This window comes from Ambystoma mexicanum, chromosome 2q (genome assembly GCF_040938575.1).
Source record: "Ambystoma mexicanum isolate Mex_15411 chromosome 2q, UKY_AmexF1_1, whole genome shotgun sequence".
In the NCBI taxonomy this organism is placed as follows: domain Eukaryota; kingdom Metazoa; phylum Chordata; class Amphibia; order Caudata; family Ambystomatidae; genus Ambystoma; species Ambystoma mexicanum.
In genome coordinates, this window is record NC_090924.1 from 308227400 (window position 1) to 308371578 (window position 144179).

Sequence of the window (144179 nt, forward strand, 5' to 3'; positions counted from 1 at the left end):
CTCCTTCCTGGGCAGTTATGGGGGACAGGCCTTTCGGTTGATGGTGTTTGGTGACGTGCATGTAGGTGCATTTCATTGTTGACAATGTGGTCTGAATTGGTAGAATGCACTTGCAGATGGTTGTGTCATGGTTGGGACACAACCTCATTCACATGGTAGGTCTGCATACATTGGGTATTGGCTTCACTGGTGTTGGGTGGAGTTTGGGTTGCTTTAGGGTATCATCTGTCTCCGTTCTCTCTGCTACTCACAGCCAGGTGGAGTATGCATAATTCCCCCCCCTTTCAGCCAGGTGGAGTATGCATCATCCCCCCCCCCCTTTCAGCCAGGTGGAGTATGCATTGGTACGTCGTTCACCTACCCACTTCACATTTCCATGGTCATGGCATTAGACTCACCGAGTAGCCAGGATCTTGGGCCTGCATGTCGCTCCATGTAGCGTGGTATTGTGGAGTTCCTCAGGACCATTGAATCATGGGTTGATCCGGGGAATCGGGCACAACAATGTGTGATGATCTTGTTGGAGTCACAGACCATTTGCACGTTGATTGAGTGGAATTGTTTCCGGTTGCGGTACGGTACCTCCATGGCACGTGGAACCACCAATTCCACATGGGTGCAGTCGATGGCACCAATGCAACCAGGTATGCCGGCTAGTGCATGGAAACCCACTTTGGTGTTCGCAATCTCCCGGGCAGTCCGTGGTAATGAGATGTGGTCATCTGTGTGCTTGAGGAGGGCATCGAGCACTTGGATGAGTGTACGTGAGAATAATGGTTGTGAAATGCCATGCAAGTGCCCCACTGTGTGCTGGTAGGTGCCTGTGGCCAGGAAGTGGAGTACAGACACTACCTTCAGTAGGGGTGGGATGGCGGTTGGACTTTCTATCATGCTGACGATGTCGTTGTGTGTCATGTCTACGATGGCGTTGATGGTGTCCCTGTCCAAACGGTACAGGGTGTGGATCTGCTCAGCAGTGAGGTTGAATGGACTGGCTCTGATGCGTGGGATTGAGGGCTGGATGCGTGGTGGCACTGGCTGTGCTGGTGGGGCTTGCTGGCCCTGCCTTGCCCTCCTTCTCCTCCTGCGTCTCCTCTGTGCTGCCTGTTGTTGTTGTTGTTGTTGTTGTTGTAGTAGCACTTGCATTGCTATCAGGTCCTCCAGCCCCAACATTGCAAGTTGTATTGGTATCATTGTGGAGTGTGACTGGGTGTGGGAAGGGGTGGGGTGTGCTCTTTTTGTACTTCCTGAGTCTGTATTGCCTCCACCTGTGCTGTTTCTGTGCACCTGTGGCAGCTGGATTCACTTTACATGGCCATTTACGGTTGGTTCGCGATGGCGTACTTAGCGCCATGGCGGTAAGGTACTTAACAGGCTGGGTGATGGCGTTAGGTGCATGTCCGCTTGGGTCGGCATTTGCGTACCTTTCCGCCATGGCGCTAAGTACGGTGTGGGAGGTCGCATGCGCGCGTCCTTGGCGCAGATAGCGGCAGCGTTGACTACGATGCCGCTAATGGCATCGTAGTTAACGGTCAAGGGTCATAATCGGACCTAGCGGAAAACGATGGCGGTAATCATTTACTGCCATCGTTTTTCGCTTACCGCCAGGGTCGTAATGAGGCACAATGTCTTCTCAGTGCCAGGGCAAGAAAGACATTCAGATTAGGACAGGCCACAGGGAACACTTGCGTGTCCAGTCCTATCCACTACCCTATGTGCAGAAGAGGAACCACTAGTGGGGGCAGAGATAGGAAATAAGCAGTTTATCTTTATGGTAGACTCAGGAGCGGAGAAATCACGTCTTATGGAAGGGCGGTTTCCACTGTCAGGCAGGAATTTAGAGACGCAGGGGTTCTCTGGGGCTATTTTAAAAGTTCCTTACACTAAAGACCTTGATATAACGGTGGGGGGAAAAACCGTGCGCGCACCCTTACTGTACCACGAAGACGCGCCAATCAATTTTCTGGGGAGAGATTTGTTAAGCAAATTAAATATGACCATCTCGTTTACAGAACGGGGAATAGTGTGTTCAACACCAGGAGTATGCCAAGTACGAGCCATGTTGATGATCAGCACAGTAATGAACGAAGTTGTGGTGCAAGGAATACCCATTGATATAAGCATGTTTATTTATGGAATCAAGGTATTGGCACGAGCGGTGCCAGAGATAACGAGAAAAGAATGGAGAACACCATCAGATTTCATATTCCGCCCAATTGCACACACAGACGTCGTGCCAGGCACCATAATGTCCATAGACATCGAGGCAGTTCAAGTATCCAGAAAACGTATTGTGGTCATAGGACTGGACGCGCATGGGTGCGAGTGGAGAACTGTGTTATGCATAGACCCAAACATAATTCTACGAGATATAACAGACAAGGAATTATTCACTGATGGTGAGAATGATGGAGAAATAATAATGGAAATAAGCATACCATGTGATATTATGATCCAGTACAGAGAGGTACATAACCCACTGATGGCTAGCATTAAGGCCCCACTGACTACATTTGAGGAAGACATGGCAAAAGTAGCAAATTTGGACCACAGGACCTCACGATGTAGGGCTACTGCATGAGGTGACACCAATAAAAATAAAACTCAAGCCAGGTGCAATACTGCCGAGGGTAAAACAATATCCTATATCAAGAGAAGCGGAGGAGGGAATTAGGGAGACCATAAATGCACTCCTGAAACAAGGCATCATAGTGCCATCAAACTCCCCATGTAATACAGCGATTTTTCCGATTAAGAAAGCAAAAGGAGGGGCGTGGAGGATGATCCAGGATCTCCGCCCACTCCATGACGTCATTCAAAAAGAGTTCCCATTAGTGCCTAACCCGGCATCAATATTGTGCAGTGTGCCAAAAGAATCAACATGTTTCACTGTAATTGACTTGAAGAATGCTTTCTTCTCCATACCACTCAACCCAGGATCCCAGTACCTGACAGCATTCACATTAGGGATCAACAGGTATGAACATCGCAGACTCCCACAAGGGTATTATGAAAGCCCCAGCATTTTTAACAGGGTGTTACGGGAAGACATTGGAAACATAGATGTAGAGAGCACCATCAATCAGTACGTAGACGATTTACTCGTCTGTAGCCATACAGAAGAAAAGTGCAGAGAAGACTCGATAGCACTACTGAATGTGCTAGCTACCAAGGGATACAAGGTAGACAAAGGGAAATTGCAATACTGTCTCGCCGAGGTTGTATAACTCGGACAGCTAATATCAAAAGACGGGAAGCGAATACTCCCAGACAGAGCAGCTGCTATACGCAACATAATAATCCCAAAAACTGTGAAAGACATGCAAAAGTTTCTTGGCATTTGTAACTATTGCCGAGCATGGATCCTTGATTACGCGGCATACACACTCCCCTTACTACAAGCGTTAAAAGAGGCACAGAAAAATAGAGCAGCAATAAAATGGACGCATGAAATGATAACACAGTATTTGAAATTAAAAGATCTCATTGCTGACTCCCCAGTCCTCGCGAACCCAGATTATGAGAGGGAATTTTTCTTGTTTTCACACTGCAATGGGACACTGATGACAGCAGTACTGACACAGGAAACATCACTAGGTCACAAACCATTGGCTTACTACAGTGGGGCACTAGATCCAGTAATGCAAAGCCATTTCGCGTGCGAACAGGCTCTCGCAGCTGCGGCCTTTGCGATTGAAAAGAGCGCCACCATTGTCATGGGATGTTCGGTAACTCTATATGCAGAGCATTCTCTGTTCGCCATCCTTGAGCGATTAAAATCAACACTAATGACACAAAGAGCAACAGCATATGAAGTAATAATTTCAAGCCCCAACGTACACGTTGTGAGGTGCAAAACAGTGAACCCAGCAACATTTATTAGAGAGCCATGCACGACAGAGGACATACAGGAACACGATTGTGCCACATATGAGGGGGAAGTTGATGACATCCTGAAAGCAAGCGAAAATGCCCTACAGGAGGGAGAAATATATTTCATAGATGGGTCAGCATCAATAAATCCCAAAACAGGGGAAAAACACATCGGAATGGCGGTAGTGCGCATGGAGGAAGACGAATATGAGACAATTGTGCAAAAGCGCCTCCCATCCCATTATTCAGCACAGGCAGCAGAATTAACTGCCCTGATTGAAGCACTGCGCACAGCCAAAGGCTGTGCAGTGACAATATACTCAGACTCAGCCTATGCAACTACCACGGTGCACTCAGGGTTGTCACGGTGGCGTAGACGAGGATTCAGGAGGGCAGATGGTTCTCCAGTACAGCATGCAACATTGTTGAATGAGCTAATAGATGCATTAGCAGCACCATCGGTAGTGGCAGTGGTGAAATGCCAAGCCCATACCAACAACACAGATGCAATCTCATTGGGAAATGCGGCAGCCGACGCGGCAGCGAAGGAGGCCTCGTATTTCAATGTGACAACAACACTCGAATGCATTGCAAAAGCAAACACCGCAGATCCACAAGAGGAAGCATACAATAATACCCCAATAGCGCAGATAATAGAGTTACAAAGAAGAGCGCCCACAGAGGAGCAAGAACTGTGGAGCAAACGGGGATGTAAACAATCAGCCACAGATCTCATTTGGAGGCAAGAGACAACAGGAAAGGTTGTAATGACCATAGAGTTACTAGAAATAGCATTCCCACAGCTGCATTTCCCCGGCCATGTAGCGAAACAACACATTGCCACAGACATCCAGGAACACTGGTTCGTCCCCAATTTGCAAGAGCACTTGTCAAAATCCATTGTAGAATGTATAACATGCCAAACATAAAACTCAGGAATGACATTAAGAACACTGTGCGGTACCCTGCCCCGACCAACAGGACCATTTAGAGAGCTCCACATAGACTATGCTGATATGGGAGAGCGGTGTAATGGAGCAAGATATTTGATTGTGGTGGTGTGCCCCTTTTCAAGGTGGGTGGAAGCGGGCCCATGTCCCCACCCAGACGCAAAATGTGCGGCCAAGTTCCTTGTGCGGGAGGTGTTTTCACGATGGGGAATATGCGATGTCATTAGATCCGACAACGGTACGCACTTTGTGAATGACCTCTTTAAGGAAGTGACATCACTCTTCGGGGTTTAACACAAACTATGCTCAATTTATCATCTAATGGCGAATGGGATGGTAGAAAAAATCTACGGATTATTAAAGAGTAAGTTATTTAAGCTGTGTAACACATTGAAGTAAAACTGGGTGTATTGCTTGCCCCTAGCACTGTTCCAACTCAGGACGCAACCATGTAAAGACCACCATCTAAGCCCCCACGAAATTGTGACTTGGAGGCGAATACACACGCCAGTATCCCCGATTAGAAGAGCCTCGGATGCGCACAGGGCTGCCACAGTGCTGGGGGAAGAATTCAAGGAATACCTAACCCAGTTAACACGCGCAGCACGCAGCATAGCGTGACAAATAGCACCGCCTTTAACTGAAAATGTGGCGACTGATACTACCACACCGGCCACAGACAGTTCAAGCGGGCCACGGATGCCAGGAGCACATGTGTAAGTCCGCAGCTTTGTGAGAAGGTGGAACTCACCCAGGTTTCATGGCCCTTATGAGGTCATTTACAGTACACCCACCGTGGTGAAGGTAAAGGGATTGAAGTATTGAGTGCACTTATCGGATGTGAGGAGGGCACACAATAGTACAATACCCCAGGAGGAGCAAGATAGCGCCACTGGAACCACAAATGAGGTTGAAAACAAATAAGAAAATTGTCAGTAAAGAGAATATGCAGAGTGTCATGATGCCCGCTCCCGGGGAGCCGGTTCAAGCCCTGCATCCCCGAAAGCGGACATCCAGTCCCCAAGGAAGGACCCAGCAACCCCATATAGGGGCCCTTTGGACAGTGTCCTGGCGCCTATGGCACCAGGCTCATAAAAGACATCAGTCCTGGCGCCATAGGCGCCAGGCTCATTATGGGAGTGATTGGGTGCACTTACCTGATGCAGACCATGCTGCAGGATCCCGGCCTCCTTGAGGCCTGAAAGGAACTACTTTACCTGTGGGACTAATTTACCATCCGGGCGTGGTCGGGGAAGGATACATACCTGATTGGAGGAAGGATACATACCTGGAACTTCTTCCAAGGCTATTTAAACCCCACCCGAACAGCCACACGTGCTTCGCGTTGTTCTGCATCTAGCACCTGGACGCTCACCGTGTCTGCTCCTGCATCCTGACTTCTGCCACGCCTGCCAGCATCCTGGATCACCTGCAAAGGAAGAGAAGAAGAGAACAGAAGAAGGAAAAGTCCTTACCTGCTAAATCCGCATCCCGGAGACATCTCGCCGAAAATCCTGAAAAGGAAGACTTTGATTTAAAAGCTCATCGCGTCGATCGCTGCAGCGCCGCATTCCATTCACCTTTACAGGGCACCTCCATGTTCAGCAGCGATCATCCGGATTCGCAGTCACGCCCCAGCGCCTAGGGGTAAAAAGACCAGAACAAAAGGTGAGAGAGAGAAGGGAATAAGGAAAGCTAAATCTCCATGTTAAGACTTACCTGTTGATTCATTCCCTCTTCATTTCGGGTCCGCGCCGCATCCTGGCATTTCGGGACCCCGGCCCCTAAGGGGAAAAGGAGACATCAGCGTTAATGAGCGAATTAAAAGACATTACCAAAAAACGCTCATTAAAGACTTACCTGATTTCTACAAGGATTTCACCTCTCATCTCGGGTCGGTGCCTGTTCCCCGGCATTCCGTACCCCGGCCCCTATGGGGAAAAAGACACTAGCATTAGTACATTAATGCATGGACACAAGGGGAACCTCTTATCAAAAAACTTACCTGGAAGCCAAGCAAGTTTGGTTCTCACCAATCCGAAAATCCAGTGAAGTAACTGGATACCAACGCGCCCCTGCATCAGAAGCAGGATGGAGAGCTCCTCCTTCCAGACCCTAAGGTGAGACGCTACGAGGAATCACAGAAGGGTTTTGAGGAGGGTGAGAGGGAAAAGTGGGAGGCCGATTGCATTACCCCGCAGACAGTTAATCCCCTATTTTCGCCTACAGAAGGATACTTCTGCGAGCCAGATAAGCCAGATTTGGGGGCCCGGTCCAGTCCGTCTTCCGAACCCTGCGCATCACCTTAGAAGAGGTCACAGCAGCGCGAACCAGGCCAGCGCCTCCGTGGGAGTCAGGTGAGCGTTACAGAACGCGAAGCCTTCCTACAAATTCCCACCCAGGCGCTATGGAAAGTTTTGAGACTGATCAGTTGGCCCAATTACTGGGGGAATTACGGGCCGAAGTACATGCCGCTCGTCAAGAGACTAATGCCCTCAGGAGGGAATTAATAATATCAAAGGAAAGAACTGATGACCTGGCCAGACAGCTTTTGCAAGGTCAAGCTGGGCAAACTCCTCTACCCGGTTCCGGAGGAAACCCCGCTCCTGTGGTTTCTAGTAACCCTGTGCAGATTAATTTACCTGGAAACATGCCGCTGGCCCCACCCGAACGCTTTGCTGGGGACCCCAAACAATTCGCCATATTCATGAATCAGTGTCGTTTGCACTTCCTATGCAGACCTGGGGCCTTCCCTAATGATCAGACCAAGGTAGCCTTTGTATTGTCATATCTCAGCGGCTGCGCTGCCGATTGGTCAGTTCCACTGGTTACTCAAGATGACCCGATCCTTCGTGATTTTCAAAGGTTTCAAGCAAGCATGGAAAGGTTATTTGCTCGACACTCTCAGGGGCAGGCTCTGGATGACAAACTTCTATCCCTGCGACAGGGCAATCAGGACCACCTATCCTATATTGCAACCTTTAATAGACTAATTGTGGAAACGGAATGGCCAGAGGATAAAAGAGTTTGTTTTATCGAAGCCTACGCGGAGAACTTAAAGATGTCTTGGCCCAAGTTGTAAATCCACCCCAAGAATGCAAAGAATATATAGATTTAGTGGTCCAATTGGATCACAGACTTCAAAACAGAAAAGCAGATCGGTCCAGGTTTGAGACCCGGGTGTTGGTCAAGACTCATGCTAATCCCAAGGGAGTTGATGTCTCTGAGCCTATGCAAATTGGAGGGGTTAAAGGACCCTTAACTCAAAAGGAACGTGAAAGGAGGCGGCAGTTAAAATTATGTCTTTACTGTGGGAATTCTGGACACTTTCTACGAGATTGCCCGGCAAAACCGCCCCGAAAGGCGGTAGGAGCCGCTGATAAAAACCATGAAGACTCTGTTTCGGGAAACGACTCCGCCTGACAAGTGTAGGGGTCTGCTTGCCGAGCTTGAAAACTAACTCTCAGACCTCGCATTTCATTGTGCCAATGGTTCTCGTAGATCCAGAACAGCCTAAACAGTTGCATGCAATAAAGGCATACATCGATAGTGGGGCTATTGGAAACTATGTGGATCGTGAATTGGTCTCTAGGATTAACCTCCCTCTCCGTCCTAAAACCAGCAAAGATGTCATCACCACAGTCGATGGAACTGAAATTGCCTCTGGACCGGTAACACATTCCACTACTGAGGTGACTCTTATTGGTCCCGACAGCCATCGGGAGGGTGTTGTGTTTGATGTAATCAAGGCTCCACAGTTTCAGGTTATTCTTGGAATCCCTTGGTTAGAGACACATAATCCTCGAATTGATTGGCGAGCTAAGAGAATAACCTTCCCGGATTGTACACAAACCTGCTACCCAGAAAACCTGAAGATTAATCTAGCATCTCTAACATTTGCCTCCATGCAACTACCTCCGGAATACCAAGACTTTCAGGACGTCTTCCAAAAGGAACAAGCCAACACGTTACCTCCTCTCAGATCGTACGATTGCCAAATCGATCTGGTGCCCGGTGCACAACCCCCTTGTAGCAGGATTTATGCCCTTACCGAACCTGAGAACCTGCATTTGAGACAATATTTGGATCAATACCTAGCTAATGGTTTTATTCGCCCGTCAAAGTCCCCGGCATCCTCGGCTTTGTTCTTCGTGCCCAAAAAAGAAGGTGACCTTAGAACTTGTATCGATTACCGCGCATTGAACCAGATAACGGTTAAAAACCGTTATCCTCTGCCTCTGATCCCTGAACTCCTTGACCAGGTGAAGGACGCTTGCATATACACCAAGTTAGATCTCCGGGGGGCTTACCATCTGGTACGAGTTAAAGAAGGCGACGAATGGAAAACTGCCTTCCGTACTAAATACGGATTATTCGAGTACCAGGTGATGCCTTTCGGATTGTGTAACGCGCCGGCTGCCTTCCAATACTTCATGAATGATGTCCTTCGGGAACTCATCGATGTTTGTGTTGTCGTATATATCGATGACATTCTGGTGTACTCCTCTTCGGAATCTGATCACAGAAAACACGTCAGGGCAGTACTTGAAAAACTGCGCCAACACAAACTATTTGCTAAATTGGAGAAATGTGTTTTCCATACCACAGAAGTCGAGTTTCTAGGTTTCATCCTGACACCCAAAGGAGTCCGAATGGACTCAAGAAAAGTGGATGCCATCCTCAAATGGCCATCACCTAGCTCTGTAAAAGGGGTTCAAAGCATGCTCGGCTTTGCCAATTTCTATCGCAGGTTTATCCCGGAATTTTCACGTGTGGTACAACCCATTACTGCACTCTTGAGGAAAAATAGACGTTTTGAATGGTCTGAAGAAGCCGAGCAGGCCTTTCAGGATTTAAAAGCTAAGTTTACCTCTGCACCTATATTGAAACACCCGCGTCCAGATCTCCCTTATGTCGTCGAGACTGACGCATCCAGCCTAGCCATGGGAGCTGTCCTGTCCCAAAGAGATCCCGAAACCAACCAACTGCATCCCGTAGCATTTTGGTCCAGAAAATTCTCGGCACCCGAGGTTAATTATGCAATCACGGACAAAGAACTGTTAGCCATTAAGTCCGCTTTTAAAGCCTGGCGGCATTATCTGCTTGGCGCTCGACATACCATCACAGTGATCACTGATCACCGGAATTTACAGTATTTGAAAACTGCCAAGGCCGAGTCATCACGGCAGCTCCGATGGGCTTTCTTTTTCGCTGAATTTGATTTCGTGATTACCTATCGACCTGGCTGCAAGAATGGCAAAGCAGACACCTTATCCCGAATTGGAATGGGAGAATCTGATACAAACTCAGAACCCGTACCAATAATTCCCGAACAGAGGATTCTAGGCATGACTTCGTTACAGACGCTTGAAGACATTCAAGCCAGAGTGAAACAACTCCTGCACCCTACAACCTTACAGGATTGGATACACAAGGGATCAGACTTTACCATAGATAATGGTTTACCTTATTTCCAAGGACGCTTATTCCTGCCACATAAGGAATTACACAAACTAGTTATTTCCGGTTATCATGATACATTAATAGAGGGACACCCCGGTATTGCCAAGACAGAGGAAAAGGTGAAACGACAATTTTGGTGGCCCTCTTGGCGAAAAGATGTTAAATCTTTTGTGATGTCCTGTGGTGTTTGCGCCCAAAATAAAAGTCAAAAGAAAAGACCAGCCGGTCTCCTTCAACCTCTAGACATACCGCCAGCACCCTGGCACACCTTATCAATGGATTTTATTACGGACCTACCTCCTTGTTCGGGGTACAATACTATTCTGGTAATTGTGGATTTGTTTTCCAAAATGGCCCACTTTATTCCTTTGAAAGGTTTACCTTCAGCTTCTGTCCTAGCCAAAGAATTCCTCAAAAATATTGTTCGGCTACATGGATTCCCATCTATACTAATCTCTGACCGGGGAAGCCAATTCATTTCCCACTTCTGGCGCAAATGTTGTCAAATGGCGCAGATCGACGTAAGATTATCGACCAGTCACCACCCTCAGACCGAAGCAACTGGAAAGACATTCTTTGGATAGCCGAATACGCATATAATAATTCGGTACACTCTGGAACTGGCCACATTCCTTTTTATACTTTGTTTGGGCATCACCCTCGAACCTCAAACCTTGACTCACCTCAGAACCTCGGAATGCCTGCAGTAGAACATCTGCATTCTACAATTACCCAAGCCTTCAAAGAGGCAACTACGCATTTACAACAAGCCAAGAGAAAATACAAGGAGAATGCTGATCTACATCGGAGTGAAGCACCTCCGTATCAGATTGGGGATCAAGTGTGGTTAGCTACCAGACATTTACCACTCAAAGGGCCTCGAACTTTTAACCCAAAATATCTGGGACCTTATTCTATTACGGCAATAATTAACCCAGTGGCTGTTAAACTTGATTTACCAGCTAGTATGCGAATTCACCCTGTTTTTCATGTGTCACTTCTGAAACCAGTGGTACCCGGAAGCCGACTACTCAAACCTCCAGAACCTATTCTAATAGATGGGGAGCCCGAATTCGAAGTGAAGAACATTTTAGACTCAAAAATGTTTAGGTCAAAACTGTTCTACCTAATTGATTGGAAGGGGTACAGACCTCAGGAGAGGTCGTGGGAACCCAGCGACCATGTGCATGCACCTCGATTAGTCAGGAAATTCCACCGACTCTTCCCAGACAAACCAAAACCCCCGGAGGGAACAACCTTGGGAGGGGCCTTGGGGGGGAGTGCTGTCATGATGCCCGCTCCCGGGGAGCCGGTTCAAGCCCTGCATCCCCGAAAGTGGACATCCAGTCCCCAAGGAAGGACCCAGCAACCCCATATAGGGGCCCTTTGGACAGTGTCCTGGCGCCTATGGCACCAGGCTCATAAAAGACATCAGTCCTGGCGCCATAGGCGCCAGGCTCATTATGGGAGTGCTTGGGTGCACTTACCTGATGCAGACCATGCTGCAGGATCCCGGCCTCCTTGAGGCCTGAAAGGAACTACTTTACCTGTGGGACTAATTTACCATCCGGGCGTGGTCGGGGAAGGATGCATACCTGATTGGAGGAAGGATACATACCTGGAACTTCTTCCAAGGCTATTTAAACCCCACCCGAACAGCCACACGTGCTTCGCGTTGTTCTGTATCTAGCAGCTGGACGCTCACCTTGTCTGCTCCTGCATCCTGACTTCTGCCACGCCTGCCAGCATCCTGGATCACCTGCAAAGGAAGAGAAGAAGAGAACAGAAGAAGGAAAAGTCCTTACCTGCTAAATCCGCATCCCGGAGACATCTCGCCGAAAATCCTGAAAAGGAAGACTTTGATTTAAAAGCTCATTGCGTCGATCGCTGCAGCGCCGCATTCCACTCACCTTTACAGGGCGCCTCCATGTTCAGCAGCGATCATCCGGATTCGCAGTCACGCCCCAGCGCCTAGGGAGAAAAAGACCAGAACAAAAGGTGAGAGAGAGAAGGGAATAAGGAAAGCTAAATCTCCATGTTAAGACTTACCTGTTGATTCATTCCCTCTTCATTTCGGGTCCGCGCCGCATCCTGGAATTTCCGGACCCCGGCCCCTAAGGGGAAAAGGAGACATCAGCGTTAATGAGCGAATTAAAAGACATTACCAAAAAACGCTCATTAAAGACTTACCTGATTTCTACAAGGATTTCACCTCTCATCTCGGGTCGGTGCCTGTTCCCCGGCATTCCGTACCCCGGCCCCTATGGGGAAAAAGACACTAGCATTAGTACATTAATGCATGGACACAAGGGGAACCTCTTATCAAAAATCTTACCTGGAAGCCAAGCAAGTTTGGTTCTCACCAATCCGAAAATCCAGTGAAGAAACGGGAGACCAACGCGCCCCTGCATCAGAAGCAGGATGGAGAGCTCGTCCTTCCAGACCCTAAGGTGAGACGCTACGTGGAATCACAGAAGGGTTTCGAGGAGGGTGAGAGGGAAAAGTGGGAGGCCGATTGCATTACCCCGCAGACAGTTAATCCCCTATTTTCGCCTACAGAAGGATACTTCTGCGAGCCAGACAAGCCAGATTTGGGGGCCCGGTCCAGTCCGTCTTCCGAACCCTGCGCATCACCTTAGAAGAGGTCACAGCAGCGCGAACCAGGCCAGTGCCTCCGTGGGAGTCATGTGAGCGTTACACAGAGATAAAAGTAATGATATGTAATTTGCTCTGCACGGCTTATCTACTACTTCCTTCTTTTCTGTGTTTTCCTCCTATCCTCTTTAATTGGTCGACATATTGTCCATACACCTCAACTATCTCTCCCTCTCTATCTCCCACCTTCGTTCCGATTACTGCCCCACACTTTTTTCCATCTCTATTTTACTACCATCTTCTATATAGCAAAAGTACATGTGCAATAGAATAAAAGAACAAACATGACTAAAAATGATGATTAAACATGAAGTTGAACAAAGAATGTAAATACATGTATATATTGTGGTGACTTAACAAATTTATATCGCTCCTCCAGGGTAAAAATGGGCCAACGACCTACAATCGCGGAGAACGAATTAATGCTCGATAGCGATAGGGTTGCCATAAGGGCTAAGAGGTTCAGTAAGGTTGAGTGTGTTTTGAAATGTGCTGCAATTTTGATGTCAGTAATGTTGTTTTTCGCAGCTTGGTATTATACCCTTTTATCTTTTGTAAATGACATGCAAAGGGGATGAAGCGGGGCTAACATGATACGAGAAGGATCGCAAATGATATGGACTGGGGTAAAGACTATATGGAAAGAGTCACATGAGATTAATGTCAACAAAACAGATGTGATGCAACCCTCAGAATACATGACTGAAGGATCAACAAGTGTGTCAGTGTTACGTTTCAATGTGAATATGAGCAATGCTTATGGATATAACGAATATGATGGAGATTAGTATTGGTCAAATGATTTAACTAACACGAGTATTAATTCACAGACAACCACACACCCTACCTCATACAACATTGCTGCTACTGATGACGATACACATGCCATATTGAATAGTGATGATACAACCTGGGCCAGAATGTTTCCAATACATTACAAAAGGGTGAAAAACAATAACCAGGAAGGGAGGAGGAGGAGAAAAAGGGGGGGGGTGGAAGATATGACATCTATCACGACCTGGGGTTAGACAAAATAGAAGCTCCCTGCCACCCTGATCAATCAAATGAATGGTATTCCGACATGAATGCCACGGCGAAGCAAGCAACAAATGAAAGCTGCTACGTCTGTTCACTCATTCCGCACGCATCAGGAACACCGAAAATGTTAGTACCACAGGAAGTGCCCTTGTCGGAGGCCCAATGTTTAATTCATCTGGTTTTATGCAGAATAAAGAGCACGTTCCAGGCGCACACCATCACATTGAAAAAGCTAGAGAATGAGAAAACATGCACAACCAGACGCCAAAGAGTAATTTGCCTCAAGGAACCATTTCTTGTCATCAAGGGTACGTGATATGCAGAAAACAAATGGCACGAAGAAACAATCAAATGCAAAGCAGAAGCACTTTGAGGCCTATCAAATGACACTTTCCAATGGATAAAAGAGGTATGTGACCCCATCTGGTCGCAACATGTCACAAAGCTAACGTGGGTCACAGTGTTAGAAAAACCTATCAAAATACAAAAAGAAGTGCCACATGAACTGTGTTTCCGTGGGGAAGGAAAAGTGAACATGGGGGAGACAAAGAGATGTAACAAAACGGTAATCATACCCGACATGAAGAAAGGCACAGCTGCACTAATGCATATGTATTGGATTTGCGGCAAACAAGCTTACCTGCACATCCCCGCATCGTGGAAAGGAACTTGTGCTCTAGTCACCCTCCACACAGCCCTAATGGTAATACCAGAAAGCCATATCCAAGGGTCAGCAGAGCAATCGGCTGGCATATCGGCTGCAGAGCAATCGACTGGCATATCGGCAGCAGGGCAATCGGCTGAACCATCGACAACGCCCCAACTAATAAGAACAGAAGCTCCAGCATATGAACTATTGTCAGAATATGAACTAAAGAAAAGATGGACACGAAGTAAAAGATCCTCCAATTACATTTCATCCGAATCATCGAAACTCCTTGCCGAGATCCCGCAGAAATACAAGCTCTTTTCATCAGCAGAGACATTCTTCACCTCACTTCTTGTCCCGGGACTGCAAGCACGAGCGAACACCAAATGGTTGCAGATAGTGCGCTGGGAGCTCATTCAACTGGCCAACGACACTGAAGAGGGGTTCAACGTGATAAAAATAGAGCTTTGCGCGCTGCGCCTAATGACAATGCAAAACAGATATGTCCTAGATCTCCTCACGGCGATGGACGGCGGTGTTTGCCGAAAAGTCGGGGGGGCGTGTTGCACATTCATGCCAACTGAAGATGCTGATAATGGGACACTCTCCCATGTGATAACAGCAGTGCACAATATAGGGGAGAGAATGAGAGCGGAAGGAGGAGCAGAAAAAAGTACATGGTTCGACAATTTGTTCAGCTGGATATCATCATGGGTAAATGTGGCAATGAAAATACTGATCCCCATCATCGTCTTTGTGCTCCTGTTCTTTTGAGTGTGCCAACTGGGACTACGGTGTTGTGAGAAAAGCATGCCAACCTCAGCTATGATGATGGTAACAGGACACAGGTCATCCATTTTTTGTACCCCCTTTCGACTCCATCTTGGTAACCAGGTCTCACTACAATAGTACAAAATGCATCTCTCCCTTGTGCCCGCCGCAGTAGCTCGGAGCGCATGGCCCCCACCCTCGTCCCCACTCGACCTGGAAAACTCTGCAGCTCCATTCTCACGCTGGAGCCGGAGCTGCTTGCAAGAAATAATAAATGTAACGCATCCCTTTTCCTCTGAGATCACTGTCCTGCATGTGAACCAACATGAGCCAAGCACATAGCTCGTCCATCTCCACAAAAGTGTCCTTGCCCTCTTACCCTCGCCAGTTGAAACATATTGCCATTCTAACCCTGTGTCCTTGCAAGGCATTCCTTTCATGTGCCAGACTGCCAACCATGCGATGAAGCCCACCCAACAGACCCCCAACTAACATTAGACCCCTGCTGCAGTATATCGTGCCCAATACTAACAAGTGCCACATACCTGAGATTCTTGTGAGACTAACCCTATAGTTCAATGACAGTATTATGGTGGTCAAGGCCCATAAAACCTGTGACCTGTATAACCCAAATGTTGTAGATAATATAAACTCTTGAATGATTTGTACAATGACATGATACACTACTGAGGGTCTTTTGATCAACTATTATTTAGTGCATGCATTACTCAGAGTGTATTTTCTTAGCTTAGATAGTCACCACCGTGTTTCACAGCGACCTGACCTTCACCCATATGGAGAACAGATGTCTGACATCAATCCTCCCGCCAACCAAGCAACCAACCCGGAGGAAGAGATGATGCACACACCTAAAACACCACCCCTGCTGACCAATCCAGGTCCAACGTAGCATCATATGTTAAGATGTCAAAGTACTATATAAATGTGTTGTAATCTTGATGTGGTCAGAGCGCTCTCAGAGATCTAGATAAACTTTTCCTTGAACTCTCGCAGCCTGCTCTTTTGTGCCTTATTCCCTGTCCAAGGAGTGTCTGATTTATTCATTTTACATATGTAAAGCAGGGAGGGCACAAACAAAGCGTATGTCCGCTTTGTTGCCAAGGGCAAACAGGGAATGACACGGGTTATCCTGGAAATGTATTCTATGTTTACTGATGTGACTGCAACCGCCTCAATGTGTTTGCTCCAAATAAACTGTTATTTTTGTGTTTCTCAAAACTTTATAACCGTTTCTGTGTTTTTTTTATAATAAAATGTAACATGTTTTTCAGGCTGTGATCACACGATGGGGGGAGTGGTCAATGGGGGATCACGCCACTAAGGATTTCACTGAGCAGGGATTTGAGCAGACCATGGCAAGAGCGGATGGCGTGCTGCTTCCAGCTTCAGGATAAGCAGCGGATGGCGTGCTGCTTCCAGCTTCAGGATAAGCAGAGAGGTTAGCGTGAAGGTGAATCAGGGAGTCGCATGGGCTCCGACTGCTACGGACACACAGGCCAGGAAAGAGTGAGAGCGCTGCTGCGAGAGATGCCTCTCCCGCCCCCATCTACTCTCTGGGATTGCTGTGATTATTTAAGAGCGCGAAAGTGGGAGTCGCATGGGCTCCGGTGGATGTGGATACACGGCAGGAAAGAAAGAGAGCACTTCTGAGAGAGATGCTCCCCTCATCTACTCTCTGGGATTGCCTTGGTGGTTGAACGGCGTGAAAATGCTAGAGAGGAGGGAGCGCTAGGTTGCTGATTGCCTTTAAGGGCGAGCAGCTGCTTTGTTCCTTCTCGCCTGTGGTGATTATGGTTTCAGGTGATGAGGGATTCTAATGTGCACCATTGTTTAACTTCTTTATTTGAAGGGGTGGCGCTTGAAGAATTCTTTGCCCTGGGATGAGAAAGCAGCGCCAGCATGTATCTGAGATTGGTGCTAGTGTGTGCTGGCTCCCCGCAGCAGGGCTTTATTTGTAGAGCATGCAGGCCACCTTGTCTTTAAAATTAAGAGCAGAGACTTGGGGCCTCAACGCGAGTTCTGTGGCAAGTTTAAAAAGATAAATGATTAGGATAGTGGTCGGATAAAAACGGATGCTACCGGAGCACTCTGTCAACCAAATCCTGCAGAGGAACACTGAACTTAAGGTGGTTAGGTAGCTCGGTTGGTCAATACTGTTTGCAAAGTGCTGCACAGTTCAGGTCCCCGGTTTGCTTAGTGAAATATGCAGTTTGTCATTTACTGTGTGCAGGGTAGAGCTTTCACAGGGAGCGTTGTGTCCTGTGCATGGAAGTACACCTCAGGAGTGTACCCGTACAATGCACCAATGTGTTTGCTGTGTACAATGCGGGCACAAGTAAGTGGGCCTGGGGATTTCTGGAGCCAAGTTGCGCACTGGTGGGCCCAGACCCCTGCTATATATGCGTGGAACACACAGCGCCTGGATTTCTTGCCCCTCCCCGCTGCAGAACTGATGTGTCTGCAAACTTGCTACCTGTACCTTCTTATTACACGTTATAAACATGCAGGGCCTTTTGGCCTTCTGGCTGCGGTGCTGTGGTCCGGGCATGAAAGGCAGGGGTGGGCACGCAGGTGTACAGGGATGAGAATAAGGGAGGGGTGGGCACGCAGGTGTACAGGGATGAGAATATCGCAGACTCTCTTGGAGTACGTGAGTTGGGGTGCTCGCTGTATACATGTGTGGAGACATTTGGAATGCCTGTGTTGCTCTCATATTTGGAGCTTTGGAGCGTTTACCACACAGGCGTGTGGAAACATTTTAAAAATGTCTGCCATTCTCAATAGGAAAGCGGTGGAGTGCTGGCTCTCGGAACGGGAGCTTTGAAGAGCATGCCACACAAGTGTGTGGTAAGGTCATACTATATCCAGTGGCGTAACACAAAATGTGGGGGCCCCCCTGCGAGACCTCCCAATGGGGGCCCCCTAAACTCCGCCCCAACATAGGTATGCCCCGCCCACCAGTTTAGACCATGCCCACCACGATATGCTCCGCCCATACACATTTGCTCCACTCGTATATTTACGAGCCATTCGTCCCACTCATACCTTGACGAGCATCTGCACTCAAGTACACTGTTCTCACTCTTATTTCGTAAACATTGCTACCAATTAATGTACAATGTATTGTATTTAATATATAGCACAGTCAGTATATACTGCAAAACATATATTATCCTACGACACATACAAACTAAGCAAATATATATAAAGAAGTGATAAAGATAACAAGTTTCAAATCAGAGTATAGTGATGGAAGTCAAATATTATCAAATATGTTTCTGCTTGTCAGTAACACAATATAGTCACTATCCCAAATCAAGTAATGGAAATTTGGAATTGCAGGTATCCAAAAATAAAACAATCTTAATGACATATGTATATTCACATATACATACAAAGAAAAGGCATGTGTGCATGTCAATAGACAGTGTATTAACATCAGTGGGAAACAAAAAAGGCAATTGAGCAAATGTTTTCCCTGGGACTTACAGTACCGAAATGAAACATTTCATCTTTATTTCTTTGCCATTTTTCATCAAGTTATATAGTGCAGTGGTGAAGTGTCTGGCCTACAAACCTGACAACTGTGGTGTGATCACTAAGGTCGGATTTAATTCATGAATTCAAAGAGGACATTCAATAGCTGGGGGGGACTGAGTACACCACCTGAATAAAGTGGGTGGACTCCGTCCCCCATAGTGGTTTTTAAAACTTTAAATGGTGTGCATGTTTTAAACTTCAAGAACCAATACAAATGTTTTCCCTGGGACTTGCAGAACCGAAATAAAACATTTCACCTTTAGTTGTTTGTCATTTTTCATCAAATTATAAAGTGCAGTGGTGAAGTGTCTGGCCTACAAACATAATTAACAAAACTGATTAAGTGCGTGCAGCATGTCCTTTGCAATGATTTGCAAAAGTTTTTTTGGGGGGTGACGTTTCCCCCTGTAAAATGTTTTTGTGTATCAGGGCAGGGCAGCAGGCCCATAATATTTTACACTCTCAACCAATAAAAAGCACCATTTCCAACAGGCTTACGTTACACATGTATAGTAGACATGGTTGTCCCTTAACTCAATGTACAGTCATAATTTACTACCACACGTAGGAGTAGCTTTTGCATGGCACCTGTAACAGGCTAATTTCAAATGACGCTCTCAATAGCACGACGCAGACTGCCTTTGTGACCACGTTTGTCTCCACCGCCTGCTCAACCGCATATGAGGTATTTTCTGGGTGGTGTGGAAAAATGCATGCGACTATGTGCTATTTGTAGCTCCCTGTCCCTTTTTAACTGCCTCGGTCAGAAAATACTCCTCGGTCACTGCGTGCAATCAGTAACGACGGCCTTCATGTGGGAATATGGCGCCAATATTGCACCCATCCTTACAGGGATTCCTGATGGATTATCAAAGGCAGTGAGAATTCCGTAGGCATTCAAGCCTCTCCACATTCACCAAAATAGATGGGATATACATGCTGTTGCTTGAGGAAACCCAAAGAGCGTATTTTCCACTCTTATCCCATCAGAGAAAGCTTAAACAAAATGGCTCTGATCATCGAAAATGCACCGAAAATGTGTACCCGCGTTTTTTTACTGATCCCTGCAATTTTAAAGCACTATTGAGAATGTTAATTTAAAATGAGGCTATACATCCTTACCTTTGCCAACCATAGCCATGAAGTCCGTGAATATTGTTGCGGGTCTCCTATTTGACAACCACACGTCATTCGCTATATAATCACGTAAACATAGGCGGATGCATGGTAATGGTGATTTAAAAAAAAGGATAATCTCGGATCGAATTTAGATAATGCGTGAGGAATAATGAACAGTGTTAATGCATCTCCTTCGAATAGGTGTTGCCAAGGTACTTTTCTCCGCAGGGCCTGCACTTTCTTTTTTATTTTTTATGGTTTTCTGATTTCATATTCTAATGGCATTTAGTTACGGGAGGTAATATTTCTCAAGCAGCTATTGATAATTGCACACATTCAGAAGCGCACAGACCGAATAATGTACAGCATTAAAGGCGTAAGATCAGTTGAGTTTTCAAACGGATGAATTAACATGAGCGGCCTCTGGCGTACTCTGCTAACCGTGGAGCGTTATTTAAAATCATGCAAGATCAAAAGGACGACCCCGTGAAATTCCACATTAGGCCTATGGATTTGGAACAACATCGAATGAAATGTAAAATAAACCCCATTTCAGACAGGGCTCCCACATAACGTTCATACAAAACAAATAGAACTAAAATGATGGACGTTACGTTAAGGACTCATTGAAGAGAAATACGTTACAGGAAAATCGTGAAATCAAAACAGCCCCTCGCCAAAGAAAGGTACAATCTTTGCTAAAACATTTTACAAACGCCGCCCTTTTCCAGAATAACAGCTGCTTCCACTCACGGGAATACCATACGCGCCTTTTAATTCGGCCGATTAAAGGGCTGCCCTGACCTGGCTGAGAGCAGCCTCTTCAGAAAGCTATAGTGCTTGGACACTAATAAAAGCAGCAGGCTGAGTAAAGTCAGAGCTCCGCAGATTTCCGTCTCTGGGAGACATCGAGCCGAGGCCGGGTGCGCGCAGGAACACGCTGAATAGTGCTGACGACATGTGCAAAAGCTCTCACTGGGAGTCCCTTCCTTCGGAGCCGAGGCTTCGGGATCGATATTCGCTGGCGCGGCCTGAGCGTGACTCGGAGGCTGGGAAAGTCATTATGATAGGCCTCAGTCAGCAAAACACAGCTGTTGTAACTTGTGCTGCTGTGGCAGAGAAACGTGGACGGTGCTTGCGAGCACCCCATCCTAGCCCGGCCAATAGAGTCACGCATGCATGCACCATCATAGTAAGGCTGCCCAGTGCCCCTGCTGCTAAATGAAAATAAAAAAATAACTTACCTTAGTTGACGACCTTTCAAACTGAAGCCTCAGTAGATCCTGCCTGCCGAATTACAATGGATTACCACCCGGGCCGGCAACAACACACACTATAAGTCTCACTACAATCATGCGTAGTGTGTCAGGGTGCGGGCGGGCCGTGTGACTCGCTCTCGGCTCGTGCGGAGGCAGGGCTAGCTTGCCAGCTGCGCATGCGCTTTGCAGCATGATGCAGCCCATGCGCAGGCTCAGCTCAGCAAATCTGCAAGGCAAGTTAGTGTGCCTGCCTGAGCTGAGCCTGCCGAGCGACAGTAACTTCACGTGTGAGTGTGCATCCCAGGCGCCGGGTCCACTGCAGTGCAGACAGTCAGTAGTGCAGCACCCCAACGGCACCATAGACCCAGAGATAGAGGGCCAGACCGTAGTCTCTCTGGGTTATGGTGCCACTGAGGGCTGCTGCTCTGACTGAGAGAACACAGTCAGTGATATTGCTGTGCTGGGACTGGGAGAGGCGGCCCCTCTCAGTGACGATGGCGTGGGGGCCCCCGCAGCCCCTGGGCCCCCCCGCACCGCGGGGGATGCGGGGGCCCCTGTTACGCCACTGACTATATCGTGCTGCGCTCGGAATGCGAGCTGGAGCATTGCCTCAGCAAAGGGGTAGAATGGTTTCCAAATGTGTGCTGCTCTTGGGGTGGGAGCATTTTGTTGGACAGACATGATTAGAGATGGCGCCCACCCCACCTGGGATCAGAGTGCCACTTTGTGTCCTGTTTCGATAAGAGCTCTTGGGTTTAACTGAATTGATTTGGGGGCCTTTGGAGAGCAGTGGGTTTGCGTTGCTGCACAGGGTGCGACTTCTCTGTAAATGCAATCTGAGCAGAGCAATCAGGTTTGCGCCCAAATGGGGAACACTGGCTGACGTGGTGTGCTACTGATCAGTTAGCTCCAACATCCTAGTGTAGGTGTCTGCGTACTTGCTGTTCACAGGGTATTTATTGAGCAAGGAACAAGCTAGGCTGGGCTACAGGAACATCAGGCAATTCATATCCAGTTTGGAGAATATTTCTCGGTATTAATGACATAAGTGGGGGTCCTTTATGTTAAGTGAGCATAAGCATCATTGCTGAGTGCAAATTGAAATATACCATGGAAATACTATTAAAAGTGCACTAACAGAGTGCTTGTTTAAATGATGGAAATGTGGCAATGATAGCTCACTAACTATATGTGTGATAGGTGAGAGGCTGACTTATCAGTGTATAGCTCAGTGGGTTGAGCGCTTGCTGCAGCGATATGTGTTTGGGATCTGCAGGTTGCCGCTTCAGATCCTGGCAAGGACAACTGAGCCTTACATTTTTCTGAAGTTGCTAAATGAGTACCGACTATGGTTGGGATGATAATTGTATGTGAATATGTGATATATACAGCACTTTGGCAGAAATAGTGATATAAGTAACAAGGGATTAGCATTGACTATAACACGAATGCTCCTGTGCACTGAACGTGACTTGCATTTATCCGTTTTTTGGTTGCAGGCCCAAAGTTACAACCTGGGAGCTCTGTTAAGTTGGGGAGCTCTGTTTTGTTTTAATTACAGGAGCTGGTAAAATAGCTCAGAGGGTCTAGCACACACACTAGTAAGTTAACTCAACGAGCTAAGCATCTGTGAGCAACACTCCGGTCATTGATTGAAATCACTGCAGGTTTACTGAGACTTTTATCTTTCAAAAGGGTCTGCCATTGACTCGGATAATGAAAATGCTTCTTAAGCACCTACAATTTACTTTCGGTTATGCTCTAGTTAGATGGCCAATGATCTAGTTATTTATTATACATTTTGTTATGATTATTATTATTATACCTCCTAATAAATGTCTCATTTGTAAAATGAGTGTATGCTGAGCACCGGCTAAAGTCTCATAATGGTTCACGTGATGTATATAAGGTCTGAAAGAAAGTGAACTTATCAGAGAAATGCAAGTGAAGGAGATGTAGACATAGAAGAAAGATTTGTAGCGGTAGAATTACGTGGGACAAAGGGAGGGATGTGAAGAGACCAGGGAAGAAGCATAATGAACAGCATTTGAGAGTTGTCTTGAGACGTGTGAAAAAGCAATTAAAATGAAAATAAATGGCAAAGAGTTCATTAAGAAATATTAACAAGTGGAAGTGAGTGATGTTTCCTATATGGCACCCTTTTATATTTGGTTGGTTGAGGGGAGATAGCATTATGTATTGGGCATGGGCAGAATGAAGGGGCCAGACTCAAGTTGCACAGGGCTAGTATCCGGTGGCTTCATGTGGGGGTCTGACGGCAAGTGTGTCAATGGCTCAGTTGGTTAAAATACATGCTTCACTGCATAGCCCTATTGCGGTCGTGAGAAAACGATTTCTCACCCTGAATTTTCTGCATACAGGGGAGTTCTTGTAGGGGATGAAGAGTTAACGAGGAAAAACATACTGAGATTGGGGCACATTTAATGATATCCCTGACACACTGGGGTACCCTTGTGTACGGTAGGTCGCAGAGGTGGCATCAAGGTTAAAAGGGGTGCAGAAATAGGTAAATAGCATTTCTAAAATGTGGGGGGATATGCGCATGTTTATAGGTTCGCATCAGTGGCATCAACAACTTTGGCAGCTATAATTACAGGACGCCCATAGGAGGGAATAAGATAGGAAGTGGTACAGGGATGATGTCTCCTGCCGAAGGAGAGAAGAACGAAAAATAATAACTGAGTAAGGTGAACAGTGATGGACGTGGTGAGTTTTTCACTGTATCATACCAGGAGCAGGTTTCATCACTGGAACAGGATTAGGGCAATCCCGATTGTATTGTTGATGTCAAGGGTATTGATGTGTGGGCAGGTACAAGTGGCACCATGGTAAGTGAAGGATTGAGTAATTGGCCTTTGGGGGGTTAGGGTAAAGGAAAGGAGTTCTTTAAAATGGGAGAGGGGGAACTGCCGAGTTTCAGGCCCAGGGAAGAGCAGAAGGCAACACGCGTGATTTGTCAGGAAAAAACACAACTCGGAGCAGCCGCCAGTTCGAATGCAGGTTTGTCCAGGTAGAAACTGCACAGATTGGTGGGATTGCCTACGGTTCCTGGAGTGTTGCATGCCAATTTTTCCTAGTAAGGCAGCGCAGCGACATCAATTATCGCAACAGGAATACATTTGGGAATTCATGGTCACAGGTTTGAAGGAGGACACGGCTAACTCAGCCTTTCAGTTTTCCAAGATAGACAATGAGTACCAATTTTGGTTGTATAATAATTGTATAGAGCAATGGTCTATATGGCTATGGCAGAAGTGGCATGTAAATAATTTAATTAAAACAATATAAGAACTTGGTTGCAGTGAGAGTGCGGCAGCTGGTGCTTCAGGTTCTCCCATGCGGAGTGCTCGGGAGGGCATGAGTGCAACAGGAATGCAGGCGTGTTTTCTTCAGAATTGGGTCACTGAGTACGGGTGATGTACTGGTCCAGCTAAAGGTTGATGGTGGTTTTCAAGGTGAAATTTGTGAATTCATGGAGCTTCCCCTTTAAAACGTTGAATAGTGGCATGACCTGGGCATTGGGATTGATGTGGTAAATGTGATGACTAAACAGCACATTTTTGTTGTCGGTTATGTCACAGGAACAAAGAACCAGCGAGAGGTTCAGCAAACAAAGGTTTTGTATAAGATAACAGCCCAGTTGAGGATTGATGAGAGCAAGTGCTGAGTGGCACTGGTAGGTGGGTTCATTCTTGCCTGGAGAAAGCGCCCAGTATAGGACAAGGGATGTATTAACCAAATAATAATAATTTAAAAAACACTCAGGACCCTAAACAGTGAAGGGGAGCAACGTTGGTTAGTGTGTGGAGGTGCCACATCAATGTATGGTGTAATATTAGATTGGATTAAGGATATCTGCATGGTCTAGGTTAACCATGGACACTGCAAGGAAGGGTGTATTTGTAGTGCCCAGGTAAGACATCTGTATTGTGAAGAGAAGTTCTTGAAGGCCTATCCATAGGATTTGGGAGACAAGGGTGCAGCTCAAAACGGAGAGGGCCACCTGGAATTCACGGGTTTGGCTAAGGGCCACCTGGAAGTGACTATGGGATAACGGGCAGGCACTTTTAATGATAGGGGCAGTGGGATTCCTCAATGACTGCTAAGTGGCCTGGGGCTATGCTCCATACAGGGTATGTGTAACGCTCACCTGATTCCCACGGAGGCACTGATCTCGGCTGGGCTGCTATCGTTTCTTCAATTGAGAAGCGTAGAGCTCGGACGACTCTCAGGACTGGGCTTCCTCTTATCGAATGTCTGACTTGCAGGGTAAGTTTTCTGTAGGTGGAAGAAAAAGGGTTAATCACCGTTTGATGGGATTCCTTCTCCCACCAATCGCCAGTTTCTCCCACAGCCTAGCTTTCTACTTGTCTCGGCGAGCTCTCACCTTAGGCGTATAAATGCTGAGCTCTCCATCCTGCGTCTGGTGCAGGGGTGCGTGGATTCCAGTTACGTCACAGGATGAGTTCAGTATTGAGGCTCAAGTCTTTTGCGGCCTTAGTTGTGGCACTGGTGCTGGGATGCCGAAGAGCGATGCCGCCGTTACTGCACGAGCGGATGCCTGTAAGTATACTGTAGTCTTTAGGCTTTAAAAGATGGGCACCTCAATAATGTCCCTTTTCCTTTGTTTCAGGCCTCGGGATGCTGTGGGCGTAGTTTTCCGTTGCCGCTGCACGTGCCGATGCACGTAAGTATAATGTTCGTTGGCCGCTTTTAATGGCACCTCTAATACTGTCCTTTTTCTAGTTTTCAGGTGCCGGGATGCTGCGGGCTTTATGTCCGTTGCCACTGCACGTGCCGATGCATGTAAGTATAATGATCGTTGACCGCTTTTAATGGCACCTCAAATAATGTCTTTTTCCTGTTTTTCAGGTGCCGGGATGCTGAGGTTGATGCGGCCGCTACTGCGCGTGCAAAAACTGGTAAGTTAAGATGAATGCGACTGCCTTCACCCGAACCCCTTTTTAATTATGTCCTTTGCCTTTCAGGTGCAGAGAAGCTGCCGAAGAGAAGGCCGCGGTTAGCTCCGTTGCAATCACGGATGGATCAGGTAAGCGGGCGCGGCTGCGAGCGAGTTGCACTTTTCTAACCTTATGCTTATTCTTTGCAGGTTTTGCCGGTGACTGGATTCCGGGATCTGGTAAGTATTGTTCTGTGTCTTTCTTCATCCACAGGTTGCTGCGCGGAAGCTGAAGATGACTCTGGACCTGGAATGCAGGAGCCGACTCGGTGAGCGTCCTGCTGCTGCTGCAGAATAACGCGAAGCACGTGTTTTCCATCGGGCATGGTTTAAATAGCAGAGAAGTGCTTCCAGTGTGTGTTCTTCCACCGGTTCCACCCAGGTAAGAAAAGAGTTCCTGCATGGAGGGAATAGTTCCTCCCAGCCCTGATGGCTGGGGACTTCAACCAGACTGGATTGTTCTGGGTAAATATGCAGCATGGTCTGCCTCAGGTAAGTCCACCCAAGCATTATTACACTGTTTATCAATATGAGCCCGGCGCCATAGGCGCCGGGACTGAAACCCTTCATGAGCCTGGCGCCAAAGGCGCCAGGACATGGTCCAAAGGGCCCCTGTAGGGGTCTGCTGGGTCCGGAGTAGTGGAAGACGGGTCTGCTTTCGAGGGCACTGGGCCTGTCCTGGCCCCTCGGGAGTAGCGCCCATGACAGTATGGGAGTTACTTCATGGGAATGGTAAAGGGCCACCCAGAGGTTGTTGAGACTGGAAGAGGCAGGTGCCCACAGCAGTGGATCAACGGCAATGGCAAAAGGCCACCCAGAAACAATGGCATACAGCCTGTTCATGGGTAACCGTGGGGCTGGGATCACCTGTTAGTTGACTACTGGATGGAGTGAATGTTTTCATGGCAGATTGGTGAAAATTTGTATGTCTTGCATGGGTTGTAACATGGGGCTGGTGAGCACTGAGGTGGTCTGGCTGGGTACACTGGGCATGCAATGGCATGCATTGCTGCATTGCATTGCTGCCCCGTAGGTGCAGGCAGTTAATGAGGATGGCAGCACCAAGGGTAATAATAGTACACAGAGGGGGAAACTGCCTCACACACCTGGGCAGAGGATGGCTATTAAAGAAATGCAGGAAGGTGGCAGCATCTGGGGGCAGATGCTTACGTAGATCGATATTATTTCTAGTAGAAGATAGTGCCACAGAGCGTGTGGCGAGTTGCAAGCTCCAATGTGGCCATGGAAAAATCTAGAAATGGATGAACAAGAATATGGAACGGATCATGCACCTGGAAGGACTGGGTTTCATCAGGCCCAGGATGTTGTGCGAAAAGGACCCAGTAAATGTTACTAGGGAGATGGTACACATTGGTTGCAAGTGGCCCGGCACTCACTCCATACAAAGGTTATGGGAGTAACTGGCCTGGCACTTGGATACCAGAGGCTGGCCAGTATCGGTAAATGGAAACCAAAGTGAGGAGGGATCACTGGTTTGTGAAACCCCGGGAATGGCCAGGGGCCACCCGGGGAAGTGTTTTGTATGCCAGGCACATTTGTGGCCCAAGTAAGGCTAGGATCGCCCATTCGGATGACTCCAATAAAGTGACCATGTTTATTACAATCAAAAATTGTCATCTTTGCAAGTTATTTGGTTGGTATAAAATGTGATCAATGCGAAGGTTTGGGGGCTTCAGTAGGGGTTAGCCCCACTAATTGGATGGCCCAGTCCACGCAGGGGGCACTAGAGAGACAGTCAGCATAGCGGCCCGCCTCTCTGCCCCCCTGCATCTGGCTCCCCTCCCCTCTCCTGAGGGAGGGGCGTTCCCCTAGGGTGGAAAATGGCCCGGGCTGCAGTAGTTCAGCCTTTTTGCAGCCTGGGTATCAGCAGCCACCCACCCTCCCAGCTGAAGGTACAGGTAATGAGGTTTGAGCAGGAGGATCTTTGGTGCATGCGTTAACAGCATTTGCTTTTCAAATAGGGATTTTTTACGGTGTTCTAATATGTTTCTTTCTGTCAGGTGGAGTTACAAGGGCGGTACTAGAGAAGGAGGTATGCTGCGGATGCTGCCGCAAACTATACCCACTGGCTGCATGAACCAGGATGGGGTTCGACAGGCAATGACACCATTAGGGACAGTTGGGACTCCTCATAAACTGATTGCAGTGGCCGGGACTCGCTCCATACAAAGGTTATGGAAGTGACTGGCCTGGCAGTTGGATACCAGAGGCGGGCCATTCTCAGTAGAATGAAAACTGAAGTGAGGAGGGCTCACCAGTTTGTGAAACCCCAGTAATGACGAGAGGCCACCCCGGGAAGTGTTTTGTATGCCAGGCACACGAGGACCACCTGTTAGGATGACTCTAATAAAGTGCCCATGTTTATTCCAATCAAAAATGGACATCTGTGCAAGTTATTTGGGTTGTATAAAATGTAATGAATGTCAAAGGTTTGGAGGCTTCAGTAGGTGTTATCCATTCTATGCTCACGGCCTCATGCCCATGTTATCATCCTGCTGACTCAGGCATGCTTTTTTGCTTGCTCTCCCTAGCACAGTTCTTGCCCATCTCAAGCAGTTGGCATCCTCTTGGCATGGCTTTTTTCTGTGCATGCCTGTTGCAATAGCAATGCAGCGCTGCTTGGAAGCTGCACACTTACGTTAAGCAATTTCTTAAAGGTGTGGGGAGGAAGGATAGCTCAGGGGAAATGTGTTTGTCTTGGTAGCAAGACGATGTGGTTCAACACAGGTTTGAATCATGATCCCGCGCTTAGAAACCACTTGCTGCTATTAAGCGTGTTATAAATGAACAATAAAAAAACTGTGGGTGGTGAAAAAATGTGTTCTTTGCTTTTGGGCTCAAGGCGCCTCCAATACAGCAGAGGTAAGGGCTTTCACACCAACCGCCCTGATTTCCCTTGGGGCTGTAAGGTGGGCTTTCTGGGCATCTATTGGCCTGTATGTATACCCCCATGGCCACAAATGCCTAATTGGGAATACTCCATGGAGTAAATACCTGTTACCTCCTAATGCGGTAGATGGTAAAAACAGTAATTATTTGCAAATTCCACCTGCCTTTTACCATTACCACGAAACCTATACTGAGGCCCCAGGTTTTGTGAAATCACAGGGCACCACTTTTATAATCAAACTATTTTTGAGAAGTTGACATATTCTACAGTACACGGCCTGCAGTAGTAGCTATGTACTTATGGTTAAGATGCTCAACCCATAGGAAGAGCACATTTTGGGTGTCTTATAACTTTGGTGCCATTCGCGAATCCTCATAAATCTTTGCAAATAAAGTATATGGCCATAACTGAATGATTATGCAAAATTTGGTGCAGTTTCCTCAAGGCGGACCGAAGTTATAGTGGGGGTCCCAAACCCACTCTCATAGACATAATGGAAAAAAATGTTTGCTCGCACCTACAGTCAAAACAGCTATATACATTTGCACCAAACCTGCGCACCAAAATTGTGCAAATTTGATTGAAATCTGTCCAGTAGTTTTTTTTTTTTTTTAAATGGACAAAAAGTAGTTACAAAAAATGAGTGATGTCTGGGTCAGGTCTGTGGACCCATTTCCTGATTCAGAGTCTGCGGACACCTCTGGACCAAACAAAGAGCTGCGTGACATTTGCGGACTTTGGCCCTCATTACGACCCTGGCAGAAAGTGACTGACCGGACCGCCACAGCGTAAATAGCGTTTCCGCCATTGCACGATGGAGCAAAGTGCGGCCCATTCCGACCCATCGGGCACGAGCACCACGGCATGGCGGAAGTGCAAAGTCTGCGATGGCGGAAATGACCCCAAAACGGCCCACACCGCCGCCGTACGGCGCCCTAGGTGCAATACCGCCACCCATTTTAGCGGACACCGCAGTGAGCGCCAACCGGAAAGTACGGTGACCGTAAATATACGGAAACAGAAGTAAAAACATGGGCCCGGAACGGGAAACAACACGCCGTACACCTATAAAACCACAAAATCCACACAACCACTAAAAACACTACCCTGAGACACATCCCAACCCGTCATCCACCCTAGTGAAACCAAGAAAAATGGGAAAAGTAGCGAAGAAAGCGTGCGACCGCAAGCGGCAGGTCCACTTCTCCCGTGAGGAACTCACCGTGCTTACAGAGACCCTCCAGGAGAATGCCGCCGCCGTCTTCTCCACGCAAATGACCAGGACGGCACTTGCGAACAAGAAGGCCATATGGGCCCTGGTGGCACAGCGGGTAAGTGTGGTGGGGACAGCACCCCGCAACCCACAGCAATGCAGAAAGCGATGGGACGACCTGCGGATACGCGTCCGTAGCATACTTTCTGCCAACCGCAACATTGCCACAGCCACCGGGGGAGGATCGGAATCACCCATCAAGTTGACCCCCTGGGAAGAAATCTGTGCCTCCACCATTGGAATGGAGAGCATAGAGGGAGTCGGAGGGATGGAGAAAGGAGTGCAGACATCCGGAGAATCCGGTAGGTGGCCCAAATAAAACCATGCCAAATCCACAATGTCCAATCATGTGAAGAACCATGTGTCCACATAGCGCAACAGCAACACATGGCCAGGAGAACGTCCACACACATTGGCCTGATAGCGCACTTTAAAACTCACAATAAATACATAAATAATTAAAAACCCCAAAAACACCCACTACACGTGCAGCAGGCACACCCTAACTGCAGGCTGCCAAACAACTGCACCCTCACTCCACACACAAATGAAAGCACCTCCAAGGCCCCGACCCAAATCACCCTCAGGTACCACCCCAATGCATGTGATACATTGCCATTCCAATTCCCACAGACCCATTAATAACGCTCGCCCTCCTTTACTCCACCACAGGGTCCGATCCAAACGACGAGCTTCAGGACACCCCTACCAGCACACCTGCAAAGAGGGCCAAGACCAACGGCCAAAGACCCTCCACCTCAGCTGCACGCATCAAGACACGGCAGCAGCACAAATCAAGTGGCAGCACAGAGGAGGGAACATCAACAGGCAGCCCAGCAGCCAGCATGCCCACAACAGCAGCACCACAGGTCCCCCCAATGGATGCCACAGAAGGCACTGCCTCTGGTGGCAGCAGCACCATAGGTGACACCCCATTAATGGCAGCATGCTCCGACACAGAAGACGGGGATGTCGAAGTCAGATCCATCCATGACCTGTCCCAATCCCCCTGTCTGTTCCATCCCGTACACCATGAGGATACCACGCAGGGGCACCCACAAGACGACGACTGGCCATCCCCCACAAGCCCTGTGGCAAGGCAACATGAGGCGAACAGCCACTCTGTGACACCACCGCAAATGGCCATGGCCCAGCAGAGGCAACAGTCCCTCGACCAGTTAATCGTGCAACAGCAGCAACTGGCCACGCTCCTCAAGGACCATGCCGATGAATGTGGGGGCACTAAGGCAGACATAGAAACATCAACTGAGACACTTAGGGCAGAAATGGAGAGAAGTACAGAGACACTAAGGGCACAAATGGAGAGTAGCACCGAGTGCCTGAGAGTACAAATGGAGAGTAGCACCGAGAGCCTGAGAGTCCAAATGGAGAGAAGCACCGAGAGCCTGAGGGGGGAACTGCATGCGACGTCCAAAGACGTATGTGCCGAACTTGCCGCAGTGCGCCGTGTGCTCACTGAGCTCTCACAAACCCTTAGGGACATGCATGGACGTGAGCAGGCAGAGACATCATCCGTTGCAAGTTCCGTCCAGGGCAGCCCCCAACGTAGATCTGGGAGGAACCTGCGCTCCACAGGCAGGGGTGCCCCTGATACCCGCAGAGGGGGCTTGCAATAGCGACTGCCCACTGACAATGAGCATCTTCGGACACTGGTGTTCGGGGGGGAGGTAGGAGGGTGGAGGGGGTGTGTTGGGCTCACTTGGGTGGCGGGTCGATAGGGTGTTCAACATGATATCACATATGCCATAAACAATGCACGATCAACCAATGAGATGTGTGGACAATGATCTTTGTGTACTAGGCCATCATAGGCGTACAGTCCATATTGTGCATGTACCAGACACACACAGTGCCACAAGTCCCGTGTCCATGTATCAGCCACCAGGCGTGAGTGCTAGAAGCATGCATCAATGAGATGCTGACGAATGTCACGGCCCTCCTGTGCCTCGCGGACTCCTTGAGGTGCAGCCACATCCCCACCCTCATCATGACCATCATCAGGTGCTTGCAGTTCTGCGTCAGGGGGCATGGGCACATTTCTACGTACGCACATGTTGTGTAGCATGACATATGCCATCACCATCTTTGCAACCTTCTCATGGCGGTACAGGAGTGCCCCGCCAGACCTGCTGAGGCACCGGAAACGAGTCTTCAGTAGGCCAAATGCCTGTTCAATGACTACACGGGTACGTGAGTGGGCATGGTTGTAGTCCTCCTCATGCTGGTCCCGTGGGTTCCGGACTGGTGTGAGGAGCCATCTCTTCAGTGGATATCCGGCATCACCTGTATGTGGACGATAAACAAATTATGTGGAATGCCATTGCTACGTACGCACCCCCCCCCTTCCTGCCAGGTCATTGCCGCATCACATACCCCACATCATCATGCATGAAATGAGACTCACCGAGTAGCCAGGATCTGTACCCTGCGTGTCGCTCCATGTAGCGTGGTATTGTTGAGTTCCTCAAGACCATAGAATCATGGGTTGATACAGGGAATCGGGCACAACAATGTGTAATGATCCTGTTGGAGTCACACACCATTTGTACATTCAGAGAATGAAATTGTTTTCGGTTGCGGTACTGGGCCTCCATGGCATGTGGGACGACCAATTCCACATGGGTGCAGTCGATGGCACCAAGGCAACCCGGTATGCCGCCAAGTGCATGGAATCCCACTTTTGTGTTGGTAATTTCCTGCTCCGAGCGTGGTAGAGAGATGTAGTCGTCTGCGTGCTGCAGGAGGGCATCGAGCACTTGCAATAGTGTCCGTGAGAACAGTGGCTGAGAAATGCCATGCAACTGTCCGACTGTGTGCTGGTAGGTGCCTGTGGCCAGGAAGTGGAGTACAGACACCACCTTCAGTAGGGGTGGGATGGCGGTTGGGCTATCTATCATGCTGACAAGGTCAGCCTGTGTCATGTCCACAATGGCGGCTATGGTGTCCCGGTCCAAACGGTAGAGGGTGTGGATCTGCTCATCAGTGAGGTTGAACGGATGTGCTCGGAGGCGTGGGATTGCGGGCTGCCTGCGTGGTGGTAGTGGCTGTGCTGGCGGCCCTTGCTGGCCCTGCCTTGCCCTCCTCCTCCTCCTGCGTCTCCTCTGTGCGGCCGGTTGTAGTTGGTGTTCGTCTTCTTCTTGGAGTTGGAGTACTTGCAGTGCTATCAGGTCCCCCAGGGCCAACATCGCGAGTCCTGCCGGTAGCATTTCGGAGTGGGTGTGGTTGTGGGAGGAGACTGGGTGTGCAATTTATGTGTTTTCAGGCTGTATGGCCTCCACCTGTGGTGATTCATTCCACCTGTGCAAGCTGCTCTCCCCTTTGGCCGAGCACGTCCCGCACACAACGCTGCAATTCGAGGAATGGCATCTTGCTATTACAATCATGTATTTGTACCCGATGGCCGTGTAACATTGGTTGATATGTTCATTCGGCTATGGTCCCATTGTTTCACATACAATCTTTGCAGTCGCGAACAGACTTGTGAAGGGTCAGTGGAACGTAGTAGTCGAGTAACGGTGGACCCTCATGCATCACTGTACCGAGTTGCAACGACGGGCGGGGCGTCCCATTTGTGAGTGAAGGCAGTTGCCATTTTCACACACAGCCGCACTAGATGGATTAATTTGTGATTTCAAGCGGCCACAGATGCCTTTTCGACGTGATGTTGCAAATGAGGAATTCGAAGGGCGGCGCTTTCGGTTATCAGCTAGCGGCGAGGAGATGCCCACAGGTCTGACTGCAAATATAACGTTCTATTGTTCAATGTCCCTGGGACAGGGGCCATGGCGAGGATGCAATGATTGATATGAATAGTTTGGGATGCGCAATAGCGAAGTGGACGATGAGGCCGGACGTTCCCAAATACATGTTACTTCACAACACTGGAATTACGGGCTGGGGCACAGTGGATTTTGCAGGCTGCATAACGCACAGACTCAATGGAAATTTCTAATGTTATGTGAGTAAATATTCAGGCGTTTTTATACCGGGATGAGGGAATGATGAATGGATGCATGGACAGATGATTTGATACAGTGTTTGCCATGTACAGGGCTTCTTGGAATCTGTCCGCCTCCCCTGCGCTATGTGATGCAGGGCTGCCATAGTGGGACCATCGTCTATCTGGCCTTGTTGAGCCCTCCCTGTCTCGACGCGCCCTCAGACACTTGTGTCCATGCACGTTACCAATCCCATCTGATGGATTCTGTTTTCACAGACGCATGCACAGGTACACTCGTTTGTGATGGTGTTTACACCTCGATATAGATAGTTATGAGTCGCAAGTGGTTTTGGGGTGGTGATGATCCTTTGGAGTGGGCTAGCATGCATATGGCTGTGGATTTAGTGTGATCATTGAAGTGAGTTGTTCGAATGTAGTTCTGATGGCCATTCTGTTCTTTTTCTTTTCTTTTGGTTGACAGGTATCTCCTCCCCTTTTGCCACTGCCATCTGTATGCCACTCCTGCAGATGGCTTTTACTCCCGACACCTGCTGCTTCGTGTTAATCAGTGGAGCAGCATTACGATCTTATGGGACGATCGCCAATGGGCCACATGCCCTTACGCAGTACTAGTGGCTCGGAGCAACATTTCGGCCTTTCAGCTGGACTAGTGCCTCCCCATTGGGACGGCCCTGCGGTTCTGTGCGCTTCCATGTTGCCTTTTCGTACGAGAATGTGGCCCTGTGTACCATGAAGGAACAGGGCGTCACACAAGAAGTAGCTGGTCATTTCTTGCGGATGCAGCCCACAATGGTGAAATGTGTTTTGGAGTTCATGGCCTAATGGCTGTATGGGCTTGGTGAATTTGTTGTGCATTAAATTTCTATTCTGATATGGGCCGTGTAGCGTTCTTCTTTGCAAGTGATGTGGCATATTCCTATTTGGGGAGCGATGTATTGTGAGGAGATCTGCATTGGGTTCCAGCTTCGGAGTATAGTTGCGTGGTACTGTGCTGGGCGCGTTTGCCTACGAAGCCCAGTGAGGTCAGGGATGAGGCCTGCCAATATGACTGTTTGAATGATGTCATGCTCAGGGGCGGGGGATTAGGTTTTGTGTAACAGATGCCGGTCAGCCAGGTGGACTGGTGGAATGATGTGATTTTCGGAATATTGCTGGTCACAGGTGCCTGTGTTTGCGTGCGTTTCTTGGTGGGGGACTGAGGTCATGTCCATTGGAATGGCTTCTGTATTCGTGCCATCTGTGCCCTGCAGCTCCCATTGGCCCCTCTTGAGATTCTTTTGTTCGTTGGCATGCATGGGTGACTTGTACATTTCACTGGTTGCATTGTGACTTCATTGCACCTACGGGGAGTTGTACTATGTGGCCAGGGAGCGGTGTACAGGCACTCAGTGGGGCCGTTTACGGTTGATTCGCGATGCCGTACTTCTCACCATGGCGGAATGGTACTTTCCGCCGTGCTTGATGGCGTTAGGTACATGTCCGCTAGGGTCGGAATTCGCGTACCCTTGCGCCATGGTGGTATTTACGGTTTGGCATGGCGCGCGCGCGCATACTTGGTGCAGTTAGCGTTGGCGTTCACTACGGTGTCGCTAATGGCATCGTACTTTGCGGTGACGGGTCATAGTCGCACCGAGCGCTATTCGATGGCGGTATTGCATTTCCGCCATCGTTTTTCGATTTCCGCAAGGGTCGTAATGAGGCCCTTTGTGCGCGCCTGCCTATTGGACAATAAAAACATTGTGTGCATCAAAACCTTCGAAACAATGCCATGTTGGAGCTGCAAACTGCGCCCGTAGTCCGCGAACATGAAATTAGAAACATAATAAAAAACACAACGGGCCTCATTCCAAGTGTGGCGGTCCAGAAACACGGATGCCAGTAAGCTTACTGGCACGCTTGTTTCCAGACTGTCACACTACGGGTCTGCCTGCAGGGTCCATTGCGCCTGGCAGGGTCAGACCTGCTGGGTGTAACGGCCCCTGCAGGCAGACTTTTCACAGAAGCACTGGAACCATAAGCAATGGTGCCAGTGCTTTCATCTCCCCACACCCATGGAGTCCTTTGGCACTCCACGGGAATGGGGAGTTACCGAATCTGCCGCCTGCCTTCCCAAGCCACTGGGACTTTTAATGTCCCGGTGGCAACAGGAAGTCAGGCTGCAGATTAAATGTTTCCGGGTAGGCAGCAACCCGCTGGTGGCACCAGCGGGTTACCGCCGACCTTGCAATGAGGCCCAATATTAAATTTGTCAAAATAATGAAACAATCTCTGGGGAGGTGAGGGGTGATGAGGATGGGATATGGCCATAAAAGGTCCGAATATCAGGGGGCAGGAGGGGGTTTTATCGCCGTAGTCCGCAAACATCTCAAATATTCGGGCGTCCATGCATATTTCTGCATTAAAGGGTCAGTGAAAAGCAGTTTTTGGATGGCATATAACTTTGGGACCACTCAATGAAACTGCATGAAAGTTTGTAATATCATTTTAGACCCGATTCTGAATGTATTTGAACAGTTTGGTGCTTTTTAGCCAGGATGGGGGCAAAATTAGAGAGGGGGCCCTAAAAGATTTGAAAGGCTTATACATTTGGCACCGTTTGACAAATCTGCACAAAGGTTTGCAAAATGTTTTCTGACCCAGATCTGAATGGATTTGCAAAGTTTGGTGGGATTTTGTCAAGAGGGGGCAACATTAGAAGGGGGTCCCACAATATTTCAAAGGCTTTTAACTTTGTTGTTGTTTGACAAATCTGCACAAATGTTTGCAGACAGATTATAGACCCAACATTGAATGTTTGTTCACAATCTGAATGGATTTTGTCAAGTCGGGGCATTTGTGACATCATCTTTGATGTTTTGGGTGTTAGTGTTAGCAGTGCATGGTGGTGGTACGAGGTATGGTTGCATAGCCTACCATAACTGGTGAATTTCCTGGGGTCTTTCTGCTTTAATTGTAACCATAATGTCAGTTTAACAAAAATGTTTCCATGAATTTGTTATTAGTGCAACATAACCATGACGCCCCTTTTTAACAACGTTTTTTCAGTGAATATATACAGATGTGATTAATTGACCTCTTATCTCCACAGCATGCATAAAGCTTTCGTGCTGGATAACTGTGAAGTTCAGCACGGCTAAGTCACTGTTGCCTTGTTTTTAACATTCCACGTCCGAATAACCTTATGTTACTTAGGGTGACCAACCCCAAGTTCCTTGTACAGTCAATAAGAGGTCAGGGGGCCACTCTGCAAGAAAGAAAATAGCATGATAACCTGTTCTGTGGGAATGTACCAACTCAGAGTCCACAACCATGAGTTTTAGCTCACTCTACCTTTCACAAAGGAGGAATATCCATTTGTATATCAGTCTTTATTCCGCCCACTTGAGCAGTCCAGCACCAAAATTCTAGGCAATCCTCCTTTGAACAAGAGTACCAATAGCAACCCCAGATGCATGTTTCGGCCAAGTCGGGCTTCATCAGTGATGTGGAGCTGTGCCTCTCTGAGCTCAGTGAGCAAGGGGTCCATGTCTGGATAACCCTAGGTAACTTAGGGTGACCAACCCCAAGTTCCTTTTACATTCAAAAAGGGGTCAGGGTGCCCCTCTGCAAGAAAGAACACAGCATGATAACCTGTTCTGTAGTAATGTACCCACTCAGAGTCCAAAGCCACATGCTTCTAGCTCACTGTACCTTTCACAAAGGAGTAAATTAATTTGCATATCAGTTTTTATCCCGCTCACTTGAGCAGTCCAGCACTGAAATGCTAGGCAATCCTCCTTTAAACAAGAGTACCAACAGCAACCCCAGGCACGTCTTTCGGCCTATTTGGGCCTCATCAGTGAGGTGGAGCTGTGCCTCTCTGAGCACAGTGAGCAAGGTGTCCACATCTGGATAATGCTAGTTAACTTAGGGTGACCAACTCCAAGTTCCTTTTACATTCAAAAAGAGGTCAGGGTGCCCCACTGCGGGAAACAACACATCATGATAATCTGTTCAGAGGGAACGTACCCACTCAGAGCAAGGAAAACCTCTGTAAAGTATCAGATGAAGATCTTCAATCCACAGATATTTAATATTATAACTGGCAAGCGCTCATTTTTTAATCTATATTCAAATTAAGCCAGTCAAGGAAACAGATTGCAATATTGATAGTCTTGATGCAACCAAGTTATTCAGACCAGTAGATTTCCGGGAGGACAACTTTTAACCTCTGCGTATAACAAATTATACAATTATCTAATAATACAACGATGCCTGCACTACCTTTATAAAAATCAACAAATAATTGTCAAATTGAAGTTTAGTTGTGGCTTCAACCTACATCTGTAATGTAATCTGTAAACAACAAAAAATGCCGCCATTGGAAACGGGAGAAGGGACTACATGTGGTCCCTTCTCTTCTTTCCTTGGTGGGCATTTTTTTGTTTACTTTTTCAATGGGCGCCATGGAAAGAGAGAATGGACTATGTGTAGTCCTTTCTCCAGTTTCCATGGTGGCCCTTTTTTGCTTTACTTTTTTCAATGGCCACCATGGAATGGGAAAACAGACTTTGTTTTCTCTTCCCCGGTAGCCATTTCTTTTACATTTTTTTCTTTGGTTCGGAACAGAAAAAAAATGATTTTAGTACACCGGCTTCGATCAGGCCTGTAACTATGGGCTTCGGGGCATTACCTGAAGTGGTAATGCGCCCCCTGTTTGGGGCTTATTGCTTAAGTAAAACCACGTTTGTTTATGGTTATAAGTGATGATGAAGCAATTTAATTACAAATGATGCTTAAAGAAACAGAACTGCATTCAGCTGCACAAAGGAAAAGATATTTATGTGCAGAAGAAAAAGAAGTTTTCACAATGTCTTATTGAAACTTTAAAGAAATAGAACTGCTGTTAATAGTATGTCAGTGAGAATGTGTCCATGCAAGAATTGCAAACACACTGTTTTCATTTACAGTGTCAGTGGGAGCCCCTGATGAAATTCCACAGAATTTTGTTAATGAACATATGCACAATGAAACATGCAGGACAATGTATAGTGAATGAATGAATGGTAGATATATAGTATGAATGTATGCGAATGCAAGAGTGTTTGGCCATACGGGCTCATGCAATAATGAATGACCTTTTAGCCATCTCAGCAGGCAATGTCTTAATTGTTCGAAAATGGTAGATGTTTTGGAGTAATTATGTTTGACTTGCACCGCTTTTTGCACATTTGATACTGTAGCGTTAACACCCTTTTCCACGGGCTGGTACGGGGGGTAACTGCCCAGCAACCCAAGTTTAAGGCCGAAAGAAGCGAGGGCAGTAAAAGAGGGCTCTGATGCGTTACTCCCTCGGTTACTAAAGCGGTAACCAGGGGTGCTAAAAAAAAAGGTATTTTCGGTCAATGAATGAAAATACTGATTCAAAATATCCACCGTGGTTGTTGAAAGTGGGGCTCCATATGGAGCCCCACTTCAATTACCATTGTGGCTGGGAAAGGGACGAGGGAAGTTGAGACAGGAGGAGGGGGATCGGAAAAGAAGAAAAAAAATGTGGGGGTAGTTGAGAAGATGGCGCTGCATGGTGGGAAGGCAGCCTGCGGGTTCTGTGGAACGTGGGCTGAGATCAGAGATTTCAGCCCACAATCCACAAAACCTGATTGGCTGCGCCACCCCTGCCCCGGGTGCTAATGATGTAATAAATAGTCAAATCCTTTTTAACCAAGGTGATATAATGCTAATATTTGAAAAAAGCATCACATAAGGACTAAAAGGGGTTTGCATGTGCTGTGTTGACCAATCAGTCTACCATTTTCTTCTCTCCCTTGGCCCCCTCCCCCTCTCCTGTCTCAACAGACCCACTTCTCCCACCTCTCCCTCCCCTGTACCTCTCTGGAATAAGGTCATTATAAATCCTGACCTGGCGGATTCCCATATATGCTCCCTCACAGCCCTCACACTCCATGAAGGACCTCCCTTTATTGACCTTTTTGGTTACTGGCTCTCCACTGCCTTCATCCCTCTCACACTGACAAAATCCTCTTTTCAGTGATCAGGCCCTAATCCCAGGTGGCACACCTCCCGTAAATCCTTTAAGATCCTCAAGCATCACCTGGAGTGCACTTGAAGGACCAACCCCTCGCCTCAAAACGGAGACACTTATGCCAGGCATACCAGGGCCTACAGGATTGGAATTAGGAAAGCCAAAAAGATCCTTCTATGGAAACCGAATAAACAACTCCTGTAACCCTAGCAGGGAACTCCACAGGATCATTGCAGAATTCAAGACTCCAAGCTGCTCCACCCCCCCTTCTTTCCCATACTCCCAAACACTCTGTGATGCTCTTTCAGATCACTTTCAAAACATCGCTATTGAAAGACATTACTCCATCAGTACCAAAGTAGCATCACTCATCCCCCCTCTTCTGCTCCTCATCCTGTCTCTGCCCCTCCTCTGCCCACACTGCCAGTCCTCTCCTCCATCACTCCCATTTCTCATCCCAAATTCCTGAAACTACACCTCCTATGAACAGTCCCTACAAGGGGTTGTGTTTATAATGTTGGTAAAAAGATGTCATGGCTGATCAGGAGATCCATCATAAACTACTTAATGTATTAAAGAATGTTCTCATCTAAAGAAAACATTATATTCAAGTGTTGTTCTTAATACAGGAACCTTATTATAGATACACATAGACAATGGCTGCAGCATGTACCAAAAAAGTACACTATTTTTAATCTGGTAATTTCCAATAGTAAAATATAAATGCTGCCTTATCAAAGTTTTGCGTACTGTTAAACATGGAATAAATAGCTAACAATTTCAAATTTACGACATACTTGTGTTAGTACAAAAAATACAGATAAATCCACAGAATGCATACAAATTAGAGCAACATACAGGGAAACTAAAGTAAAGAAGAAAGAAGCAACAACAGCAAAAATGAAATAACATTAGAGTTGGTTATCATGTGCAAAAATTAATTGTGTGTTGGAGGCCTGCTTATTGCCCCATGTATGTGCTCTATGAGGTCAAATCAAATTCTATGGAAAGTACTTTAAGAAGTTATAAGAAGGTTAATGTACTAGCCTGGACATGTCAGTGAAGAAAAACAAGTGGCCCAGATATGTGATGTTATCATTGTTGTCTTTATTTGTGATGTCATCTTTCATGTACTGGGTTTTTGGTTTTACTTGTAACCATAACATCTCTTTAACAAAGTTATCATAGAATTTCAAAGCTTTTTATTAGTGTAACTTAGCCATAACGTCCCTTTAATAACATTTTTACATTGAAAATATGTATATATATATATATGTATACATATATATATTAGGGCCTGCAGTAGCGGCCCTGTAGTTATGGTTAAGTTGCTCAACCCATAGGAAAAGCACTTTTTGGGTGGCTTATAACTTAGCCCCCTCTGAACGAATCCTCAGGAAACTTTGCAGAACACGTATATGGCCCTGTCAGATTGATCCTGCAAAGTTTGGTGAGATTTCGTATAGGGGGGGCAACGGTAAATGGAGGTCCCAGAATGTGTGGTTTTTCCCATAGACGCAATGGAAAAAAGATTTTGCAAACATCTACAGCCCAAAGTGCTGGACGGATTTTCACCAAAGCCTGCTTTTGTAAATTTGGTGTAAATGGGTCCAGTAGTTTTTTTTAAAACAACCAAAAAGTAGGTTAAATAAATATACTGATATCTGGGTTCAGTTCACAGACTCACTTCCCACTGATTTGATGGGGGAAAGCGTGAAGTGTGTCAGATTTTTGGAAACGCCCACTATTTTGGATTCACAGACAAGTGGCAGTGTCCGGGAACATCGCAGTAAAACATATTAAAAAACACAACATTGCACTTGTCAAAATTATCAAACAATCTCTGGGGATGTGAAGGGTGATGAGGATGGGATATGGCCTTAAAAAGTCAAAAAATCAGCATTTTTCTTCTCTGATGTCCGCGAACAATCCGGTGCAGTCCTGTGATGTCCGTGAACATCTTAGATGTTCGGGAGGCATCTATGCTTATTTGTGCATTACAGGGTTGGTGAAAAGCAGTTTTCGGAAGGATTATAACTTTGGCGCCACTCAATGAAACTGCATGAAAATTTGGAATTTCACTCTAGACCTGATCAGGTTTAGGAAAGTTTGGTGCTGTTTTGTCAAAAGGGAACAAAAGAGGGAGGGTTCCAAAATATTGTGAAGGCTTATAAATCTGGTGCCATTTGAGGAATGTGAACAAAAGTTTGCAAAACTATTTTAGATCTAGATATACATGTTTTAGCAAAGTTTAGTGGAGTTTTGTTAAGAGGGGGCTAAATTAGAGAGGGCTCTCAACGTATTTGGATGGCTTATAACATTGTTGTCATTTCATGAATGTAGACAACTGTTTTTAGAAGGATTAGAGACCCAACCTTGAATGTTCTTGTAAATTCTGAATGGATTTTGTCAAGTAGGGGCTAAATTATATGACTATTGTATGTATGTACATTTTGACACTTTTGAAAAAATAAAACATGGGCGGATTTCCAGCAAATTCGTGTAAAGAGCATTGGCATGGACCTGAAAGCATGGTTTTGCAAATGTGTTTGTGTTTTATTTTTTGACAAGTCTCATAATGTAGGAGCAAAAAATAGTGATATAACATTGGTGACTGAGGAAAAGCCTGTGGCCATTGGCAGTGGCCAGATTGGCCGGGTCAAGGCATACTGTCATGACCCGGACAATCTGGCTACTGGCCATGACCACGAGGGATGACCAATGGAGATGAAGTGGCCATGTCCACCAGGGAACGGCTATGTGGTAAAGTTTTTTGAGATTGGGATAGCTTTGAAAGGGAAAATAAATGTGCTTCTGGTAATGTGGTCGAGGGCTCTCTCTTTGACTTCTGCAGGCCGCCATAGAACTGGAAGCGGTGATCTGTCCAGAGCCCGCCTTCCTGTTCTATGGTGGCCATCTTGGAAAAGGATTTTCATACCCACAACGGGACATTTTGTCAAGAGGGGGCTACATTAGAGGAGGGGTCTCAACATGTTTCGATGGCTTATGACTTTGTTGCTGTTTGAAGAATGTAGACAAAAGTATTCAGAAAGATTAGAGACCCAACCTTGAATGTGTGTGCAAAGTCTGAATGAATTTTGTCAAGTAGGGGCTCAGTTATATAAATATTGTATGTACGTACATTTTGACACTTTAGAAAAAATAAAACATGGTTGGATTTCCAGCAAATTCGTGTTAGAACATTGGCAAGTACCTGAAAGCATGGTTTTGCAAATGTGTCCATGTTTTATTTTTTGCCATAGTGCAGGTACAAATAATTGTGATATGCCTTTGGTGGCTGAGGCCATGGGCAGTGGCCAGATTGTGCCTGTGGCCATGGGCAGTGGCCAGATTGTCTGGGTCATGGCATAAGGTCATGACCTGGACAATCTGGCTACTGGCCATGACCACGAGGGACAACCAATGGTGATAAAGTGGCCATGTCCACCAGGGACCAGCTATGTGGTAAAGTTTTTTTAAATTGGGATAGATTTGAAAGGGAAAAAAATGTGCTTATGGTAATATGGTCATAGGGATCTCTCTTTGACTTCTGCAAGCCACCATGCAAAGGGAAGAGGAGCTCTGTAAGGAGCCCTGCCTTCCCTTTCCATGGTGGCCAGCTTGAAAAAAGGATTTTCCTTCCTACAGCGGGATGCCGCGCGCACCCCGGTGTAGGAAAAAAACAGCTTTTTCTTTGCAGCCCGAGTTACCGCTTTGACAACCCGGGATGGTAATGGCTTCAGCACCCATTGCTGGGGCTAGAACTGGGGTAACGGTCCGCAGCCCTCGTTATTGCCCTCGCTTCCCTTGGGCCGATAACTTGGGTTGGCTGGCCGTAATCCCCCATTTCATTCCCTTGAACGGGGGATGAACGCCACATTATTTCCATTAGCATAACAGAAAAATGCAAATGGAAATGTTGGAAAATCTTATTGAGTCTATATACTTTACTGAGAAATGTAAAGTTGATGGAGTCTATAAGATTTTATTTTTTAGTTCTATTTTTTAAATGTGAAAGATGGTTCCTAAAGGAACCTTTTTTTGTTGTTTTTGATTTTAGTTTTTTTTTTGTTGCAGGAGAGTTTAGAACATAAAGTGGGAGGGAAATGAGAAAAGACACACCAAGCACTAATATGGAGGGGCTGGTGGACAGGGGAAGATGTTGCGTGTGTGTTACATCTAAGGTAGGGGGCAGTGTTTCTCATGCTCCTTGATTACAGCTTCAGAAACACTTTGAAATTACTCCCCCCTGTAGAGTGGTGTGTTGCAGTATATACAGAGGACGGTTGTCTTCGGAAGATATGGATCAAAAGCCTCTTTTATTGCTTGCAAGATATTTTGTCGGATTTTGTGACCCACAGAAGAAGGCTGTGTGGTTACAGTATTGGTTGAGCGAGATGAGGTGGAGGAAGACAGCCCACTACTTTCTAAGAAAGGAACAGCCTTTCTGAGAGCATTGCAGTGGTTGGATTGGATGTGGTGGCACATGGCGGTGGTCCCGTAGAAGTACTGGCCAGGTAGTCTGCGACTGAGTACATCATTGCACTCAGTGCATTTCACTTTGGTAGCTTTAGCCTTTGCTATATTCCCAACAGAGGTAAAGAACTGCCACACCCATTATTCTCTCTTGGTGTTAGAGGTAGGCACTTCCTCTACCTCATGTTCTTGGTCCACCTCATTGTCTTTGGAAGTACTGGGCTTTGTTTGTTGTGTAGGTCCTCCAGCTGGTGGTGGTTCTTGGAGTGGAGGGATGGCAATAGCTGATGCCATTTTTAAGATAAATAGCAGTTTTGCTAATATTCTTCAAAGTATGTGTGTTTTACTAGATTTTTAATGCATTTAATGCATAATGAGCAAGAATAGGTGTAGGAGCAGTGCATGGGGAACATTTTGAGTTTGAAAGTTCGTAGATCAGTAGAAAGTGCTGTTCCGGACTGTTCATGAACCACGGACCCGATCGCTAATTGCGGACGCGTTCGCGAATACGTTATCATGCGGCACGTGTGCAGTCACGTAACACTGTCCAGAAAGTCAGCGATGACGTCAGACGTTCGCGAAAGTCGACTGACACAAAAACAGTGGAAAAAGTTCCAAAAAGTGTATAGAAGTGTTAAAAATGATGCTAGAAGCTGGGTCATGGCAAAGTTTTAAGGTGAAACTTTGTAAAGTTGACAAAAATGTTGCTATATTGGGGTAAGTATGATATTAGTAAGTTGTAGGAAATTAGCATGTACTGGTTAAAACCCATGAAATCCACTGAAAAAAACGTTGTTAAAGGGACTTTATGGTTAAGTTGCACTAATAAAAACCTATGAAATTCATCGAAAAAACTTTGCTAAAGCAACGTTATGGTGAAATGTAAAACCGAAAAACCTCTGAAATTTGCCAGTTATGGTAAATTAAGCAACCATAACTCGCACCACCACCGTACACTGCTAAGACTAACACCCAGGACATCAAAGATGACATCACAAATGTCATCGATGACATCACTGATGACATCACATATCTGGACCACTTCTTTTTGTTTACTGACATGATTAGGATAGTTTTTTATTTTTACTGTCAATGAGAATTTTCAAAGTTAAAAAGGTGCTATATATCTACACATTAACCTTTTTATATGTTCTTAAAGTACTTTCTGTGAAAGAGTATTTATTTACCTGAGGTGTTAAACCCACGTTTGCTAATTTACCCCAGGAAGTGAATGAGGGTTTACTTATCTAATGCGTCAACCCACGCTCGTCAATGTACCTCATGAAGTGTAAGATGGTTTGATTATCTAATGCGTCAACGCGCTTTCGCCAATGTACCTCATGAAGTGAATGAGGGTTTACTCAATCCATGTTCGCCAAACTATCCCTTGAAGTGAAAGATAGTTTAAATATCTAATGCGTCAATGCAGGTTCGCCAATGTACCCCATTGGGTGAATGAGAGTTTACTTATCTAATGTGTCAACTCCCGCTCGTCAATGTACCCCATGAAGTGAATGAGGGTTTAATTATCAACCCAGGTTCACCTAAGTGATTCATGAAGTCAAAGAAGGTTAACTTGTCTAATGTGTGAAACCACACTAACCAATGTCTCCCATGAATTAAAGAATGGTTATTTATCTATGTGGCAAGTCTTTCCAGCAAGTACCCCACAAGTAGTAAAAGGGTCTGCCAAGTACCATATGAGAGAAAGCCCTCTTACCATTGCAATACTGGTGGGAAAGAGTTGTGGGGTTATCATAAGGGAGATGTATCTCGCTCGCAAACAGGCTGCCAGTGAAAGTAAAGTGTTTGTTTTCTAACTTGTGTATAATTATTACTAGCATATGTTCTTATTGGCTGCAGATCAGTAGGTCACTTACCATATGTGCTACAGAATGTGGGATGTTCTGACCCACGGGTTCTGCCCTGCAGCCTCACTGTGTGTTGCTTTCATCAAAAACAACAGAATGGCCGCCGGAAAGCCTCATGCATGCTAAAAATCGCTGAGAAGTGCGCAGGGAAACCTGAAAAATAGGCCGCCAATCCACGTTGCCTATGTCAGTGGTAAAACAGGAGATCACACTGCCAAAACCTATCATTGGGATGCCCAAAGAGTTAAATGAAACTACTCGAAAAGGCAGTGCTACATTCCAAGGAAAACCCAGAAGTGCTTCAAAATCCATTTTTCCATGGCTGTTGAAGAGTGCAAAATCATGGTTCCCAAACTTCCGAAAAGATGCAACATTCTTGTTGGGTGTTAAACATCAGTTTATTTAACGAATCCCCACAAGCACAATGTCAGGAAAAGTATCTTTCATCACAAAAATATCCCCATTCAAAAGGGTGCTTGCTTGGGAAAATATGTCAGAATATGGGAGCAGTACCGCTGCTCGCCTGTGTCAAAGCTGTAATTACTTATACTGTCAGTTTAAACCTTGTGTCTTAAAATCAAATTGTAGAAAAGAAGAGACTTGCCGTCAATAACAATATGGGTTGCAACAATTCAATTTCTATGTTTTAAAAAGACTGGAATGAAGAGATTTGTGTGGATGTTTGTAGAAAATGTTAATTGTATTTTAGAAAAGCCCATTTTTAAACAGTGCTTTAAAGTGAATTAATGGCAGCTATACTGGACTTCAAAGACATTCCACAGCTTCTCCCCAAACAAAGGAATTGTCCTCCTGCTCTCTGCTCAGGAACTGGCATTGAGTTGTTACGGGAAGTGGGAGGAGATTTTGGCCTGTTGATCTGAGTAGGGACAAAAGGCTCCCTTGACTGAAACGAAATGCAAATTCAGGCGTCAATAAAAACCAACTGCTAAGGAAGAGAGGCTTAGGTTGCTCTGGCCCAGCCAAAACTTGGAGGCGGAGCTAGACTGATATGTGTATCTGAAACTTCAAGGAAATATGTTTTTGGAAAAAGACTCATAGAAGACTGTGTAAAATTTGGAAAAATCTGTGTTTTATATAAAAATGCCGCTCACAATTGGAAACTACTCTGAACCATGTGCGATATTCAGAGACTGGACTACTAAAATGTTGATATTGTAACAATTGTGATCATGCTAGGAATATAAAAGTTTACATGATTATGCCCAGATGTCTTGCGCATGTATGTGGAAAAATGTGTACAGATCTGACACTGGGTAACCAACCAAAAGCGCGAAAAACTGTCAGTTTTGAACGAAAACTCTCAAGAAGATGGGACTTGGACAGAGATGTGCTTTATTAAATATGTGATATGAATATGTATTATTAGCAAGTTGGTGATATTGTAAATATGCTTTATATGAAAAATAGCTTTTCTGTGTAGAAACAAAGGGGAGGTTTTTCCCTGGATTGTAAATTGCAGCATCACTATGACACTTGATTTCTTTCTCAAATCAGGAGAGAGGAAATGCTTTGACCAATCGGATCCCTAGAGGGTGAGCTTAGTATAATCAGCCTATCCACAACTTGGGAAAATTCATAAATAGGGACTGTTGAGGACCTAGACAGAGACACACATTCACCCATCAACTGATTTACTGGTGAAGCGCTCTGCAGGAGAATCCAGATCCACACTCCAGAACTCTGAAAACAGAAGGCCCATTCCAAAGTTGAACCCTTCTCAGCTGGCCTTTAAAATGTTGCAACCTGATTTTACCCCAGTCTTCCAAGGGGCACATAAAAATTTGAACAGCCTGGCTGTGCTGTTTCCTGCTTCTTGCAAAGACCTCTTGCCAGAACCCAGAGATCCAAACCAGTAGAGCAGAGCTGAATTCAGATAGCTGTAAACTCCAGAACCAACCCATCAGATCCAGCTCAGAGTGCCGTGCTGTGTGCGCAACTGGGTGCCTGAAACCTGTCCGGTGCGCTAGCAGATTCCAGTCCAAAACATTTGACCAGATCTTTGACGGGTTCCAAAACCATAGTTGTGAGTATCTAGCAGAGAATTGTCCATAGCCAATCTCTTAGCCTTAAGTAATCCAATCTAAAAACCATTCTAACATATCCAGAACTGCATTGTAGAGTCTCTTTTGTTTTTCGGAATCTTTCCCTCATCCATATAGTCCTTTGTTAATTGTAGTGATAATATCATCTTTGCGCTAATATTTTTGCTGAAGAAGGACAAGTGTCTTGGCGGGCAAAAGTCTGAGCGGTGGCGCCGCTGTTCTGGTGGCTGTTCGTTGGGTATCTTGCATCTTCATAGCCTCCCTTAGTGTTAAGAACATTCTTGTTTGTAATATTCAAAAGGGCATCTTTCATTTGAAAATCTTGACTCTTTTGATAAAAATTGACCTCTACTAAAACCTTCATAACTTCTGAACCGTAGATTCCAGTGAAGCTAACACCATCAGCTTTCAAATGAACCTAGAACCGCATTCCACCTCCTTGTAGTTCTTCTGTAATCGTGTTGCTCGTCCGCTGAAAAGTTTGCCGCAAATCTGCATTTGGCTCAATTTCAACACATGTAAAATAGCTATTTCTTGCATTCAACCTCTGAATTCAGTTTCCTATCTGCTAGTTATTCAACCATCATTGCTAGTGTTTACCTGAAGCTATCCAAAGCAGCTCCCTCTAGTTTTGACTCCAAATTAGAGTATTAAATCAATTTCTAGCATTTTTCCCATTCTTTCCAAACCACATTCAAAAGCATTTGACCTGTTTGAAATCATTCCTGTCTCTCTCTAAGCTTCCTGGGGGGAATTGGGATTGAACTTGCATTTGTTGAGTGTGTATATTGCTGAAACCTGTTTCTCTCCTTCCATCTCTATATTGCATATTAGGGGGGATTGAGTAGTATCAGGGGGAAAGAGTGATTACATTGCATTTGATTGAACACACAAAAGTATTATTTCTGTGCTGCATTAATTTCCTATCCTGGCATTTCATTGAACCCACACAAAGTTTATGCTATGCTACATTATTCTTCTCATCCATACTCCTATTGATTAAAGAGATTGTTGATTGTAATATCACCCAACGCTGATCATTGTATAAATACTAATAGTGTGATAGCTAGATATTGTTCAAAATTCATAAAAGTGTGAAATATATCTTGTTCAAATCTGTCAAATAGATCTTTTAACTTTGCAAAACAACCTACTTCTTGGTTCAGTGAGACCGGGGGGATTCAAAGAGAGGGGCGTGACATAAGGGTACATCTTTCAGAAATAAAAGAACTTTAGACATAAAAATATATAATTAAGGGTTCCAGCTGGGCATCACACGCTAGGCATTAACTTAGGTGGAGTGCTGTGTTGAAACCACTTACAGATTGGGGGCTCGTCCGGGATTTCTGAATTAGATATACCACTTGTGACAGTCTAATACAGTGTGCTAACTGACAGGGTACATAAATCCTGTTGGGCAACCACGCTGTGTTACACTGTGAAAAGCACCCCTCAAAATGGAACACTCTAATGAAACTGTCTGTTTTGCAAAAATAAAATAAAACTTCTGTAAGTCAGGAAGGAAATCAATATTTCAAGAATGGCGACATTGGTAGAGATCAATATGGCTAGAGAACACCTTTTGCATAAGTTATTTGTGAGAGGTTAATGGACAGAGCAGGATCAGAATGTGTGGTTGCAGGCAATCACAGAACAGATCACTGCAACAGGGTTAGATACCTGGCAAGATCAGGGTCCACTACATATGGCCTTGAGTGAACTATATATGGCCCCTAAGGCAAAGGAGGAGCAAAACAAGATTGCCAAAATAGCGGCATATATATATACTGATATATTGGAGACATACAGGATAAATATGCTGAAGGCCAAGATCTGGCAAGTAAGCAACTGCAGGCATTAGGAAAGGCCCAAACTGATCTGGACTCTTCTGAGCAGAGGCTACAGAGGAGCCAGGAGTCAGAAAATGAAAGTAGGCAGTATATAGTCAAAATAAAAGAGGACAGGGGTATCCTGCAGCAGGAAAAGGCAGAACAGGATACCAGAATTCTGGCCTTGCAGAAGGAGTACCAAGAAAGTTTGGACTCCCTACTGCAGAGCCAGAAAAAGCTGGAGCAACAAATACATTTCAACAGGGCATGCACAGAGCAGGTAGCCACCCTGCAAAGCCAACTAGACCAAGAGAAAGAGGAGCGCAATAAATTAATCCTGAAAGACCTGGACACCCAGGCAGAATTTGATGAAGAGTGCCAGAAAGCTGGTGCGCTTCAAAGACAGAGGGACGACCTGGGGCACAGAGGCAGGTTCTTGCTCAGGAAAGGGACACCTTAGGCCGGGAAGTCTGTCATTTAAAAGAGAAAGTAGAAGAAAATCACATGGCCCTTCAGGGACTGGGCGACCTCTAAAAAGAGCATGAAAGATTGTTAGAGCACACCAGGTGGGTGGAGGAGGCTCTAGCAAGGTAGGACCAGGCCAGTATGGATAGGACTCAGGAGGTAACCCTCCTGCAGCAAAGACTGGCCCAGTACTCAAAAACAACCCATGAAGCACAGAGAGAATATGAGGCTCTCTGTGAGAACAATGACAAGCTCCACAGGCAGGTAGCTATGCAAGAGCGATTGATAGAGACTAGTAAGGCCTTGATTGAGGAACAGAAAGCTCAGGTTCTTGCATGGAAACAGGGAGCAGGGGCTGATAGAGATGAGGTTCGCTGGGAAAGGGAAACACCTGAGCATAACCTCAGGAACCCTAGTACCAGAGGCCTTCACCTCTTCCAATCCCTGGACTCGGCCAGCCCCATGTCCACTGGTGCACATGATCCAAGGGCCACAGGGATGGCAGATTTCAATCCAATCAGATATATGGGGCTCATGGACCAGCACCTCCCAGGAATGGATGGGCGGGCATCTGGGTATGGGTATCCAAGTACTGTGAAATTTAGTGGGGATCTCCACGAGAGTAGGCCCATTAAGGGCATCCTGAAAACCTCTGCCCAGCTAGGACAGTGGGGGGGTACCCATCAAATCCTGGGAGCAAGGAGGAATCAGAAGACTCCTCTGAGCGTCCCAGGACACAAGAGTCTAGGTCCCCACATTCTGCCAGCCATTCCCAGGCTCACAGAATCCGGGAAAACCTAGAAGACCAGACGGGCACCTCTGGGAGCAGTGCCTCTGAGTCAGAGGAGGAGTGACCAGGGTTACCAGAACCAAGAAGGCCAATAAGGCAAAAAGGGCCTTATTGGCCTTATAGCCTTAAGCAGATCAAAGCAATAAGGAGCGTCATCACGCCGTCTTATAAGAACGCTAAGTATTCTGTTTCGGAGCACTGAGAGCTCTTTGAGCAGATGATGAAAACTTTCCATTTGAAGGACAGCCAAAGCTGTATCCAATATGTGAAATGGACCTTCTCACATAATACTCCAGCTTCCTTGCGGGGCTGGAGGACCAAAATCATTCTAGATGGTCCACCTATAGGGCGGCCATCTTGAAGCATTTTTCTGTGCATAGAAATCCTCAGGAGGCTCGCAAGGCAGCCTACAACTTACAATGTGGGGAGGATCAGGCCCCACAAGAATTTGTGCAGGAATTAAAGCGTGCCTTTGTGCAGACCACCAGAAGGGTGTGCACAGACAGCAAATAATTTGTCAATACTTTTTTCCACGCTCTACCATCATGACCCAGCTAATGAGAGATTTTCATGAGAAAAGATCACTAGACTGGGTGATTGAACAGGCCACCCGAATTTATGAGGTGCAAAAGCCCATAGAAAACAAGAATAATGCTAAAAGCCCCAAACCAACCAACACCCCTGCTGCTGCTAATGTGGCAGAGGTGAAGGTTGCCCCCATTTTAGATTTGGAGATGGGGGGGCCTAAAAACCCACCTGCACAAAATCAGAGCAATCCCATGCCCAGAAGGCCCTCGGGCCAGTCACAAACAGGGAGCCAAGGAGGTAGTCCCACAAATGGGATCCCTCACTCCCCTGACTACATAAGCCCCCGTTACAAGGAGAACAGACCTATCCTGGGTTATGTGTGGACTCCTCCAGCCCAAGGGGGGGATCCAAACAGGCACCAGCTAACCCAGGGAACTTCCCTCCTCACTTCCCCCAGGAGGCAGGAATTCCCCAAATCCTGGACAGAACTTTTTCCCCAGGTACCCACAATACTTTCAACCCCAGAACAATCCATCCTTCTTTCCCCAATTTCCTGAGCCCAGACAACCCAATCCGGGGGAGGAGAAGCCAAGGGTCGAGGGGTACCCAAATTCTCCAAACCTGGGGTATTTTCAGAGAAGGGATAGCTACCCTTCCCGGGATCAGCCCAGGGGAGAAATGAGAACCCTGTATCAGCCTGAGCAGGTGTCACAGGTAGAGGGCCAGGTCCAAAGCATGGCACAGGATCTGGGTCGCATGCTGAGGGCTCAGCAGAACCCTCAGATGAGCATGCCGGTGCAGAATGCCTCGAACTCTGGACCTGGTGCTCCAGAGCAATGACGGGGGTAGAACCCTGACAACCCACCAGTTCCCAGGGAGGAGGCACAAGAGGAAAAGCGGTGTAAAGCCTTGGAGGAAGCTTCCTTCCCCACTTGTAAAAAGCCCCTGGAAACCCAGGAACTGGAACAAAAATCTCCTGCCCCTAAAAGTCTGCCACCCAAGGGGCAGAGGGGGGGTAGGAGAAACAAAGAACCCAAACAGACCCATTTTGTGGAGGAGGTACAAATCTTCCAATTTGAAGGAGAGGGATCCTCAGAGGATCCTGGAAAAAGGATCTTCTCTTTCAGAGATGGGGGAACTCCTCCCAAAGAGAAATGGGTCCCAAAGGTTTCAAATCCAGACTGGGGAGATGTGGGGACTGAGCTAGCGCCGCCCATCATCCAACCCAAGAACCAACAACAGGAAAATCCCCTGGTTCAAACCCATCCTGGTGACTGTCTCCAAAAAGGGGGGGGCGGCCCAGAACCGGAACCATGGGAACCCAAAACTTCTCCCGTATCTAGTTGTCACCTTTTCTTTTCAGATTCCCTAGACTCCAAACCGAATTCTGCCCAAATCTCTTCGCTATCAGTGTCCAAAACTAGAAAACTAACCCACCAGTTGTCCAAAAATGTCCATTATCTGTGCCCCCTTGCGGAGAAGGAGGGATGATTCTATGCCCCGGTCCAAATATAGGGGCAGGGTATAATTTTGGCACTGGTGGACACTGGATCCCAAGCCACCCTTCTGTCCAAAAAGGCCTTTGATAAACTGAATTCAGGAAGGGGGGAGAATTACCAAATTCCTCCCACCCTTCTTCCTGGACAAATTCAGAACTTTGACGGGAAGGAAATTCCCGTCGAGGGGACTGCGGTTTTGGACATTAAAATTGGGCAACACAAGGTGAAGCACCCGGTCATAGTTGTGACTCCAGAGGGCACCCCTTGTTTACTAGGGAATGACCTCCTGCGAAGGTTGTCATCCCTAATAGATTGCATAAACAAGGTCCTATGGACCCAGACTAGCCGACCGATAAAATTAAAACAGAGTGTCAACCATGTTAGTTTAAACGGCACCTGCCACATGGTTGAACAAAAATCTGACCAAGTAGAATTTCACTTCCAGAACAACCAAATCCCAGACGTGACAGTAATAGCAGTAGGACAACAAACTGGTGATGGGGGGGTCCTCTCTATTTCTGAAAATCAACCTTCCTTCCAGTTTAAGGTGGCATTCCACACTGGAAGGAAACACTTTGAAATTCTTTACCAATCCACAATCAGACATTCCCACTCCTATAGTCCAGAAAGATGAGAAATCAGCTCAGAGCCTGGCTGATATTCAGCAAATTTGAGCAGTTGTTCATCCTTGTTCAGTTAAATGAATGGAAGGACTCTGTTCTCGCCCGAGTGTGTGTGAACAATGGTAAGAGCTTTGTCAGCGAAGCTATGTTCTGCCAACTCCCAAAAGATCCAACCATTCCCACATTTAAACTGATAGACAAATGAGAAATGGATCTGGAAACACCCAATTCCAAACATCTCCCGCCAAGCAGGTGTATGCTCAAAATCTCCATAGGAAACAAGAGCATAGTCTATAATTGTTGGGTCGTGCGAGACGTCACTGCCGCCTTTTACTTAGGCAGTGACATTCCCAATCGCTTTGCCATTAGTTTGGACCGAATAAACTTCAAAGCTTGGTCCCAATTAGCGGATAATCCCTTGGACTTTGATGACCCAGAAAAAGCATTTAAGTCAGCTCAATTGCTGCCTTATGCAGTTGAAATTCAGTTTGGAGAGGAAGTCATCTTCCCAGAAAGGACCCGACAATTTTCCCTGGAAGTGAAAGTTAAAAGAGGACAGAAATGGAAAAACCCTGATGCCTATATTCATCTAAATGCCTTTCTCCAACAGCAAGGATTGGGGGTAAACCCAACACCACTAGTCAATATAGAACATGACACCATTCCAATAGAGGTGGATAACAGCGACTTAAAGAGTATCAATCTAGCCGCAGGCACCATTATTGGAATGGCGGTTGATGACCGACATTTTTCCATAGATTTAGGCAATGAACTGTTAGGACCAATCCCCAAGGACTGTTTTGTCAATGACAGTCATGACAACACAACACCAGACAGGATATTTACCCGGTATGGGGGGAACTTCCTGGTATACACTTCCTGCCCTTATGGTAAGGAAGATGTGACTTCAGGAGGGATGAGGTGATTTTCCAGGCCAATGAAGGCTGCCTTTCCCACCTGAATGAAGCCACCGGTCCAAATCAGCACTTTGACCAGGGACTTCTCAACCTATCTGGAGAAGGCAGCTGAGATAGCAAAACCAGAGTCTTTCCAAGCTTCAGGCAGATGGTTGAAGAGAGAGTCAACCTAGCTGATGCCTGTGAGACTCTGGAGCAAGGGCAAACATTGAAACAAGTTTTCTTGGATTTTCAAGATCTCTTTGCAGTGGACTCATATGGCTGTGGTCGCACCGGCATCCACACAACAACAATTCCCACGGACCCTGGCATGACTCCAGTGTTTGTGAAGCAATATCGCTTGCCTCTCGCATCAATGGAGTCCCTTACTGAAATAATTAAGAACCTTGAGTCCCGTGGGATAATCCGTCCAGTCCACAGCACCTTCAGTAATCCAGTGCTGGGGATATTGAAGCCAAACAGCCAGTGGAAACTCTGCGCCGACCTTAGGGAGCTCAAGAAATGGGTCCATACTTCCTGATGGCCTCTTCCCTACATTGACCAAGGGCTGGCCCAGATCCAGGGGTCACAGGTATTCACTGCAATAGACCTGGCCAATGGGTACTGGACTGTACCTGTCAGTAGGGAGGACCAATACAAGCTAGCCTTTACCTTCGGGGGGGCAACAGTACACATGGACCCAGACTCCCTTCGGATACATCAACTCCGGCAATGAATTCAACATTTTTCTACATAAGGCCATGCCCGACCTGGGTGACAGGGGTAACCTGGCTTATGTAGATGATGTTGTCATCAAAAGCTCAACTGTGGAGGAACACATAGCGGAGATCCGTTATGTTCTGAGACAGTTGAGGGCCGCCGGAGCAAATCTTTCCTTTCCAAAGGCACAGTGGTGTGGAACACGCGTACATTTCTTGGGGCATGAGATTACTCCTCAGGGTCTCTGTCCCCAGGAAAAGAAAGTGGAAGCACTCCAGAAAATGAAAGACCCCGCAACGCTGCAGGAACTAAGGAGCCTCCTTGGACTGACTAATTACAGTAGAAAGTTAATTGAGGACTACGCAGAGATCACAAGACCCCTGATTCATCTTCTGAAGGGGGGGTCAAGTGGAAGTGGGGTCCAGAACAAGCCAAGGCAGTAAGACAACTCAAAAGAAGCCTCTCACAAGCGCCTTGCCTAGCTTACCCTGTCAGAAACAAGGAGTTCTTCTTGGAGATAGGGTTCTCTAATACATGCTTGACTGCAGTATTATATCAAAAGCATGACAAGGTCAATAAAGTAATCTCCTATGCGAGCAAAACTTTATCCTCTGTGGAGGAAAAATTCAACGATTGTGAGAAGGCACTCCTGGCAACGGTGTGGGCATTGAAGAATTACTGTACGTTTATCCAGGGGGAACACATCATAGTGGAGACTCCACACCAGCCTCTGCAATATCTCCAGAATCCGGGCTGGAAATGTGAGTAATTCCTGAATTACTTCCTGGATTCTGTCAATGCAAGGCTCTCCTTTGGAGGTCAGATATGGCCAAAACAAGAAGAGTCCCGTCGCGCAAGTTCTGGCTGACTTGCATGATTGTGCCAGAGAAAACTGTCTGGAGGACGAGAGTCTAAAAATCAAGGACAACATGGAGGCATACCTCAATTCCCCACACAAAGTATTTGAAGAAGACAAGTGTGAGGGAATTCCCACTGTCTATGTGGATGGATGCTCCTACCATGTTGACAACAACGGGGAAAAAGAACTTGTGGCCGGCGTAGGGAATTCATGGGTGAGTAAGACCCAGAACCTTCCGCTGGGTACAAGATTGGTCCCCGAAGTAGTCAAGTGGCAGAGTTGATGGCTGTGCATCAAGCCATCCTCACTGCTGTCCAACATCAACTCCAAGAACTGGTCATAATCACAGATTCTGATTATTTACGGAACGGGTTTGTGGAGCACCTGGTTAACTGGAGAACCAGAGGCATGCTATGTGCTAATAATAAACCATTGAAACATGGGAAATTAATTCAAAATATTGATGATCTGGTCACCTCGAATGGGATGACCATCTACTGGAAAAAGATTAAGGGTCATTCCAAAGTAGAGGGACCAGACACAACTGGAAATGACTTAGCTGATCAGCTGGCCAAAACCGGAGCCATCCAAGGCCATCTAATTGAGAATGAGTCCCTGTTGGGGGAGATCCAGGTCACTGCTATCACTAGGTTCCAGACAAATGCTCACAATGAACTCTCAACTGCACAATGGAGTAAGGAGACCCCAGATGCTGATTTCATTATGGCTGAAAAAGGGGATCCAATAATTGGTAAGTTTTATCAACACATTGAGGACCCTGAGAACTTTCCCCTGCTGGATACCAATTACATAGGGAAAGAGCACCTCAGAGTGTTGATGAAATGTCCAAAAATGTTCTGAATCCAAGACGGTTTGTTGGTGAGGAGATCCCTAGCTGGCCATGATCAGTGGGTGGTCCCTACCTCATTCCGAAGCCTGATGTTAAGTCACGCCCATGATGCAGCCACAGCCGGTCATAGGGGGTTTCATACAACACTTGAAATCTTAAGGGAGGTTGCATACTGGCCACACATGGGGCAGGACCTCGACCAATATTTGAAGGGGTGTCTTGTGTGTGCACAATTTCAGCCAACATCCCTCACACACCGTGCGCCTCTCCAAAAGAGGGGGATGACACTGCCTTGGTCAGATTTACAAGTCGATTATATCGGGCCCGTGATTCGCTCCTCTAGGGGAAATAAGTACATGTTGACCGTGACATGCTTGTTTACTAAATGGGTGGAATGTCTCCCGGCCTCAAACTGCAAGGCAGAAACAGCAGCTGCCCTGATGATCAACCACATCTTTTCGCGTTTTGGACTACCGCAAAGGATCGAGTCAGACCGAGGTAGCCACTTCACTAGCGAAGTAATGAAAAAGATGTGGGAGATACTTGTGGTAAAAAGTAAGCTACACATCGCTTACTGGCAAGCCTCTGGTGGTGCAGTGGAGAGATACAATAAAACAATTGTGAACATATTAAAAAGGTTTGTGGCAGATTCTGGGCCAAGTTGGGATGTTTGATTACCTCTTGTCCTAATGGCCATCAGATCTACCCCTTCATCTGCAACTAAAATGTCACCGTTTGAGCAGATGAATGGACGCAAGATGGTGCTTCCCAGCATCTGCTCTACAGAACCCAAGAGCAGACATTGATCAATGCCTCATTAACTCATGAGTATGTTGAGAATCTAAGAAAACACCTTCAACATGCTTTTGCCTATGCTCAGCGAAATCTAGAAAGATCTGCTGACAGCATGAAGACCCCCTATGACTTAAAGACTACTAGAAAAGAATGCAATGTAGGAGACTGGGTCTACTTATACAATTTCCAAAGGAACCAAGCCAAACAGCACACATTTTTGCCTAGCTGGAGGGGACCTTTTGAAATTGTAGACAAAATTTCACCAGTCGCCTACAAAATCCGAATCCCCAAAGGCAGTTTGGCGGAGGGGGAAGATAAGTGGGCCCATATTAACTAACTAAAGATTTGCCATCCTCTGTACACTCTGCAGCAACTAGAGGAGGCTTCTGGAACCCCAGAGGGGGTCACTCAAGCTCCATAGAATTCCAACTATAAAATATTCCATATATAGTCCATAAATGACAATAGAAAAATGTGTCCTGATTTGTCAAAATGTATGTATCCGCCCCACTACATTAATAGTGGTGGGGAAATGCCTACAAATATGCTTTTGCTTTGTCATCCTAGGATTGGAAACCATGGAGACTAAGAGCAAGGAGGACCACCCAGGGACCGGGAGGAAAGATCCAAGGGGTCCGTAGTATCGCTCCATACTCACATCAGGACAGGGCGAGGAGAACTGGTCAATCCACCCCTGATGGAGGAAAAGATGATAAACTTTGCCATTTTTGGAACCAAAAGAAAAGAGACTGTCCATCCCAGTCTTGCGACTTCCCATTGATGGACGTGCAACGCCAAATCGCAAGGGGGGGCTTGTGTGATGTTCTGAACCACGGGCTCCACCGTGCAAACTCACTGTGTGTTGCTTTCATCAAAAACAACAGAATGGCCGCCGGAAAGCCTTATACACGCTAAGAATTGCTGAGAATTGCGCAGGGAAACCTGAAAAATAGCCTGCCAATCCATTTTGCATATGTCAGTGGTAAAACAGGAGACCACACTGCCAAAACCTATCATTGGGCTGCCCACAGAGTGAAATGAAACGACTTGAAAAGGCAGTGCTATATTCCAAGGAAAACCCAGAAGTGCTTTAAAATCCGTTTTTCCAAGGCTGTTGAAAAGTGCAAAATCATGGTTCCCAAACATCCGAAAAGATCCAACATTCTTGTTGGGTGTTAAACATCACTTTATTTAAAGAATCACCACAAGCACAATGACAGGAGAAGTATCTTTCATCACAAAAATATACCCTTTCAAAAGGGTGCTTGCTTGGGAAAATATGTCAGAATATGAGCGCAGTACCGCCGCTCACCGGTGTCAAAGCTGTCATTACTTACACTGTCAGTGTAAAACTTGTGTCTTAAAATCAAATTGTAGAAAAGAAGAGACTTGCCATCAATAACAATATGGGTTGCTACAATTCAATTTCTATGTTTTAAAAAGACTGGAATGAAGAGATTTGTGGGGATATTTGTAGAAAATGTAAATTGTATTTTAGAAAAGCCCATTTTTAAACAGTGTTTTAAAGTGAATTAATGGCAGCTATACTAGACTTCAAAGACATTCCACAGCTTCTCCCCAAACAAAGGAATTGTCCTCCTGCCCTCTGCTCAGGAACGGGCATTGAGTTGTTAAGGGAAGAGGGAGGAGATTTTGGCCTGTTGCTCTGAGTAAGGACAAAAGGCTCCCTTGACTGAAACGAAATGCAAATTCAGGCATCAATAAAAACCAACTGCTAAGGAAGAGAGGCTTAGGTTGCTCTGGCCCAGCTAAACCTTGGAGGTGGAGCTAGACTGATATGTTTATCTGAAACTTCACGGAAATATGTTTTTGGAAAAAGACTCATAGAAGACTGTGTACAATTTGGAAAAATCTGTTTTATAGGTTGTTAATATAAAAATGCCACTCACAATTGGAAACTACTCTGAATCCTGTGTGATATTCAGAGACCGGACTACTAAAATGTTGATATTGTACCAATTGTGATCATGCTAGGAATATGAAAGTTAAGAATGATATGAGGATGCACTCCTTGATTTAGTAAACAAATTAACTAAGTTATATAACTTTTAAATAGTTTAAAGGTGTGGGGGAGGATAAGTGGATCTGGCACAGGTCCACTGTTACAATAATGTAAAAGGAAAAAAGGAGATCCAAAATTCTGGAACCCTCTCATACCCTGCACTCTATCAATAGACCGTTTATGTACCGATTCAATAGTTATTTGTAGCAAGATAATGCTATTCAATGAATATCTTATGAATAAATAATTTTCAAAAACTTTCTTTCCATAAAAGAAAGAGAACAAATATTTAATTACATTCTTTCACCATAATTTCTTGGATCTAGAAAATTCGCGTAAAGAAACAGAGGATTTTGTAGATGAAAGAACAATTAAAATGGCTGACGCATTTCGAGAATCCATTCTCTTCTTCCTGAGCCAATTTTAGAGCTGAAAAGCAAAAGTAGTTTCTTTTAACAATCATTACACCAAATTCAAAAGAACATTACATGTAGATTATAATCCATTATGTCAGAAAAGTTTGAGAATACAAGTGTACAACCATGCCCGTATACTCTTCAAGCGGTATCATCATCAAGTAGACAGGTTCTTCATAACATCTCAACAGTGAGCAGTCGAAATAACTTCAATTCAGCATATGCATATGGTCACATTCACTTAAACTCAGGTGCATAATTGGCTGATAAAGTGCTGTATAAGTTATGGCAAATATTGTCTGAGTTATTTAAGGAAAATGTATACAATATGTGGACAGCCTCGGTGGAGCCGTATCTCCAGAAATCATGATAATGGTAAGTGCAAGAGTAAAAATAGAAATACCTTGTTGGTATTCTGAATATGCAAGTTTACAGGATTATGCCCAGATGTCCTGCGCATGTATGTGGAAAAATGTGTACAGATCTGACACTGGGTAACCAACCAAAAGCGCGAAAAACTGTCAGTTTTGAACCGAAACTCTTAAGAAGATGGGACTTGGACGGAGACATGCTTTATTAAATATGTGATGTGAATATGTATTATTAGCAAGTTGGTGATATTGTAAATATGCTTTATATGAAAAATAGTTTTCTGGGTAGACACAAAGGGAGGTTTTTCCATGGATTGTAAATTGCAGCATCACTATCACACTTGATTTCTTTCTCAAATCAGGAGAGAGGAAATACTTTGACCAATCGGATCCCTAGAGGGTGGTCTTAGTATCCTCTTGGGAAAATACATAAATAGGGACTGTTGAGGACCTAGACAGAGATCCATCAGATCCATTGTTCACATCAATTGATTTACTGGTGAAGCGCTCTGCAGGAGAATCCAGATCCAGACTCCAGAACTCTGAAAGCAGAAGGCCCATTCCAAAGCTGAACCCTTCTCAGCTGGCCTATAAAATCTTGCAACCTGATTTTACCCCTAGACTTCCAAGGGGCACATCAAACTTTGAACAGCCTGGCTGTGCTGTTTCCTGCTTCTTGCCAAGAACTCTTGCCAGAACCCAGAGATCAAAACCAGTAGAGCAGAGCTGAAATCAGATAGCTGTAAACTCCAGCACCAACCCGTCAGATCCAGTCCAGAGTGCCGTGCTGAGTGCGCAACCGGGTGCCTGAAACCTGTCCGGTGGGCTAGCAGATTCCAGTCCAAAACCTTTGACCAGATCTTTGACGGGCCTTTTCCAAAACCATAGTTGTGAGTATCTAGCATAGAATTGTCCATAGCCAATCTCTTAGCCTTAAGTAATCCAATCTAAAAACCATTCTAACATATCCAGAACTGCATTGTAGACTCTCTTTTGTTTTTCTGAATCTTTCCCTCATTCATATAGTCCTTTGTTAATTGTAGTGATAATATCATCTTTGCACTAATATTTTTGCTGAAGAAGGACCAGTGTCTTGGCGGGCAAAAGTCAGAGCGGAGGCGCCGCTGTTCTGGTGGCTGTTCGTTGGGTATCTTGCATCTTCATAGCCTCCCTTAGTGTTAAGAAAATTCTTGTTTGTAATATTCAAAAGCGCATCTTTCATTTGAAAATCTTGGCTCTTTTGAGAAAAATCGACCTCTACTAAAACCTTCATAACTTCTGAACCGTACATGCTAGAACCAAAACATAAGTGTCAAATTGAAGCTAACACCCTCAGCTTTCAAACAAAGCTATTCCGACTCCTTGTAGTTTTTCTGTAATCATGTTTCACGTGCGCTGAAAAGTTTGCCGCAAATCTGCATTTGGCTCAATTTCAACACATGTAAAATAGCTATTTCTTGCATCCAACCTCCCTGAAGCTATCCAAAGCGGCTCCCACTAGTTTTGACTCCAATTTAGAGAATTAATTTTTAGCATTTCTCCCATTCATTCCAAACCACATTCAAAAGCATTTGACCTGTTTGAAATCATTCCTGTCTCTCTCTAAGCTTGCTGGGGGGGGAATTGGGATTGAACTTGCATTTGTTGAGTCTGTATATTCCTGAAACCTGTTTTCTCTCCTTCCATCTCTATATTGCATATTAGGGGGGATTGAGTAGTATCAGGGGGAAAGAGTGATTACATTGCATTTAATTGAACACACAAAAGTATTATTTCTGTGCTGCATTAATTTCCTATCCTTGCATTTCATGGAACCCACACAAAGTTTATTCTATGCTACATTATTCTTCTGATCCATACTCCTATTGATTAAAGAGATTGTTGATTGTAATATCACCCAACGCTGATCATTGTATAAATATTAATAGTATGATATCTAGATATTGTTAAAAATGCATAAAAGTGTGATATATATCTTGTTCAAATCCATCAAATAAATCTTTTAACTTTGCAAAACAACCTACTTCTTTGTTCAGTGAGACTGGGGGGATTCAAAGAGAGGGGCGTAATATAAGGGTACCTCATTCAGAAATAAAAGAATTTTAGATATAAAAATATATAATTAAGGGTTCCAGCTGGGCATCACATGCTAGGCATTGACTTAGGTGGAGTGCTGGGTTCAAACCACTTACACGAATGCGCTGGGGTGCTCCCAACCAAAGGGAATCAGTTATGTGTTTATTCAAATGAGACTGTAAGTAAGTCATTAGTGATCCCACTGTAAACAGTTTTGTTGTGGGATCTCATTTTGAAGGTTATGTCTATCCTCCAGTGTCATACTAGTGTAAATGAGAAGTGTAACTATTGGAGGCAAATGTAAGAATGTAAGAATATTAGACTGCTCCACAATTATACCACAGGAGGTTGTAACTGCCATATAACTTGGGAACCGTGAGTTGCATAAATTATTTTTTTAACTTATTATATAAAGAAGGAATTGTACTCGATCTATCCAAATCTTATCACGCTGTGACTGTTTATTTGACCTGGTACAAACATGGGGCAGCTGGCCAGTGGGGCTGGCCTGCCCGTAGGGCAATTATAGTCCAACCCCCCCATGGTTTCACATTCGTACATGTGTGCGGTAAGGTGTAGTATCTCGCGCCCAGGACTCCTACAGGTAGCTACTCTTGCCATTCCCCCCTTTTTCCTTGGGAAAACCACCTTACATTAGCAATAATTCAGTTTGTCGAGTTGCATTGTTACAGTTTAAACTAGTTCTGGGGTAGTTCCATGGACCATCATTTCATTATATTCGTCTACACTGCGTCCGATGTGTAGTCCTACCAGTGCACCTGAGCAATTGTATTAGCCATCATTTAAAGTGAGTGCCCAAATAGTCCCCATTTGCCAAATTTAGCTTTGCCAAACATTATCAGTAGTTCCAGCAAAATGTTTTGTTTGGTTCCATCTGAGGATTGCTCAGCGGCAACATGTTCGCCTTGGAACCAAGACGACACGATCCCCGGGCCCATGCTTAGAAACCTCCAGGTATTTAAGCGCATTATAAAGATGCAAAATAAAAAACGATTCCTGTAACAGCGCCTCGATGCCTGCGGGCTGTGTGAGCGATTTAAAAATGCAAATAAATAAATAAAATAAATAAATGGTGTGTGGTTTGAAATCAGGCTCCGTCTGTCAGGCAGGGCAGGCGATTGCTACAGCAAGAGAGGACATGTACTTTTGTTGAGGGAGCACTAAAACAATGCATCGGATGGAGTTGAGGAAGAGGTGGAAAACTGAAGTAGGAACGACATATTTTGTGGCTACTACTACTACCACAGAATAGTGAACACCTTGCAAGACAGGAATGCACGTGACATTTCTTGTTAGTGAGGCGAAGGTCATCGTAGCATTATATGGAAACAGGCAGGAGATAAACTTCAGATTCTGTAACTGAATGTGATATTGTTTTGTGGCCAGAAAACCCCATTCTGGTTGCGTAGAGAACCTCTCACAAATGTTTGCCTTCCGGAGATTACTTGCATTGTTTGCAACGCCCTGCGCTTTCTAACTGCGTTTAGAGAGATACTTGCGGCGAAATTATGAAAATAGGAACGCTAACCTATTTTTAGGCAAGACAGTGCATTCAGTGCCACCGTCATTCCCCACCCAGCCCAGTGTATCGAACCCCACCCTTCCCAGTTTATTGTCTACCCACACAACTCCCTGCCTGTCACTCCCGCCCACCGCATCTGTAATCCTTGCCCAACCCATCCTCTGTGTTTCTTCTGTACTAATCTTGACCTCTGCCTCTCCTTTCCCTATTGTTGCATTTCTTCATCTCATTATTTGCAATGCTCTTCTTGATTCCATTCACTCCTATCTTCCTTTTCTATCTATGCTTCCTTCCCATGGCCTTACGCAAGTGCCATCTTCCTCAACCCATACCTCATGGTCCATGTTTCCGTTCATGGTCACTTCGTCTTCATCCATCCTTTGAGCCAGATCCGTCTTGCGTATCTCGTTAGATGAGCCGTGCTACAGCCCACCCCCACATCCTCATGCGCCCTCATCTCTCCTAATGTGCTAGTCTTTGCTCCTTCCAGTTTTGAAAGCACTAACTGTATCCCCCACCCTTGTTCTGAAAACATTCCTTACATCCGCTAAATATCTTTTTGTCGAATGATCGGTCCCATACTCTTACCCCATTAGCCCATGCTGATCAACCATCCAAAACAGCTCTTCCTTTCCTTCACTCGTTCTGCCTCTTGTTGTGAGTTGTGAGAAGGTGTTGGGGAACATACCTTCATGCTGCACTCGTTCCTTGATCTCTCTACTTTCTCAGCACTACACTGTTCTGTGATCGGCCCAGAACTTTACTTGAAAACCCTTGTTTTCCCATATCCCTGGAATGGCATTTCTCTACTATGAGCTGAACTCTTACCCCTCCGTAAGACCCATCTTCCAGTTCTACCTTTGTAGTATCCGATATTAACCACTACTCAGCAATGACATTTCTCTTTTACCCTATTCCTGTTCCATCTGAGTTATCCTTCTGCACCTGCTCCTTAATACGCTCCCTCTTTGCGCCCCTTTTCATGCCTGAGATTTCCTGCGTCCTTGCTTGTGTGCGAGACACCTATCAGCACCCTTCCGCACCCCGAGATCGTCTGTATATGTATTTTCACTTTCTTGGGGTGCACGAGAGCACTGCTTTCTACTTATCAGCCACCTTGTATTGCTTTGGGGAAATGGAGGGCTATCATACGAGAGAAGCAAAGCAAGCTGACCGATTTTTCATGGAACTCAACGCCGTGTTCCGTTGGGGCATCCAAAATACATAACAGCCCATCCATTGCGTGGTACTCAATGTTTGTTGGGGAATTACGTTGGATCAAACTCCAAGATGGGAATCTCCACCAGAAACTTTCATTTTCCCTTGTGTGGTAAGTGGGATGTTTCCTGCCTTAAATCCTTTAAAGATGCCATTACGTGTTGCACTTTAGAACCTTCTCTTGGGCCTTTGTTATTCACTGACACACCAGCCCCAACAATGTTCTGTCCTTTTCCTCAACCCCCGTGTTTTACTTTCTCCCCACCAATATATTCCATTCTTAGGGATAATCGTTACTTCCCATTAATCAGCAAGGTAACCCAGAGTGTCTTTTGTCAGTCCTTGCCGAGGACTCCTGCCAAAAGCAGGCAGAGAGCAAGCACACACACAGTAAAGGAAAACAGCTTCTTGAAATGTCAGCATGGATCAGCAGTCAGGTAACAAGAGAGGCAGGACGTCATACAACGCCAGTAAAATAAGAGGATGGTCAAATGGTCAAATGCAAAATGGATGCATTTTTTTTTAAAACAAACATGAATGTGTAAGCTTCTAATTGGGGGGACGCTACTTTCCAGGAATGTAGCCGGACTGATCCGCACCAATATTATAAAAAGAATTGCCAGTAGCCAATTTCCTCTGTAAGCCGGGCTAGGTTTACACCTAGTGCTGAAGAAAAGTCATTAAAAAATGGGCAGTCTTCTATAGAATACCTAGGCATCGGACTAACATCTGGCTCGGTAAACCTAACATTCCTCCTTTATTTCAGGAGTTTACGGATATAAGGGGATGGGCTTCTGGTGATATTCCATGCCTGGGAAGAATCACAGCTTTAAAAACGAATCTAGCTCCTAGGCCTTGGTACTGTTTCGCAGCCTTCCCGTTCAAATTCCGAATCAGGTATTTGCGGTAGTCTTGGGAGGATAGCTCACGGGCAACGCACTCGTCTTGAAAACAAGACGATGCTGAGCAACACAGGTTCGATCCGCGGGTCCACGCTTGGAAACGTTTGGGTATTAAGTGCGTTATCAATAAGCAAATTACAATTAACAAATACAATTTGATCCCGTCCATCTCAAAGTAATCTCCTTTGTCTGGGTAGGATGGAAGCCCTGAATCCTGTTCCAGCCTACTGTGACTGTGGCTCGGGAGTGACAGATGTCTCTTTGTGGCACAAGTGTCACACATATGTAATTGGCTATAGGTTCGGGATGAGGAAAAATGCACAGAGATTGAACAGGGCATCAGAAAGATCTCGCTTGTGGGGCTCCATTTCCGGAGGAAGCGAAACAGACTCCTGGAGGGGACCTTGTTATTTTGCGCCTGCAGCTTACTTTATCACTGGGGCCTGAAACCAAGTTTGGGCCCTGGTTCGCCTGTGATCTGAAATCCAAATTTTGCCCCAGGCGGATATGGAAATTGCTTTTAGATTCCGCAAATTCTCTGATCTCCGTCAAGGAAGCAAATATTAAATTTGCTGTGGGAGAATCAGAGAGCTTTCAATATGCCCAATTTCGTCAGCGGACTAGCAACCTACTCACGTGGAGAGAAGGGTCCAGGCAACCCTCCCCACTAGAGATCTGCATTACGGAAGGGATGAGTCAAAAATGGATCTCCCGGCTGGAAAAGGTTTTGGATAAAGGCGAGGTGAGCAATGAGATTTGGAAGAGAGATCCCGGCCTGGGATGTCCTCCCATAGCTGGCTTAGTATTTGGGCGAGAGGGGGTAGAGGGTATCACAGCGCACCCTGGTAAATGAAGGTATATCTAAAATATTTCTCAGATGGCACCTTTTTCCATTGTGAATCTAGAGAATGCACCCTCTTAGTTCACCGCTGTGGTGGCAGGGCTGTCATGAAAGAGGAACGCTAGGGCATATTGGGGAGTCTTGCGCTAAGGCTCAAATATATTGGAAAGAAGTCATGGCTAGAATAAAAGAAATCTGTGGCCTGCAACCCTTTCTATGCCCCCTAGTTTTGATTATTGGTGAGGGTAAGGAGTAAAGGTAATACCCAGTTCAGGTGATCTTGAAACTCTTTCGACGTAGCTGCTTAATGCAGTCAGGCTGTCCATGGCTCAACAGTGGAAAGACCTAGGCGGGTTCCGACTAGCTTTTTAGTGATGGTCAAGCAGGGAAAACTGGGTCATGGAGAAAATGTCAGCCCTCTGAGAACCTTACAAATTCATTAAAACATAGGAACCATTTATGACATACTGTACTGCAAATAAATAGTGCATACCCAGACCCACTTCAATGAAATATGTCGAGATATATTAAGTGCTTATTTTGGAAATAGAGTTATATTAACGTTTTGCTGGAATAATGTTGGCTGAACATTGTGAGGGTGTTGATGGTTTCTCATTGTACTGTGACAGTAGCTGTCTGGAGGTGAGTAACAAATATAAATGATGTATCCAACATACTAGTGCTGTTGTTGAGCATTTTGTTTTCCCTGAACAAATAAATAAAGTTGTGGGGAAAGCACTGAGCAGTCCATTCTCTTAATGTAGGCATACATGCTATGCGACACAGCATGCATTCCCCAACTGAACCGACCTCGTGTTCAGTTCTAAAAAGTAGATTAAAGGCAATGCCACATGAAGCGGCCTTGGGATGAGGTCCTGCCTGCGGTGCACTGAGGATAGCCTCCTGGAATGAAATTTCAAGTGAACCATTCTTTTTCAGATTTACCATCAAGGTTGGCAAACTTTGTATGGTGCAGACTGGAGTGGCATTGCAGCCTCCCTCACTGCTCCCATTTGTCTACAAGAAAGGGACTTCCATATTTTTGGGAAATGTTGGACTTGGAGTCTAGCAATTGCTTTCTAGTCTTGACCTCAACTCGTGTACCAAGTGAGGGGTATGTTCCTTCAATCGGAAGGTCAAAGCTTGGAGTAATTTGAGGGGCTTCACTACTAGATAGCAGCCACGCAACATGAGTTGCGCAAGGGCAAATGGCCACTAGGGATTTTAATACCCATCACCATCAACCCACACCACATAGCTGCTGCCACCAAAACATTCAGCCTACAACTACACCTCCTATGCAAGGCACATCCTCCTGAGGACTCCCGCGCCTAATTCTAAGCACCAGTATTTTGTAAGTTCCTTTCAAGAACCATCTCCTTAATGGATTCCCCAAAAGCACCCTCGCCCGCTGCAAGCCATACAGAACGAAGCAGCAAGACTCATTCTGCATCTACTCTACTCACACATCACTCCAGCTCTCTCCTACTTCCTACATGCACCGCAGAGAATTGCTTTGAAAGAACTAATAGATAGTCAAAGTCATCCACCTCAAACCCACATCCTACTTTCACAATAAACTTGAACCCGCCATCCACCTCAAACCCCCATCCTACTTTCACAATAAACTTGAACCCACCACCCACACAAACACCAAACAAACTAACCAACATCTCCTTTTCATTCCAATCTGCTCTGCAAACTAGCATAGACACAAAAACAAGCATTCACTCAGTGAGCACCGAGAGCCTGGAAAACCCTACTACTCCCCATCCTCATTGCATACTCCAACACCACTTTCCAAAAAAGCCTCTAAACATGCCTATTTCCCACACTGGACCCAGTCACACCACCTCCCCTGCTGTTGCCTGTCTATGCTATCTTCCTGGCCTGTTCTGAAAAATGTTATGACTTTCACTTTACCTCCCACCGTTTGAATGTTTAAAACTTGGAAGGGGCTTTGAGACCCTCTGAATATGGCCAGCAATGGGTACAAATTCAAATAAAATAAATATGATATGCTAGCGAGTGGGGGTGCTGCTTCTAAGTGCCTGAGAAAAACAAAACAGGACATTAGGTACAATACAAAGGTGTGACAATATATAAGGAGTCGGAAGCGTGGGATAAGGTTAAATGCCCAAGTAGTCTGCTTAGTTACTGTCTGCATCAGCGATCTCAGCAAAGAGTTGGGTTACATAACATGGTTTATGCTTTTTCTAAGGCACCATTGTTTACAGAAATTCTGTTTCTTGAACGTTATTCATATTACTACAAACATAGAACAAGTCGACAAAGGTGACAAATCGGGTAACATTTTGCAGGAACAATGCAGGCAAATTTGAGATGATCAGTTATGGCAATATGCAACGATATGTGGCAGAAGTGCCATTGTTATTTCAAACTTTTTGTTTACTGTTATATGATATGACATAAGTCATTTATAAGGCGCCTGTACAAAGTGTTTCAGGCGTGACAAGACAAAGGAGGGAAGACAGAGGGAGGACAAGACAAACGATCTTACTAGACCTTGTGTCATTGAGATCATGCAAGTGCAAGAACGAGAAGTGCAAGGCAAAAGGTAGCGGGGAAGTGCAGGGGAGAGGGGAGGGGAAAACAGGGCAACAATGTGCTTAGTAAGTGCAGTCAGGGCAGTGCGACTCTGGGTAGTGCAAGGAGAACAAGGCACTGTAGAGTGACTGTTACAACCCCTATGTGCGTGGTAGGCTGGAGGCAGTGCAAGGGTGACTGAGCAAGAAAGAGCCTGGTACCCTGTGAGACTCTGAGGGTAGCCAAGCAACCAGTCTGTACAGCAGACAGGTAGGTAAGGTAGGTCAGCAAGGGAGGGAGAGAGAGAAAGCAGAGGAGAAGGGGAATGATTTTAGCTGCTTCCGGAACTTCAGGTGGTCTGGCTCAAGTTTGAGAGGAGCAGGGAGGCCATTCCAGAGGGAGGCACCTGCAGAGGAGAGAGATCTACGCCCCACTCTCTGCCTGGAGAAGTGTCTAACGCTTAGAGTTGGAGGTAGCTGAGCGAAGGGCTTGAGAAGGAAGGTATTCTGGAAGAGGGCGTTGGATGTAATGCGGGACCCGGCCCCAGAAAGCCTTGTGGACAATGCAAAGGGTTGTGAACTTTATCCATGTAGCCACCGGGAGCCAGTGGAGAGATTTCATGGCTGGAGAGATTCGGTCCCTGTTCTTGAGGCTAAGGATAAGTCTTGCAGTCCTGTTCTGGATGAGTTGCAGAGGGTGGTAGTAAAGGAAGGCAGATTGAGAAAGAGGCTGTTGCAGTGGTCCAGCCTAGAGACAACCAGGCTCTGGAGACAGTGAGCTTCTGGGGGAAAGTGAGAAAGGGAAGAGTCCCTTTGAGAAGGTGCAGCTGGTAGTGGGACTTCTTGGTGACATCCGAGATGTGAGTAGAGATAAAACTGCTTCATTATGCTATTGTCTTGCGGTTGGTCAAGAGAGTCAACGTAAAGGGCAATAGTAAGTACAATTTAGTTATAGTCAATAGGGCTGGTTGTGAGACTATATTTTTTATATCAGTCCCAGACACTTTAACAGAGGAAACATGGTGAAGAGTTACTAGTAGAATGGATCAAGTGCATTAAAAACAGTTAATGTTGGCAATTCTATTTTTGTTTTTATTGCGGTTGAGTAATTTCTGTAATGGAAGCTGATGTATCATTAAAAAGGACAAGAACAAAAAACATTAATTAAAAATAAATGCACTATACACTACAGGAAGAGCTGTGTGTAGCTCAGCTAGCCCTTTTATACCCATTGGTCAGAAAAATGGCAGAAGTGAAAATAATACATTTTTTGTTAGAGTGATACACTTGGGAAACAACCCTGGAACAGTTGCTAGCATGAGCCACTCATGAGACCAATAACACAATACACAATGGGCCTCATTACGAGTTTGGAGGTAGCCATGGTGCTAATAGCGCCATGGCTGCCTCCAAAATCGTGTCTGGGTCCGGGTTCTGTGAATGAGGTATTACCGGGTCATTCCAACCTTGGAGCACCCGGTAATTCCTCATTCACAAAACCAATCCCCATTCCCATTGAGCCCTCACAGGGCTCAATGGGAATGGGGATGGAGCTAATAACGGGCCCGTTAATTACGGGCCCGTTATTAGCTACCTGGTCCCCTTGCGGGGATCGCAAAGGACGTCTGGTCTGACCAGATGTTCTGAGTGGGATCCTGCAAGGGAACCTTGTAATAGGGCGGAATTGGGTTTACCGGCACTGGCACCATTACCAGTGCCGGTAAACCCATTCCGCCAACCTCGTAATGAGGCCCAATACCCTGAAACCGTCCTGTCATCGCTGTTGCACAAGGCAGGTGTGCATTTCCAGCATGACGAGGTAGTGGTCGTTCCTGGGGAGTGCTGGAGGACTCCACCATTCAAGATCCTTTGATGGTTCACCCCAACTTCTGCCACGAAATTGATCAAGCAGGTGTGCGACTGACAAGCATTCCATAGCTTTACCTGGACTAATCTCCCTCTCAACCAGCTCACCAGGCTCAAAACGCATCCAAAGTTGGTGAAGGTCTGTCAGTTTCACGCGAAACAGACTAAATTCAGGGGGTTCGGTTGGCAGCCGAATATGTTCAATCAGACTTACGGATGAATGGTAAATAAAGGAGTTTGCATAATGTTTGCCTTTTCTCCGTTCAAACAATTTAGAATTATATTAACAACTTGAAAAATCTTGAAATAAAAAAAGAATTAAAAAAAAAAAATTGTGAATAGTCTAACTACCCATGCACAAAGATTGAATGCAATTGAAATTGTTTCAATTATCTTGCAATTTATAAAAGCATAACAAGAAAAACTATTCTCCAGGACACCCTGAATACCACAAAGCTACTCATGAAGAGATGTCACCCCTAAATTAGGGTACAAAGAGGAGCTGAAGAGCTGCGTGTTCTTAACCAAAACCTCATTATCATTATGTAGCAACGTCTGTTTACATTAAAACCCAACTTAATTTAATTTAAACGTGGTACTTGTGAGCGAGCTACCCTGCAGAAATAACTAGATAGCATGGGCACTGAGTATGTGGGAGCAGAGGGGGCAGTTGTCCCTGTTCTCCATGAACAACAGGGGAAGGGGCGTAATTGTGCCCTTGCGCAGATTCTGCCAGTATATATATATATAGAGCATCCAATTGTTTTAAATATATATTTCTTTTAAACAGATTGAGTGCCAGTGCTCTCCTGAATCAGTGGGCGCTGCCGGACTTCTGGCTCTCCTGTTGGACTTAGGATTGGTGAAATGGTAGAATGCATCTTGCAAAATGAGCAAGTGTTTCTCACTTCAAAGGGGGAAGGCGGCCTATAAATGGACCACCCCAGCCTGGATTTTTGTGGGGGAGTGGGACAGGCTGAAGCTGTGTGGCGGAGAGGAAATCTTAGAGAAAAATGCTACAAAGACAGCTCAGCAGGTTAAGCAACTGTTGCTGAGATGTTAAAGCCTATGGGCCAGTTTCTAAAAAAAAAGCACACATGAAAGGAGTGCAGGGAATGGGCTCCTTTCATTTGCGCTCATTGCTGAAATACTCAGGCCACCTTATTCTCAAAGGTGACCTGAGCAGGGGCAGGACAATAGCGATGAGGAACTGTACAGCCCCCCTGTGCTCCTGATACTAATGTAACAGGTTCTCAGCCACCACGCAGATGCTAGAAATGAATTTCACTGAGATGGGCCGTTAAAGGGCCCGTGTCTGTGACATGCCAGAGAAAATAAAAAACAATGTCAATCTCTGTTTGGGGGATGGAAATGGAAGTTTGACTGCAGAGGTTTACACAACGACTTTCACACCTGAAAAACAGATCATGACAGGGTCAGAAGAACCCTGACATGATTTGTGTCTCCCCCTGCGCAAGTTACCAACAGGCGCAGCGGAAAGACCCTCCTTTTTGCGCATTTAAAAGAGAATCCCATATGTGAATTCAGGATGCGCTTTTAATACATGCCCCACTGCAGTGGGGTCTTTGTAAAGTCATTTGTTTTTTAGGGTCACGCATTTAGGTGTTGGGATTTGGTGCTCACTTTGAGTTTCGTTTTAAGTGCAATATGATGAATTTGTTTATTGTGTTTTTAATGAAAAATAATGAAAGTTGTTGCATCATTTTTTTGTGCTTGTAATTTTGTTAAGATTTGGTTCCGATCTGCATGAGTCCAAAATCTATCCAGCCCTAATCTTTTGTATGGTTTGATGGAGTCCGGGGAGGGGCTGGAGAAACCACAGCCAGAGGTGTGTGTGTCACCCCGGTTCCCTTTTGTTTAATGCGCCTTTATAAAATGCACTCATGTGGATGCTCCTTGAGTAGTGAGCTGCTCATTTCTTGGCGCAAGTGAGGAAATGTACGAGCGCTTCTCCTCGCATGCCCAAAAAAAACTTTGTAAAATCTTGCCGAATGGCTACAAAATGTGCTGTAAAATGTGTCATTTCGAACTGCGGATGGGTGCAACACCCTCGCATCACCAGGTGTGGACATTTCTGCTTCCGTAGCAAAAGTTGGGGTCCATGCTGCAAATATCCACAAGACGGGCGCAAGGACGGTCTGTATAGCGAATTACACTCCATTAATATACAAAAAGCAGACTACACAAATGCAGGCGAAAACCGCAAGGACACGGGGAAACCTTCCCACAGCCTTTCAGATCAAATTCTTCAGACACGTGGGCACAAGGAGCTCTACCAGATGGCATGAAAGCAACCAAAAATAACGTCATGACGTCAAGGCAGTGTTGTTCTAAAAAAAAAACTTCGTCAGACCAAGATAGGCACCTCTCGTGGATGCGCAAGCTCCAGACGCACATTCGTCACCAAAAATACCCAACCCGCCGTTCACGCCATTGTGATGAGAATATTCGAAAGGATGTTCGTTTTGAAAGGGAGTGGTGGCGAGCACGCCCCTGTTTGGGACATTCAAGAATAAGTACCAGAATAATTAAAAGTCCTGCCCTGCTAAAGCATAACCTCTCATTGTTTGGTTCGGGTATATAGATATGCACAGCATTGCATTCCGAGCATGCCCAGTCACGCTCCTTGGTTTCTGAAAGCTCGAGCACTAGGCACCACGCAAGAACGTCTTGCGTCACAAAGCCAGTAGTTCTGGATGGCGTCCAAACCAAACAGCGCTCTGTGTTACAAGTTTACTGCAGCCAACCACGTGCCTCAACCTTGTGTCAGACCACGACAAAAGGTTTCCACACAAAATAACTGTGCCACACTGTTTGGTAGAAGATTCTTTTCCAAAGAGTCTGTATTGTTTTTTTTTCTTCAGAAACAAGAAATATTGTGTTGCCCTTTTAGTTAACATGTGTTTCAGGCTACACTTGAGCCTTTCTCAAAACAAAATAGTACTGGTGACAAATACAATAATTTGACATATATTCAAGTAGTATGCATAAATTCAATTATTATACATACAGGTGAAAAAACAACAAGTAGGGGGTATTTAAATATGATAATACAAAATAAACCAACAAGTAACATTGGTGCTAGATTGGGGCAGTTCAAGGTGGGCAGAGAGGCTGCACCGGGCACCAGCTTGGCCCTAAAACATCATAACTGGTGCCATTGTAAGAGAGGGAGTTATCAAAATGGCACTTCGCTTGGGGCAGTGGCAGAAATCCTTGCTTCGACCCTGAATCACAAATGAGTATCCCAAGAGAGCCCGATCAGGCATTCGTTCTACTAAACCTTATAAATTAGATCACAGTTAATTGGGTGTAAGTGCCTTCTTAGGTGACTTTTTTATTTTTCAAAAGAGCTGAAAACCTTAAAATAATCTAACAGAAGACCCTAAACCAAGTGATCTAAATCTTGTCACCCTGTTGACAGATCTGACCCTCACATCATGAAAAAAATACAAAAAACCTGTCCTGGCAGATCAGATACAGTTCTGGCCAATGTCATGGACACTGCCAGAAATCACCCTGAAACCCCCTTCAATCTGGTTCCAATCATGGTAAACGCGGAGTCGCCCTTTATTGACGCTCAGGCCTCAGTTCAACTATATGAGAAGCAAAATCTTTTTTTTCTCCCCCCCAAAAAAGCAATAACGTGAAGAGGGGTCTCGTGACTGCGAGACACAGAGGTCTTCCAAATGCATCGTACAAATGCAACCCTAAACTGGAGTCCAATTATTCCTTTGGTTTTGGGTCTGGCAAAGGAATAGGTCCTACCCCTTTTCTATTCTATGTAAGCTGAAGCCCATCAACTCCCGCACATGGCTGGATTTTGCGACAGTAATCAACACATTTTGCCTCAGTCAGCAAGAACTTGGAGGATCCTGTCATAGGTGGCTCATCCATAATGGACGCGGGGCCGCCGAGCCGCCATGGCCCTCGCCCATTATGGAGGCGCTGCAGGGTTAAACTGCCGGCCAGTTTGGACATGTTTTCTTATTGTGGCATGGCATTTTTAATGGCAAAGGAAACAGGAGTAGGTTCTTACATAGAGGTACTGGCATAAGTGGGCAAAGCCAGCTTGGACAGGTTTTCTCACAGTATCATTACTGCCGTTCCGCACAAACCAAACATAAGTATGTTCTTATATGAGAATGCTGGCATATGGTGCAGCCAGCATGGAAATCTATCAGCAAAGACAGCGTGAAAATGTTTTATTGTTATAATGGTTAGAGTATTTATTGAGCATGGACCTAGTTTCAGGAAGCAACAGAGCACTTTACAATCAAAGGAGGAAGAACATGGTGATGGAAGCAGAGAAACAAGGGATTGGGCAGGTTATAGGAGAGGGGGATAGAGAACTCATTTTTTCAGCAAGGGATCTATAAGCAAACAGGGAGGAAACGGTGGGGATCAGGTCACCCAGTCTCAAGTAGGGTGGGGAGTGCAGGGTGTGGGGACCTAGGTGTTAGGAAGGAGAAATTCCTTGAAGAACAGGGTTTTGAGCTCTTTCCCGAACTGTAGAAGCGAGCGGGCGAGTCTGATGTTGATGGGGAGGAGGTTCCAGGGTCTTACTGGCATACATTGTGGAGAAAGACATCATGAAACTGTGTTGAGAGATGCTCATGTGCACTGGTGTCACATGCATCTATTGGAGTTATTCATGAGTTGCCCTAAAAACTGATTGCAAACTGTTGTGATGTATGTGCTTGGGAGAGATGGGACCCTTGTGTGGAATGTGGAGTGTCTTGTTGCTTATGTAGAATGTTATTGTTTGGTTAGGGGCAGTTGGATTGATGCTGTGCTGGGCACAGGATGGGGGGCTTTGATTTCATATGTATCTAGTAAATAACCTGTTGTTGTTCTAACCAAGAAACTGGTGGAGGCCGTCTTTACATTGGCAACACAGATTAAAGGCAGTACCCTGGCAGACCCCCAGCATATCCAAGAAAAGCGAGAGGTAAATGGGACGCTCATGTACGTGGGAGAGAGAAGAGCTGATAAAGCATCATAGCAAGCGTGATTGAACTGCAGCAGAGAACGGAGAAGCCACTCAACTGGCTACAAAGCCGACAACTGGCTTCTGGACAATTTAGAGGATCGCTACCGGTTCGGCGACAGAGAGAGAAAAGCAAGGTGTTTGGTACATGTAGCTTAGGAGCAGTGAGTGGCGGCTCACAGCAGTGATTTATTGCAAGCCTCCCAGGCGGTACGATTAATTACTGCCAAACGGTTAACTGTGCATCCACAGCAAAGAGAAGTGTGTACGGAGTGTAAACAAGGGAAACTGACAGTGGTGTCGATACTCTCTGCGGAGTAATGAGGCTCTGAGTGAAAGCAAGTGTTGAGAGGGAAACTGACATTGGCGTTGATACATTTTACCGAGCAACGTGGCTCGTAAGGAAAATTATGAAAAGGACGTGTACATTGCTAGTGCGGATGTAAAGCAAGAGAATTGACGTTCATTTTTGAAAAATACGTTCAAGTAAATCATTGGCCTTCTGAGGCACATGGCCATAGCGGGGAGATCCCCATTGGACACCCCCACTTCCTTTGGTCCGTACAATAACACAATGAAATGAATACACAGACAACTTTTAAAGTTTGGAAAACACAAGGTCACAGGTTTATTAGGAGCAAGACAACTTGGAACGGTCCCAGCCACATTACAAAACAGTCAGATACGGGTGAACCCTGTCACCTCTTTAGCCACTGGCCAAACTGACAAACCGCTGGTTACTTCCAGCTACACTGGTACACCAGTGGGACACTCGAGCACTGACCAGGAGATTGTTGGCCTATCGCCCTAAAGAAGGGAGTCAGTGCCCGTCGAGGGATCGGCTGGAGCCCGGCCAATCCCGAGCCGCTGCAGCTGCAGCGTGAAGTCCTTCATTGGCTAGGACCGCCCCGATACTCCGCCTGTAACAAAAAACAATAGGAATTAGACACAAATCAAACAACACACTAAACTTATCTTCAATAATCTTACTATGTGCACCTTAAAAAATTACATTGATGATGCGACAGCTTCATCTTAGTCCTACTCTTACTAACGGTCTGTACGTATTAACTGCATACCCAAGTTCTTGCCAGCCTTCCACATGTGTGCCCATGATTTTATTTCGGCGTGGGTGGGTGGGTTATTCACACAAGGTGGGAGCTGCTGGGCAAGAGACTGATGGCCAGCAGCTAACGCCCTTATAAGTGTACCCGGGAGACCAGACCGGAAGCCAGGTCCCCGGGGACGCCTCTTCTGCCTCGCTGAGGTGGGGGAGGAAGAGGAGAGGCATGACCAGCAACCGGAAGGGGGTGGCCAGAGGGGACAGCCCGCTATGTAGGCTGTCCCTCTAGCGCCCCCTGCGGGGGCCGGTCAGCCTCTTAGCGGGGAGATCTCCATTGGACACCCCCACCTCCTTTAGTCCGTACAATAACACAATGAAATGAATACACAGACAACTTTTAAAGTTTGGAAAACACAAGGTCACAGGTTTATTAGGAGCAAGACAACTTGGGACGGTCCCAGCCACATTACAAAACAGTCAGATACGGGTGAACCCTGTCACCTCTTTAGCCACTGGCCAAACTGACAAACCACTGGTTACTTCCAGTTACACTGGTACACCAGTGGGACACTCGGGCACTGACCAGGAGATTGTTGGCCTATCGCCCTAAGGAAGGGAGTCAGTGCCCGTCCAATCCCGAGCCGCTAAGCTGCAGCGTGAAGTCCTTCATTGGCTAGGACCGCCCCGATACTCCGCCACGCTTTGATGGTGGCTCACGCTGCCATCAATGCCCCCAAACCTTAGGCCCTTACTTCTCTCTTAGCATCCGTATTGTTCCATACTCACCATTAGTTCATCTGCAACCAGCCCTCCTTAGCTCACCCAATATAGCTGTCAGGAAAACATTGTTGCCCTTGTCAGATAAGTGTACACCATCTGCATCAAAATGGGAAGGCAAGGAGCTCAAGCAGCAATGCCCTATAAACCCCAGGCCCTCTGCTTTTGTGAATTTCGCAACACTTCTGTTGAGGCGCTTCCTGGATTTTTCCATGCCGGGCAGAGAGATGGCGTCTCTCCACACCCGCCTTGCACCATCTCTGACCAGAGTATTTCTGTGCCTGGTAACTCATGTGCTGTAATGCGCAAAGTCACCTGTATTTGGGCGAGCAGGCGTCCACGGCCCAATTTAGCCAGATCGTTGCCCCCCAAATGAATCACTAACCACCTTGGTGCACGCCTCCACTGTAATCGCCAGTGAATGGCCGGCAGCAAGGAATGCCACCTCATTCCAGGAGTGCCCAGCCACACACACTCGGTACTCTTGAATCCCAAGTTTTGTCTGATCGTCCATTGCCTAGCCCTTTTTTCTGCCCGTGTCACAAATGAGTGGCCGATCAGCCACACTGCATCATCTGTGGGGAAAAAACATACCATACCATAAGTTTCCTGATTAACCTGTATCCAAATCGACCCCATTCCCTGCCGTGGCCCCTAAGTGCTCTTGGTATCTAGAACTCTTCTGGACATGCACTATGCTGGGGGTGGACATAAAGTCGATAACGGCCCAACTCCCACCTCCCCACCTTCATGATCGCCCGAGGGGACATGCCTTGTTGAAAGGCTGTGGTGGCTGCGCCTTTCCTAAAACTATGTGTGGACCAACCTTCATCCTGGATGCCCAAGACCATCAATGCCATTGCCAGCACTTTGTGGAATTGGAATACAGAAAGGGGGGAAGTGTCAGTGTGAGTTAGCAGGGGGCCGGCACTCGTGGCTCGTAACTTTACAAAGAGCTTAAAAAGGAGTACTGGGCAACATTCTGCAAGGGGTGCCCCGTGTAAGACTATGTTATAACCTTTTCCTTGCTGGTCCTTTTGCTTTTCCTCAATAATATACTGACCCCCTCGCCTGTTTCCTTTTGGAACAGAGATACATCCCCCAAAGCAATGGCCCTCCCAGATGTGTCCTTCTTGAATGCAGAAACTAGTTTACTAATCCTAAATGCCCCAAAAAAGGCCCATGCGAATGCCAACCTGAATAGCGCCCCTTCGTATTCGGTGATGCATATGCTAGGTAACGTGGCCAACAACTTTACCAATAACCCAAAGTCAATTGGTTTTCGCACATCCTTAGACCTTTGCTCAGAACGGGCCCAGCCTTTCAATGCAGAATGCACCAAAAACCCTTTTGTGGGATCGCCTTTCCCTTCCAATTTGAAGTGGAATGCAACTGCTGCTAAATGCGATGCTGCCCAACTCTTTGACCTGCCCTCTGTGTGTGCCCAGACCACAAAGGCGCATATCTGTTCCTCAGCAGTCAGTTTCTCACCCTGCAGATGAGAGATCACGTTCTTGAACTTACCATAACCTTGCTGGTATCTACATCTTACTCCGGGCGTGAGTGAGCGCTCACTCAACTCGGCGAGCGCCCTGTCCACACCACCAGCTGCCACCACTCCTTTTTGAACTGCACTCCCTCCAGTTTGCCTTCCGGGTGGGCCTTCCGGAACTTGGACCACTGAAAGCGAGAAAGAGCATCAGCAGCAATATTAGCAGTGCCCGGCACATGTCGAGCCCTAAATTCAATGTTGTTATAGAGACATACTTCCACTAGTTTCCTGAGCAAGCTCAACATTGCAGGGCATGATGCGGACTGTAAGTTAATGGCTTGTACTACCGCATTGTTGTCAGACCAAAAACGAACCCTCTTGTTGGCCAAAACCGTAGGCCATAACAACAGTGCGTCAACAATGGGGAACATTTCTAAGACCATTATGTTCTTTGTTCGCCCCTTCTTGTGCCACTGCTGTGGCCACTTCTGAGCACACCACCCTGGCCCTAGGATTACACCGAAACCTTCACTTCCTACAGCGTCTGAAAACAACTGTAATTCAGTGTTGGTTTCCCACGGGGTTCGCCAGATTTGCACCCCATTGAAGCTGTCTAAGAATCTGTACCACATCCTTAAGTCTTCCTTGAGGGCAGTGCTTAATCTAATATGGTGTTGTTTCAGAACCACACCAGCTGTTGCCCTGGCCAGCCTACGTGCAAAAACCCTGCCTGTCGGGATTATTTTGGCCGCAAAATTCAGTTTTCCCAGAAGTTGCTGCATTTTTTCAAGGGTGGTCCTGTCTTTTGACAAATTATTCACTATCTCCTCCTTCAATCCCTTTACTTTATCATCAGGCAACCTACAAGTGCCCTTAACAGTGTCTATCTCAATGCCAAGAAATGTCAGAACCCTGCAAGGGCCCTCTGTTTTCCCAGGAGCTAAGGGAACACGCAACTCTCCCATCAATTGTTGAAAAACAGACATTGCTATTGCACAGTCCTCGGACCCTTCCCTGCCAGAGAATAGAAAGTCATCTAGATAATGAACCATTGCCCCCCGCTGCTCCATTCTGCGTGCCGCCCATTCCAGGAACGTGCTGAATGTTTCGAAAAAGGAACAGGACACTGAGCACCCCATGGTCATACATTTGTCTACAAAGAAACCCTCCTTCCACTGGAAACCCAACAAATGGAAGCTGGCTGGATTCACAGGTAATAAGCGAAATGCAGACTCAATATCCACCTTGGCCATCAAAGCCCCTCTTCCCATACTGGCCACCACCAACATAGCCTGGTCAAAAGAAGCGTAGTGAACAGAGCATATTTCCGGGCTCAACCAGTCGTTCACTGACTCGCCCTTCGGGTAAGAAAGGTGGTGGATGAGCCTGTACTTACCCCTCTCCTTTTTGGGAACTATGCCAAGAGGTGACACAATGAAGTTGGGGAGAGGGTGGGCATCAAATGGTCCAGAAATCCTGCCTAGTTTTAGTTCTTCATTTAATTTCCTATCGACTTCCCCAGGCAGATCCCTCGCTGAAGGTAAGTTCCTAGCAAAGCGGCAGGTGAGGGGCCCCTTGTAAGGAATAACAAATCCTTCTGTGAAACCCTGAAATAGCAAATCCCTCTCACGCTGTCTGGGGTAATGGCTTAGGTGATCCACTAAAACCTGCAAATTCACTGGGGAGGGACCCTTCCTAGACAAATCCAAATTCCGTGTAGCCGTGCTTGTTGCCGGTGGAGGTGGGGTGACGATGTGAGCCTTACTGTCCTTTCCTCTGGCCCCTACCCCCGAAGCCACCCTCCCGCTTGAAACATCTGACCAAGGGATGGTTCCCCCCGCATTTCCCACACTCATGGCTGAACTTACACTTAGGACCGCAGTTACAGCTGCCTTTATTACAAAACCGGCATGCCCTATTCGCTCCCTTCCTATCCTCTTGTGGTCCATTCGAGGTACCAGATCCTGTAGCTCCCGACTCTTGGCCCCCCCGTCCCTGGGGGGTATTGTGAAAGGGTTGTCCCTTTCCACCATTGTTTTGCTTACCGTACCCGTTCTTCTTCCCGCTTTTGTAAATATCAGTCCAGACAATACTCTTCCTCTGCTTACCCCCCATGAAAGTGACCCAACCGTCCATCATTTTCTGGTCCCATGTCATTGTGGGGCAGTGTTCCATCATATGTCTAAACTTCCTGTCATAATCAATCCATCCAGTAGAACCGTACAGCCTAGCTTCTTCTACAATTGATTCCCGTATTTGATCAAACCTGGTCCGTGCTCAGGGTTCTTTCCATCACCAAACCTGACATTATATCAAACGCCTTCTCCCAGTTGGCGATGTTCTCTTCCGGATGATACTTACGGTGCCTCTTATTGTTCTCCTCAGTACTTAGCGTGACATTGGGGCCGGCATCTTCTATTGCTAAAAGGCTGAATATGTCAATATTCTTCCTGGCCCATATTTGCTCTCTGATGTCCTGGGGTATATGCCAGGCTAAGGATGACCTGCCCGATAACAAGGGGGAAACGGAACAGGCTGTTCCACTCCTAAAGGCGCTGAAGGTGATTCAAGTGAAGGGATGGGGGTGCTGACGGTGGGGCCTGTGCCCGTCGCAGGGGCAGGTGGGGGCGGGTATACTGGGCAAATTGATATCAGTGGTGCTCGCGCTGGTCCCCTCCCACACGCTCCTAGCCACTGTTAGGGTAGCCACTGCTGCCGCAGGGGCCCCATTGCCCCTGACCAACAACAATAATTCTTCCAAAATCAACCCAAAACTTTCATTACCTACCGCACCACCGACTGGTGGCGACACACCTGATTTTTCAACTGAAACCTCTAACATGGGAGGTGCAATGGGACACAATTGCGCTTCGTTCACACTCGCAACACCTGCAGTTGTTACCGGTGGCAAGGCTGTAGCCCCTGGCCCAACTTGCGCCAGCTCACTGGCAGTTTGTACCGTAGGCGCCACCTGCAACATTTCAGTTGTTTTCTTACCCTTTTGCTGGCGTTTTCTCTTGGCAGGTAAAGGTTTTAGTGTGATTGCGCTCGGGGGGGGGGAGTATCTACCACAGGGGGTGGACAGATCTGGGCATCCACCACAACTTGTTTGGGTTGCTCTGGTTGCTTTTTGGCTAACACTTTCTTAGCCCAACCCTTCCTCTCACTGCGCATCCTCTCTTGGAATAACGCCCAGATGGCCCCTTCGTCCTCTTCCTCACTTGACCCCGGGGTGTTGGGCACTTCCGCAATGGAGTGGAACAGGTCTTGTGAGTCCTCCACCGATGACATCCTAACTGAAGATGGAAAACTCACGTTACTACCAGGCCTTACTGCATTCCACGTTGCGAGTACCGACTAAAGTGCACCCGCCAAAAGTACTGTTTTCACACATTTGCTGCCAGACATTCCTCCTTGACCTATACCTTACCACACTTATTTTCTTTTTGGTAAATAGCCTTAAAATTCCTCTTAACCGCTGCTCCTTTGCCTGACCTGTATTCAAAAAATTGAACCATGCAGTTAAGCATTTCATTCATGCAACATCAAAAAAGGCGCCTGAGTATCGATATGCTGATCATAAAGAAAATGTAATGGCCGCGAAGAAAAGCAAGCGAATTGCAAAAATTCCCCACACCACATCTGGGAGACAAAAGAAGTAATAGGCGTAACTGGCTGTGCCCTGGCTAAGCAAATCTTCAGCCCGTGATGCGGGGGCCTCCCCCTTAATGTCACGCATGTGCTCAACCAATTTCAATGCAGCCCTTTACAACTCTCCTACAACCCGGCGTATTTAACATGCACGTGCTCATTGGTTTCTTCTCTGCGCCAATTTTAGATTAAATAATAATACTATGGCCAATAATAATAATGTAGCATTTTTATATAGTGCTACGAACCCTCGGGTATCTGAGCGCTGCTTATTATGACCCACGGTGTGTGGTGCTCTTTTATCACCTTGGAAGGATGAAAGGCTGAGTTTGGCCCTGCCGGGATCCGAACCCGCGTCAGCATGCTCTGCACAGATGTCAAGCGAGCGCTCTACTCGTTGTGCCACTTGCCCGGCTAATCTTTACATGATAAGCGCATTGCCGCTGACACGCGTTATAAAAGCAAACGAACATGGGAAGATTGCGCGCGGCATCTTACTAGGTGAGGGGGGGGACACTTTGATCCTTATACAGTGCAGCGAACCCTCAGTTGTCTGTGCGCTGCACCGCACAAACCACGGTGTTTGGCGCGCATTCGTGACCCCGTAAGACTAAAGGCTGAGCTTGGCCCCTGCCGAGATCCGAACCCGTGTTAGCGGGTGCGCGGGAAGGAACGAACACTGAATAACAAAGCCCGTGCTCTACCTGCTATTCCACTTGCGGCTATCGTGTCCTCAAACATTTAAATTAATCCTGCATTTATCAAGCGCTACTAAAACTCGGGTAATTGAGCGCTGCTTAATATTACCACGGTGTGCGCCCTCAAACCTCATGCAATGCACCCATAAAACAACAAATGCATGGCACGGCGGCCATGACTCCCGGCCCCCGAAACAACACGGTGCGGCATCAGCAATTTTCATTTATCGCAAAAAACACCCGGTGCGGCGGCCATGAATCCTTTTAAACCCAGTTACAATTACAACCTCCAAATGTAAACCCAACGCATGGCACGGCGGCCATAAAATGATTTCAAACCACCGCACATGTTATACAAACAAGGACACGGCGGCCATGACTCCACACCGCAGCATAAATACTGAGAACACAATTTCGGCATGTAAATCCAATGCATGGCACAGCGCCCATGAATGATTTCAACAAAACGCACACGTTATAAAAACAAGGGCACGGCGGCCATGACTCAACCCCTCTCGCTCCCAGCCCTGCTGCCCGGATGGCCCTTAATGCCCAATGCTTCCGTTAGGTGAATGGTGTTAGCATTACCCTTCGCTCAGGTCTGCACACCTCTACCCCCCACCCGCCTTAACCGGCCTGACTGTGGGAGGCCCGCTCAAGCTGACGCGGCGGGCAGCGAGCGTGCCCCTGTTCGCCCCCCCCTTACTTACCAATCTGTTGCGACTGGTGAATCTGGATTCACACAAGGCGAGAGCTACACAAAGCGGGAGCTGCTGAGCAAGAGACTGATGGCCAGCAGCTCCCGCCCTTATAAGTGTACCTGGGAGACCAGACCGGAAGCCAGGTCCCCGGGGACGCCTCTTCCACCTCGCTGAGGGGGGGGAAGAGGAGAGGCATGACCAGCAACCGGAAGGGGGTGGCCAGAGGGGACAGCCCGCTATGTAGGCTGTCCTTCTAGCGCCGGTCAGCCTCTTATCATCAGTGACCAGCTGTGGGGAACGCAAGAACGTCACCTACCACGACACTCACACCCATCGCAATGGGCCGGGTGCGTCAGCTGACCGGTGATGTAGAATCAATTGTACAGCAAATGTGGGAGATTTGCTATGAGAATGCAGGCACAACAGCTGATTTGAACGATGAAACGATTGTGAACGGAAGCAAGGAAAATAGCCTGTAAGCTCAGGGCCCCAGGGGAAAGGCACACATGCTAGTTCTGAATTCACTGTGAGAGGGGTTATCCTATGAAGCAAAAGAAAGGTGAGAGCTTAGGGAAATACAAAAAAACTACTCTAATAAAAAGTGTGAAAATAAACAATGTGGCAGTTGTTTATGCATGACTGAGGCAAGTGCTAACTGCAATAGCATTCAATAAGCTACACAGCTATGTGAACAGGGTGTAGCAGTGCTCCATCACAAGAGAGGGGTGAACTAAGGGAGCAACCCTCCTCCATGGCTGTGGCAGGAGTTCCAGGACCCCCTGTATGTATGGCCAGTCCTGGGCCAGTAAAAATAAAATGGCCACCGTGGGTGGAAAAAGGGCTTTATATTATTATGTCAAAGCAGCTTGTGGAAATAATATACCTGCTGAGCGCAAAGTTTCACTTTTGATGCATTTTCTTGGATATGAAGGCCAGAGGATTTATGAAACATTGACTAAATCCCGGATTTGGATCAGGAGAGTGGTGTTAGTGAGTTTGACAATGCATTGGTGAAACTTGATCAGCATTTTGATGGTAAGACCTGTGCTGGAGGGATACAACTTTGGAATAAGGGAGCACCGAGAAGAAGAGAATGTGGAGTACATTACAGCATTACGTCATTTGGCATTAAATCGTAAATTTGGGGAGAAGCTGGATGAACATATATATGATCAATTCATGATCCATCATTCAAATGATAAAATAAGGGAAGAAATATGGTTAAAAGATGAACCAGACTTGGAGGAGGTGGTAGCCATAGAAAAGAGGGTCGAGCACACTATGCATTGTGTGGTCAAATTAGCAAGGAAGGAGAATAGAGCTTTGTCTAGTGAAGTATTAAGAGTGGATGATCGTGCCAAGGAATATAGGAATGTGAAGAAGAAGTTGAAGGAAAGAGTGTCAAAGGCTCTTGAAGCTATGGTTTAGAAGAGTGGAAAAGTAAGGGGTGGGAAGAGGGAGGAGAGATCATGTTTTCGATGTGCCATTTCCAGTCCTTTTGTAAACTCTCCAGTATGTCCAGGTAGAAGGGTGACGTGCAATACATGTAAGAGATGGGGTCATCACACAAACTGCTGCAAAAATTATACATTGGGGGAGGAAAGAAAGTGCTCATTGTGGATGAGGATGTGCAGCAGTCATCTGGTGAGGAGGAGGAAAGCAAGTAGAAGTAGTTACAGTGACCATGGTAATGTGCAGTGATGAAGATGGCTGTGACAGTCCATTTTCCAACATATGTGTGAATGGGAAGGTAGTACGTATGATGACTGATTCAGGAGCAAAGTTGTCGCTCATGTCACGTGAGGTGTATGAGAGTGTCGTGGGTGGCAAGGTGGAGGATCTTACACCATCTGATAAGAAACCAGGTGGTTATAATTGTGGTAAGATTGATGTCATTGGATACTTTATGGCAAGGTTGTGGTTCAAGGGGAAGGAAACGCAAGCAAAGGTATATGTCACGAACAAAAAGTGGTGAGACGTTACTGGGATAGAGGGAACAGAAGGGTCTAAAGATAAGACTCGACCCCAACACAGACGAGCAGGTGCTGAATTTGATGGAAAATATGGGTGTGGTTGACAGTTTTCCAAATGTGTTTTCGAAGAAAATTGGATGTGTGAAGGGGTTGATCCACAACATTTTTCTAAAGGAGGGGAGTAAGGCAGTGGTGGTAAAACTTCACCCTGTTCCCATGACTCGCGAGGTTGAGGGAGGCCGGCATAATTGAGCCAGCAAAGAGTGGTGAATGGGTGTCACCTTTGGTTATTGTGAAGATGGCCAGTGCAGAATTAAGGTTATGTGTGGATCTGAGAGAGCTCAATAAGCGCATTGTGACAGAAACGCATCCTTTGCCTAACATGTCGGAAATGTTAGCTTTGATTGGTGGTGCCAAGTTCTTTACGAAATTAGACATGGCGTCTGCCTATCACCAGATACAACTTGATCAATCATCCAAAGAACTTACAGCATTTATTACACATGAAGGGATCTTTCAATTTTGTAGGATGCCTTTCAGCTTAGTATCTGCGTCCTCTGTCTTTCAAAAGGTGATGGACAAGTTGTTGAGGGGCACAGATGGGGTGTGGTGTTTTCAAGATGACATCTTTGTGTGTGGCGACACTTGAGAGAAACATGAAGAGAATGTGAGAAAGGAGGTGAGGATTTTTGGGAGAGAGAGGCATAACATTAAGGCCAGAGAAGTGTACCTTTGGGAAGAATGTTGTGGAGTATTTGGGACACGAGATATCGGTGGAGGGGCTAGGGCCAAGGAAGGAGTTGACAGAAGGTATTAAGAAGGGGAGGTCAAGAGGAACTGGGGAACTGCGGGAAAGGGGAACTGTGACCTGTGGGATGTTTTAACCCACTCTGCTCTGCCCTGCGACATCACTGTGTGCTGGTGGCACCAGAATCAGCAAAATGGCCACGAAAATCCCATGCGCGCCACAACCTAGGGAAATTGCGCTCCACCAAGCAAAACAAAAATGGCTGCCAAATCTATCATGCATGTTGTCAGTGGTGGAATGGAGACTGCACTCTAAAACATGTCATTGGGCTGTCCAACATGTAAAAATGGAGCACAGATGAAAAGCAGTGCTTGCTGAAAGAAATCTGAAATCTGCTTGTAAATCTTTTCTTGGTTGCTAAAAAAATACAGAATGCTGGTCCCAAACACCCCCAAACATCCAATCTTCTTTGCGGGGTGTCCCATGCTATGGAATACCAGGAATCATTGTGCATTTGCAATATCCAGGAAAGTTGGATTGGTCACAAAAACATCCACAGCCAGTTTGTCTGCCTGGGAAAGCTGTCAAAATCTGGGCGCAGTACCAGCGGCTGCCTATGACTGTTTCAAAAGCCTGATTTAAAACTGTAAAAGTTGTACCATTAATATCTAATGTCTCAATTCGAAGTGACTTGTTATCAAGAGCAAAATAGGTTGTCACTATTAAACTTCATGGTTTAAACCCTAGAATCAGTGTTCTAGATGTTTGTTTTAAATTGAAAATGTATTTTCAACCAAGAAAAATGTAACAAATGTACTTTAAAAGTAAGCCTGATTCAGCCAAAACTACCAAGAAACTTCCCCCACTGGGAAAGACACCCCCTTCTGCTTCCCACCAAAAGGCCAGGAACTCACATTCAGGTTTTGATTTAGAGGGGAGGAGCTGCTCTGGGAAGAAACAATGGGCCTTCCTGGGTTGAAAGGATATGCAGATTAAAGTGTCAACAGTGCTCTCTGCCAGAGGAAGAAGGCGGGGATTGCTCTTGAGCTACAAGAAACCTTTGGAAGCAGAGATAGACACTTTTGTGGATTCACAAATGGACAGAAAGTATATTTCTAAAAAGATTGATAATTTCTGTTGACAATTGTTAAAAATATGTAAACCCCAGACTTCTGAATCTAAATTTCTGGTGTACATTTTAAGAGGAGCCAGAACTCTGTGCTATGTTCTGGGACATAACTGTAGAAATTGTGGTTTTATACCAAATGTAATTATGTCGGAAGTATGAAACTTCACACACGTATGCCCCTATGCAATGCACACATGTGTACCAAGTTTGGACAAAACAGATATTGTGTCCCGAACAAAAAGTGCGAAAATCTGTCAGATCCAGACCCAAGATCCTACAGAGACAGGGGTTGGAAGCATATTTGCTCCACAAAGTATGGGATATGGATATGATATTGTTATCAAGTTTGTAAAATGGTAAATATGTATTGTATGAAAAGTAGATTTCATGTGCAAAAACAAAGGGGAGGTTTTCCCTGCCTCATACACCACCTCATCATGATGACACTCTGTTTTATTCTCCAATCAAGGGAGAGGAAAGACCCTACCCAATAGAATGCCTAGGGGGTGCGCCAGGATAATTCAGCATATCCACCCCTTTAGTAAATGCATAAATAGAGACAGCTGAGGGCTCACAAGGACACACTGATCCACCCACCATCCCGATTTCAGCTAAGCACTCTGCAGGAAAACCATCCATACTCCTTGTTTCAAACTCCAAAAACTTTGCAAGCAGAAAGGCTCAGAGCATAGCTGAACCACTTTCAGCTGTGCCTAACTTCCGGAACCCATCCCTCCACTTAAAGGGAAAACCAAAAAGGAGCAGCCAGGCTGTGCTGTAACTGCTGGCCTGCCAAAGAATCATTTTCATAACCAGAAGGGCAGATTAAACCCTGTGCCGTGCTGTGCAGACCAGAGAGCCATTGCAGATCCAGTCCAGTCTTGCGTGCGGTGTCCAGAGGGCCTTGCTGACCTGTCCAGTCTGGTGTGCCCAGCAGTCTGTCCCAGAAAGTATCCCTGACCAGATCCCTGACGGGTCCATTCAAAACATTGGTAGTGAGTATCCATAGTACAGGATTGTCACTAGCCTATGGACTATCGATAGTCATCTCTATCCAAATCAAATCTATCTCATATCCAGAACTGTATTGTTAGAAATCCTTTTTGTCTTACCTGAACTCTCTCTCTTATCCTATAGTCCTTCTGTAATCATATTGTTAAAATCATCTTTGCGCTGATATATTGCATCTAAAGAAAGGCAAGCGTCTCGGAGGGCAAAAACCTGATCAGTGATGTCCTGATCTGGTGGCTGTGCTGTCGTGTAGTTTGTATCTTCATAGTTTATCCCTAATGTAAAGAAACCTTGTTTGTACTTTTAAAAGCGCATCCTTGTTTGACAATTTTGCCTCTTTCTGAAAAAAACAACCTCCACGAAAACGCTCATAACTTCTTCATACTTTATGCTAGATACGAAATCTAACAGGGTAATTCATAGAATCCAGCGCACAAGTAGCGCACGCGGCTGGCGATAGTCTGCGCCAGGCACGTGCGCTAAAACTGATTTCCGCGCACAGCGTATTCATGGATTTCATGCTCCCAAACCAGCCGTGGCGCAGAGAATCGCAGCGAGCCTGCAGCAGCGCCAGTAACGCCCCCAAGAACGCCCTCGCGCAAGGAAAAGCCATCAAAATCGCTAAATCATCGCTAAGGGCTGCGCAAACCCTGGACCACTTCACAGGGCTGGCAAACAAGGAAAGCAAAGCGGGCAATCTTCAAATCAGGAGTATGCGGGAAGTCCTACACGCGACTAGGCAGGGAACGTGAATTACAGGGGTACGCGGGAATTATCACACGCGAACAGCCAGGGAACGCGTATTACAGGGGTACGCGTGAAGTAGAACACGCGATAGGCCAGGGAACGTGTATTACAGGGGTACGCGTGAAGTAGAACACGCGATAGGCCAGGGAACGAGTATTACAGGGGTACGCGTGAAGTAGAACACGCGATAGGCCCGGGAACGTGTATTACAGGGGTACGCGGGAATTATCACACGCGAACAGCCAGGGAACGCGTATTACAGGGGTACGCGTGAAGTAGAACACGCGATAGGCCATGGAACGTGTATTACAGGGGTACGCGTGAAGTAGAACACGCGATAGGCCCGGGAACGTGTATTACAGGGGTACGCGGGAATTATCACACGCGAACAGCCAGGGTGCGTGTATTACAGGGGTAGCGGGAAGTACAACACGCGATTGGCCAGGGTACGTGCATTACAGGGGTACGCGTGAAGTAGAACACGCGATAGGCCAGGGAACGTGTATTACAGGGGTAGCGGGAAGTTCAACACGCGATTGGCCAGGGTACATGTATTACAGGGGTGCGTGGGAATTATCACACGCGAATAGGCTGGGTGGGCCCTCACAGGTGTACCCTGTACACCCTCCACGGCCCCTGCAGGCAGCCCACAAAACAGGGGACTACCCTGCACACCTGATCATGTCCCCCTGCACCCCCATCCACCAGGGGCACCCTCCACCAGGCCCCCACCCATGTCTCCCACCACCCCCACCCCCCAGCAGTGCAGAGGCACCTGCCAGCAGGCCCCCACCCATGTCTCCCACCACCCCCACCCCCCATCCACCAGGGGCACCCTCCACCAGGCCCCCACCCATGTCTCCCACCACCCCCACCCACCAGCACTGTGGGGCACGTGGCCAGCAGGCAGTCAGGCAGCAGCAGATGGCAGGTGGGAGCGTGCTCAGGGCTCTGGGGGACTGTAATTTGGCCTCCTGGCCAGGAGCGTGGTCATTCATGTTTGAACGCGTGGACAGCCTGATAGGGAGTGATTTTGCACGTTAAAATCCCACACTCAGCGAATCGGGCGAAAACCCGTCACCAGCATATGTGCGTCTCTGCACGTGCAGTGTCAAAGCGTGTGATTGGTGAAAATGGATCTACACGCAGGAGTGACAAAGCGTGTGATTGGTGAAAAGTGAGCTACACGCAGGAGTGACAAAGCGTGTGATTGGCGAAAAGTGAGCTACACGCAGGAGTGGCAAAGCGTGTGATTGGTGAAAAAGGATCCACACGCAGAAGTGACAAAGCGTGTGATTGGTGAACATGGGCCAAGCACGTACACGCCGTAAGTGACGCTGTACGTGTGGGCCTGTATATAAGGTAGTGTAGAACACCATTTCCTTGTACGTGCTTTTCGTGGAGAGCGAGTGGGTGAATTCTGTACTTCTTGTCGTTTCACACGCGATTTACTTCACAGCGTTTCCAGTTCGTACTCCCTGTTACCTCTGACAGCTTTTTCTCTTTTCCCTCTTGTACTGGTTTACCTGGGCCTGTTCCCTCAAACAGTGTCCCCTTCTACTGTTGTCCTGTCTCCTCAGACAGCGTACACATCTTCTTTTGGCGGGGGTGTTGCCAACCAAACGCGCTCATTTTTCACGCTCTTTTACCTGGCAGACGGTGAGTCACGCACGTATCTAACTTCTGTGCTTGCCCCGTGTGTAGCCTACCCCTTCAGAGGTCATTCTAGGCTGCGTGTGACACGCATACGTTCATTGTGTTACTGGATGCCACAGCGTAGTGCAGGGTTTTCCATCAGCACACGTGGTCTAGGAGGGGTATTGTGCAAGTTCCTTAACTTTTTTGGGGTGCCTGTGCGTTGCGTGACCCGTCATCTTTCCCCAGGGGTGTCATATAGCCTTGCCACTGCACTAGGGTACGAATACCATCTGGTACCCAACCCCTTTGACACCCAATTGCCCAGGACAATTGTGCACACCGACTCCCATACGCACAATAACATCAGTGCCATGGTTGGGAGGCGTGCAAGCCGTAAGGGTGGCAAAGGTGGCCGAGCCACACGTGGTGGCCGTGGAGGATCCACTAGGGGACGTGGTTGTGACTTGCAGGGTGCCCCTGTCCCCCCCAGTCTGGAGGACCAGTCAGGGACACCCATGCCCCCCCCCCCCCAGTTGAGAGTCATGTGGCTGATACCAACCCTGATCAGCCCTTGTCGGACCAGCCCATTGTGGCACCAGACCTGTCCGAGGGTGATCCCATCGCTGACATCCAGGTCAGCAGGTCCACTGCACGTGCACCGGTGCACATTGGTGTCATCAGGGCACGCGCATCTATGCCAGATAGGTCATCTGCTGGCCCCCGTAGCCAGGGTGTGGCTCCATCCACCCCACCTCTCATACACCCTGCCAAGACTGTGTCGGTCCTAGTTCATGCACCTCAGATCAGGCCTGACCCCATCCCACTACCCCCAATGCCTGCACCTACTCCCATGCTGAGTGTGCAATCCCACACACCCAGTACTGAGTCCACCACGGCTCCTGCCCCTAGTGTCCACAGCGGCGTAGGACACTCTGGATCCCCACCCCCTTCCAAGCGCAAGAGGAAGAGTGCACGTCCGGCACAGGCTGATGCCCCAGGCACGGCTGCACAGTCCGGCCCATCAAGGAAGCCAAGCTTCACAGACGCCGAACTGAATGCACTTGTTCAGTATGTGTCAGATCATGATAGGGAAATGGTCATCGTTGCAGGGTCCAAGACCACACATGCCAGACGCCAGGCACACTGGCAGACCATTGCTGACAGAATAAGTGCCCTTGGAGTAGTGAGGCGCACAGCTAGTGATTGCCAGAAGCGCTGGAATGACCTTAAGCGCAGGGCAAAGGATAAGCTGGCCTCAAGTCATGCCGCAACCTTGGTGACTGGAGGTGGGTCCCCAGCACAGGAAATAGAACTCACACCACACGAGTCCGTAGCTGGATCCTACGTCACCGAGGGACAACTCCAAGGTGTGGGAGATCTCCCTGATTACGAGGCATCATCCGGTGAGTGCACATGCATGTGTGTATTATCCATGTGCATGGTGTGTGTGTGAAGCATTCATGTTGGGTGCCTGTCAAGGGGGTGTGTGGCAGAGTTGATAGTGGCACCCATGTGCCTCATCCAGTATGTTCAGTGCAACACCATCTGCCCACAGCACTATCCCTACTGGCAACAGTGCACATATGGCCCTACACCATGGAAGTTGCCCTTGAATTGTCATTTTGTCACTACATTGTTGCTCATACTCCCCTGTCTATTCATCTGATGTCTTACATACCATTCCTATACTTTCCCCCAGCCATTCAAGTTTCATCTTCACATGCCTGACATGCAATGATACCACATGCTAATGCGTCCTCTGTATATAAATGCCAACCAACATGCTGTCATACTGTGGATGTTGCCTTGACATCCACCTCCTACCTGTGGGCTTTGGTACCGTCTGGTTTCGAGCCCCATTCCCTCACACTCCATGCTGCTCTTCATGGTCTATCTTCCATGACTTCTACAGTTCAGACCATCGTGCCCTACTCACGACACCTGCTTGCCAAAAGTCAAATGAGGGCACCCTGCCCTCCAATGCGACCCACCCTATTGCTGACCAGTGCATCTGAGCCTACTCAAAGCTAACTCTCACTGACATCTGCTCATACATGCCTTTGCCTGTCCCATAGACCCTTCACATGGTCCCTGTCCTCTCTCCTTGCTCCTCTTCCACCATCAATGGTGGGACCCATTGGGGTGTACTCCTGGCCTCCTTCCAATCCTCAGAGGCCACAATTGATGTGCATGGTAATGGGAGCGTCTCAGTCCAAGGCCCTTAGGCCAACCTCAATCTCCTTGAGAAATGCTACCCACATCTCATCAACTTCCTTTCCTCTCCTGCTGTCCCCCCTCCTCTCTCCTCATCAATCCTGCACTGCCTCCCTGCACCCTCCCATGATCCTTCTCCGCCTCCCACTCCAACTCCTACACATGCTGCACCTCTGATCTCTAGCACTCCCCGTAAGTCCTACAAGGCTGTCAACCTCCTCCACAATTACACTCCTTTCACTGCGGCTGCATCAGGCATTCCTCCGATATCTGTCACTTACATGAGGTTATGCACCTTGACATCCTTGGTCTCATGGAAACATGTCTGACGGCCAGCTCTGTCTGCATCCTTCACACACTCCTACCTGATGTTCAGGAGACCCTCTCCTTGGCCCGCCACTACTGTGCAGGGGGGGTGTGCCCTTGGCTTCCCTGAGGGTATTCCTGCCACTGTCACTCCTACTTAGACCTACTCCACTCTGGAATGGCTTGTGTGACGTCTCTCTCCACCACACCTTGACATTCACAAACTGTGCGTACTGTGTCTGGGAAAACTGGTCAAATGTACTACTTCCTTTCTGAGTGTCCTCACCTCTCCTCCTCACTCTTGTCCCCAGACACAGAAATCCTCTTCCTTGGTGCTGTACGCATCCACCTGCATGCTTGTTGACCCCCCCACGTGACCTTTCTGTGACCTCAGCAACTCCCTCTCACCCTCTAGACTCCCGTCTGTCCCTACTCATTCTGCAGGGCACACTCTTGATGCTCTGATCTCATCTGACTTTCCCCTCTCCGTCCATCTCTGCACTCCTCTCTCCTGGAGTGATCACATTCTCCTCTCCTCCCAGCTCACCCTCACCACCCCACAGGCAAAGCCACCCTCACCACTGTCACACACCTTCTTGGTATTCCAACCCATGAAGTGTGTGTCAGTCGAGGCTCATGCTGCCAAAATCTCCCCCCCATCCAGCTCCCCCTTAGGCTCACTCCCATCCTGACAGGGCCCACTCCATGCTCCACTCTATGTCAGGTACACTGGATGTCTTTGCCACGGTCATGACCACCTGTCTGAAGCCCCATGCCAATGCAGAGTCCTGGCATGACTCGGATCTTGTGAACCCAAACCACAGGTGCCGGGTGGCAGAGAGGGAATGTCCTGCATCATGCCCATCCTCTGGCAAACTGGCCTGCCACATGCTCCAAAGGCAATAGCGCCTCACCCTTTTCACCAAGATGAGATCCCCAATCCAAGGGCACATATCTGCGCCATGTGACAACTCTGCAGGACACATAGAAATCTGCAAGGACCTTGCCGAGCCAGATGCAGTGTGTACCTCCCCTGTCCCCTCCGAGCCCACAGCACTGCATGATTGTCTCTGTACCCCTATAGGCCACCCCCCCAGCACTTGTCTGCGCCTAACACCATCTGCCCTTGACGTCAAGTCCTACTTACCTTGTACAGCACTTCCAGCCGCCACTTCCCCTTGCACTTCATTGTGCCACCCACCCCTGCACTTGCGTGACATGAATGACACCAGCACCAGTAGGATTGTTGACTGGCATCCCCTTCTGCCCCACCACCCCTCAGTGCTCCGCTGTACCTTCATACATTTCTGGACCGGTGCTTCACGAATGCAATATGATTCCTTTACAGGTGATGGGGAGGTGGAATCACATTGTTTACTGCATTTTGTTGATGTAGACAAGGCACTGTGCATCGTGGCCAATTTGGACTAGCAGATCCATGTACAACATGTTTACTTATTGATGTGACGATGCAATGTCAGGACCAGAGTGGTTGAAATCCAAAAAAGTAGCCCTCCTCTCCCTCTTCACTTGGTGGCTATGTCACATGCCATGTGTGTGATGGCATGTGCCTTTGACATGGCAATCACCGGCCAATGTGTGATGGCAGTGCTAGGCAGCATGGTGAGCAGGCGTTGCTCTCCAATCTGTACATTGTATGCCCTGAGCCTCCCCTACAGACCCAGTGATGGTGAATGCATAGGAGGTCTCCCAGTCATGTGGGACATGTGTCGTAGAACTACTGCCTCTGTTGTTCATCAGCCCTTGTTGCATGCCATGGTGCTAATGCCTGTTTCCATTTTTCTCTTTCATGTCTTTGCAGGGGACGAAGCACTTGTTGATGCTGGGGATGTGGTGGTTGAGCCGTCCCAGGAGGGCAACCCGGGCCGACCTTCCACAAGTGAGGGACGTGGTGTGTTTGTGGGTGAAAACCCACAAGTGCTGCAGGTCGTGCTGTCGAGGGGTGTCTCTGGGGGTTCCTCCCCCGAGCAGTATTCAGGTGTAGACTCGGAGGATGACACCTATGTGCAGTCGCAGGTGAGTGTTCTTGGGAGAGAATCTCCTCTGTCCGACCCACCTGCAGCCGGGCCATTGCCCTCAATGGGGATGTCAGTGTCGGCAGATCAGCCTCCGGTGGTTACGGATGCAGGGCCACACCACACAATCTCTGATCCTGTTCCTGGGGCTGCAGATCAGAGAGGGAATGCAGTCCTGCAGCCTGAGGCCTTGCCGGCACAGCAAGGCGCAGTCCGCCTTGCCCCAGGCAGGTGTGGTGCCCGTCAACGTGGTGGCCGTATGCCACCTGGCAATACCGTTTGGGAGCAATCCATCTACGGTATGGCCACCCAACAGGCAGCATCATCCGAGATGATTGCACAGGCCATGGATAGGGTGGCCACTTCCATTGTCCCCCCAGAAAGGCTGATGGAGCGACTGGAGCAGGCTACAGAGTCCATCTGCCAGGCACACAGGGAGGATATGTTGGCGTCCAACATGGACAGGCGGGCGGCACTGGCGACTCTGCGGGAATCACTTTCCATGGAGTCCCAGCGCCACAGGGAAGGCCTGAGGGAAGAATTCCGTCACCTCAGGTCGACCCTGTTAGAGCTTGAGGCTTCATCCCATAGAAGGACAGAGGAGCAGCTGGAGCGTCTGACACGGACGCTCTCGGCCGAGATGCAGGCAACTCGTGCGGAGGTCAGGTCATCCCGGGAGTTACTGCATGGGGACCTCCGCATGATTATAACCCAGAACCAGAACTACCAGACCCGCCTGCTTGCAGCCATGGAGGAGCAAACTCGTGCTTTGCGTGGGCTGCCTCCCATTGTCACACCATCTTCTGAGGCAGCTCCCCCACCTCCAGAGTCAGCTGCAGGGTCTGGCCAGAGCGATAGCGACTCATCTCCCACAACAGAGTAGCCGTGTGGGCCACGAGCCTATGGGGTGTTTTAGTTTCCCATGATCCACACAGGTGGATTGTGGCGTGCATCCTGTCCTCGGACCTCATAGGTGGCCCCCCCCCCCCCCTCCGGCCCTTTCATGGCCATTTTTTCTCAATTTTATTTTTATTTTGCAAGAGTGTTGCCTTGTGTGGGTACCTGGGCATACACTGTATTGTGGCTGGGCACATGCAGGCTTGTCCTGAGTTTGGTTTCGATGCTTGGGTACCAGACATCCACACCCCTCCTGCTTCCGTTTCCATGGGCTTTCAAAGGGTGTGCCCAAGTGACAGCAAATTACACGGTGACATTGGACTCCCATGAGCTGTTGGCCAGTCCATAGTCAATACTGTGTAGACATTCATAGTGTACATTGTTGTTGCACCTAACTATGCATGATGGTTTGATATGTGCCTCTACTTACATATGTTGCTCATGTTTTGCAGGTATTTCACACAGATCTTCACACGGGCATACTCTCTGGAGTCAGACTACATGTCGGTAGATGTGCACTGACACTTTTGCGTGGCGCCATCACTGTACATCTGGACGGTGAGGACATACCAGCAGAATCAGGTAATGAGACTACCATTGATTACATGCATTGTGTCTTGTTTGGGTGGGCTTCAGGGTGGGTTGGTGTGTAATTTGATTGAAATTACTCTTACACAGGTGTGTAGTAGTGGCTCCAGCGCGGTTAGCTGTTCAAGTGCGGCTATGTTCCATTTGGGGCACTGATATTTGTGACACTGGTGTCATGTTGTGATGGCCAGTTTGTTTGCTCTCACATACCATGACATGGTGTCCTCAGTGGCGGGACTGTGAAGGGAATGGGTGACATGGCAATGTTGTCATGTAGTGAATCGCCTGTGGCAATGCATATTTGATTGATGGAGTTGTGTCTTTTCGTTGTGATGCATTGCTGGTGTATGTGTAGGTAGGGGTGCACACATATTGACACTTCCATGTTAACAATCTCAGGCTGATGTGTATCTGACAGTTTATTGTCAATTAATTTTCAGACATTGTCAGGTAGTGTCATCATTGATTGTCAGATGGTATGTGCCAGAGCAGTGTGCACTAGCCAGCACTGTGATTCCTAGGTGAAGAAGTTGGCCACCAGTTGCGTACGGGCTGCCTCCCCCCGTGCCCTTTCCCCTCCCATGCGCAGCGGGCGTGCATGTGGTTGTGGATGTGGGGGCACCACCATGTCCACGGGCAGGCCCCGGCGTGTTGCAACGTTGTGCAGGACACATGCTGCCACTATGATCCTGCACACTATTCGGGGAGCATATAACAGCTGCCCGCCAGAACGGTCAAGGGAGCGAAAGCGTGACTTGAGCACTCCGAATGTGCGCTCCACTATGCCCCGTGTTGCAATGTGGGCTGTGTTGTACCTTACCTGGGGTGGCGTGGTGGGGTTCCGGATTGGGGTCATCATGTGGGGGCTGATAGGGTAGGCACTGTCCCCTGCGGAGGTGGTGATGGGTATCATTAGTGGTGTTGTGTCATGACCCAGTATCTGACATGCATGCATGTGCAGTGGCAGTCATGCTCACCAAGCAGCCATGTATCTCCATGCTGGCCAGCCTCTAGGTCCCGGCATAGGGTAGACATTCTGTAGATGAAGCTGTCGTGGGTGGACCCTGGATAGTTGGCATATACTGATGTGATTATTCCCTTGGCATTGCATACAACTTGCACGTTGATGGAATGCCAGTGCTTGCGGTTTCTATAGATGTGCTCTGTTGCCCTGGGTGGACGTAGAGCCACATGTGTGCAGTCAATTGCACCAAGCACTTTGGGGAATTGAGCCACACCATAGAATTCCTGGATGCACGTCCGCCTTTCTGCATGAGTCCTGGGGAGATATATGTGCCTGCGGACTGATGGCCGTGCAGTGATGATGTTCAAGACCTGGTGTAGGCAGCGTGACTGCGTGGCCTGTGACACACCACCCACTATGGCACTTGTCCGCTGAAAGGATCCAGTGGCCAAGAAGTGCAGTACATTCAGGACCTTCTGCAGGGGGCTGAGTGCTTGGGAGCACAGGGTGGGTGATGTGAGGTCATCCTCCCACTCACTGACCAGGTCCAGTATGATGTGTGCTGGAAACCTGTACCTCCCATACACCTGGTCATCAGGCATCCCGAATAGGCTGGTTCTGGGTGTGAATATTCTGGCCCTGACTCTCCTCCTCCTCCTCCTTTGGTAGCCCACTGCCACTGCTGCTAGGAACGGTATGTTCATCCTGGCATCTGGCTTGTTTATTGAAAAGTGCGCAAATTAATGCCTTGCGCGTGTTCTAGGCGAGCGTGTGACCCTCGCACCCCTGGAATCGAGTTCCCACTCCAATAGCGTGTGGAAATTCCCACGCAGCAGGCATACAGGTGCGCTGACGTACTTGCGTGTGTAAGTGGCCGCGCACCCCTGAAATACACATACTTAGGCCAATGGCGTGTACGCGCACTTTTGGCCAATTACACGTGATGAAATACACGTACATAGGCCAATGGCGTGGACGCGCACTTTTGGCCAATTACACGCGATGACACTCTGACGTGCAGTATTTCCACGTGTGCTCCGTCATCACGTGCTGAGTGGGGAACGCCCGTGCGGATCACGTCAGACGCGCTTACGCGATGAGGGACTCTGGTCCAATAGAATCGCGTATGCGTGCTGACGCACTTACGCGCTAAGGGCCTTTCCTCGGATTTCACGCTGACGTGCAGGAATTTCACGTGCCAAATCACTCCGTATCAAGCTGGCCACCCGAAAACACACGGAACACCACGCTCCTGCCCAGAAGGCCGAGTTACTGCCCCCCCAGTGCCCTGAGCAGCCTCCCACGTGCTATCTGCTGCTGCCTGCCTGCCTGCCTGCCTGCTGCCACCGTGCCCTGCCATTTGGTGCCTGCACATCAGCCATCTGCAGGGGTCCAGTTGCTGTGTCCACCCCTGCTGGAACTGAAGACTCCCAACTGGGATTACATCGCTCCACAGCCCAGCCCCAGGACCCAGTTGCCCACCCACACCTGCCTCTGGGGTTGCCATGTCGGGCACTTCCACATCTGGCACCAGTGGCAACCCCAGGCCAGAGGGGCAGAGGGGCACCAGCTTCACTGCCACCGAAGTTGGTGTCCTGGTGGAGCATGTCCTGGGGCAGTATGATGCCCTCTTTGGATCGTCCCGCGCCAGCAAGGAAGGACGGGAGAGGATCTGGGCCGACTGTGTGGTTGCCATCAACGCGGAGGGGGTGGCAACCCGCAACGTCCAGAAGATCAAGAAGCGCTGGGAGGACTTGAGGTCCAGGACCCTTGTGAAGGCCCGGCGCCTCGTGGAGGGGGGCCGGGGCCGCATGAGTTCCATCCAGAAGAGGGTCCTGGAACGCGTACGCCCAGCGCTCCACGCCCAGGTCCTTGAGAGGGAGGCCCGTCTGGAGTTGAGCGGTAAGTGTGCAAGCATTACTGTGTGAGACAGGGCATGTTGCGGTGTGCTGGTTCTATGATACTTGCCTGTATGTGTGCCATGGGCCATGTATGCATGTATGTGTGCAGGGACATCATGGTAATGCATGTGCGACCAGTGATGTGTGACCCACATGGTTGTTGCATGTGTTGAAATGCGGCATGGGGAGCCCTATGCAGATTCAGGACATGAGAGCATGCCAGTCTCTGTACCTGGACATGGATGGGGGTGAAGGATGGGTGCTGATGCCAGGTACATATATGGTAGCCATGTCTGTGTGCCTGACCTGCGTGTCTGTGACTTGTGCATGCCATGGATGCATGACACATGTGTGTGACAATGCACAGATTCAGTGACGCACCCAACTTACCCTTGTTTCGCCTGTGTTCGGTGTGTTTGGGGCCAGATGGATGTGACTGAGGTGAAGTGTGTGCATGTGATATGCATGAGCCATGATGCATGTGCTTTACATATCATTGAATGTTTCAAGAGTCAATTGGACATGCATGGAAATGTGCATGGCATGCACCATGCCTGTTACTGTGTGTGTTTTGCCTGGACTGACCCATGTGTTGTGGAGGGACATGATGGAAGTGTACTTTGACAGGGGTGCTCATCTGCTATTGCTTCCTGTCTAGGGGACCATTGTACAGTAGCCTGATGCTTGTGTCCTTTGTCTCCCTCTACGCAGCGGCTAGTGAAGAAGAGGGCGGAGACGGCGCTGTGGAGCAAGGCGGCGGGGATGCCCCCACGGCTGCAGCGGAAGGGGTGGGTGAGCCCCCACAGGGGCCTGCTACGGCGGGAGACGGTGAGGAGCCATCCAGGTTGGTGGTTTGCACAGAGGAGGAGGAGGCCGACACTGGTGCACACATGGGGCCTGGTGGGAGCATCCCTGCTGGTGCAAGTGGTGCAGTCCAGGGCCAGGGGCAGGAGGCAGCACAGGTCACCGTGGAGGTGCCTGTGCATGTCGCTGTCCCTGACCCTGTGAGTGCACCACCATGCACCAGCAGGGATGCCCCGTCCCAGGCCCGTCCGCAGGTAGAGGGGATGTCCATGTCAACTGACTCCCCTCCACCTGCGGCCGTGGGAACCCCTGGCCGCGTGGAGCAGGTCCTGATTGGGGTCGCGATGCGCACGGCTGTGATTCGTGATGACGTGCGTGCTTCCCGGGAGGAGCACGCACGTCATCACGAAGTGCACCGTGCCGACGTGGCCCAATTGGGATCGGCCATGTTCGGGGGGTTCCTGCATGTGTTGGCCAATCTGACGGCCCTCTCCTCCTCTGTGCAGGCTATCCACCGGTCGTTCTCCTTGCCGTCTTCCGGCCCAGATGCCACCATGGCCCCCTGTGGACCTGCCCCGACCAATGCAGCCAGCTCGGTGGGGATCCCATCCCTGCCACAGTTGGGAGTCGGAGGTCCAGCAGGGGTGGACAACACAGCAAGTGGACCCCAGCAGATGGAAGATGTGCCGGCATCATCGGGCAGGGCACGTGCACGACGGCGTCGGTGGTTACCATCAGCCTGGATGCCGTCGTGCTGGCAGAGGCAGTGGCGTCGGAGGCAGCAGCGGGCTCGACGTGGGAGGCATCATGGCTCAGAGCCATCAAGATCAGAGGGGCAGGCATCGGCCGGAGGGCAGGGCAACCCTGGCATGGCGGTGTGTTCCGTGTGGGAGGAGTTTGGCCAGCGGATAGGTGCGGAGCGGCAGCGGGCGGAAGAGGAGCGGCTCGCCATGGCCAGGGCGGAGATCTCCATGCGTCGGGCATTGAGGCGGGCTGAGTGCCTCGAGGAGGCTCGCAGGGATTTTGGTGAGCACATGGGGTTGTCCCTGCGAGACCTCGGGGCCAGGACTGAGTCCCGCCTCCAGGACATTGACATGGAGTTCGAGGATGCCCTGGCCAGCATCACCAAGTGAGCCGCAGGACTAGCCCGCTGCCTTTGTATATAGTTTTTTAGTTAGTTAGTGCTAGGTTTCCTTTATTTATTTTTATTATTTTGGACCGCTTGGACAATGGCCACTTTTTTGTACATATTTTATTAATTAGTTAGTATTAGGTTTCATTAGTGGTGTTGGGCTCATGGACCCTGGAACATTCCTGTATATATTGTTATTTTTTGGGAGATACATTTTTTTAATTTCTTATTGTTTACACCATGACGTAATGGTTTTTCTTTGATTTCATACTACATGTTTTTGCTTTGGACAAATTCTATTGATTTTTCAATCCTTTGTTTTTTGGTTTATCATTTTTGTTCTCGGACATGGACCTTTTATTTACTTTGCCAGATAGTTGTATGTTTTATTAGTTTACTTATTTTTTGTTTTGAATACATTTTTATATTATCTTACACTTGTGTCATTTTCTCTTTGGTTTCTTACATGTCATGATATGGGTTTTGACATTCACTTGCACCCATTGTGTATGTGTGTGTGACGGACATGTGTTCTTTTGCATACTTGCCTTTGGGGTTGTGTCATGTGATTGCATTCACTATGTGGGTGCATGCAATCCTTGCCTGGGTGTTTGTGCTGGGTATGCTGGCCATTACTGCCATGATTGTGTATCGTCAGGACCTGGGGCCAGGGGGACATGGGTGGGGGCCAGGTGGAGGGTGTCCCTGGTGGATGGGGGGTGGGGGTGGTGGGAGACATGGGTTGGACATGGGTGGGGGCCTGGTGGAGGGTGTCCCTGGTGGATGGGGGGTTGGGGGTGGTGGGAGACATGGGTTGGACATGGGTGGGGGCCTGCTGGCAGGTTCCCCACAGTGCTGGGGGTGGGGGTGGTGGGAGACATGGGTGGGGGCCTGGTGGAGGGTGTCCCTGGTGGATGGGGGGTGGGGGTGGTGGTTGACATGGGTTGGACATGGGTGGGGGCCTGGTGGAGGGTGTCCCTGGTGGATGGGGGGTTGGGGGTGGTGGGAGACATGGGTTGGACATGGGTGGGGGCCTGCTGGCAGGTTCCCCACAGTGCTGGGGGTGGGGGTGGTGGGAGACATGGGTGGGGGCCTGGTGGAGGGTGTCCCTGGTGGATGGGGGGTTGGGGGTGGTGGGAGACATGGGTTGGACATGGGTGGGGGCCTGCTGGCAGGTTCCCCACAGTGCTGGGGGTGGGGGTGGTGGGAGACATGGGTGGGGGCCTGGTGGAGGGTGTCCCTGGTGGATGGGGGGTTGGGGGTGGTGGGAGACATGGGTTGGACATGGGTGGGGGCCTGCTGGCAGGTTCCCCACAGTGCTGGGGGTGGGGGTGGTGGGAGACATGGGTGGGGGCCTGGTGGAGGGTGCCCCTGGTGGATGGGGGGTGGGGGTGGTGGGAGACATGGGTTGGACATGGGTGGGGGCCTGGTGGAGGGTATCCCTGGTGGATGGGGGGTTGGGGGTGGTGGGAGACATGGGTTGGACATGGGTGGGGGCCTGCTGGCAGGTTCCCCACAGTGCTGGGGGTGGGGGTGGTGGGAGACATGGGTGGGGGCCTGGTGGAGGGTGTCCCTGGTGGATGGGGGGTTGGGGGTGGTGGGAGACATGGGTTGGACATGGGTGGGGGCCTGCTGGCAGGTTCCCCACAGTGCTGGGGGTGGGGGTGGTGGGAGACATGGGTGGGGGCCTGGTGGAGGGTGCCCCTGGTGGATGGGGGGTGGGGGTGGTGGGAGACATGGGTTGGACATGGGTGGGGGCCTGGTGGAGGGTGTCCCTGGTGGATGGGGGGTGGGGGTGGTGGGAGACATGAGCAGGTGTGCAGGGTAGTTCCCTGTGGTGTGTGCTGCCTGCAGGGGCCGTGGAGGGTGTACAGGTAATGCCTGGGAGCACACAGCCAATTCGCGTGTGGAACTTCCCGCGCACTCCTGCAATCCACGTACCCTGCCATATCGCGTGTGGAACTTCCCGCGCACCCCTGGAATCCACGTACCCGGCCATATCGCGTGTGGAACTTCCCGCGCACCCCTGCAATCCACGTACCCGGCCATATCGCGTGTGGAACTTCCCGCGCACCCCTGGAATCCACGTACCCTGCCATATCGCGTGTGCAACTTCCCGCGCACCCCTGGAATCCACGTAGCCGGCCATATCGCGTGTGGAACTTCCCGCGCACCCCTGAAATCCACGTAGCCAGCCATTTCGTGTGTGGAACTTCCCGCGCACCCCTGCAATCCACGTACCCTGCCATATCGCGTGTGGAACTTCCCGCGCACCCCTGAAATCCACGTAGCCGGCCATATCGCGTGTGGAACTTCCCGCGCACCCCTGAAATCCACGTACCCTGCCATATCGCGTGTGGAACTTCCCGCGCACCCCTGAAATCCACGTACCCTGCCATATCGCGTGTGGAACTTCCCGCGCACCCCTGCAATCCACGTACCCTGCCATATCGCGTGTGGAACTTCCCGCGCACCCCTGAAATCCACGTAGCCGGCCATATCGCGTGTGGAACTTCCCGCGCACCCCTGCAATCCACGTACCCTGCCATATCGCGTGTGGAACTTCCCGCGCACCCCTGAAATCCACGTAGCCGGCCATATCGCGTGTGCAACTTCCCGCGCACCCCTGGAATCCACGTAGCCGGCCATATCGCGTGTGGAACTTCCCGCGCACCCCTGCAATCCACGTACCCGGCCATATCGCGTGTGGAACTTCCCGCGCACCCCTGCAATCCACGTACCCTACCATATCGCGTGTGGAACTTCCCGCGCACCCCTGAAATCCACGTAGCCGGCCATATCGCGTGTGGAACTTCCCGCGCACCCCTGAAATCCACGTACCCTGCCATATCGCGTGTGGAACTTCCCGCGCACCCCTGAAATCCACGTAGCCGGCCATATCGCGTGTGGAACTTCCCGCGCACCCCTGAAATCCACGTACCCGGCCATATCGCGTGTGCAACTTACCGCGCACCCCGGTATACACGCACACGTTTATTTTTTCTCTCTGCGCGTGTCTGTGTTTGTGGGTACCCCTTTGTACGTCATTTGTCCTGGAGGGCCACCGTATTGGACATTGATCATGTCTGTATATAGGTGCTATTTGTTGGCGCACCTTTTAGCGCACATTTCTTGCAGGCGCAGAGACGCTACCGCCTGCTTTCTTGTGGCGGTCGTGTTTGTGCCTGTTTGTGCCTGTGCGCTGCTTTGAGCGTGCGCTTTTTTGCCCTATTCTATTCCATGAATAGGTGTTGTATGCGAGCGTGTGGGCGTTCCGCGCACTTGCCTCCTAAACTTTCCCCGTGCCGCCCACATTCTTCCCCATTCCGAGTGTTGTGCCCCATTTTATTCCCCATTCCGAGTGTCCCGCCCTGTGTCCCGCCTACTTTAGAGCTGTGCGCTGCGCTCGGAGTGATGGCGCAGTGGCCGTGGCGCACGACGTTGGTTGACCTGTGCGCCGGCCTGCGCCGCGCGCTTTTTCCGCGCACGTCCTCTGCTTTTCTTGCGCACGGACTTCCATGAATCGACGTGCGCTGGTTTCCCTGCGCTTTGCGCTAATTTTCGGCGCAGCGCACGTATTGGCCCCTCTGCGCCGGGATTTTCGGCGCACATTTATTCCATGAATCGGCCTATAAGTGTCTACTTGAAGCTAACATCCTAAGCTCCTTATAGTTTTTCCGCAATCGCGCTTACCGCACACGGAAATGTTTGCCGCAAATTTTTCCTTTGGCTCAAATCTATAACGTGTGAAATAGCTTTTCATTGCACCCGACCTCAAAATTAAGTTTTCTACTTGCTTATCACTCTCATATCATTGCTAGTGCTTGTATGAAACCATACAAAGTGGCTCACATTAGAATTTCAACAATTTCAGTGATTTAAACCATTTTCAGTGTTTTACCAATTCATTCAAACCAACTTTAAAACCATTTTTGACAAGTTTGCAATCATTCCTGTGTTTCTCTCTCTGTGTTTGCTGGGGGAATTTGGGATTGATATATTTTCTTGAATTCTGCATTCCTGAAACCTGTTCTCTCTCTTTATATTGCATATTGGGGGGATTGAGAGTGTGCAGGGGGAAATAGTAATCACATTGCCATTTGATTCAACAAACACAAAAGTATTATTTCTGTGCTGCATTATTTTTCCCATCATTGCTCCTTGTGATTAAAGAGATTGTTGAGTGTGACATCACCCCATTGGGGATCATTGTTTAACCATTAAAAATAGTGTGATATATATTGTGCAATCCATAAATAAATATTTTAACTTTGCAAACCAGCCTGATTCCTGCTTCAATGTGACCAGGGGTGGAGGGGATTCAAAGAGAGGCGCATGATATAAGTGGTACATCGTTCAGAAATAAAAGAACTTATAGACACAAATAATTAATTAAGTGTTTCAGCTGTGCATCACACGCTAGACATTGGGCCTCATTACAGGTCAGAGAGTCCGGAAATAACAGTGGCGGTAAACCCGCCGCCACTGTTAATTCCGGACTGCCCAATCCCGACTCCTGCAGGCGGGAGGTGATGTTCCCGCCAGGTCTGACCTGGCAGGTTTAACACCGCCCGCCTGCAGGCGGACGTGGAAACACCAGCACCTTCACGAGATGGTGCCGGTGTTTCCACTTCCCCATTCCCATTGAGTCCTGTGGGACTCAATGGGAATGGGGATTAACCGAACTCCGCCTCCGGAATTCCCGGGACCCCAGGGTCGTAATGCCCTGGTATTTCTGGGAGTCACGGAGGCGGAATGGTAATACGAGTCTGGCGGTAACCAGGTGGTTTTACCACCTCAGTTACTGCTGGACCCGTAATGAGGCCCATTGACTTAGGTGAAGTGCTGGGTTGAAATCACTTACAGACCGTTCCTTGGGATGAAAGAGTTTTATCATACATTTCTGAACAATGTTGCTGATAAAGTTACCAAAATGAGAAATTTGCTCAAGAAAAGTGTGGAGTTCGAATGGGATGCTCGGTGTGAGGAGGAATTTCAAGGTATGAAGAGGGAAATCTACATGGCAGAGGCTATGGCGATGTTTGACACCAAAAAGAAGTGTTCTATTTCTGTTGATTCCAATGAAGCTGCAACTGGTGCAGTATTGACCCAAGTTGGGAAGGATGGCCATGACATGGTTATTACACATGCATCAAGAATGCTCAGAGGAGCAGAAAGAAATTATTCAGTATTAGAGAAAGAAGTGTTGGCCTGTCATTAGGGGGTTAAAACATTCCGAAATTTTGTGTGGGGAATGGAGTTCTCCATAAAGACTGATCACGGACCACTGAAGTCCATTTTTGAGAAAATGGGTCTTGAGCAAGTATCGAGAAGGGTAGCATGTTGGGTGGCCAGGTTACAGGGGCACACATTTGATGTGGAGGTCATTTCAGGAAAAGAGAATGTAAGGGCAGACCATGTGTCAAGATTGTGTAAGGATGAAAGTGGAGCTTTGGATGGAGCGTTGGAAGACAAAATTGCCAACATGGTTTTTGTACTACATGATGGGGTCATCACACGATATGAATGGGTGAATGCATTGAGGGAAGATGAGAGTTGGGTGAGACTTATGCGTTTTGTTCAAGAAGGTTGGCCAGAGAAGAGATTGTTGAATGGAGAGGAGAGGTTATTGTGGGAAGTGAGATTTGAATTAAGTGTGTGAAAGATGGAGTTTTGTATCAGTGGGATTGTGTGGTGGTCCCGAGTGCCTTAAGGAGGAGGTTGGTGGAATCTGGGCATGAAGGACATATTGGGGTTTATAAGACCAAGGGAGTTCTTATAGGGGAGTATTGGTGGCTGGGTTTCAACCGTGATGTGGAAAGGATGGTGGGTAAGTGTGTGGAATGTGAAGTATCCGGTAAGAATGCGGTGGCAAGGCAGCAACCTGTGAGAAATGTTGAAATCCCTGGTAAAATGTGGAGTGATTTGGCGATGGACATTGTGGGACCGATGGAGATTGTCAGTGGCCGCGGTAGATTTATTGTTGTTGTGATTGATTGATTTTTGAGGTGGATGGAGTTTCAGATAGTGCGAGACATAACAGCTCAAAGTAAGTTGAGTTTTTACAGTTCATTTTTGAGAGGGAAGGTTTCCCGCATCAATTTTGACTGGCAATGGGAGACAATTTATTGGAGGACATTTCCAGGAGTACTTGAGGTTGTGTGGTGTGAGACAGAAGAGGACTGCACTCTACCAGCCCCATACCAATGGAATGGCAGAGAGAGTCAATTGCTGCGTGATGGAAGCAGTACGAAGGGCGGGAGCATGTGGAAAAGATTGAAAGACGGCTGTGAGAGATAGGCTATATGCCTTACGGTTAGCTCCACATGTACATACGGGAATGAGTCCCTTCGTGTTGATGAGGGGAAGAAAGCCCAACGTTAGAGTTTCTCCAATCAGATTGTGTGGTAGAAGAGGTCAAGGGAAGGATGGTGAGGAAGAAAAACGAGTGGGTGAGAAGGGTTAATGAGAGATCGGGAAGGAAAAAACTTGATATTGAAGAAGGGGATTGGGTTCGCATCAAAAACGATGTTATAAAAAGGAAAGGGAACATGCTATATACTGAACTGGTGCAAGTGACACAAGTGTTGGAGGGTGCCATACGAGTTCAAGGTGGGCAGGTATGGAATATGTCCAGAGTGGTAAGGGTGTTTCATAGGCCACAGTGGAGGTGTGATGGGGGAACCGAGGCAACTGACGATTCCCAATGGTGCTCCAGTGTGCGTGTGCGTGTGTGTGTGTGCGTGGGTGTGTGTGTGTGTGTGTTTTTGTGTGTGTGTGTGTAAGGGGGAGGTGTGTTGTTGCTTATGTAGAAAGTTATTCTTTGGTTAGGGGCAGTTGGCTTGATGCTGTGCTGGGCACAGGCGGGGGGTCTTTTATTGGACATGCATCTTGTAAATAAACTGCTGTTGTTCTAACCAAGAAACATGTCGAGGCTGTCTTTACACAAACTGTCTTGATTTTTACCCAATTTGTCACTGAAAGTGCACCCTATAATGCACCATTTTAACCCATTGGTCAAAAAATTATCTCATGAGGAGAACCCCTTGAACTGCCTTTGGTTGGTTCGGTGTCTGGCGCTACAGTCTGTCATTTGTGCATATTTGTGGGAAGTATTTACAGCTCTGCAAATAAAAGCAATCACCACCACAACTGGTTCCTGTTTTACTACAGACTGACATTAAGTCCTCTCCCCTGCCAGGTGCACTATGCACCTTGAGCGCTTCAGATATCAGACCAACTACAAATCTTTCAGTCTTCGCCTAATAGATGGAAAGGGTGGCTGTGTTGCAGCTGCAGGCTTTTTTGGAGTTTCACAGCTGCCTTTCTCCCACTGTATCAGGCTTTCTGCAAAGGCTCAGCCCCAATGGTTCCCTGGTAGTTTTATTGTATGACTCCTTATATATCGGGGGCAATGTGTCCCCCTCGTCATCCTAGATCTTTCAGCTTTTTTTATTACTGTCGAACACAGGATCCTCTAACATCCCCTATCAAAGGTACCAGATGCCTCCCTTTGATCGTTCAGGTAGCATAAGTCTTTTTTCCATGACCACTCCTGAAATAAACATTGACAGGTCCCAAACGGAACACAGTTTGATGTTACTGCTTGAAACAACTAACTAAAAAAGAGATTTCAGGAGGATGTCTTTTGAGCAGAAAGGGGCAGGTAGCGGGTGTTAATAACCATAGGTGTTAGCATGGCCCTCAGCATTTACTCGGTGGGTAAATAACCAGAAAATGCCCACAAGCTGTGTATCCCTACTTATATCCCGTCTCCTTCATATCTGGACCCAAGCAATAGCTTTGGCTCATAGTTTGTGCTTAAGAGCCATCTAATAGACACAACTGAAAATATGAATCCATACAAGTCTCTATGAACTCTGGGGTTCTGCAGGGGTCACTCATTTACCCAGTCCTATTTATTGTCTGCAATACATTTTGTTGCACAAAAGAAACATTCTGTAGATATAGAATCATGTGGGGATGACACTCATATTTATACCATATTTATAGCAAACTCACAGAAGCAAGAGATCATTTTTGGGGACCTTCCTGAGTGTCTTTCTGAAGCTCCAGAATGGATGAAGGCCATCTACATTAAGCACCATGAACCCAAGACTAAGCTCATTCATCTTGGGAAACAGAAAAGATGAGCTTGGAGGGAAGTCTGCTTTGACCAATATTCTCTCAGATGAACGCACTGGTGAGTAGTTATTTCCTTCATTTAACTATGTTTCAGCAGATTATTTCTCTTCTCTCCTTAACCCAAAGTCTGAACAAAATTCAAAAGTCAAGTCACATCCTGTACCAGGGAATCAGTGTACAGATGAGTTTGTGTGGGATTCCCCAGCAGCCTTAACTCACACTTCAACTTGTGTGCATGTTTGGTAGAGGGGTGGGGGTCTCACTTCAGCAATCAATTAGAACAGGCACATTTCTCAGGTGGATTTTAGTGGGCCAATTGGAGCCGTAGGATCTCTTGGAAAGTGAAATGACCCTATAAAAGCACTAATTCACTTTCACTTTCCTTTTGTGGTATACGTTTGACAGTTAGAGTGTACATGGCAGACCCATAACCTGTGGTTTTGAGGCGTGTTAGAAAAGATTTCCCTTAGGTGCAATTTTCCCTCCATTTATGAACCCCCCAAACATTTTGCTTTTGTTTGGCTTACCTAACCTGACTTTTTCCAGTGGAGCACAGCCTTCAGCTGCACTCCCCTGGGCTTTTGCTCATTTGTTCTGGGGAAACTGACACGTCCTTCAGGCTTTCAGTACTGGGAAATTATGTTTTCCTTAGCCTTCGACTATGTGGCCTTTTCTTGGTAACTTTTTTATCTATGTGCCAAGTACCTTATAGTACTGCACATAGGGTCCTTTTGTTTTATGGCCCTAGCCTCCCACTAAAGATTTTTTGGTGTTTGTACAAGTGTGCCTAGGACAAACTGGTGGGAGCAGTTTACTTTTAAAGTATGTTTACTTCGTTTTTATGGACCATACCGTGCTTACCGTGTTTGGCCCAAGACTGTGGCCAGTGCCGAAAATGGCTGTGCAGCAAAGTCTTTTGTTCTGTCCTTGGCCATTTTGTCCCTTTGCCTTCCCCCAGGTTGAGAGACCCAGATATTCCTTTTTGGGCATGCAGCCTCCCACAAAAACCACATCTTTTGCGGGCTCCTGCATGTCACGCGTGCTAGTGCCCAGCAGAGGGTTAGGACTGTCTGGTCCCAATCCACACTACTGGTGCCAGTATGTCTGGTAGGCCTGAATGACTGGAACCACTGTGGGCCATGATTGGCGTGCATGCAAGAGAGCAGATCTTCCATTGGGCATCTAAGATTTGGGCGCAAAACGAATCTTCGATAAGAGAAGGGGCTTTGCACTCCTTCCAGGTCAATCGCCTGAAGTTCACACTGAACTACAGAAGGAACCAAGTATCCTTAACAAAAGAGCAGACTCGAGGAACCGCCAGAGACGTGCTAGGAAGGTTTGGCACCCTGACCCCGCTGTTGTCCCATCGGACCCCTGCTTTTGTATTTTACCAAGAAGGCCTGCAAGGGCACTTCGACCATTTGGAGTAGTCAGAACAACTACTCTCTGCACCTCCTGCTTACCCTCGCAAAGAGTCTCTTCGGAAGTGTTCCTGTGCCATTCAGTGAACTGACCAGCTTGAACCTGGGGTACTACATAGGAATGCTTCCATCCTGAGGTGAGACTAGAGACTTTGGGAATCACTTGTTTGTGGTCCTGGGCCCTCTCCTGCCAAAACCTGTTGTCTTAGCTCCTCTGAGTCGCGATTTATGGGAGTGCACCACACCACGAGCAGTTGTGATCCCTGTGTCACCCCACTGTGGCGACTGTCGCTGTAAGTGCTTGCAGACCTGTCTCACCATGTCCTAAAACGTGCTGTACCAGGACTATCCTTCTCCTTTCTTTGTGAGCTGAGAAAAGGCCACTGTCCCACCACTGACAATCGTTCCGTCCCCGAGCCGCTGAGAGCCAGAGCGTCCTGTTACTGCAGGGGTGAAACCTAGTAGGGAAATGGACTAAACTGGCAAAGTTTGGTTTGGACTGTGTCGAGGGTCGGTGAGTACTTTCATCACTTACCAATGGTCGCCTGGTGCATCCATCTGTTTTTACACATTAGAATTCCTTAAATGGTATTCACCTTGGCTGGGCTAGCCTGCTTCCTCATCACATCGACACCCTTCCTGAACAGCTACAGCTCCCTGAAGAGGATCCACGTTTCGCTTTAAGCACAACCGCGCACTGTTAACTCACTGCTGTACTTTGAGCATAAGGCTCCTCACTTCTGAGGGCTGGACTGCATAAGCTAGGGATTGACTACGAAGAACTGCCTAATGCAGTATTTGTGTTGAACTTACCCCTCTCTGTTGCAGGTTGTGGTTAGGTTCTCTCTCCCCTTTCATCAGCCTTAGGCTAAACGCTTATTCTATACATGTTACATAGTGAATAAGCATATGTGGTACCTGTTTTCCTGATACTGTGGTTTAATTGTGTTTTGTTATAAAGGCCTATAATAAATGTATTTTTGATAAACATCTGTCTAAGAGTAATCTGTGGAGGTTTACTGTGTGTGCTCATTGTGGGCTTCCGATCACTCTCACCCCTCCTGAGACTTAGTCTTGACCGCCTTTCAAGATACCGTAGATTGGTCTGGTTTGTCCAGCAGGTTCCCCTGTTCCACTAAACTAGGGTGGCCTCCTAGACCTCTGCCCACCAGGTCAGAGTTTAGAAATCCATCTTAAGGCGTTTTGGCAGACCTTAATGCTTGTTGATCCTCATTTGCCCCATGTTTTTTGTGTGTGTGTGTGTGTGTGTGTGTGTGTGTGTGTGTGTGTGTGTGTGTGTGTGTGTGTGTGTGTGTGTGTGTGTGTGTGTGTGTGTGTGTGTGTGTGTGTGTGTGTGTGTGTGTGTGTGTGTGTGTGTGTGTGTGTGTGTGTGTGTGTGTGTGTGTGTGTGTGTGTGTGTGTGTGTGTGTGTGTGTGTGTGTGTGTGTGTGTGTGTGTGTGTGTGTGTGTGTGTGTGTGTGTGTGTGTGTGTGTCTGTGTGTTTTTATAGAACTACTCTGTGCCTTAATTTTTTTTTAACCCTTTTTTACCCTGTACCTTTTTAAAAAAAAAACACTGAAAACAGACTTTGTACTGTCCTTTCCCCTGTTTCTTTCACCTATGCATCATCCGAAAAACTAAAATGTCCCCAAACGTTTTCCCAACATCTTCCTTTTTAAACCTTAAAAGTATAACTCAGCAAAACAAGGCTATTTTCCGATTTGAACTTCTACTCTCATTTGGCTGTGTTTGTCTTGCATGGCACCATCTATTTGTTACCCTTACCTTTCCTTTTAACTTGAGTCAACCCGAAAAAAAGAAAAGAACACAAAAAGATATCCTAGTCCCTCGCCTTTTATACAAATAAATACAAAATAAAACCACTGTATTATCAAACTTAATAACATAAATAATAGATCACTTTGGTATTCCACTTGTTTGTTAAATCCAATCGCCTTTCCCATTTGTCTGTGAACCAGAGAATCCTTCCTGTTTGTAACCTGCTTTTGTCTTTGTGTGTCCCAGCACCGTTTCCAATTGTCTGTGTGCGTCTTGTGTGAATCTATATGTTTACCCTTGGCACTTGTCTTTGTTTTGTTGTGCTGGAGTCCTTATCGAAAAGAACTGATGTCATGAAGTGGGGATGAGCATTGTACTAGGAGGGAGTGCTGAAAGAGGAATAGGACGCCCATTTCTCGGAGGATAGGGAGTTTTGCAGCAAACTCTTGGAGTCGGATGGTGTGCTTGACGGTGTGTGTCATTCAGTCAATAACCCAATGCCAAAGCAGGTGTTGCCTAAGGTGCGACAGCCACTTGGGGATATCTCAGAAGAGAAGACGAGCTGACAAAGGAGGGTTTGCCACAGGAGGAAGAAGAAGAGGCAGGGGTGTCTCCACCCACCTCTTCATAGCTATTGGAGGATGTTATCTTTCGGGATGGGTGGAGTACTAGAGGGAAGGAATGCATTGTGTAATGAATTCTATGCAGGAAGCCTGTCAGTGAGGGTATACTATTGAAGTGTTGCGAATGGGGAAGCAGAGAATTGCACAACCAGATGCATTGGTGGCATGTCCCTGCATGCAGAGTGCACATGTCATCTTGCACTGACCCCTCTTTCACCACACTCTCTAGTAGTGATGATGCAATCGGGGAGTGCCTGCATAATCCTCTCAGGAGGGTACACCTGCCGGTTGAAGGACATGCAGGCACAAATAATTCTCATTTTCCCTGCTCTCCTAGCATGCCCAAGCAACTCTGTCCTCCATGCATAGAACACATACTGCGCTGGTGGCTCTTTTTGCCGCCATATCAGCTTGTTGGCCGCGGAGCTAGCGTTATAGGTGTGGTGCTACTGAGGGAGTCAAGGAGGAACTGAATGAAGCAGTATGCAGGCACTTGCTGCCTATAGAGCCAGATAACCATAAGCCAGAGTGAGTTGGACCCTATAGAAGTGGCGCATACCATTTAAAGGCACATCCTCTGGCACCATCCAACCCTCTTGTAGGTTATTGGGCGAAAGGATAGGAAATGATCAGACATGGTGGCGTGACTTCCTTTTGATGGATAAAACCCCAAATAATTCAGTAGTGTCTCTGTTCTGTCAGAGAGTCACTTCAGTAGTACAAGAGGGTCATAATCATGATCAGTTGCAGAGATGCAGAAGCTGATATAAATGAGTGCATCTTTGTTTTGTCTTCAATATCAGGGGAAGTGGCGTTCCAGTAGAGGGGTCAAGTAGGGAAGAAGTGGAAGCGAGAGGGTGAGGGACAGACAGATTGAGAAAGTGCAGAAAAGCTGTTGTTCTTTATCCTGCAAGAAGACATTCCAAACTTGCTTTTCCGTGCCTTGCTACTTCCTCCAGACCAATGATGGTGAGAGATTTCCCGGTGTAGATGTCACTTGCTGACATTGTTTACATTGAGATCGGCCGGGGGATTGAAAGACCATGTAAATTGGTGGACGTGTAGCTTTGCCTTTCTCTCGTTGCAGTAACTGTGGTACTGTCCTCCTCCTCATCCCCACTATCGATAGTTTCTAGAATGATGTGTTGCAGCCAGGTGTCAGAGGGATTATAACCTTAATCTTGCTGCTCGTCAGTATGTCCAAAATCATCCATGGATGTGGATTGTGGTGGTGGCCAGGAACTTCTCAGATTCTGCTCCTTCACACTGTGCCTTGTCTCTCCTGGCTGGTCATCATTAGGTAGGAACTGCAGCCCCTCTCCCCCATCTAGACCAGAGAGGTTGAACTTCCTCCTCCACTTCCCCCTTTGGCTGCAATATCTGAGTATGTGCTGCAGAGTTAGGTGTGGCCGAACGTGCTGCTGCTGCTGAATGCAAAATGGATGCAGTCAAGCTACCATAAACACCTCTGGCCCCATGAGGCAGACAGCAACTGCGGTAGCTGATGGAAACCACACTCTAACAACATGCCATCATCCCTTCCAGGGCACATTTGGGGGCTCTGGACATGTTAGCAGTCAAAATGGCAGTTTCTCCTTTCTAGCCAAAAGAAGTTGGCATATGAATTGCTCAGTTATAGCCACTGAATACAATCTTCTGCCTCCAGAAAATCCTCTGGGGGCTTCAACATCTAATGCAAAAAGGAACCCCAGGAGGGGATATTTCAGCTGTAATGTTGTTTTGTTTTTCTAAGCGTTCATATTATCCCTGCTTGAGGAAGAGCTAATACCACGAACGCTCATAAATAAAATTCTTGGTTAGCCTAACTAAAGTATCAAATAGCTGTTTTCTTTTGGATTAACACTCTGTTTTACCCTTGGCTAACAGGGTACACGCACACTGAAATATACTGCATGCGTCTGTGCAATGGGGAATGGGCCTGCCACCAACCCTATATGCACAGACATGTTTACACTGAGACCCGGCTCTGCTTCTCAACCCCTCCTCTACTGAAATCCAGCAAGACTCAATATTTTGGGAAGAGAAGACATTTTCTCTTGCAACAAGATGGCCCCAATGGAGCGACAGATGTTGCAGCGATTTTATCCTCACATTAAAATCCTGAAGACTGTCTTCTTCTTCCTAGGGGTTTCTCTGGGCCATTCTGTCAGTATATTTGGCGACTTGCACCCTCCTTCATATTATATATCTGTCTGCTGCAGCGTCCACCATCTCCCTGTATCAGATACATAACGTATTTCTATTCTCTTTTCCAGTTCCGTCTTCTCTAAAGAGGCCCCTTAACAAACAAACCTCTATTCCCAGTTTTCATTATACTATTGTCATACATGTGTATTCTAGAAGATTGTGCTGCATTGCTTCTGTATGTCCGCAATGATCACATTCTCTCAATTCTTGCTTGCCCATCTTGTATAACTGGTAATTCAGGTTGGTATGACACACTCAATGAGTACATATGGTTCATGCTTACAAACACTTTTAGGATGAGTTTTGTGAAATATTCAATGAGCACCAATCCCAGCGTGCATGATGTACTCAATAAATCAACCCTACAGATGTTATGTTATATGTTATGTTATAATTTTTCAAACCCGGAGAGGATGTAGCGCAACCAACACCCGAAGGCAACTTCGCGCTAAAGCTGAACCAGCAAATCAAGTGGAAGAAGTGGAAGTGGAAGAACACATGGGGCCAAGAACAACAGAGTTTTTAAGGCCTTCCTAAATTGCAAATGAGTTGAAACCATACGCAAAGTGACAGGAAGAGCATTCCACAGGGAAGCAGCTCTGATCGAGAAAGAGCGGCCACCAGTTCTCGCATGATGGACCCTTGGGCGAGCCAGAAGAAAGCGGCCACCAAATCGTAAGGCACAGGTGGGAACATACGGCTGAAACATTTGCTGCAGGTACTCCAGGCTGTTACCATAAAAGGGCCGATGGACTAGGCACAGTGATTTAAAATGAACACGCCTGGTCACCAGCAGCCATGGAGAGATCTCAAAACAGGAGAAATATGCTCCCGAAAGAGGGTGCCGGTGGCGAGGCGAGCGGCCGAGTTCTGCAGAACATGCATGCGCTGTATCAGGTAATCTGGGTGAGCCAAACAAAAAGAGTTGCAATAGTCCATCTTACTGAGAACTAAAGCAGAAACCACTAGTGCGCGCAGAGGAACGACAATAAATGGAAGGACCTTCCAGAGAATGTTCAGTTGTTAGTGGCCTGCTTGACAAACCGCACGAACTTGAGGGGCCATAGACAGAGAGGCAGCGAATTTAACACCCACATTCCTTACCACAGGAACAGCAGCAGGGAAAGGACCGAAGGAAGAAGGCCAAAAGGAAGAAGGCCATAAAGAAGGGGCAGAAGAGGAACCCACCACCAGAACCTCAGTCTTATCTCCGTTTAAATTAAGCCAATTCTCAGCCATCCAGCAGCCCACAGCCATCAGACAGTCTCGCAGCTGAGTGGCATGTGTTGGATGACAAAGATGCAGCCTTACCAAGATCTTCGTGACGTCAGCATATGCGTAAAATCTGAAACCGTGGACGCAGATGAGAGCGATGGGAGGCCGAATATAGATGTTAAAGAGGGTGTGGGACCTTTTTTCACAGATGTATTAATCAAATATAAAGATCTATGGTTTTTCCTATCTCCCCAAAATATTCTTTGATTTTAAGCAAAGCAGCCAGGACCCCGAATTGTGTTATTTATCCTGTTCCTCATTTTCAAGCGGTGATATCGAGCAAGTGTAATAGGAAATTGTTTATATGGTTATTCTAGGTTTTCCTTATCTGCTTTGCTCAGGAAGAGAAGAGTGGTGTTGTTATTACGACTATAATACATACCGGAAGTGAGCATTAAAACTGAATATATTAACATTTTCTAAGAGCTTGATAACAATGTTTTATAATGAAATAATCTCTTTTTTCATAGCTTCTTTTGCCGAGAATGCACACAATTGTTTCTCTCAAAATGCCCTTGCTTCAAGCGTCACACCTCGTTTGAAGAAAACAATATGACAATCTACCTTCAGTGTGATGGCGACATTCCTTTAGGACACACGCATGGACAATTAATGCCCAATTAATGCCCAGGTACCAGGCTGTCGTTGTTGCTTTTATACGTTCAACTATATAAAAAAACAGCAAGCACCCCCCTAAAAGATATCTGTGTTTTTTCTCTGATCGCACTTGTGAGAGAACGGCTATTTGGCGAGCGTGGGTATAGCCCAATGTTGGTGCTGGTGCAGTCAGGCTCTGATGTGACATAGTGCAGGTTCACAGGTCACAAGTGCATCCCTAACAGCTGCTGGGACACAATGTTCCTGCCGACCTAGGCAGCTTTTAAATCTTCTTCACCTCTGATATAAATTTTAATAATTGAATGTCGTAGTATGCCTGGTTGCATGCACATCTTTATATATAAGCCATGTCGAGTTGTGATATGGTGATTGATAAGAGCACACAGTTAAACAGCCATAGGAATTTGACATTGCTCAGTGCCAGCTCTGTTAGCAGGGCCAGCTATGACAGGGCTGAAGTGAACTGGTGTCTGTTCTGACTGTTTCCACTACGGCCATGTGGAACAATGGTCAAGATACTGTCCCTTTGAATATCCTGCAATGGAGGATAACACCTTCCCCAGGGGACAGAAAATTCCCCTAGGAGGTCTCCTGGGATCCGATATATCAGAGGTAGCACTCACATAACAAATCCCCTCTTACACCAAGGTGCTGACTTCTGCAGTCCCTTTGAAGTCAGAAGGCAATCGAAGGGCATGGAGTTAGACTTTGACTTTGAAAACTTTTATTCGGAGTGAGCCTTTGGGTAAAGCATAATACATTTTCCAGATAGTTAACACACATAATGATGCAATGTAAGAAACAACATTTACAAATAAAATATCACACCATAGAATCATTAAAAATAATTAAAACATACTCAACTTCTTAATAATAGTTCACCATTTCCTGCATAAAATCAGTCCCAGATCGGTTAAGGTACACAGTTCATAACTTTATTATGAAATTGTGCGGTACTAGTGGGTATGTCGCCCTTTATTGGGTTCTCTCCCACGCTCAGTATTGATCTATTCCTTTTCAACCAAGTCTGATGTACATATTTTGAAACAAAGAAAACCACGTTCAGATTGTCTGTAGATCTACAAAGCAACATTGCGTTGCTAGCAGTGGTGATATTAAACAATCGGAACAGTGGTTTTAAATATCTAATCCTTGGTTGTTCAGTGCCCTCCCAAAATAACATAAAATGAAGAGGGCTTTAAACAACCACACCACAACACAGACAATCTGAGCCTTGTTTCTTGTCCCAATGACTAGTATATGACCTCAGCGGGAGGCAGCCCATTCTGAATCTCATGTACAAGGCACAAGCAAATGTTGGGGTTATTACATCCAGATACACTTCAAAGTCTGGGTCGTGATTTTGATTTAGGTAGTCCAACCCACTCGCCAAAGTAGCTCTTGTGCCTTGAATGGCCAGTCTTTGCACACATTTTTGCATCTCCATGTATTGTTTTCAGGTTATCCCAATAAGTGGTTAGGCCCAATGTCATAAGACACTTTTTGACATGGCTCAGCTGCCCCCCAATGTCAACACATGTTCAAGGGCCTCTCAGTATTTCCCTAGCTCCAGTCTCCCCCATATCCGCAGCCAGTAGAATACTCGTCCAATCTCAGCAACTTCACAGATCGGGGCCAAATCGCACTTCATACGTACTATCGCATTTGGTGTACTTTGCAGGAGTAAGAGGGCGCTCTTTAAAAACTTGTTTTAATGGTGGTAAGGGGGGAGGTATCTATATAGCCCTAGATTTCAGCACCGTGCACTGCGGACACCTTCACCTCATCTTGGTAGATTTCAAGGACTGGTTTTATGGCTCCCCTGCAATGTTTAAAGTAAAAACTTTTCAGGGCCCCATTGGTCTTCTCTAGATTGGTCTTAGCCTTTGACAGATGCTTAGCCCAGCTAGCACTGCTTGCAAACCGCACGCCCAAGTAATCATACCAAGACACCTGCTCCTGTTTGATGCCCTCCACCGTTAGATTCAGGGTCATATATTTTGAGTTTCTTGGGCTAAAAACTGAATGTAAGCATCCCCAGAAACGCACCCCCCTTAGTGAGAGGCAATAAAGGACACACCCCAGAAGGGGAATGAGTCCAGGACCAAGTGCGGGTGAGATCAAAGAGCTTTATATAGATCAATATAGGGCATGCAAAGGACTCTGCAAACTCCGAGAGCACTCTGTCTGACAATCACAAAGACAGTCCTACTTATTACAGAACTACGTCACGCATGACACAAGCTATAGGGGGCACATAGTCTTAAGGATTGGGTGGTGATGGCTAGGTGGTATACATTGTATACAGTTGCTTCTCCAGGATTGGCAGACGTTGGTGCTGCGCCACGTGGGGTGGAAGGTCAGCAGGGCTCATCGGGGTGGAGTGCCGGGTCGGACATGCCTTGTAACGACGATTGATAACTAAACTAACATTTGCCCTTTTGGCCACACATTCCCAACAATTCGTCACACTTTATGCTTTCCGTTGGTTTGCAACTCTTGTAAGCGCTGACCTTAGATCAGTATGTGGACAGGAACATTAATATGCGATCTGGAGTGTCTCAATACATCAGTTTGGAGGATACCTTAGGTTCAAACAATCCGGTCTCATGTGCATAGTCAGGGGCATGTGAGGGGTCTCTTGACCACCCTGTCTTGGCAGTTTAGGTGAGGAATGGTATTACGATCTGTTGTTACACGTGTGGGTGCCCCCCCTTTTTAGGGTAATTAACTTGGGGTCGATGGAGATACCACTGGCCCGTGGGGGGCATGTGACTGGTGCCTGAGAGATGTTGGGATTTAGGACCAGGTAGCTCGTAAGTCATGGAGTCAGGCTGTGGCGGCCTCTGACATGGGGGAGGCGGATGATTGAAATGGGTCCAGCAGGGTCGGGAGGGGAGGCAAAGCTGTGCTGTTTGAACACCAGCTATCTCTAGAGGGCCTGGACAGGAGGAGGGGGAGATGGCCTTGTAGCTCTGTGAGCGGCCTCTTGCACAAGGCGGTATACTGTTCCGTGGGTGAGGGGTGAATAACAACACATGGAGTTGTATGCATTTGCATTAGAAGGAATACTAACTAGGGACCATACCCTTTAGCACAACAATTCACATCTATAGTTGACATACAAACATGAGGTAGTGTTAGGCAGGTGTGTGTATAAAGAGGGCAACACATGTTATCACATATTGTTATCAGCTAGCCAGTTTTTGTACATCTCTACATTATAAACAATATCGGTTGCATATTTACTCTTTACTCATTCTCCTTCACATTATCAGCGAATGTTAGTCAACAGGGCATACATTCCATAAATGGTTTCTACACATTGCAAGAGTTTTCGGGGTAGGTATGGGTGTGAGGCGCCACACTATCTAACGTTGGGGGCTTGGTGCAGGGTCAGTGCCTGCAGGGTTTGGGCTGGTCTCAGTTACTTCCTAATGTTCCCGTTCATGGCTGGGGCAATGATGTACTGAGGAAGGTGAACAGCTACAGTGTTTTATTTTGTTGTTTGCTCGTGTCTGGTGGCTCGTGAGAACGAGTCCTCAGCGGATCTGCCATGCAGTGGGAGATGGGGGAAGTGTGGGCCTCTGTGAGTGCGGTCGAGTGGGGGTCACTCTGCAGCTTTCAGTGTGCATGTTTGCTCTGCCTGGGTTAGATGTGCACATTTCTTTCAAGATGGGGATGGCTTAATACAAGATGGCGTCTGTGCTCTGCCACATAACGTGGTGGTGCAGCCTCATGTGTCGGTCTGCAGCCGCTCTGCCGATGAATCATGAGTCTTCACCAGGGTGGGACATGCAGTGGGAGGGGGGGTCCTATTGACCTACCCTCCCCTACATTTCTGCCCTTTCGTTACTTAAGTAACGAATACCTTAGCTCCCCCAGTCGTTCGAGCTCCTTCTCAGCTAACACTGCCTCTTCCCAGGCTGGCGTTCCCTTTATTGGCATCCAAACTCTGCAAACCCCCCGGAGGCTCTCCCCCCTTCTAGCATACTCATCTGATGTGCAGGTCATATATATACATCCCCCATCTCCCTCCAGGTCCACTCATACCTCCGTGTACCACTCTAGTTCACGGGGCTCTTTTATTGTGGTATGATATAACCTGTTCACTATATCCCCATCATAATATATAGGTACCATTCTATACTTGGACTCTGAATTCTCACCAGTTTGTACGTGTGCTTCCTGTTGCGCCTGTGCCCCTCCTCTGGCGTTGCCCATTGTCACCATCATCATTGTTCCATTTGGGACTACATTTACACAGCATCGAAGACCCAACTGGCATACACAAAAAATCACAAGTAAAAATACGATGAGGGGCATAAGTAGTTTCACTGCGAGCCCCATCCAGGAAGGTACCCATGAAAAAAGGTTGTTGAACCACGTGCTTGGGTCTGTGCCACCTTCTTTCTTCATTTGTTCCCCTAGGTTGTGCACTGCAGTGATGACGTCTGATAGTGTCCCATTATCAGCATCTTCAGAAGGTACAAAAGTGCAATAGGCACTTCCGATTTTTCAGCAAACACCTCCATCCATCCATCACCGTCAACAGGTCTAGGACATACCTGTTTTGCATTGTCATTAGTCTCAGCGCCCTTAGCTCCACCTTGATCACGCTGAACCCTTCTTCAGTGTCGTTGGCCAATTGAATCAGCTCCCACTGCGTAATCTGTAACCACTTTGCATTTGCAAAGATGCTTGGAATGAGGGAGGCGAAGAAGTTTTCCGCTGAGCTGAATAACCTGTACCTGTCTGGGATCTGGGCCAAAAGTTCTGAGGAGGCCTTTGAGATATAGTTTGATGACCTCTGTTTTCTGGATACGATTCCGTCTCCGTTTCCTTCTGATAGGGCGTACAGTGGTGGCTCTTCAGTGGGTGAGGCGTTGGCTGCAGCTTGGGTCGCCGTCCGGCCCCCTTCTCCAAGGTGGCTCTCCGGTTTTATCATTAGAGCTGAGTGCAGTGTCGCCAGGGAACACATGCCCCTCCATGATGGTGGGAGGTGCATGTACACCCGTTTGCCACAGACCCAGTACGTGTCCATTAGGGCTGCTGTTCCTTTCTTCATATCTGGGATCATTAGGCTTTTGCTGCAGTTCATGTTTCTTCTCATGTCGATTTTCCCTTCTCCCAGGAAGCAAAGTTCGTTTGAGATTTCTTTCGGTAGTTTCAATGCTTTTTCTATAGCACTCACCCAGGTCAATTTTGCCACATGTTATGACCAGACTGTGGCACACATCTTTGCAATCCATTGTAGTTTTCCGGTCGACAGCCCTCCCAGTGCTTCAGCCTTGCACGTTACCACATCATCTTTCCATTTGTTTTCCGAAAACAGTGTTGCTTTTATTACTAAGATTGGTTCTTTTAAACATACCACTCCTTTGGCTCTTGAGTAGCACGTTTTCTCGTTCTGCAGCATTTCAAAAGATACCGTGTGTGCCTGGAAGGTGTTCTTAATTCTGCACAGAGTGAGATGGAGGAGACACTGGGCATCTGCAAGAGGCAATTCTTGTGGCATTAAAACTTTAGGTGTGCCTGAGGCATGGGGGATCAGGGAGCACACGTAGCAGCTTTCATTAGTTGTTCGTTTGGCTGTGGAGCTCATGTCCACCCTCTGTACTTTCTACTGGTCCCACGCTGTCATAGGCTTTTCAGACGTCTGTCAAATGTATCCAATATCTCAAGCCCTTCACTTTCACCGCTGTGGGTGTGCAAAACACCACCTCGTATGGGCCATGCAATCTTGGAGCATTCCACCTACGTACGAAGCTCCTAACATATACCATTTCACCTGGTACCAGCTGACCCGTTGGGCTTTCTTTCTCTGGAGTGTGTGTTTCATTTTTCCCGTCACTTATGAATGGTGGTGCAAGTTGTCTGGCTATCATTCATGCTGCCTTAGTGAGTTTTGTTAGGTAGTCGTTGAATTCCTCTCCTAGTACAGTAGCACTTCTGTGTGCATCTGAATGTCTATGGAGAGGTGAGTGTGCTGTGTGCATTCGTCTCCCTTGTCACAATCTCATGGGGCGACAAATGGTGGTCCTTGCTTGGCTGATTCCTCACCTCAAACATGGCCAAGGGGAGACAGTGCACCCAATTTTTCTTATGGGTGAAACACAATTTTGAGAGTCTCCCTTTTAGTAATCCGTTTATCTTTTCTAACATACCGTTACTTTGTGGGTGATAAATCGAGCATAATTTGTGCTTTATTCCTAGCAATGATGTTACTTCTTTAAAGAGATCGTTCACAAAATGTGTGCCGTTGTCAGAGCAAATTACGTCGCAAATTCCCCAGTGGGGGAATACTTCCCGCGCTAGAAATTTTGCAGCACACTTAACATCTGGGCGGGCATAGGGACCTGTCTCTACCCACCGTGAAAAGGGGCAAACTACCACTATCATGTACCTCGCCCCGTTGCATCTTTCACCCATATCTGCATAATCTATATGCAGCTCTCTGAAAGGTCCTATCGGCTTGGGTATCGTTCCCCTCAGTGTTCTTAAAGTCATGCCGGAGTTGTATATCTGGCACGTTGTACATTCCATTGCTAGCTTAGAGAGTTGTTCCTGTAACCCTGGAATGAACCAGTGTTCTTGTATCTCGGCTGCGATGTGTTGTCTTGCATTGTGTGCTGGAAAGTGTAGCTGCTGGAATGTTATTTCTAATAACTTGGTTGGCATCACTACTTTACCTGTGTTGTCTTGCCGCCATAATAAATCAGTGGCGGACTGACTGCACCCTCTTTTTGTCCACAACTCTTTTTCGTCCTCAGCTGCCCCTACCTGTAGCTCCAATATTTGAGACACTGGCATGGCATTGTACCCGTCCGGAACATTGTCCTCCGATTCTCTCCGCACTAAGTACTCACCTGTGTTTTCCTTTGTTAAATATGATGCCTCTTTGGCAGCCGCGTCTGCTGCCGCGTTTCCCAAAGAGACAAAATCAGTATTATTGGTGTGGGCCTGGCATTTCACTATTGCTACCATGGTGGGTTCTTTCAACGCTTCTATGAGTTCCTTTAGTAGTTCTGCATGTTGTACGGGTGAACCATCTGCCCTGTTGAACCCCCTTCTTCCCCACCTGGCAAGCCCTCCGTGTACTGTTGTGGCCATGTAGGCTGAATCTGTGTAAATTGTTACTGCGCACCCCCTTGCTGCACGTAGTGCTTCAATTAATGCTACCAGTTCTGCTGCCTGTGCTGAGAAATGAGTCAGCAGTCGCTGCTGTATTAGGACCTTGTACTCACCTTCTTCCATTCGCACGACTGCCACCCCCACATGTTTATCTCCAGTTTTGGAATTTATTGAAGCTGACCCATCTATGAAAAATACCTCTCCCTCCGCCAGTGAGTTCTCGCTCACTACAGTTGTAGCATTGTCCTCACCCTGATATGTTGCACAATCATGTGCCGGTATATCCTCCACAGTGCATGGTTCTGAGATGAATCTTGCGGGGTTAACCACCTTGCATCTTACCACATGTATATTGGCACTTGACAGTATTACCTCATATGCAGTGGCTCTCTGTGTGGTTAATGTGCTTTTTGATCGCTCAAGTATGGCGAACAATGAGTGTTCTACATACAGTGTCAGTGAGCACCCCATTAATATGGTGGCGCTCTTCTCAATGGCCAACGCAGCGGCTATGAGAGCCTGTTCGCACGTGAAATGTCCCTGCATTACTGCGTCCAATGTCCCTCTGTAGTATGCCAGAGGCTTGTCACCTAGTGATGTTTTCTGCATTAACACTGCTGTCATGAGTGCCCCCTTGCAGTGTGAGAACAAGTAGAACTCGCATTCATAATCTGGGTTCGCGAGCACTGGTGCGCTTGAAATGAGTTCTTTGAGTGATGTGAATGCATCGCACGACTCTGAGTCCCACTGTATTTCTGTATTTTCCTTTTCTGCTTTTTTGAGTGCCTGGAGCAATGGTCGTGTGTATGAAGCATAGTCTAATATCCAGGCACGACAATAGTTGCACATCCCTAGGAATTTTTGCATGTCTTTCACTGTCTTTAGTCTCCCAACAGCCGAGATAGCTGCTACTCTGTCTGGGATTATTTTCTTGCCGTCTTTTGAGATCAATTGCCCTAGGTACAGCACCTCGCGTTGACAATATTGCAACTTTTCTTTGTCCACCTTGTACCCCTTTTGGGCTAGTAATGTCAAAAGTGCAATGGAGTATTTTCTACACTCTCCCTCGTTTTTGCTGCAAATGAACAAATCGTCCACGTACTATATTATTGTGCTGTCGACAGTCATGTATCCAAGATCTTCATGCAATATTCTGTTGAATATGCTGGGACTTTAGCAATAACCCTGGGGCAATCTGCAGTGTTCGTACCTCCTCCCCACTAGGGTGAATGCTGTCAGGTATCTGTACTCTTCTGCGAGTGGTATTGAGAAGAATGCGTTTTTCAAATCCACCACAGTGAAGTGAGATGCGTCTTTTGGGATGCTGCATAGAATGGATGCTGGGTTCGGGACCAAAGGGAACTCTTTCTGGATGATGTCATCTAGTGGGCGTAGGTCTTGGATCTTCCTCCAGGCCCTTCCTTTCACTTTTTTGATTGGGTAAATACAGGTGTTACACGGGGAGTTCGAGGGTACTATTATCCCCTGTGTGAGTAGGGCATTTATTGTTTCTTTTATTCCCTCTTCTGCTTCCCGGGACAAGGGGTATTGTTTGACGCGAGGCAGAATTGCTCCAGGCTTGAGATTGATCTTTACTGGTGTGACCCTGCATAGTAGCCCTACGTCGTGGGGACCAGTTGTCCACAACTGCCAGGGCACCGACTGCATGTCATCATTAAAGAACGAAGGTGGGGCGCCCACTACTGCCATTAACTGCACTGGCACCTGCCTCTGCTGTATCATTATTTCACAAGGGATGGCTATTTCCATGATTATTTCTCCATCACTCTCTGAATCTGTGAAAAGCTCCTCGTCTGACAAATCTTGGAGTGCAATGTCGGCCTTTATGCATAATACTGTATGCCATAAAACACCAGACACACACCAGCTGTTGCCAGCTGATAGCCCTATGCTGCACTCCTGATGGGAAAACAAGTCCCCAAGGTTATTTTAAGTATCTCGTGAGCCCCATCCAACTCCAGCCAGGAGACGTCTTAAGTCACGAGAGACCCCACTATCAATTAAATTACAATGCAACAAGCCTTCACTGTGTTCATAAGCTATTCATCTGATGAACGAGGTATATGAAGCATCTGTCTATCTGCTTGTCTACAGAGAAGCACCACAAAGCTGAGACAAAACAGTTTATAGACAGATAAAGTATTTTTATATGCAAGTTAGTCAATTTCACCAAAAAGCGCATTAAAATATTGCACCCACACTATTAACTCATAGCGTGGAAATCATTAGAATCAAAAGTAGTTATACATTCACATAATCTCAAACAATGACAATATTCTGAGCTGAATCATAGTCCTCAAAAGCACCCAAATGTTCTCAGAATATTATTCGTGAAGTAGCACATTTAAACATGGAATTATTATGTGACCAAGTACAACAAAGTAGCCACTTTAACTCAATTGTCCTTCTAGGCAGTACAATTATTTCTGCTCAGAATCTCCTAAACACAACCATGTGTACCGACGCGTTTCGGATTACTCAACAATCCTTCTTCAGGGCGGGATGTGTTAAAGTTTCAAAGTTTCATAACCTTGGGGACTTGTTTTCCCATCAGGAGTGCAGCATAGGGCTATCAGCTGGCAACAGCTGGTGTGTGTCTGGTGTTTCATGTTTTACGAATCTCGAGTGGCCTCGAGAATCTCCCTGCTGCACCTGAAATTGTGTATGAACTACCTGAATTTGAATAACCATATTCTAGCGAAATGACCTTAATATACACATCTTGACACCGTTGTGTCTTCCACCATATACTTAATACTGTATGCCACTCACAGCCATGTATGTCCATTGCAATTACAGCTATTCCTTTGGCTGTGATTTGTACTGCATGTATGTCCAATGACATCACTGTTCCTGGCATTATCTCGGGGCGAGCTATTGGGCAGAAGACAAATTCTGCTGGTACTCTCCATTCTAGTTTTTTCAACTCTGGGACCATCGTGCTAATGTTTTTAACCCCTGAATGAACATATCCGGGTTCACGGGTATGCTGCGCACCTCTGGGCATGTCGCTCTTGAATATATCACTAGCATCACACGCATAGAACACATCCCTGGGGTTGAGCACACATTCCCTCCTCTTTTTGTAAACAAAATAGTCATGTTCAGTTTCCTGAGGAGATCCCTTCCCAGCAGGTTGATGGGGGATTGCTCATAATACAATAGGGTTGCCCTTACTGTTTGTCCCCCACTGTCACGTCCAAATCTTCTGTATAAGGAACTTTGATCACTTTGACCACCGCCCCAGAGAACCCCTGTGTCTTCAATTTACGATTAGATAGTGGAAACCGACCTTCACATATGCAGCTACCATAAAGATGAATTGTTTATTTCCTATCTCTGCTCCTATCAATGGTTCCTCGCTTGCATTGAAGGTTGTCGATAGGATTGGACATGCGAGTGCTCTCTGTGGGCCGTCCTATGCTGGATGCCTAGTTGTTCCCCCTTGGCTGAAAACGTTACCTGAAACTACCGCTACTCCTCCATATAGTGCAGGCGTGCCATTGGATGTTGTAGTGAAGGGGTTGTTTTGAGTGTAGGGTAGGTGCTCACTGCTTTGTGGATGTCTGGCGTGTCTGGAAATGTTTCCCTCAATGCGTCCCAAACGCGTGTGCGCACTGTATTGAAGGCAGCGCCATCATGTCTGTCACTATCCAGTGTTATTCCCGGGAAACCTGCTTTTGCCCACACCCTGTCTGATTGGTCCCCTACTGCTGACACAAGTAAACTTTTAACATCTCCGATGGCCAGGGGCACCCCTGCAGTGTGTTTCTCAAAGGCGTATATCCACTTGCTAGCTCCACCTGATAGCGGGGGCAGTGATTTTAGTAAGTTTGCCTTATCCATCTGCGCCCAGGGTATATCATTTGGTCTTCCCGCCTCCCGATTCATTAGTGGGAGTTGTAATCGTCCCTTACTTCCTTTCCCAATACTCACCTGTGTTCCTTTTTTCCCCACCATGGCTATCCTTCCTGTCCTGTTTCTTAACATCCTTGTCCACTCCTGTTCCATTGTCCTCCCCAGTGGTGTTTCCCCTAATTCCACTAAACTACCCCCTGCCGCCATTCCCAATCTCCCAGCTTCCTGCTCGTCTTCTTCCAGGTCACACCACAGCTCTTCTCTCCCATCATCTTCCACTTCTCCTCCCTCCACACTTCCTCCTATATTGTTCGCTTCCAGTTCTACTATCTGGGTGGGCTCCTCTTGTATTCTGAATAGTATCTCCCCTTTCTTCCACCCTTCCTCATTTGACTTATCTAAGGGGTGGGACCGGTACAATCGTTCTGACCTGGTTGTACTGGGCTCACCTTGTTCACATAGGCATTGTATCCTTGACAACTCTTCTCTGGCTATCGAGAGCCTGGCGTCTAAGTCTTCTGTCAACTTACATATGTTTACTGAGGGGGTACTCACTTGCCCATTTGATCGGGGGCACTCGTATGGCGGTGGTGCGGTTGGCCTTGCTGTGGGGGTGGGGGTGCTAGTGGGCACGTATGTGGGATCACTGTATCCTTCAGCGGGTGGGGGTTTGTTCAGAAGTGGGTACAATTGAGTCACCTCTATCACTCCCTCTTTTCCCTCATCCTCCTTGCTACCCTCTGCTCGCGCTGATGGGGTAGCCGTGAGGGCAGGTTGATCAAGTATGGTGTCTATTTTCTTTGGTGGAGGTATTTCCTCGAATAATCGCCATAGATCTAGTATCTCTCTCCTGTTATGAAATTGTTTTCCTTTGTATTTTAGGAATATGCAGGTGGCTACCATGTCCAGAACACTTTTATCAAAGGACCCTCCTTGTGGCCAAACCTGGGGGAGACCCTCCCCCTTCAGTTCCGTTACCCACTGGTCATGGTACTTAGTTATTCTTTCTGCATGTCCTGGCAAACTTTTACAGATGTGTGCTAAGGGTGTCTCCGCTCCCATGCCTATACCGGTGTTAATCTGTTCTCTTGTATCAGTCTTTTCTGTCACTATGCGTGGGTCACTGTGTACATGGGACTTCAACCACTTTGAATTTGGTTCTAATAAACAATTCACACTTTTACTCAACAAAAGGTGCTGGTTTGTCAAATCTTACCAGGTCACACTTATATTGAACGTACCCCCTAGAAAAGTACTTAAAACAGTGCTATTATATAGAGTCACTTGATTACAGAAAATCACAACACACAACAGACATTCATCATACCTCAGCATACGCATATAGCATTTACCCTCCCTGCCTTGCCCTTCGCCTTCTACGGCGACCCCCTCTAACCCTCACACAGCTTCTTTTGTTTATTTATATATATATATATATATTTTTTTTTTTTTAAGACCTTATTTTTACCCCGGATGAGAGAAATTAGAGAAGAATAAGAGGAAGAAAAGCTAGTCCTAATGTATTTTCTGTGTCTCTTCACTCAGACACCCTTAATCTGTCTTTTCACTGTTTTACTTATTCGCAGCACTAGTCAAGATAGCACTACGCGGCGCCGCCTTCTACCCCCATGCAGAGTTAGGTTCCTGTCCTCTTTTCCCTTTTTCACTTTTGTATCCTAATGGCCATATGCAAAGAAAGAGAAAGTATTAGAAGCAAAAAAAAAGTCCCCTTTATATCCCCAATTCGTTTCCCCTTGTCCTCCAAAATGTTTTCCCCTTTTAGTATCACTCGCACGTAATACTCATGTGCCCGTCTTGATCCGAGACTCTCCAGATTTGGTCCGTCCAAGCGGCGTGGCCTTGCACTCAATGGCTCCACCCGGCTCCGGCGAGCGGTACTAAGGGTTTTTTCAAACGGGACCCGTACCCTCTTGCCCTAACTGCGTACGCACGTCTCTGCGTACTAGTTGCCGCAGGTGGGCGGCTCTGTTGAGCGGGCACGCCGTGCGTCTCCACTGCGACCGGGCCGTTTCGTGCCAAGGGGACAGTTTAAAGTTAAAAAATATATCATGTCTATGGGGTCACCACTGAATGTAAGCGTCCCCAGAAACGCACCCCGCTTAGTGAGAGGCAATAAAGGACACACCCCAGAAGGGGAATGAGGCCAGGACAAGTGCGGGTGAGATCAAAAGAGCTTTATATAGATCAATATAGGGCATGCAAAGGACTCTGCAAACTCCGAGAGCGCTCTGTCTGACAATCGCAAAGACAGTCCTACTTATTACAGAACTACGTCACGCATGACACAAGGGGGCACATAGTCTTAGGGGTTGGGTGGTGATGGCTAGGTGTACATTGTATACAGTTGCTTCTCCAGGATTGGCGGATGTTGGTGCTGCGTGGGGTGGAAGGTCAGCTGGGCTCATCAGGGTGGAGTGCCGGGCAGGACATGCCTTGTAATGACGATTGATAACTAAACTAACATTTGCCCTTTTGGCCACACATTCCCACCCATCCGTCACACTTTATGCTTTCCATTGGTTTGTAACTCTTGTAAGCGCTGACCTTAGATCAGCATGTGGACAGGAACAATAATATGCAATCTGGAGTGTCTCAATACATCAGTTTGGAGGATACCTTCGGTTCAAACAATCCGGTCTCATGTGCATAGTCAGGGGCCTGGGAGGGGTCGCTTGACCACCCTGTCTTGGCAGTTTAGGTGAGGGATGGTATTACGATCTGTTGGTAGACATGTGGGCTCCCCCCTTTTTAGGGTCATTAACCTGGGGTCGATGGAGATACCACTGGCCTGTAGGGGGGCATGTGACTGGTGCCTGAGAGGCGGTGGGATTTAGGACCAGGTAGCTCGTAAGTCATGGAGTAAGGCTGGTGCGGCCTCTGACATGGGGGAGGCAGGTGCTTGAAATGGGTCCAGCAGGGTCGGGAGGGGAGGCAAAGCTGTGCTGTATGAACACCAGCTATCTCTAGAGGGCCTGGGCAGGAGGAGGGGGAGATGGCCTTGTAGCTCTGTGCGTGGCCTCTTGCACAAGACGGTATACTGTTCCGTGGGTGAGGAGCGAATGACAACGCATGGGGTTTCTGAAAGGACTCGTATGCATTTGCATTAGAAGGAATACTAACTAGGGACCATACCCTTTAGCACAACAATTCACATCTATAGTTGACATACGAACATGAGGTATTGTTAGGCAGGTGTGTATAAAGAGGGCAACACATGTTATCACATATTGTTATCAGCTAGCCAGTCTTTGTACATCTCTACATTATAAACAATATTGGTTGCATATTTACTCTTTACTCATTCTCCTTCACATTAGCAGCGAACGTTATTCAACAGGACATACATTACATAAATGGTTTCTACACATTGCAAGAGTGTTCGGGGTAGGTATGGGTGTGAGGCGCCACACCGTCTAACGTTGGGGGCGTGGTGCAGGGTCAGGGCCTGCAGGGTTTGGGCTGGTCTCAGTTACTTCCTAATGTTCCCGTGTTTTATTTTGTTGTTTGCTCGTGTCTGGTGGCTCGTGAGAACGAGTCCTCAGCAGATCTGCTATGCAGTGGGAGGTGGGGGAAGTGTGGGCCTCTGTGAGCGCGGCCGAGTGGGGGTCACTCTGCAGCTTTCAGTGTGCATGTTTGCTCTGCCTGGGTTAGATCTGCACATTTCTTTCAAGATGGGGATGGCTTAATACAAGATGGCGTCTGTGCTCTGCCACATAACGTGGTGGTGCAGCCTCACGTGTCGGTCTGCAGCCGCCCAGCCGCCTGGGCCCGGGGGCCGGTGGGCTGCCGATGAGTCATGAGTCTTCACCAGGATGGGGCATGCAGTGGGAGGTGGGGTCCTATTGGCCTACCCTCCCCTACAAAACCATGGACTTGTTGGCGTTGATCTCCAGGCCAAGCTTTGCACATTTGCCTGGAAAATTTTACAAAGCCGAGTGCAGACCCATGTGTGTCGTTGAGAAAAGGTACAGCATCGGCTGCAAAAAATAGGGCGGACAATCAATCACTCCCCATCATTGGGGGGGGTCTGTTCCAGTGGCAAGGAGCTGTTCAATAATCGAGTTTATAGAGATACAAAAATCGCAATGGTGCCAGGACGCAGCCATGGTGAGCCCCCTAGCCACAGGAAATATCGGGCCACTGCTGTGTTACTAGTGTACAGGAGCTGAATCAGGTTCAGTATTTCTTCTGGGATGTTTTTTGCCCATAATGCCTCCCATAATAGATCTCTCAGCACGCTGTCAAATGCCGTTTTTAAATCTATAAACACCACATAGAGCTTGGCCTTTGTGATGATTAGCTCCTTCTGTATTATAAGATATCACCTAAAACTTTGCTCTATTGTACTCATCCCAGCCTGGAATCCAGCTTGCAGGTGGTTTAGCTGTTTTGTTTCCTCAGCCCAAGTCTGGAGATGTTTCAGAATTGCCTTGGTGAAAATCTTTCCTGCTGCGTCCAAAACGAGAGAAGGAGCGGTAGTTCAAGGGTTCCGCCCTATCTCCCTTTTTAAAGATCGGTACAATCTTGGCTGGGATCCAGTTCTCGGGGATGCAACCAGTTGCCAGGATAGCATTAAAGGGCAAGGTTAATACAGGATCCCAGATTACAGGCTCGCTGCTGTAAAGATCAGCCAGTATTTAGTCAGGGCCTGCTGCTTTTTCACCCAACTGTGCCCTGATGTTCCTCCACCTCCCCTATGGTTAGCACACGGTGAATGGTACCCCAATTATTTGCCAGGCCTTCCCCGGGGGGAAGTGCCAGCTCCATATTCCTTGTGCTATCAGGAGGTTGAAACAAGGCCTTGGAATGTCTATGCCACCTGTCAGGAGTAATGGATGCTTGCAGGGTCATGTCTCCCTTCACATCTTTATCAGTAACACAATTCCAAAATCTAAAGTGGTCACCCTCTTTTACAGATTCGAGCATGGTAGCCCATTTCTCCCCAAAATACACGCCTTTATGGGTGGTTGTGGGTTCCTAGTGATAGTTTTGAATGCCATAGTTTCGAATGGCAAAGTTTCGTACAAAAATGTGTCGAAAAAATGATTTTTTTAAGACACATTTTTAATGGAGGGGTCCCCATTAATTTTTTACCCATTAATACCCATTTTAGTAAAAATAAAAACCTTTACCTACAAAAAAATGAATTTTTTCAATGCATTTTTTTCGAAACTTTTGTCATTCGAAACTATGTTTTCGAAACTATGCCTGGATACCGTGGTTGTGATATTCATATAGGCAGTTCTCAGGGAGCGTAAGTGATCCCTATCTACCTTTTCAGAATGCTTTAAATAGTTAAGCAATCTATTCTTGGTGTCTCTATAATCCCCTCGAACCATGTTTCAGTTTTTCTCATGCCCTTGGTCATTTTAGACTTTAGGACAGTTAAAATGTCCTCTATCAGTTTGACTATTTTCTTAAAACCCAGAAGTACATCTTGATCTGATTGGTCCCTATCACACAGGATGTCCCCATCCCCCTTCCCCTGCACTTGCGTGATCTCAATGTCACCTGGCCTAGTAAGATCGCTGTCTCTGTCTTCCCTCTGTTCCCCCTCTTGCCTCGTTGCGCTTCGAAACACTTGTGTATAGGCACGTTATAAATGCCATATCATATCATATCATCCCAATATAATTTAAGAATTTGCTACATATGACTGGGATCAGATCCCCCTGGGCCATTGCTGGCCACTTCACTGTCTGTCGGGTGTGCCCCTGTACCTTTATTACAAAAGATCTGATATTGCTAAAATTCTTGTTTCCGCTGTGTTGTTAATAAGGAGCATTATTACCTCGTGGTCGCTTTCCAGGGGCGCAATCACCACAAAAACAGCCACTAGATGCCAGTTACATGTGGATACCAGGGCATAGTCTATTTGTGTACTCCCATTTGGGCCATATTAAGTGTTAATAGCCGGCTGGTCGTTAGGGAGATGTCCATTGCGCGCCCTCAGTTAGAGGTTTGCAATGTCTGACTTGTATCAACTCCGGTGCTATGGACACTCGATGGGGGGCTAGCGTTCAGTTGGGGAATTCCCCAGTCCTCATCCTGGTCGTCCCATAGATCTTCAAGTTCCTTTAGTGGCTCTAGTTGAGTGTTAAAATTCCCCACGACAATGATCCCATTATTTGTCTTTCCAGCCATTTCCCATTTACCTATTTGTTAGGCAGAATCCTGTGCAGTTCCCTTAGCGAGCACTACAGAAGATTAATACTACAGGTATGACCAATAAATCCCTGTTGGTATCAGTCTGTACCACAAAGGTTTAGTTGGTAGCTGTGGCTGAGCAGTCAGACTTATCTCAGGAGGGAGATGAGCAGTATTTAGGGTTTAAACAATAGGGCTTCAGTACTATGGTACAAGGAAACACTGACCAAAGCTTTGTATTAAAAGGAAGATATATATTTAGTTTACACACTTCTAGTTCAACACATAAATCACAGTTATTAAAGCAAGTTAAATTCAGTCAACAAAAGTATACACAACTCCCTGGTTAAATTGTAGACAAGTTTGAGCAAGAGTGAAAACTGAGCAAAACGGCACAGTGAAAACCAAACACAAATGGCACTCTAGCAATTTCTCACAAGGGAGGGAAAGAACAAGTTATACAGGAATATATTCTTAGGCCCCCTAGCAACACTTCCCCATAAGTTTGTGAACAAGTTTAGGCAAGGCAGTACTTTAGCATGTAGAATACTTAAATGAAAACCGAGCAAAATGGCACTTTCCAAGTTTTAAAACTGGGAAGGAAAAGGTGGTTATAAGAATTAGGTGCACCAACACAGTTCTAGTTGAGAAGCAATCTAGAGAAGGCAGTTATAAAGAGTTAGCCAGAGTCAATAGGCCTGTGCCAGAGTCAGTGGTACAGGGCAAAGAGCCCAGGAGCAAAATGTTCTTGTAGCTGCAGTCAAGTCTTTGTTAAACGATTCGAAAAGGTGGATGCAGAAGGTGAAAGACAATGTTAGAGGATAGGGGCGGCCAACCCAGCAGGTAGGTAAAGGATTTAAAACACCTTTAGCGCTACCAAACGAAAAGGGAAGCCTGGCGGAATAAAGTACCTTAAAGTGTAGAAGAGGCTCCTGCGGTGGTGGTTGTTCCTGGCAGTTCCTGCAGTTTAGGAGATCCAGCAGAGGAAGAGAGACTGTCATTGTGGAGGAAGGTTCGAGTTACTGCACTGCCCAGGGATGAAACCAGCCACGGTGCTGCCAAACGAATAAAAGGTACGCTCCTTTAAATCGCGGTCAGGGTGGACGGGTGCTTAGCTATCCGGTCTCCGAGTGCAGGGCACTGGCAATTCGACCAAGGCAGGTCCTGAAAGGTGATTGGCAAACTGGTTGGCCCCACCAGCTCAAGGGAAGAAGGCTCTTGCAGATGAAGATCTTCTCTCGTCGTGTGGAGAAAAGTGGTGAGATGCTGCAGCAGGGCTTCACCGGTGGTTCAGTTGGTGCAGATGTCTTTGGCTTCTCTCCTCTTCGGCTTCTTAGTTCCAGTGGCGATGTGTTGCTCTTCCAGTCCCCAGGACCCTGCTTTTATACAAAAAGATCCCTATTCATACAGCCTAGCTGTCACTCACACAGTGGAGTGGTCTTCTTGGCGGGAGACCCTCCAGCCTATCAGGGCAGAGTGCAACCTGGGTTGCTGTGGCAACCCTGTCCAGGGGTCCTACTCCCCCCCCACACAGTGGTTCCACCCCAGACTCAGTGGCGCCGAAAGGAGGGCTTCTTGGCAGAAGCCCGCCAAAAGGACGAACTAAGGATCCCTGACCTGGTTTAGGAGTTTAGAGAAAGACACAAGAAAGAATTTATATAAAAGTTCTGGAAATAGAAACCTACCGGAGTAAAGTTTATATAAAAAAAACCTGGCGGTATGTTAGAGGCTGTCAGTAAATGTGGAAGCCTCGAACAATGAGAAAATCCCATAGGGAAATATTTGCGGTCAAATATTCTGGTAGTAACCACTGCCACCAGCCAGAAACTTTTGAGAGAGGGACTGTACGGTACCCTCTCGAAAATGAACAGAAGGGAAACTCTATTAACCCTTGCCAGTACCTCCATAGTAATATGGATTGTACTGGTTTTGTTCATAAGGATTGACTAGTAAAGTCAATGGGGAATTTACATGCCCTGGGAGACAGTAGTCAGTCCCAGGGTATGGAGTCTATGTTTGGGGGTCACTACGACACCCCTGTCTCACTGCATGGAGGATGCTGTGTAACACCTGTGGATAAAGATGGTTCCTATGAGGGTGAGATAAACCCCATAGACATTAAACACAACAAAATTGGCTAGAACACACATAGCAAATATGCCTAAGAGTGGGAAAAAGAGTCACACTCTTAGCAGGAGAAAAAAACAAACCCTTCAAATCCAGCAAAGCTGCTGGGGGCTCTTTAGGTAAGGGAAATTAGCCATAGAATGAGAATTCTCCCTAACACTGGTAAAGGACAGCAAGAGTGTTAGGTGTATTTGTATCATTGATCATGTTATAGACATTGAAAAAGAGAAAGCTGCGATTACTGGGCGTGGTGATTTCCAGTTGCTGGAGATCTGGTGACCCTTAGCTAATTTTCTTTGTTTCCCAGTTAAGTGCAGTTTTCACCCATTTAACTAGTCCCCCAAAGGGCCTCCCCGTTGGGCCCTTCTTTGGCTTAATCTCAAAAGCCTGATACCCTTGAATTGTTTCCTCTTCTAGGACCCATGTTTCTTGGAAGGAAATTACATCATAGGCCTCCATAGATCTCACCCATTCACTATTACTTAAACGCTTATTGGGTCCTGCTATATTCCATGACAAAGGCTCATTCAATGTGTCATATATATTTTCGGCCGTCATTGCCAGTCAGTCGACTCCTTCTAGGCCATCATGTATGTCATTGAAATGAGTTTTGGTGTTAATGCTAGCCAAGCCAAGAGGTTGCCTTCTTTCATGGGGGGCCGGAAAACCACCCAATGGTTAACTATTGGTGCCTAGATTAGTTTGTATGTGTCTAACCATGGCAGGGATGCCCTAAAAGTGATTTTACAGCTTGGGGGAGGATACGTTCTAGTTACAATCGCCAACAGTTCCTGGACCAACCATTCTTCCTTGAGAAACACCTGTATGCAATCATCCCTGTTGTTAATTGGACTCAGCCTTTTACAGAAAGCAATGGCACTACGGATCACTGTGGTGCATCGCCTCCTGTGACGTATCCAATGAGTAACTTTATTAATAAGTGCCCCTTCGTCCTCATATGATCCTTTCCCCAGTTTAGATACGTTGGTCATGACTAAAGAATACTTTGTCATACCAAGAGTCACATCTGTCCCAAATGAACTGGGTGTCAATACCCTCTTCATGTTGTTATAGTTTGGGGGATAAAGCTGCCCTCCCTTCGCTGAGTTTGGTTTATTTCAGATCTTCCAGAAATTTGGCAATTGATACTCCTATGCGATCTGCCGAATCTTTCAGCCTGTTTCCCAATTACAGGAAATATTGGTCTGGACAAAGCAGGGTGCTTATCCCCGCGAGCCTAGCTTTTACATGGTGTACCCCTTTGGTTCTGTTTGGAGAGCCCCTAATTTGTGCCCTAACATGCATCACCTATTGCTTTAATTGGCAGCGTGTGGTTTCAACTTCCCTGGCCTTCCCTTGTACCCTCTTGACTAGTGTCCCTAGAGCAAATTACACAGGTCGGATTTAATTTGGTTGCCGACCACCCCAATTCTGCCAACATTTTATTGATTGTGCCCTTTATGCATGCAACCTCTTCTGCTAGAAGCATTGTGTTCTGTTTGTTAGCAAATATAGGGGGTTTCTGCTTCTCCTCATTCTTGACCTTCTTCCCCATTATATTCTTGGGCAGTCATTCTCTACCCTTCTCAAACTGAGCCACTTTGGGTCCACGTGAGGATGCCCTTGTTGGTTGTCTACTCCCTTTTGTCCCATCCATCCCATGTCCATATTTTGGGGAATCCATGTTGCTGAGAGTGGTGAATCTGTTAGAGGTTAGGACAGAAGTAGATATCACCACTATGTAGAGGAGCAGACGTACCCATCTGCAGGAGATCTTACCCCCTACCTCCCCTGTATTGGAGACATGAGACCGTGCCTTGTCTAACACCAGCTATTGTACCAATAACTCAGAAAGTATTTGGAAGATATTATCTATTGAGACAACCTTATTGAATGTACCCGCGAGTGGATGACAGCCTGCAGGAGAAACTCCCTGAAGGAATATGAGAAAGAGCAATGAAAATTGAATTATGACATCATAAGAAAGTGTGCACAACATCCTGAAATCCTGAATAAAGACAATGGGCCTCATTATGACCCTGCTGCTCTGGAAAGAACAGTGGCGGTAAAACCGCCACCACCGTTGTTTCCGGACCGGCTGATTCAGAGTCCTGCAGGCGGGAGGTGTCACTCTTGCCAGGTCTGACCTGGTGGGATTAACACCACCCGCCTGCAGGCGGACATGGAAACACCAGCTCTGTCATGGACGGAACAGGTGTTTCCATGGTCCCCATCCCCATGGAGTCCTATTGAACTCCATGGGAATGGGGATTTACAGAATTCCGCCTCCGGAATTACCGGGTCACTGTGGTTGTAATGCCCTGGTGATTCCAGCAATCACAGAGGCGGAATGGTATTACGGGTCCGGCGGCAGCCTGCCGGTTTTTCCGGCACAACTACGCCGTACTCGTAATGAGGCCCAATGTATGCATCCTAGAGGGGAACTGACGAAGGAAAGAATCAAGTGAACTTTAAAAGTGTAAAAGAAGATTACACGTTATAAAGTTCTGCAGAAATCAGATGTTTAATTAATGTAGATATGCTGAAAGGCATGATAGATCAAGTCATCGAATAGGCTAGCTACAGGTAGTGAATAGAAAGCAGGCGGAGCCGCCGTTGTACAAAACTGGACATTGGTATCATGAAATAATAAGCCAAAGAATTATGAAGAGAGAATGGAAGACTGTGTCGCAGAAGAAAAGCAGGTTATTGGAGCTGCGTTGGGAGGTTATTTGGACTCAGAATTATTATGGTGTAATCCTATCCAGTAACAGATGCACGTTCCAAGGACCATAACCTCATGTGGTAGCAGTGCGGATGGTTTCGATCTAAACTAGTTTGACTGCAGAGTTTCGGACGATCAGGCATCCTCCGCCATTAGCTGGTAGATCATGTAGTTTCCTGTGGAGAGCGGCCGATAGAAAAAAACTTGCAAGAAGAACTGAGACGGTGGGCAAGTCCCTCTCTGAAGAAATCCCTCCCCGGGTGCTCCGCGGATGGAAGGCAAAGTGCTCGGATTGGAGGAGGAGTCGATACCGAAGGCCTCGAGTCGAGTAAATGGATGTATGTAGACTAAGGGAAATGGCAATATAATGGGGCAGGATTGTGATATTTTATGAAAATGTATGGATGTATGAAGGCCTTAGATTCTCGGTTGGATGTGCCATCTGCTGACCCTGCCATACAGAATGTGTATTTTGAAGGTGATCATGTTCTTTCCAATGAAATGAAAAAGAAAAAAAAATCCATCTAAACAAGATAATATAAGTAAATTATCTGACCCTGTAAATGATATATTTGAGATTTCCCAAAACCAGCGGTCCTAGTAAAAAGGAGGTGAATGTATGTGAATCGACAGAGGGCATTATGATGTAGGATGATCAGCCAGCTAGCTTGAATTTAGTGAGTGATCCCACTAAGGGGCAAGTACTAACTCGTTACCCTTCAAATATCAAGTTAAGAGAGGTAGTTCAAATAGTCAACAAAGGTTTAGGACACAGAGAGAGACCAAGTGTACCTAATGCGTCCTTTTCAAATACTAGTTTGATGCCTGCACCCGACTCAATAAATACATCTCACGATTTGAAGATGCAGATTATTTCAACCAACATAGGATTGAGGACTGAATATGATTCACAGTATGTACACACGAAGCAGAACAGCCCACCTAAGATAGACACCAACAAACTTACCGAAAGAGGTAAAGCAGTCTTTCAGTACAATGAAGAAATAATAACACACATTTTTCAAAGGGTCCTGTGAAATAATAACACACATTTTTCAAAGGGTCCTGGTCGAGAGTCAATCTACAACGGCGACACGAACACTCCCACAAAGGGACCTTGTACAGTTACCTTATGACAACCCACCATTTAATGAAAGAATGAAAATGGGTAGTGTGATTAACAACAAGTATCCGCCCGAATGCAGTAACACAGCCGGGAATGCAAAAAGCCAGGTGCAGGCGCAGTTTATTAACAATGAATTAAGAAAACCTGTGTTATCAGACATACCAGGCTTAATTCTTCGCACCATGTTCAATGAGGGAGGCCAGGTGTCCCTAAATAGACCACACAATATGTCTTTATTTGCATCAATTCCTAATTTAAGACTTATTTCCTCTTCTGATACTTGTCTGATCGATTTCATCCACAATCATCGATATGATTATGTTCGATTGGTAATCCCGTCACCCTTAGTAAGATCCCTTCTGATGCAAGAAGCTGAAATGTTACAATGCAGGGGTTATGATTTATTCCCATATAAACCTTTGATCATTCAGTCAGAATTAAAGGAGGGAGGGCCATCCACGAGGGCGGGGGAAGATCAAAATACGAAGAAAACAGCCTCTGAGGCAGCTCAGGGTGGGGATATTGACAAACAAGACTGGAGATGGCTGGCCCTATCCTTAGGAGAATCTATTGACAAATTAAAATCGATAGGGAAACCACTTAAGTACTGAAAAAACTCTCAAATTACTAAGCTGGAGCTCACAATGTAGTTATCATTTACTGAACAATGTGTGTTTGATGGAGGGGCTTGCAATGTTTGATTTAGTCTTAATTCAAGAATTTTGGGCTCGTGATAAGATGTGCTGGGACGGGTTTACTCTGCGCGAAATATGTGCACGCGGTGGTAAAAAGGGTCGCCCCAAAGGTGGTATGATTTTGGCATGCAAAGACTCTAGACAAATTGAAGTAACAAGTGATTGGTGCATGAGAAAATCTATGTTGGTGGTTACAGTAAAG